We start from the raw sequence: 144,179 nt of genomic DNA, 5'->3' as shown, positions 1-144,179 counted from the left end.
TTTCATAGAGATGATCCAAAAAATATCTACTTGGGGTTTTGGCCAGATGAAGAGAGGAATGACCATTGGAAATAGGCCCAGAGCCTTGTTCATAAGAAAGGCTGATTCTTCAGGGGAAAGAAAGTTGTCAGAACTTTGTCTTGGATAGGGAAGATATGTTCTCCCCACTAAGTTTTAAGATTAAAAAAAAAAGAGATTGTAAATGTGCAGCATGAGTGGTGGGAGAGAACAGTTAAGTTAAAGAACAAACTATACAGTAATCCACCATCATTCATCAAATTCATCATTCATCATTCATCATTCATCAAATATAGAACATGTTACAAGATCCTCCATGGATGCCCGAAACTGTGGGTGGCACTGACCTCAATACATGCTATGTCCATATGCATGTATACTTGGTAGTTCATTTTACAAGTTAATCAAGGTAAGAGATAGCAATAACTAGTAAACATAGAACAATTATAACCACATGTTATAATAAAATCACCAGTGTCACTACTCTTGTAATGGCTACCCATGAAGCCATTATTGGGGTCATTATTTTGTACAATAAGTGTTATTTGAACACAAGCACTGCAAGACCTCTACAGTTTATTATGATAACCAAGAAGGTAACTAGGAGACTGATAGGATAGAACCATTTTCAGTATGGATAAGATAGCCAAAAAGACGGTGTCAATCCTGGATGGGACAGTGAAGGACAACTCAATATTTCATCACATTTCTCAGAAATGGCAAGCAATTCAAAACCTGTGAGCTGTTTATTTCTGGAACTTTCCATGTAATATGTTCAGGCTGAGATTGACGGAAGGTAACTAAAACTCCAGAAAGTAAAACCACAGGTAAAGAGAGAGGACTATGCCACTTGAGATGTGCTCTGGAAAAATCACACCCCAAGACATAGCTTACTATGAGTCTTAAATCCTAATCAGATGATGATAAAATGCCTGATTTCCTATGCCACCTACTGCCATGCCATGTCTTATTACTTCACCAGCAAGATCCAGCATAATGAGAGTGGATTACACCTGTAGGAACTGAAAGACATTGCACCCCTGAGAATCACAAGCCTAAAGATGATATGGGAGAGATTAAACAAGGACACCAGGGAAGTTTGAGGACTCTGGCACCTACAGCTACAACAAACATGAAATGAAATCCAACTTCCAGCCAGATTATCATACATCCTGACATCAAAACTGTGATATTTGTTTTTTTCCTTGGTGGGTCCCTAACTTTAGGCCAAAAAAAGGAATTTTGAAGAAAGCCTCTCTGCCCTTGGAGGAGGTTGAGGAGTAGCACAGGTTCAGAGGAACCTGAATTCTGAGCCTGATTTTAGGACTTTAAACTTCCTTTAGATCAAATCACACAGCATGCCATAAATGTTCCATATTAGAAATATCCTTCAGGGTGCCCAACACCAGAATAATAACAAACAGAGAACAGAATAAAGGAAACTCTTGAAGGAACAATGCATCCAAATTTTCCAAAATCAATGACAGTCAAACTACACATTCACAAAAATGAAAATGAAGCAGGTTACATACCCAAACCAAACAAAATAAACAATTAGACAGACTATACTGGAAACGGTGGGAAACCCGACGATGTGATATTTTTTAAGTTCCAAGAGTCAGGGTGGGGGAAAGCTTCAAAGAGGAACTGAATAGGAATGGCAATGGACTTCTAAAAAATTATGAGTGAAAAAAGAGAATGAAATGAAGTTTTCAAATTTCAAAAAAAGAAAAATCACTATTAGGGTTTGAATATGAGATGTCCCTCAAAAGCTTCTGTGTTGATGATGGAGGTAAAATGATTAAATCATTAAGCTATAACCTATTAGTGGATTAATCCATTTGAAAGTACTAGGCGCTAACTATAGGCAGGTGGAGCATGGCTGGAGGAAGATCAGTGGGGTCATGGCCTTGGGGACTATACCCCATGCCCCTATCTCATTTCCCCCTTCTCTGCTTCTAGACCACCATGAGCTGAGCAATTTTTCCTCTACCATGTCCTTCCACCATGATATTCTGCTTTACCACAGATTACAGCAATGGAGTCAGCTGACCATGCACTGAACCACATTCATGAATTGTCGCAACGAGCAAAAGCGCGACATTTGCAGTTGAAGGGAGACAGAAAGAATGTCCATATGCTATGCCCTTTTGTTGCTTTATTCTCTCAAAATCACTCAATACAATTTCACTCTATATGTTCTTAATCAAGGAATGGCAATCCTTAATGCTGGGCATTGCAATAGACATAATCATTTCAAAGCAAACAATTCTAAGTTAACTCAAAGCACTGCAAACACACTTTTTCATGACTGGCAGGCATTCATTCCCTGTGCATGCTAAGCTTAAGTGCTAGATTTATAGTCTTAAGTCTTAGGTCTTAAGTCCAGGGGATGCTCACTCATTCAAACTGCAGTAATCAGGTCAGGAGCCAATGGATGCTTCTTCTGGTGTGGAGTTGACAGCTGGTTGAGGAGATGGTCGTAAAGGGTGTCACATCCTTACCAGGGTCAAAAGGTTTCTGTAGAGTTTAAGATTGGTGAAGACAATGCAGAGGATCAGGCAGATGATGAGAAGAGTTGGGATATCAGTCCAGGTCTTCATCAAGCTCTCTGGCATGTGTGCATCAGTATCGGCTGGCTTCTAATGTCTGTTCATTTGCTCCATCATTTATATTAAAGTTTGGAGCTTCTGCATGCCCTTTTGGTATCTATCAGCTGTTACTGGGTTTCTTAATGACATATTAGATCTTAGAATCAGGACATATGGTGTGGTGGTTTCCTCCTTGATATTACCCTTCTGACTCTTATCAGAGTTAAGGCAAATGACATGTTTATATCAAGAGACTTCACTCTGACTCTCATTAGGATTGTGGAAAGTGAATTGTTTTTATTAGGCTATGCCTGATGACATATATTGGAAGGCTCTGTGGAGGGGTGCCTGGTGAGACTTCAGGTTTATTTTAAAATGAAGATTTAAAATGGAGTTGCTTAAGCTAAGGCCATCCTTACATGAACCCAAATTAATTTTTTTTTTGTATTCTAAGTTGTTTTTGTCAGATATTTTGGTTACAATAAAAAAAAGTTGGCCAGTACTGGGTGGTAACTATAGGCAGGTAGAGCATGGCTGAAGGAAGATCCCTGGGATCATGGCCTTAGGGACTATACCCTATGCCCCTATCTCATCCCCCTCTTTTCTTCTTCTAGACCCATGAGATGAGCAGTTTTTCCTCTGTCATGTCCTTCCACCAGGAGTGTTGCTAGAGTAACTGAATTGTGAGGATAAATTTTCTCAGTTGGGTTTTGTAGTTTTGAAGTTGGCTCTTTAAATTGGATAGTTTGCTAGTCTCTGCTTGTAGTACATAGAGCCCTGATAATCCATGGAGTGGACTGTTTAAAGAGATAGGCAAAGTAAATATATCTGATGAGCCTGATTTTCCACTTGTGAGAGGCAAGGAATTTAATGACTCTATACATGATACTTGGAACATTTCTGGAAGATTAAATAATATATAACGATGTTTCCTGGTTGCTTCTGGCTTCTCTGGACAAAATAATAAAGAACAAGGATGAACTCAACAATTCATTTTCTCAACTCCAATCTAAAACCTATTCAGTGTTTTCTGAAGGAGAATCTTCTCTCCTTTAGGCATAGGGCTGAGGTTGCCAAAAACCAAACAAAAATCCTCATGCTGTAATTGGCTGAATTATGATGCATATTTAACTCTCAGCCTAGAAGGGCATCTTCAGTTAAAGTGAGATCAGTGCTTGGAAAAGAATTCTATAAACTGAGATGGAGATGTGTGGGAGGACCCTGAAAGGGATGGGGACATTGAATTCCTTTATTCTGATGAGCTTATCTTGGCAGAGCATGTGGCCTCCCCAACCTTAACATCAGCAACAGGGGCATCCCCATCCTTCTATGGTATTGGCTTCTTCACCTCTCCCTGAGGGAACTAATTCTGCATTGCCTATGGAAACACTAATGACTTTCCCTGTTGCAGTTTCTGAGCATGACAATGAAGGTATTCCTTAGGACACATCCTCACCACCCACTTTTGCCTATAGGCCTATAACTGAATACAAGTCTAAGCAGTCCACTAGAGGGGGAAGTACACAGTGTTGATACCACTGGTTACCAGTGACAAATTCTGCCCCTCACATTAGAGAAGCATGCTGAAGCAAGCATATAAAGCAGGGTTTCTTTAAAAAGGGGTAACATAGACTTCTCCCAGGAGGGAGAAAGAGGGCCATAGCTGGTACTCTGGTATCTCAAGAATCGAGGCTTTCTGACTATTTTTACACGTTCTAGGATTCCTTTGTTATCCTCTTCTCTTCCCCTTACTGTGTACATGACTAGGCCCAGGAAATGCTTGGTGGGATGGCCAAAAAGTGGGAAATAGGTGAGCTAAAGGGTAAAGGACTGGATGGAGCAGCCCAGGAAACATTAATTAGCAATTTTTACAACTCAATGTAGGGAGGGACAATTCCTTGAATGGGTTACCTTAGCCATAGGTTGGAGCAGGGGCAGTTATATTGATAAGATGGAGGAAGGGTTCTGAAGGCATTTCAATCCCTCAGGAGGTAGTCTCCAACTTCCCAGACTCCCTCAAATTGGCCTCCTTGATCTGACCTGATTGGATTTACTTATCTATATCATCTGCCTGTCTAATTCTGGCTTCAGTGTGACCCATAAGTAGGTATGCTACAATCCAAAGGAACTACCTGAGTCTTCGAATTCGACTAAGCAGCGTTCTGGGGGCATGCATGGAAATGGATTCTAAGGGTATGGGATGACGATGGAAAGAACATAAAATCAGACCAGGCTGAATTTATTGATATGGTCTCATCAACAAAGATTCTGAATTTAATATAGTAATTCATAGTATTTCTTTATAAAGTACTAATTGGTTGGTAATCTGAAATATGCATCCAAAGGTGATCTACAGTAAATCAGCTGAAATGCCTGACACACATTGGTTTTCTGTTGAGGAAGGGATTTAGATGATTAGAGAGAGAGGAATATGGAGTACATTTGCCATGTATGACCTTCTTCATCCTAGGAGACTTCAGAAGATATGCCTTCAGCAATACCTCAAGAAATATACCTATGGTGGGCTACCAGCATCCTTGAAGAATTTTGAATCTTCATAATCTTATGATGATTGCAGATCATCATAAGGTCATCCTTGAAGTCACTCAACTGGGAAATTTAAATGTGATGGATATAATTGAATCCTGTTCTGGCAGGTGTAAGTTCAGGCAGTGGCAACCAAAAGGAGGCAGATTTAAAAAGGCTGCTGAACAAGGCTTTATTGAGATTTCACTCTTGGGCGGATCCTCAGACCAATGTGGTGGGTCTAAGGAAAAGCACATGGGGCTCTATCAGACTGGTATATTTACTGGGCTTAGGGCAGGGAGGAAGGGTTTGGGACAAGAAAAGGGGTTTTTAAGAGTCCCTTGTCCTACTGGAGTTGTTGGGGGAGCTGGCTAAGATACAGGATTGGCCAGGTGACCCTGCTAATTGACAGGCAGTTCCATCAGTGTCTGATTGGTGTTTCCTTCACGCGCCTGGGCTGCTTGGTGCTTTGTTCCTCAGCCACCTCCATCAACCTGACAGCAGGAGCCAAGTGGCTGCGTGATGGCAAAATCAGACGTGGTTGTGAAATGAAATTATAAAAAAAAATGTTATGGCAAGAAACCAATGCTTGAAGAAAGTCAATTCCCCTCCCCTCTTTCATCCTTTCTTTAGGAAACCTAATTAACTATCTGTCTTAACCTTTTAGATTGTAAATAACTGCCCCAAGAGTGTGACTTTCCCCTCTTGATATGTAAACACCTCCATGCTAGTCTTTCAAGGCTAGAAATTTAACAGATGCCTAGAGAAAGATTCATTTCTTCTTATCTGTTTCTGTAAGAATGCTTTATGTTAGAGACATAAAGCACAAGACCTTCAGCCTTGTAGATTAGGATTTTTTTTTTAAGAGGAAAAAAACCTCAATGATAAGATGGGTCTAAGATGATGCCAAATGACCTACAATTGTTGTGACAAACTGTGGATCAGGGCCCAGAATTTGGAGTTTGCTCTCCTCTGGGCCCACCACATAAAATAAAATTTGGAGTTCTCCTCTGTGAGATGTATTTGTTGCTTTTCCACCAGTCTGTTTCTCACTGCATCTACACTCAACTACCAAAATCAGGGTGGTCATATGACAATGGACATCAAACAAGAAGCAGTGAACAGAATATTCTGACACATGTAGATCTGTGGCATTAACTAATCAATCACAATATCCCCAGAAGTTAAATAGAAAACCTACCAAATACTTACTCAATTCATGAAAGCAGAAAAATTTCAGGGCAAATATACAAGTCTGGCTTAATTCATAACAACAGAGAATCATGGTCAGTTTATAGAACCAGAACCTCTCAAATGATGTGAACATAGATCTCCTTGAGAAAGAATCCTGGTATAGTACCCAACTGTTTTTCAGTTAATTCCTCCCTCATCCTTTCCCAAAGGAGCCTATGGCTTTTTACCGGGGTAACTGTGCATTGGGGAAAGGCAATGATCCTGAGTTTTGGTGGATTACTAGTTGCTGGTTCTGAATTGACAATGATTCTAGGAAAACCAAAATGTGATTGTGGCCTTCCAGTCAAAGAAGAAGATTATTAAGGTAAATTGCTCAGTGGAGTTTTGACCAAGCTTCCACTCATGGTAGGTCTAGTGCATATCAGAACTCAATCTATAATTATTTCCCCAGTTCCAGAATACATAATTGAGATACATACATCAGCACTTGGCAGAACCCCCACATAGTTTTCTAACTCATGGTGTGAGAGCTACTGTAGGATAGGAAACGCCAAGTGGAAGTTACTAGACATGCTGCCACCTGGAAAAATAGTGTAAAAAAAAAATATTCCAGGAGGAATTATGGAAATTAGTGCCACCATCAAGGACTTGAAGGATTTAGGGTGGTTGTTCCCAACACATCCCCATGTAACTCTCCTATTAGGCTTGTGCAGAAAACAGATGGATATTGGAGAATGACAGATGATTATCATAAGCTTAATCAGGTGGTGACTCCAATTGCAACTGCTACACCAGATGGGGTTTCTTTGCTTGAGCAGATTAACACATTTTCTGGTTCCTGGTATGCGGTTACTGATCTGACAAATGTTTTGTTTGGGTTTTGGTTTTGGTTTTTCTCCATACCTATTCAGAAGGCCTACCAGAAGCAATTTGCAAGACTGGCAATATACTTTCACTCTTCTTCCTCAGGGTATATCAACTCTTCATACCTGTGTCATAAATTAGTTTGCAGAGATTTTGTTTATCTTTTTTCTTCCATTCATTACATGAATGATATTATGTTAATTGGGCCAACTGAGGAAGAGATTCTATCTCTTGATTTACTGGCAAAGCATTTGTGTGTTAGGGAATGGGAAGTAAATTCAGGGGACTTCTATTTCAGTAAAATTGCTGGAAGTCCAATGGTGTGGGGCCTGCCAAGTTATCCATTCTAAGGCATAAAATAAGTTGTTGTAGCTGGCCCCTGTTATACACAAGAAAGGAGCATAATGTCTGGTGGGCTTCTTTGGATTTTGAAGGAAGCACATTTCTCATTTGAGAGCATTACTCTTTCATCTATGGAGTGACTAAAAAGGCTCCTAGTTTTGAATGGGCCTCAAAACAGGATAAAGTTCTGCAATATATCCAGTCTGCCATGCAGGCTGCTCTTTTTCTTCCATCAAATGATCCAGTAGACTTAATAATCCAGTGTCAGTGGAAAATATACATGCTATCCAGAGCCTTTGACAAGCCCCCATAGGTGAATCACAGAGTAGGCTACTGGATTTTTGGATCAAGGTCCTATTTTCATCTGCAAAGAACCATTCTTACTTTGAGAAACAGCTCTTGGTCTGTTACTGAGCCTGAGTGAAAACTGAATGATTGACCATGAGCCATCCTGTTATCATGTGACTTGAGCTTCTTTTCATAAACTAGGAATTATCTGATCCAGCAAGCCAGAAAGTTGGATGTGCACAGCAGTGATCCTTCATCAATTGAAAGTGATACATATGTGATCAAGTCCTGGTAGGTTCTGAAGGCACAAGTATATTACATGAAGAAGTGGTTCAAACGCCCATGATTTCTATTCCTGCTATACTGCCTTCTGTCCCCCAGCATAAACCTATGGCTTCATGTGGGTATACTCCATGATAAGTTGACGGGAAGAGAAGACTAGGGCCTGATTTACAAATGTCTCTGCATGATATGCTGGCATCACCCAAAAGTGGACAAGCACAGCACTATTTGAAGTCCCTTTCTGGGACATCCATGAAGGACCATGATGAAGAGAAATTTTCACAGTAGGCAAAACTTTTGACCCTGCACATAGTTGTGGATTATTTGTGGAAGGAAAAAATGGCCAGATGTGCAAGTATATATCAATTCATGGGCTATTACAGCCAATAGTTTGGCTATAGCAGGGAACAGGGAAAAAACATGATTGAAAAATTGGTGGCAAAGACGTTCAAGGTAGAGATATGATAGACCTCTTAAAATGGATAAAAAAAATATGAAGATATTTTTCCCTCATGTAAATGCTTACCAAAAGTTAACCTCAATTGAAGAGGACTTTAATGATCAAATGGATAGGATGTCTTTGGGTAGCAGTCAACATCTTTCCATAGACACTCCTGTCATTGCCCAATGAGCTTATGGACAAAGCGGCAATGGTGGCAGGGGTAAAGGGTTATGCAAGCAACATGGACTTCTACTTACCATGGCTGACTTAGCTACAGCCATTGTTGAGTGCCCAATCTGCCAATAGTAGAGACCAACACTAAGTCCTCAGTAGGCCATCATTCCTCAGGCTGGACAGTGAGCAGCAGGTGGCAGGTTGATTATATTAGACCACTTTCATCATGGAAAGGGCAGCACTTCATTCTTGGTGGAATAGACACATTCTAGGTATGTTTTTTTCCTTTCCCTGAATGTAATATTTCTGCCAACTATTATCTGTAGACTTGCAGAATGCCTTATCCACTGTCACAGTATTCCACACAGTATTGCTTCTTACCAAAGAACTCACTTCACAGTCAAAGAAGTGAAGTTTGAAGCTCATGCTAATAAAATCCCATGGTTTTACATATTTCCCACCACCTGAGCAGTGGACTTGATAGAACAGTGGAATGGCCTTTTGAAGATACAGTTTCAGTTCTAGCTAGGTGGCAATAACTTGCAGCTAGGGCAGTGTTCTCCAGAAGGTTGTGTATGCTCTGAGTCAGCATCCACTATGTGGTTCTGTTTTTACTACAGCTAGGATTCATGGGTCCATAAATTGAGGGATCAAAACAGTAATGGTAACATTCATTATTAACCCTAGTGAACCCACTAGAGAAGCATGCTTCCTGTCCCCACCTTATTCTCTGCTGCTCTAGAAATATAAGCTTCAGAAGGAAAAAAGCTACCAGGAGGCTCAACCATTGTTCCATTGAACTGGAAGATAAGACTCTCCTGGCCATTTTAATCTCCTCATGACTCTGAACCAATTGGCTAAAAAATGGAGTTATGGTGTTGGAAGGGGTTACTTGTCCAGATTACCAAGGAGAAATTGAACTCTTACCATACAAAGGAGGTAAGGAAAAGTACTCCTGGCATTTAGTAGATTCCTTGGGGCATGTCTTAGTAATACCAGGACTTGTTACTAAGATCAATGGGATACTAAGGAAAAAAAAGTCAGGATGACAAATATTTCATACCCATCAGGAATGAAGGTTTGGGTCACCCCTGTAGCTAAAGAACCAAGACCTCCTGAGATGCTTGGTTAAGGCAGAGGAAATACAGAAGGGGTAGTAGACTAAAGTAGTTATAAATAGCAGGTATGACCATGAGACCAGTTACAAAAATAAAGATTATAATACTCGTGAGTATTACCTATTTTGTTTATCTGTATATATATATATATACATATATATATACACACACACACACACACACAGATATATATATGTGTGTGTGTGTGTTCATACATACATATATATATATATTTATACATTTGCACACATGTATTATAAGTAGATATGTTTGTTTCCTCTCCTACTCATTTATCATAGTATCATCACATTGACTTAATGTCAGTACTTTAAGTGATATTAAATCTATTTTATAGTATTTAAATTGTAGGATGTGTCACTTAAAAAAACTTTGCCTCTTATTCTCAGGAAGAAGTTTATGCATTTTCAGCCATATGAAAGACAGTTATAACACGTGAAGCTATATTATCACCCTGTTATTGTATTTACTTCATGATTAGATCTGATTTTAAATAAATATGTTTGGGTGTCAACTTGACAAAGTTTTAACTTGTGAAAATTAATCTGGATTGCAAACTTAATTGCGTTGAAAGATGACTCTGGGCATGTCAATGAGGATGTTTTCAGAGAAGAATGGCATGTGGAATAGCAAAATGAGGGGAGACTAATCCTGAATGCAGGTGGTACACTCTGATGGTCTGGGACCCCGGATGGAAAAAAGGGGCAAGAAGGAGGTGCTGTTTTCCTTGGGTATGAACTTGGCTTATTGCTGCAGTCGTCTTAGGATATCAGACTCCAGCTCCTTCACTCTCCCCAAAAGCAGACTCTCATCAGAAATTCTCCAAAATGTTTCCAGGCTTTCATTCCAAAAACGAGGCTGCATCATTGATCTCTCTTTTTCTGTTGCTCCAGCTCCTTGGACTGAGTATCTACTGATTCCTCCATTTCTTCAGTCTGCAGATACCATTGTTGGGACTATGCAGATTCTGTTTCTACAAGGCATTTTTTTAAATTCCCTTGTCATAATTGTATCCTATAAGCTAATCTACTAAATTCCATTTTTATAACCATATATATAGAACCTTTTGATTCTGTTCCTCTAGAGAAACTTGAATAATATAATCAATAATCTAACAATTACTAATTGGGCATTATGTAAAATTGTGGATGTGTAACAGACGTGATTCTGCAATCTGCATTTGGGGTAAAATTGGGAGTTCATAACCCACTTCAATCTAATGTATGAAATATGATATGTCAAGAGCTTTGTAATGCTGTGAGCAACCAATAAAAAAAATTAAAAAAAATAAAATTAAAAAAAATTAAAAAATATATGTCCATTGGCAACTAAAAATATATATTTTTAAAAAGTGATCAAATTTTCATAATTTAAATACAGTTTTAATATTAAAAATTACTTATATTTCAACTTAATAAATGATTTCATGTATTTTCAAAAAAAAATTAAATAAAATTTTGTATTCACAATTATGCTTCAAAAGCTGAAGTTATTCATCAACAACAAATTTGTCTATTAAGAAATGTTGAGAAAATTGCTCCAGGAATAAGGTAAATAATACAGGTCAGAAACTAAGAAACATTAAAGGTGGAATTCAGATAAAACTGTCTCATCTAGATGAAACATCCTAAATAATAGCCTAACCTTCAATTATAGAAAAGTAGAAGACAATGAATGTGATAAAAGTCCATGGAGGTATGTTAACAGACTACAAATTAAGACTAAAATAAGAAATGAAATATTAAAAATTATAGCAGATTTTAATGTACATAATAAAGGAGCCCAGGGTGCAGCATAGAATATCAATATAAAAAAGTTAACTATTCTCTTATATAACAAGTGAAAATTAAAATTTAATATTAAATAGAACATTATAATAGTATGGAAAAATTAAATACTTGCAAATAAATTTAAATATGTGTACCACATATTTGCAGAAGATTAGAAAACAAAGGGAAAAAGAAATCATCGATGTGAATAAATGATATTTCACATTCATGGATTGGAAGACACAATATTGTTAACTCTTCCCAACTTGTTTGTGCCTTCAATACAACAACCAAGATCCTAGTGTCCATGGATAATAAATAAGTAAAGCACAGGGGATGTTTTGTATGGAATGTGATTTCATTTTATATTGTAATGGTAGGCACAGGACACTATGCAGTTATCAAAACCCCTAAAACATTACAGCATAAAAATAAAATTTATTATATGCATATTTTGAAAATCAGAGGATCCAGGAGGTTATGCAGACTTTGATAAAAATCATATAACTTTATTATAGATATTTAAAATAACCTCATTGAAGATGCTGGGGGGAAAGTTGTTGAACAAGGGAGCTCTGAAAATGAGTGGAACATTGAAGACTGGAGCAAAAAAGGAACTGTACATAAGCACAGTAATCTAGTTTTTATAGGATATGGGTTAACAATTCACATACCGCTATCACTGTATAATGGAATTGAAAATGTAGGTAAAAGAAAGATGATTAGATCCAGGTTTCTCATTGTTGGATTGAGTTACAGTCAAGCAAAGGGAGGAGACCAGAAAGATCTACATGGTAATAGATTAGATTAGTTTATGGTGTTCAAATTCCTATTCACCATATATATTGCTATATGGGGTTTAATAAAGATATAGCTTTTTACATATTGAAATATATTAATTGCTCTGTTAGCAGAGAGTGCCTAGAAACAACTACCCTCTCCCCACCTCCCCATCCCATATCAAAAAGTACACCTGATACTCAAGTGTACTCAAATTTTAGAGTTTTCTGGAATTTTCCAATACAAGGAAGCAGGACTCCTTGGAGAAATGACTGGCACAGGAAACACAAGGAGAATCTCGAATGTACTGCTATGCCAAATGGTAAGCACGTGCTCTGCTCAAGAGAAAAAAAAGAAAACCACAATCATATGGATGTAGTAAAAGTTATAGAGGAAGACTGAATGAGCTTCCAGTAGCTAAAGCTGGAACAATTTTTAATAACAATATAAATGAGGTAGTATTGGGTTCTAGCAAAAAATATAGAGCAAATATACACGAGTTCATAATAATATCAATAAATTACTCAATATGTAAAAAAGTTGAGAAGAATGCACAAGTTTCCCAGGCAGAAAAATTCTGAATAATATATATACTATTCTACCCTTAAGAAGTAAAGCTTAACTTCACAATTATTTTTTTGAGTGTTGGCTGCACATAGTGATCTCTCTTCAAAAATCTTAATATGAGTAAGGGATCAAAAAGGGCCTGTAGAATGAGGAAATCTCACAAATACCTCAGCCAGGTATTCAAGGGTAGCATCCATTTTGATAAATCACTTTGACAGCTTATATCTTTCACATGAAATGATAAGAATGGCACTTTATGGTCTTCCCCCAGTCATTTTCCCAACTCTTGGCTAATCATGAAAGAAATATCGGACAAATCCATCATACAAAAGTTATGAAAAGCACCTCTCAAAACTTCATGGTCATCCAAACCAAAAAAGGAAAGTCTAGAAAATTCTTCCCAGCTAAGAAGAGTTTAAGGAAATAAATAGAAAATGAATAATTATGTGGTATCTTGGATATGATCTTGTGACAGAAGACAACACTTAGGAAAATTAAAAGTATAGCATTAGCTAATAAATTAATATTTAATTATTAATGGGGACAAATGTGTCATTTAAGATGTTGATAGTAACTGATGGTAGAAGTAGGTGATATACTAACTTTTTTTCTATTTTCTCAACTGGCGATTCTAAAGCAATTTTTTAAAGGTACATATATCCGAAAAACCAATGAAGGGAATCAGAAAAATTGTTGATTTGACTATGAAATATGATGCACAGGTGAAATATGGATGCATAGAGAATAAAATAAATATAAGTAAAACATAAATGACAAAAAAAGGAAAAGTATGTTACTATTTTGTCTTGTTTTCCAAAATTATTTTAGAATAACTTTGAGATTTTACAGATAGCCATATGAACCAAGACAATGTTTTTTTTTAAATAAATATAAAAATATAAAATAAAAGCTTTAATATTGTTTAGCATGGGCTCTCTTGGGTTGTTGGAATTCTGATTTAATGTGCTTTTCTTGTTTATAATTTTTTGGTTGGCTTCCAGTTGTCATGTATTATTTTGAAAGGAGAAAAAATGTAATCAAAATAAATGTTCTATCTTCATTGAGTTGAAATACAGCCACAGGCCATCCTTTATTAATAATAGATTATGTTGATAAAATTTTCAACAGAACATTGGTCTTAACATAATCTATTCTTCTCCTGAAACATCAAATACCTTTCCAGAATACTGAATTAATTACAAATTTCAAAGCTGTTACTTAAGACCATCTGAACCAGAACTCTGAAGAAAGCAACGGTTTGCTTTGGCATGAGTACTCACCTCCCATGTTCATCCCATTATCCATTTTAACCACGCTTTCTATGTGCCCCAAGGATCCAGCCGCCTCCTTTCCAGAACTTTAAATTCTAGACTAGCCAGGAATGTGCATAGACAGAATTTAAAATTAAGTGGAAAGTGTAGTGAAGACCATTTGGTGAATAATGATATCATGAAATTGGAAAAGCATCCAATGATTAGAAACAGTGGAGATTTGGGCCTTGGCATTCAGGGGAAAATAGAATTGGGAAGTAGTTTGAGAGAAATTGGGTGTGAAGGATTCAGTTTGCTACATTTTTTTTAGGATATTATTGTCTTAGTATTCTTTTATTAAACAACAAGTTATTCAGAGCATATTGTGTGGAAGACTTTCTACTGAGCACTGGGGGTTATAATAACAAGGCAGACAAGGTATGGAAAGATCCTCAGAGGGCTCAAATTAAGGGTGCATGAAACACCAAGAAAGAAAAAAATGTATGCTGACAAATAGGAAAAAAATTAGATGGAATTAGTTGGAAAATCTCATAGTAAGTGTATTTATCAATAAATGATCAAGAGAAGTATGTGAAACAAAAGGAAGAGTGAGGATGATGGAGAGAAAACTAGAGAAGGGTATGAGCAGTGATGAGTTGGTAGGTATTTAACAATGATTGTTTTGTGGGAAAAACTGACTTGTAGCATTTGTCCATTTCTGTGATGTGAATATCCCATTGTGCCCAATTTAATTGTCACATTAGTAAATATGGTGTTGAGAAGATGCCTATCTTCTCATATGCACCTAACTTCCTAACTCATATTTATGTATGGTAATATTTGCACCACATAGATACTTCAAGAACACAAACAATAGTAAAGTGTACAAAACAAAAGTAATAATGTTGACATCTATTATTATTTCTTCTAATGGTTTAACTGCAAGTGTATGTAATTTAATTTCTAGTGATTACTATTTTTACAACCAGATTATAAAATTTTGAAAAATGTGGAAATCAATTTCCATGAGCTTACTCAAGCAAACACTGAAAGTGTAATTGTTATGTGTCAATAACATTGAGTACTTTTGTATGAATAGAGCTGAAAACATAAGAAAAAAAAGGAAGAAGGAACTGAAGATGGAAAAAAATATAGCTAAGATTCTGAGCTGATGACCCCAAATGTCTCTCTCAAGGAAGATGTACCTAAATCTGCACTCTGTGGAGAGATGTGTGAGTCAATCAACAAACTGACAAAGATGGTAGCTATGGATGATGTTAAAGCAGACTGTACTAAGGCTATGGCGTAGCAAAATAATCCATTTAAGTAGTTTCATCTGTGCTCAGAAAGGAAGATTAGGAGTCCCTGAAGAAACAGAGTAGAAACAAGGATGACAAGCAGTGTACTCTGCAAGCCATTCTTTGACACTAAGGAACATTTCTCATTGTAAAATTCAATTCTTCTTTCTCTGAGTGTGAAACTGGCAGTTTTGAAGAGAAAAGCAGGAATAAGGCTACCAGGAATCTGTAGAAGATAAAGAATATGCTATTTGACTGCTTCTTTTCTCTTTGGATTTTTTTTTATGTTCTGTCTAATCTGCTTATCTTAATCCCATTAGCTCACCAGTAGTAAAAGGAGAAGGATTAAGAAAGAAGGATTAATTAAGAAAGATTACTTAATCTTTGCTATGTGTAGCACCTCAGTGAGATAATTTTTAATTTGGTGTCTAACTCCAGGATTCATAAGAAAAGTGTATCAATAGGTGACTTTATTAAAAGGTTATTTTGTAAGTTTATTACAGTAACTACAGTCCCATTTTCCTAGGTGGATGTTCTCTATACAAAAGTCATAATTGATTCATAAATCCACAGCCTGAGGAGATTGGACTGTAATTAATATTTAAATTTGTTAGCTTAATATACTTGCTAAAGAAAATCTTAGAGATCAATCTAATTGAGCTATTTCATTGTACAGATGAAAAATCCAGAGATTCAGTGAAATTAAAAGACATTTCAATTGGTGAATGGAGAAACACATATCACAGACAATTTTCAGTGAACAGAAAACCAGAGAGGTATCCATGGGTAGCTAGCACAGGACAGAACATCACCAGGGGGTCAGGTAGCTGCCTGTATCAAGATCCCGGAGACTTGTCTCCTGGCTCAGGTAATACTGTTGTTATTATTGTTACTAATATTATTATTATTTGGAAAATACCTCAGAAAATATGATTCTGCCATATTTTAGAAAGGACTATAAATTTTATCCAGTGAGATCCACCAATAACTTTACTAACTAAATGCTTACATGTACTTTGTAATTTATTTAAACATTCTGGACCTCAATTACATTGTGGAAGTGGAAGACTTTAGCCTGTAAGGGGTTCTCCTGATGATTATGCTTGTCATAGACATAAAATGAAGATCACTGCCCCAGTATCATGAATCAGCACACCCGATTGATTGTGGCTGAGGGCTGATGGCACCCCTCCATCTTTACAACTACAGAGCCTGCCGAGCTCAGAATTCGAGCACAAAAGAATCATCATATCCAAATCTCCAAACTGTATAAATGAAAATAATTATTTTAAGAGTGACTAAGTGATTAGCTTAATAATCAGAAAGGACCAACATCCCCATAAGCATTCAGAGCAACCTAAGAGTTCATTCCTGACAGTGGTCTTTGTGCAGAAGACTCTTCATTTATAAAGAACTTCATCATTATATCTGGTAATTTCTGGAATCTCCATGAGACTGCAAATCATCACAGTCTCACTTAAATATGAAACTGAGGAAAATGGAGAAACTTCTAGAAATACTGACTTATATGATTCCTATGCACTCACATTCATTTGGTCATGACCATTGGCCCCCAACTTTCCTCCCCTGGCATGCCTCAGACTTAAGCCTGATCCACTTTGCTTTGACTAACTTTATCTCTGGTAATTTGCAGGATGTTTACTTTGAAAATCTTCATACCTTGATAATATGTGACCTGTACTTGTTTTGTTTTGTTTTTTAAACCTAGAAAACAGATTTAAATGTGTCCTCTATGATTTAAGTCAAATAACAGAAATATACATTTGAAATTTAATAAAACTTTGTACAACTTATTAAGCAGCTATGAGTGCCAGACACTAGGCCTGATACTGATGATATTTTTATAAGGAAAAAAAATGCCTTTTACAGCAGAAATACCACAATCCATTGAGGAAAAACTAAAATCAAACCAACCATAGCAGTTCAATCATTGCATACAGGGAAAAAAAAAAAAACTACATAGAAAGCACAGAACACCTAAGTAGCTGGGTGGTCAGGGATCCTGGAAGTAGATAAGACCTGAAATAAATCTTCAAGTAACAACAGGACTCAGCTGGGCACCAAAAGGGAAAGTATTATTATTAGGAAAGGCATAGACACAAAGACCAGGGAAGAAGATCGCACACGGAACATATTTGTAAGATGAGTAAGATAGCATGACTTATTAAGGAAAGGAGATATCAAGAATTCCAAGGAAGCAAGGGTTTTGAATAATGAAAGTCCCAGGTACTCACCTACTCAGGAAGCTAAGGTGAGAGGATCTTCTGAGCCCAGGAATTCAAGGCCAGGCTGGGAAATATAGTAAGAGGCTATCTCAAAAATAAATAAATAAATAGAAATTTTTTTTTTTTAAACTATTGGAAGCTATCTAATATTAATGAAGAATGTGATGCAACTCAACTGTCTCTGAGCAGCACTAGAGAATTCAGGTCTGAGAGGAGAAAACTGGAAACTAGGGACCAACTATAGATGTGTGAGAATAGTTCCAGGGAGAAATGACAAAGGCTATTCACACAGGGAGACACGCAACAAGCCAGTCAATCTATGAATAACACTGATTCTGAGCTACAAGGCAACATTTACCAAAATATCTAATTTTTATAAAATTATCATTTACCAATATTGTAATTCTTTGGTTTCTCATATTTCTTTTCCCACTGTTAGGACCTTAGGAGAAAGCTCACTTTCTCAGAACACAACAGCCTCTCTAAGAAGAGGAATCTACCTTGAGTTTGAACTCTCTAGCTCAATGAGGCTAAGGGGCAAAATTTGCCAAGATATGCCTATTTTGTAGAGAAAAAGACAGAATTTACATTCAAAAATTCCAAATTAGTGTTAGTCTGCTGTGAAAATGTGTTTATTAGTGTAAGGGTTAATGCCCAATGCTCTATCTAGTTTTGAAATTTTGATAAGAAGCCAAAGAATTTGCCAACCCTAAATACTATACAAACATCTACTTTTGTGTGTGGTGTCAATAGGCAGTCTAGGTTCTCCATCTTGCTAAGAAAAGACACTTCTTATTTCCCAGATTTTCCTTATATAAAATTTGATGATTTTTTTTGTATGGCCTTCAAATTTCATGCTGTTTGCCAATTTCTTCTTCTTTTCACCTACTGATAGTGTTCTCAGGTAATAATACATGTGAAAAAAAATTATAGGAATTCTCCTCTAGGAAAAAGTCTAGCACACCAGCTAGTAAGTTTCTATTTCTACTCTTGGTTATTGATTTGAAGAAATGGCAGAGAAACTTGATAAACTTTCCAAGTAATGATAGGATAGACCTGGCTGTTGTCAAAAAGGACTAGAACGATGGTCACCTAGTTTTTGTTTGGATCTTGGCCAGAGTCTCTGGAAAACTCCAACATAAGGTTTGCCATGAGCTATGTTTATTCTTGGAGACAAGACAGAGTGTCAGGAGGAAATAGTCCAGGTTAGGTAGGTAAGAGCTCAGAGCTTCTAGGTAAAGTGTTGAGTCATAGGGGGCCCGTTGATGCTGAGTGTGTGTGTGTGTGTGTGTGTGTGTGTGTGTGTGTGTGTGTGAGAGAGAGAGAGAGAGAGAGAGAGAGAGAGAGAGAGAGAGAGATGTAGACAGACAAGAGACAGAATGGAACCAATTGCATAGAGAAGATGTGTGCAGATAGGGGTCAACATTTCAAACAGTCAGACTGAAGCATGTGAATAAATTTCTCTTCCTCCTGGAAGGCATAAACTGAGTCCTCCAGGCAATGCTGACCTAAAGTAGAAGGGACTGCAAATGATATAAAATCAAAGTCACTTGAAGACAAAGACTCATCAGGGCTTATCAGTTAGGAGATACGGTGGAAACAAAATTCAAAACCAGATAGAGTTCAGGTAATGCAACTGAGGCTCCCAGTGGACTTCCTTTCCTATTCTGTGCCAGGCTGGAGGGGAAAGGGACACAAAGCAAATACCACAGATTATAGTTTTGGAAATTTGCTCATTGGCAAGTGAGGTTAAGGAAAGTTGATTACTAAGGCCTTCTTCTGTGCTATATGCTTTTAATAAAAAGTTTTTAAAAAATAATCTATGCATTCTTTAGCAATAAGACTATTCTGAAGTTTTATGTTTGTTTGCCATGTTTGTGATTCAAATAGGGCAGAGGGGTTGGAGGGGAAGGAAGGGGGCATGGGTTATTAATGATGGTGGAATGTGGTGATCATTATTATCCAAAGTACAGGTATGGAGACATGAATTGGTGTGAATATACTATGTATACATCCAGAGATATGAAAAATTGTGCTCTATATGTGTAATAAGAATTGTAATGCATTCCGATGTCATAAATAAATAAAAATATAAATAAAGCAGCTCTACTCGGTTGCTGAAACAAAAATAAAAACAAAAACAAATTGATCAAAAGTGTCAGGGTTCCAAGAAAGATTCCTTTGGCAGGACTTGCACTGGGAAACAGTCCTGCAGAGAGGTATAAGATCTAAATTAAGGATCCAACTACTTTTAAATGTGTGGCTTTGGGCAAGCTATGAAACTTCTTTCTACCCAACTCAGAAAAAAAAAAAAACTTAATAATAATGCTGTGAGGGTGTCAAGTGAGATGGACTACATAAGCATGAAAAGCATAGAAAAGGAGGGTAAGTATTCAAAAACTGTTATTATCATTGTTATCACTGACCTCAAATAGGCAGTGAGTTCTGCTGTGTCTGTAGGAATACTCAACATGTTAAACTTGTGAAAAAAAAAATGTTACCTGCTTTTTATATAACTGACTGGAGTAAACAGTACCATTGATATATATATCCATTCATCCTTTCCTGTGAAATGTCCTGACTGGTACCCAAGTTCTTGTACACAGTCCAGTCCTATTGTCTAGCACAGTCATTCAAGACTCTTTTGGGTTTAACCTTGGCAAGTTTATGCCAGTTGTTATATAAAATTACTTAATTTAGTGGAAATTTATTGGATGAATACAAGAGTTTTAAGAAAATATTGCTTTGTGAAGTCAGCTGAGTTGTCTTTACTTTCATGAACATTCATTTCTTGTATACGCAGTTTCTTCCTTCTACTCAACTTGATCCTTCACAATTCAGCATATTCCAACAAAGTCACTAACCTGAGTAAAATATTTCAGTGGTTTTTCAGCAATCTTAACAATAACAACAAAACTCTTTTTGAAAGCACTTAAATTTTACCATATCATGCCTGTGTACAAGTGTAATGGGGGAGGGAAGGGTGTAGAGGATGAGGCTCAGTAGAAAAGCCCTTGCCTGGCATGCATGAGATAGGAAGGGAAGAGAGGACAAGGAGAGGAGGGGAGGAGGGGCCAATGGAAAGGAAGAGAAGAGAAAGGAAGGGAAGGGAAAGGGTAACAATGGGGGTAAATCTCATGCCTGGAGAATGAAGGATTTGTCTGATTGAGTGACATATGTCCATGAATGCAGTGAGGCCATATCTGGTCATGCTATGTAACTGGTCATGATACGAGGTTTGAGAGGAAGGATAAAGCCTCAACACCTAACAGGTCTTTCCTTACTTCACAGATGATCAGGAGACTAGTCTGTCTGGAGAGGAGAGGAGATGGAAATTAAGATGAATGAACCCAGGTATAATAGGAGATGCTTTTGAAGAGAGGGCTGTAACTATTGAGTGTGGACTTTTTTTCTACAAAATATATATGTTTGAGTAAGAGAATGGGCCGTATATTGATGATGATTAATCAAGGAGGAATAGAAAGGAGAGATTAAGGAGAAATCTAATAGAAATGGGCATTTTTTAAAACATTAAAAGTATCTCCAGAAGTTCAGAAAATCAAGGTAATCCATTTGCATTCAAAAGACTAAGTCTCAAGTTCCAATCATATAATTTGGTATAGAAATTAACAGATAGAAACACTTTTCTCCAGGCTTGTGAACAAAAGTACTTTGAAAACAAGTAGATGTGGAAATGTTTTATCAATTTTCAAGTCATTAATAAGAAAGCAAATTTTTTTCATTCAAGGCACCAGATTAGTAGGCTCTTGATCCTTCCGCACCCCCCCCCCAGATTTCCCTGTCCTATATTCCTTTATTCTATAAAGGAATAAATTCTTTCCATTCATTTTCCAACATTTTTCATAAGCAAAGGCTGCCTCTGTATGCCTTCATAATCTGCCTTTAATAGCTGTCTCTGCTGATGCTTGGAGTAAATAGCGATACTCTCTAGATGACAAAACTGTTTTTCACCATTTGTATCACACAATTATTATCATGTTGAGTTCAGATGATTTGTTGTGCATAGACTATTCATTAAGGTATCCCAACTATCTGATTTTTTTAAGTATGAAACAAATAACCTTCTTATGGCTTAATAAAATTAATCCATCATGCTCTTGCAGCTGATTTCCCAGTGTTATCAGGTTATCTGTAAAAGCAATTCCCTTACAGATATTACTGAGAGTCCTGACCTTGAATTCCCTAAGAGACTACAGGGCAATGCTTCTATGTTATTGCCTGAAGCTAATTTATTCATTAAATTAAGGTAGGGCCATTTGGTCAGCTCTCCATTACTCCCAGATGCTTCCAAGCCCTTCCCTTGCAGCCAGGTTCTTGATGCCACGCTGGCTCATGATCATTCAAGTTCTTGACTTTGGTTCATGAATATGAATCACTTTTGACTCTTCCAGCTCTCCTGATGCTCTCTTATCAAATAATTCACTAACATTGTCCTATTTCTCTCTTCAAAATCACTCCAAAACTTTTTCATTCATGTCCCTATCAGATTCTGAGAACATTTAGAATATTTTGAAGAGAATAATGATTCCCTGTCATATATATCATCACTGATTTCAAGTGGAGTTCAACACAAATTCATGTTCGATCCTCACAGCAACCTTGAGGAGGAAAGATTACAATTACCCCTTTTTCAGAGATCAGGGGTAACAAAATTGAGAGGAAGTTCAAAGAAAATGATGGTCATTCAGAAAATCTGACTTCAGAGGAGGCATTTTTTCACTTTTCATTGCTAGACAAAATGAACTTACAAGCTCTGCTGTTGCTTGTATTTTTCAATTCAAATTGTGTATGTGAGTGGGTACATGCATACATATATAAGTATATATGTATATGTACGTGTATAATACCTTCAATTTTTAATTTGAGAATATATACACCAGACTCATATTACACCTAGGTAGATGTTTCATATGTACAAATGTTACAAATTACAGATGTGGTGAGGTTTTGTATAGTAAATAATTTTTTTTATTAGAGCATTTTCATTATACACAGTATTTGGGTTAATTTTGACAAAATTATACATGCAAGGAATTTGATTTCAATCCCCATCCCCCTTTTCCTCCCCTTTTCCATCCCCCATTCTCCATCCTCTACTCTAATAAACTTCCTTTCTTTTAAATATACTTACAGGTGAAATTCCCTTTGGCACCTATATATGTACATAATTTATAAACATAACATTCAAATATATATTCATATATATAAAACATGATTTTTAAAAATCATTCCACATTTCCTCCCTCCACATTACCCATCCCTCCTCCCCCCTTCTCCATCTCTTCCTCCTACTCCACTGTCTTTCCTATATCTTTATGATTTCCAATCCCTTGACCCTTTCCCTTATTTTGCTGTAGCTTCCATATATGAAAGAAAATCTTTGACCCTTGACTTTCTGAGTCTGGTTTATTTCATCCATTCACCAGCAAATGTCATTACTCATTTTTTCTTTATGGCCAAGTAAAACTCCATTTGTATATACACCACATTTTCCTTATTCGTTCATTTATTGATGGGCATTTCAAATGTAATCTTTAGACCACTGTAGAAATACTATCTGCAAAGATTGTGGAATATATTACTCTTGCTTCTTTTTTAACACCCATAGATGGGCATACCCTAATGTGTGACTCATCTTATATTGAACAGCTGTTTCTTTGTGCTTCTCTTCTCAATTGTGACAAAGAATGCATACACTGTTTCTCTTATGTGATGAATGGCTTTACAGTATGTGGAAACTGTTGCCGTCTCTACTGTAGAACTACTTAGATTTCTTGACAAGTACTTCTAGATCCAATGACTTACTACAAATGGAATGCAGTGTGGACATCCTATGGTAGACATGATTCCCATAGGCCACACTGTGAAAAGCTTTTCAAAGAAAAAATGCTATTCTATAGATGAATTTCTAATCCACCTATTGAATTAAGATCATTATTACAATATTGTATGGTTTTCTCAATAATTTATGGTTAGAAAAAAAACTGCGTTATTGAGGGAAATGGGGCATCTTAGAAACCAGTGGCAATTTCCTACCCATAGTTTTTATTTTGAAAAGCATATAACACTCACAAGCCCTCACTGAGAGATGACAGCAAGCTCATCAGCAAGTTAGCATCTGTGAAAAGTGTTGCTATCACACTGCTACAGATACAGGCCTGGAGATGAACCAGCTCTCCAGCGATCAGACATATAGAATTCAGAGCTCTGCTATCTACAGTGTGCCAAGTGTCATTTTCCTCTTATCTGGAAAAGAATCAGCACTTCTGTTATTGCCTGCAGTGTTGTAGCATGAATGGTATTATTATTGCTCATGATATTCTACATTATACATGGATAAGTAGGCATAGACTCTTGAGGCAGTATCCAAAAAACTATTCTAAATAGCCATGCTAGATGACTCAGTCTAACACTAAGGATACATAATAAAGATGACCACAGCCATGGCATTCAAGTAATGACCAATGCTCAGACTTCCCATACCACTCCAGATCCACAGGGAAGCACAGTCAAATCCACTGTGACTGTAGAAGCTAGGCACCTGGGACAGTTTCCATATTTCCATCAGTTAAGGAAATGGATATAACTCACAATCCTTTTCTTAAGATGGGAATAAATTATTTGTATCATTACATATAACAATATTATATAAAAAGCAAGAATAATAGCTATCATTTACTTAACAAAAACAATATGCCTGAGGTGTTATATTGCTAAAGTTTTTTGTTGTCATTTATTTAACAACCAAAGCAAACCTATGCTATCCATATGCTATTATATATGAAAAGGATATAGGTTTGAAATCACAAATTTATTTATAAAGGCACAAATTTTTTGCCTTCAGCTCACTTGAAAATTAATTATCAACTGTTATCTTCATAGTTTGGTGATATATTTAACTTTAAATATTGTTGGTACTTTCCTGTCCACAGTCACATCATCATCATCCTTATAGCCTAAGTAATGTTTAAGAAATGGGTCAAAAACACACAATATTCAGTGTTTCATGCGGTCACCTTACTGTCTTCAAGTGATCAAGAGTTAGCAATGAGGGCTGGGGATGTGGCTCAAGCAGTAACATGCTCACCTGGAATGCTCGGGGCGCTGGGTTCCATCCTCAGCACCACATAAAAATAATAAAAATAAAATGTTGTGTCCACCGAAAACTTAAAAAAATATATTGAAAAAATTCTCTCTCTCTCTCTCTCTCTCTCTCTCTCTCTCTCTCTCTCTCTCTCTCTTTAAAAAAAAATTAAAAAACAGTTAGCAATGAAAGGGCCACTTTCAGAAATATGTTCACAGTTAAGGGAGTAAACAAGAGATGGGGAGGCTTCAGACATAACCAAAAGAGGAGAGCACTAAATAACTGTGGAACTGGCCTCATCCTGGGGCTACACCCAGGAAACAGGCTTCAATCTCCAAGTTCACCCAACAGAAGAAATTCTGTCACTCATTAGGTTTACGGAAATATCACCACCACCAATCAACACACATATACACACAGAAGTGGAATTTAATATTCCACGCTCCCCTGTGGCTACCAGGTACACTGGACTTCATCCAAGTGCAGGCCCTGGCCCTTAGAAGTCAGGTCTGCTTTTATGAACTAACTCATTTTTTTCATTTGGTCCTGCCACCTGAATGTTCTCCAGTGTAGTGACAAAACAACAACATAAACCTTCACTGAGAGGGAAAGCAAAATACAGGGAAAGAAATACAAAGGAATGCATGGAATTTTCAATGGAACACCACAGTTATTAATTTCTCATCAGGATGAACAGAAAGACACAGAGATATTTAGTGTAACCATCAATTTTAATGAAGATCCACACAATGAGGAGGTGATCAAACAATAGGAAAGTATTTTTTTCTCAAATAAACAGTTAGTCCACAACCTACTGTTTCTCTTTAATCCAAATCTTAACAACAGCTCTCTATTTCTTGTCAGCTATAATGCAATGCTTTAGAAATAGAGATTAATAAAATTTCAAGAATAAAGGGGAAAATGCATAGAAGAAACGGAACATGTTTCATTCCAATTGATGTAGTGACATTCCCATCCATACTTTGTCTCTGAGACGTGCCCCCATTTGTTGAATCACATCCTTTAATCTCATAGTAGGGGTACATGCCAGACTCAGATCACATAGAATGAGGAGGGAAAAGTGATTCACAACTCCAGAACTGGTCTGGCACTGCAAAACAAGATGATTATATAGGCCAGATGGATTAAACATGTAAATGGTGTACTTAAACATAATGGTATTTAGATTAGGTATTTAAGGAATTTTCAGAGAATGATAGGGGAAAGTATCACGCATATAAATGTAAAATCTTTATAATAAAATGTTATGCATTGTCATGTTCACCAAGAGATAAAAACAAAAAATAGATAAATAATAATAATTCCGGAATGTTTAAATAAAAATATGCCAAAATAGGGTAGAACTAATGGCCTGGAGGGTTTAATTGATAAAATATTTAGATCTTGAAGAAGCATGGACAGCTGTCCAAGCATTTACAGGGGGGAAAACAGATTTTCATACCTCTGATAACATCTGAAACAATAAACTTACAGAAAGAATTTGGGGCTCGTGTCTTCAGAGGTTTCTGTCCATGGCTAATTGGCTCCTTGGCTTATGGATCTGTGGTGAGGCAGGACATTAGCAGCGAGCATGTGGTAGAGCAATACTGATCACCTTATGGTGTCTGAGGAGAAAAGGAGGACTGGGAAGGAAGGCACACCCCCAGTGACCCACTTCCTCCAACTGGCTCTACCTCCTAAGGTTCACACCACCTCCCAGTAACCCATTGAGCTATCAATGCATTAATAGGTAGATCTATAGATAAAATCAGAGCCCTCATGATCAATCATCACCCAGAGGCCTCACCTCTGAATATTGTTACACTGGGGACAAAGTCTTCATTATATGAGCCTTGGGGGCATATTTTAGATCTAAACTATAACAAATACTTTAAACCTTAAATTAAAATATAGTGTAGATGAATTAAAAATCTTATCTGTAAAAAATAATAGAAAAGCTATATACAATATGGTAAGTGAATAATTTTGTTTATCTAATATCTTTTGTAGTCTTTTAGCAGGAAAAATCTCCTTAAACACAGGTCTAGTGTTGGGGAATATCCTAACAGCATATAATTTGAGTCTATGGAAGCCTTCATAATCTACCCTTGCCTCAGATTGGAATAACATGCCAACACTAATTTAAAACTACATAATTTATTAGAGAGCTTTCTTTTCCTTTCTTTCTTTCCTTTCCCTTCCTTCCTCCCTCCCTTCTTTCCTTTTCATCCTTTCTTCTTTCTTTTCTTTTTTTCTTTATATCTTTCTCTTTTTTCCTTAAAAAAAATGAATTATCTAAAGCCCTTATTTGTGATGACACCCTAAATTAAAAAGGTAGATAGTGAGACTAACTACCCTGGGGGAGATTCAGTATTGTTAAGAAATATTATTTTCTTAAATTGATGCACAGATTTGAAGCAATTGCAAAGAAAATCTTAGGATTTTGTGGGCCCCATGCAATCTGAATTTAAAATTATTTGAGAGAGAAAAGAAGTCTGACAAAGGAAGGGAAGCCTGTCTTCCACCTGACCCCAAGTGAATCTGAGAGAAAAGAGACTATGTCTGAAGCTCTTACTAGCTCCTTCTCATTAGCTGGGGTCTGGGTGACATCCCAAGGTCTTGGCATTTTTCTCATTTTCTCATCTTTAATTGGGTGCTAACTTCCTATGGTAATTGAAGATTTAAGTAAGATAGGGCATGTAAGATTTTATCATGCCAATTAACATAGAGTAAATCTCAATGAAGGGTTACTGTTGTCCTTCACCCTCAACTACTTGCTGTTAAATAGGGGCCTGTTTAACCAATCTCTCAAGACATAAGGCCAGCCACTACCTGGCAACTATTCCATTCTTTGCAACATGTCCATCAAAGAGGTGTAAAGAAAGCAGTAAATTGCCTCAATAAACTACAAGGATTAATGTGTCTTTGGAGTGCTAACCTCCTACCTGGGGAATAGCTGACAAACTGCCCAGGATAAATTCATCAACAGAGTTGTCAGAACCCCAGCAAAGGACCAAACTGAGTCACTACTGTTTGCCACATATTTCTTGTATTTTCTTCTATGATTTTCATGTTTCAACATGAAAATTCCTTTAAATGAGTTTCAGATGATTCAACCTGATTCTGATAATTCTGATCATTTGCCTGTCATCTAAAATAAGGATTGTGTTTGTCTTTTTTTAACTTCATCAAATCCAAAGTAGAAATGTAAACAAAGAAATTTCTTTTATTCTCTTCATTTTAACCATTTTACAAAGCAGTTATTGTGGGCTACAGTATTTTCTTACTATGTTTTTGCTATCTTGCTCTATTTTATGATGCTCATTTGGAATGTCTTGCTTCTATATAATATAAATATTCCTTGTGTATTATGTTACTTAAATATATTTCTGAACTGCAAGGCATCCATTTGTATGAATTATTGAGTTTTTATGATAATATTTAATGTGTAGTTTAATAATGGGAGACATAAAAAATTGAGCAAGGTTTTCATAAATATGGAATAGGTCTGCACTTATTCAAACTCTTTTGTTGCAAAATTAGCCTATAAATTCCTACAAAAAGCCATGTCTTTACCCCTCATTAAGTTTGCAAATATTATGAGTCAATGTCTTTATTTGTACCAATTTGAATTTTATACAACATTCCTTGCTTTTCATGGGAATAAAAAGAGGTTAAATACTCCAAGAATCAGAAGATGATACAGAAAAGTCTTATGGATGAGTGATTCAAATTTTTCTTGTAGGTAATATTTGCTAATATTTGAGTGCTTTACATATGACGAGCAATGTGATAAGCACTTTATACAAAGGACTTCATGAAAACTTTGTAAAACTCTGTGGCACATATAGTAATATTCTTAGAATTAGCAACCTCATAAGGAAATGGTAACACAGTGAATAAAAGCATTTTTTACATAATTCAATTAGTGTCAAGATAAATCACAACATATAGAATATGACCTGACTACCTTTTCAGCATAATTTCTTGTTGACATGAAATATGTGTGGTATCAACTAACACATTTTCAGAATCCATATAAAACAAATGAAGTTATCGAGTACACCCAGAATTTAATAATATTTGAGATGCATGTAAATGGCCTCATATCTGAATGCTTTTTATTATATCTTAAGTGCATTTAAACTCTATTATAATTTTTGACTAGGTGGCAAGTAATCATATTATCATCTCTGTTTTGCATAGAAACAAAACTAAGTTACAGAGGAATTAAGGAACCTGCCCAAGGTTGCCCAGCTTCTCCAAGCACTGCAAGTAATTCCTTGCAGGCAGTCTTCTCCAAGAGCCTTCTGTTCTCATGTGCATGTGTAACCTCACCTGTAGCATTAGCAGAAATACCAGGGAAAAGCAATGCTACCCCCAATTCTTTGGTTGATCTTTCAGGCCAAAGAGATTGATTGCATGCTGAAAGGTAAGATAATATTAGGGGAAAAAAAATTCTCAGCTGAGCTGGGGTAGAAGTTTTATTAAGAAAACACCAGCTTTCTTCAAATGGGCTTCTGCCCCAGAGCGCTAAAGACTACTTCTTAGGAGAAGGAGAGAACTTGCTACTAAAATGGCAAAGTGTGGGCAGGAGGTATTTGAGGAAGAGCAGAAATCAGGAATAAGGGATAAAATGAAGGAGACAGGTAAATTCATTGAAAAGATTATAGGAAGTGTGGCTTCTTTTATTCTGGAAAAGAATGGTGGAAATCAGCAGCCAGGTAATATGAAAACAAGCAATTACCATCATGTCACTTAGCAACAGAAATATGTTCTGAGAAATGCATCATTAGGCGATTTCATGGTTGTGTGAACATCAGAGGGTACTTACATAAACTTGGTAAGCAAAATCTTGAAAGGTTTGCTATTTTTCAAACAGTACTGCTCCATTTTTTTCTGGCATAGCAATTTAGGAAGGCAGCTTGGAAGAGGAACTGGGTCATCTGTGACACATTATTGTCCCTGTAGCACTGGCAGTATGTGCTTAGTGATGCGCTTGAAGGCCCTGGGGCTCTCACTGTGCCTGATCACAGGGGGGTTTCAATTTGTAGCCTGCAACATTGCCCCAAAGCAACACTGTTACCCTGTCCTATAAAACCTTGAAAACTGTCATTGACTTGACCTGCTTTTGAGTGAATGTTTTTGCAGGCGCAAGTTTCTGGAACAAGGAGTTTCCACCCATACTCAAGATATGCTATAGCAAGTAACTTTCCTCCACAATCAGCTTATCTAGAATTTCTAAAAATTCTTCAATTGCCTTCACATCAGCACCTGCAGACCCACCACTTACTTTCACACTATATAATTGTTAAGGATTCTTGAGTTGTTGAAACCACTCAGAGCTACCAGGAATTTCAACATTGCAGGTGGGTTGTTGGGCCAAACTTTTCTGAAATAAACTTACTTTTGGCTTTTGTCATGATCACCATGCTCTGCTACACTTTATGTGACTAGAAGCTCATCAAGATTGCTATCATAGCATCAACACCCATAATGCATTGCATAGTGATGTCACAATAGCTATGACATCATTTGGTAATAGAAACTTTCCAGCTCTTCTATAAACATATGAGTACACTGTCTTATATATAGTTTCTAACTCACTGAAACATCAGGATGTGGTGCATGACTGTGTAGTTAATTAATGTGGCTTTCCATAGGATTCCTCCTAGACAACAAGAAATGTTAACTACCCTTCGCTAATCACAAACTGTGCAGCAGATACTGTGCTAATTGCTTCATATTCAAAGTCACCAGCTAACACATGCTGCAATGTGGACTTCAAAAGCTTCTCTGATGGTTCTTTGCTTGCTCCTAGGGATACCAGTTAGTGAGCTGGTATGTCTCAGTACTTCATTGGAATGCTCCATGTTAGCTTCAGGAAAACATGGTTGACAGTGATATCAACCTCTTAAGGATGGGAAAACTGAAAATCAGGTCAATAACTTCCCATGATCCAGCATGGGAAGGCCCTGGGGCTCTCACTGTGCCTGATCACAACATGGAGCCAAGTTGAAGGGGATTTGTTTGTCGACAAGGCCTTATGTGTACCAGATGCCATGGGAGCTCCAGGTGGATGGGAGCAACTCACTAGAGTTTGTGTCATTGAGTTTAAGTTTGCTGTTTGGCAATGTGTCTTACTCATTTTTTTTTTTCTTGAAGATAAGATGTGAACTAGGTAAGAATAAAAAAAAACAGGATTTACCCTATTGGGTCAGGCTAAAATATAGTGGATCCCAACTAAAGAAGCTGGTGTCAGTCATTGTTCAACTATCCAGAGAAGTGGTTCTCAAGAGTTCATGCATCACAGGTACTTGGAAGGCTTGTTGAAACACAAAATGATGCCTGAGTCTCAGAAATCCTGGTATTTCAGGTGGAGCATTTTAGGTGGGGCATAAGCCCAATACAAAGCCCCAGCTGATGACAATGTAACTGGTCTATCCTTGAGCAATAAACACTGCTCTGTTCAGCCGGAATGTGTTCTGCCCCAACCACCATGACAATTTGATGTGAACTGTGATTTCGAGGGGTTACTATTTCAATTTGTGCATGCCTTATAAAAGCAAAGAGCTCATATTTTCAATCAATATAATTTGAATTCAAATACTCTCCCAAAACATGGTAAATGTGATCAATTGTAAACCAAAAAAATGAATAAAATTATAAATTTCTAACTTCATGTATCCATATTTTTTTCTAATAGGTATTTTGCTTTGTTCTTGTCATAGTGCTCAAAATACTTCACTGTAGAATGTAACTCAGGCCCAGAAAATAACAATTATTTTGCTAACAGTTTTAAATAACTGTCAAAACAGGTAATGATATCTAATGCTGAGTGTAATGTCCAGAATGAAAAGGAAATTCATAACTTAGAAAGTATGCATCAGGCCGAGTGCTGTGGTGCATACCTGTAATCCCAGCGGCTCCAGAGGCTGAGACAGGAGAATTGTGAGTTAAAAGACAGCCTCAACAACTCAGTGAGACCCTGTCCAAAATTAAAATACAAAGTAGGGCTGGGGATGTGGTTCAGTGGTCAAGTGGCCCTGAATTTAATCCCTGGTACCCATACCTCTGCCCAAAAATTATGCATTGGCAGAAGGCTGACCATACTTGCAGATAATGATAAAGCCAGTAATGTAGGACCACAAACCATAGAAGCACAAGGGAAAAATCAAGCATCCCTATTAGGGGAGGCTTTGGCACCCTGAAGACAGAAAATACCATAGCAGACATCACTAAAAGGTAAAAACAAAAGGCAGATGTTTAAAGCTACAAGTAGAGAAAGGTATTTTACTAAAATAATAATAATAATAATAATAACAACAATATAGTTAACATTGTGTCAAATGATTTTTCATTGCTCTGTTTAGTTTGAGGATACTGTAGTTCAGTTATGAGTAAAAATTCATGAGTGAGACTGAACTAAAATTTTACTCTTATTTGGTTGGTTTTGATATGTGCAAAGTATATGCTGATCTCAGAAAACTACTTGAGAACGCTTCTTGTTCCTGGTTTTCTATTTCTAGAAATGTTTGCTTCAGTTAGGTTATTGCTAAAGTAAGAGTCTGGTATGGTTTACCAGAACCATTCACTGACATATCCTACAACATCACCCTGTGCCCTTCCACCCTCACCCCATTGCATTTCAGCACTGTGCAATGCTGACCACCATATCTTCACATAGTGCAGGTCCACACCAAACCCAATACCCTTCCAGCAAGACCTAGAGCAACTTTGTAGATTAATACCGCATGTGAACTTGCTTAATTTAGTAGAAGGTATACACAAAAAGAAATCTATAGTAAATAACTTACTACTGAAATGTCCAACACTTTTCCTTTGAGATTAGGAATGAAATGCGGATATCCATTATCACTGTTGTATTTCAGGTACTAGCCACATCAGTAAAAAAGATCATTATGAAAACTTTACATAAAACGGAAATAATTAAATGTAACTCTTATTCATAGATAACCGATAATCATCTTGGAATTAATATGTGAGTTGAGCAAAGTTGTATGATACAAAATTAATATACAAACAATTGAATTTATATAGCTAGGCAATATTTGGAAATAAATTTAAAATATTTTGTTTATAAAAACGTAAGTACATCTTCATCTAGAATAAATTTAAAGAAAGTTGTGAAAGATCTGTACTCAATTTTCATTGAACAAATTGATAAACTAAAAGCAATACATATCAGAACATTAGTAGGTCTATATTCATGGAACAGATGAGTTAGTTCAACATTTACATGTAAATGCAAAAGACCAAGAAAAGCCTAGACAATCCTGATGAACAAGAAAACATTACAGGAACTTACGTTAGTTAATACAAAGATGTTTATTACTGTATAATAAAAACGTTAGTTTGAATCACATGATTGACAGATACACCTAAGAAATACAATGTGCTGGCCTGAAACAGACTCAAATATGGATCCATATCCATGATTAGGACAGCTCTTTAGAGTAGGGATTAAGGAGATTCTTTTCAACAAATTATGATGGATCTGTAGATATCAATGTGTAAGAAAATGAACTTGACCTGTATGTCACTTTACACAGGAAAATTAATTCCAGGTTTCTTTGGAAATAAACACTGTAAAAGTAAGAGAATTCAGCTTAGAAATACAGCAAATGAATAATTTGCAAGATGTTGGTACATTTTGAAAACAGAACCACAATATATGAATAGTAAAAAAAAATAGTTATTACATTTTATTAAAATAAAAAGTTCTTCAAGAAATATTAGTAAGCATGGAAAAGTTAGAACTACTGAGAAGGGAAAAATGAGATATTATATCCCATCTGATTCAAATTATGATATGTCAAGGTCATTGTACTGTCATGTGTAACTAATTAAAACAAACAAAAAGAACTACTGAGAAGGAGCAGTTATTTCTAATAAGCATAATCAATTACCTCTAAGTTATTATACCACCTGATTTTCTCAAAAGTAAACACTATTTGGTCACCACTAACCATTTAAAAAACCTTTGTGACTTTGGGTTAGGCAACTATTTTTTTTTACACAACCACAAAACATAACCTCAGAAGAAAAAGTAATATATGAATTTTATCAAAATCGACAATTCTCCTGTTCAAATACATTATTAAAAACAAGAAAAGTTAAGCCACAGAAAAGGAGAAAATATTTTCCATGTATATAAGTGATTAAAAAAAGATCTTACAGTTTTATAATTTTAATAAAATATGAGCAAAAAGTTTGAACAAATACATTACCAAATGAGTGATTCTCAATAAGCATATAAAAATTTAAGCTTTGTGACCCATCAAGGATACAGATTAAATGATAGATCCCCCTGCACTCTCAATAATATGACTATATTTAAAAGACTGGAAATATTAGACTTTGGTGAGGATGTGGAAAAATCTTCTTTTATTGCCTCTTTGCTGGTATAGTAGTATGGCTACTTTCAAATGCAGTTTGACAATTTTTAAATATTTAAACAAATACTTAAAATATGCTCAAGCCATTCTGCTCCTAGGTATATATTCAAGAAGTGTGAAAACATAAAAAAAATTTTGTTTGTAATGGCCATAAGCTGAAAATAATCTAAACAACATCTCTATATTAGATTATTATGTAAATATATTAGATTAGATATATTTATATATGCATAAATTTATATATGTATAATAGGAATATATATATATATGTGTGTATATATATATATATATATATATATATATATATATATATATATATACCCATAGTATTAGCTGGTAGTCTCTTTATACAAAGAGAAATGAATAGTATTTACAAAATTTACCACTGTTGTTTCAGTACTGTATAACATCATGTATAATCATTAGAATGTACCATTACAGTTTAGATGTGAGGGGTCTTCCAGAAGTTCATCTGTTAGTCAATGCAAGAAAGTTTAAATTGTATTATGAAGGCTTTAACCTAATCAATCCAATAATCCACTTGAATGGATTAACTGGGTAGTAACTGGTTGCTAACCAGTTTGGGTGTAGCTAGTGAAGTTGGGTGGCTGGGGTGTGTCTTTGGGGTATATATTTTGTCCCTGGTGAGCAGTCTATCTTTCTGCTTCCTCATTGTGAATGTCCTGATCTGCTTTCTTCAACTACACACTTCCGCCCTGATGTTCTGCCTCATCTCAGGCCTGAGACCTCTGAAATCACATGCCCCCAAATAAACTTTTTATCCTTAAAATTGTTTTTGTCAGGTCTTTTGGTCACAGCACCAAAAAAAGCTGACTAAAACAGCAACAAAATTGAATACTACTTAACAATGAAAATAAACAAACTAAGAATACAAGCCCCATGGATGAATTTCAAAAATATTATGCAGAGATAAAGGAGCAAACAAAAGAATACACATCGATTGCTCTCATGTGCAATATGAAAAACAGCAAATCAGTTGCAGCTTTCCATAAAACAGAGCAGTGCTAATTGGGGATTGGTTTGGTGGGTACTGACTGGGAAGGGACGCAGGAAAATTTTTGTAATGCTGAAATTATCCTGCCTCTTGACAGTAGTACTACTTATAATTTCTTAAAATTCATTGACCTGTGTATCTACTTAAAATAGATTATTTTAAATAGAATATACTTGTTGTATATAATTATACCACCATAGGGTTACTGAGCAAAATCAAAAAAAAAAATATATATATATATATATATATATATATATATATATAAGTAACAGGTTGTAAAAAAGAAGTTTAAGAAAGTAGAAATGATGACTTGTTTTTCCCTAATATTCCATTAATTCCCCTGCACCACACTTACTTGAAGACTACTACCCTTCATAATAGCTTTCTGTGGGGGAGGGGACCTGACATTCTGTCTGATTCACCTTGATGAGTACCCCTCCCCTAAACCATCTATACCCTAACCTTTAATTTCTCTTCACTGGGATGACACCACTATCTACTCTCCTATGATTTCATGCATCTTAGAGGCTCAGGATTCCTCTCTTTTATCCCTTCCCAGACCCCAAAATTGGATCATAAAATTCTTTGTGACACACTTGGTTTAACAGAGTTTATTTAACATTTGACTACGCCATTTCTTCTTTGACACCAGACTTGTGAGATGGTTACTAGGTCATAACTTCTACTACTTTCCCATATTTAATTACCATTGTTTCATGGGAGAATAAAAGAAAAGAACTTCCGAATTATGGCAACTTAGCAGGGAAAAAGTTATCATAAGGAATTTATCATTTAAAATATGAATCTATAGACTTCTGTACTTTGCTTGTTATAGATGTGAATTAAAGAATGCAGTTAGACAAGATGACAGAGGCTACCTTATCCACTGAAAATTACAGAAGGCTTTTGATCTTTCTAAATGTTTCCATAGAAACAGATACAACACCAGCAAAGGTGATGTCAGGTCCTTTAATGCAATTTTCCATCACTAGTGATTTTTTAAAAATCAGATTTTACTTTATCCTGTTCAAGATCATTATCAACTGTTTGAAGTTAACTGGTGCCCTCACTTTCATAGATGCAAGGTATAGCTCATTAAAATGCAGGCTTGGTGTGAAGCCATAGCTTTAGAACAATACTTCTTGATTCTCTGGTTTCAGTGTCATCTGACTCACAATTCTAACATGCATGCTCCTAGGTTGTTAATAAGAATCCTAAATAGAAACTGGAAAAGACAAAAATATCCCAGTAATATTGAACTTAATATTCCCTGTACTTGAGAGAAACTTATTAACCCACAAGGCCCAAAGATTTGACATAACAGATAGTCAGTCGTTTTCTAATACCATGTCTTGGGAAAAAACAGGTCTGTCTGTCACTCTTTAATCTTTTTCTGTTGCCTTTATCTGGTTAAGAAATAACGATCTCCCTTTATTACAAGGCTGCTACATTTCTATTTATTTATTTATATGTCTCCAAGAGAAATGTCTGACTCTTTCAGCTAAACAGGTATTTTAGCCCTGGATTGTGAAAAAAATTAATTGTATGTGTGTTCTGGGTATATGCCTGCCCATGTCTTATGTGAAATTCTGCAAAGAAGGACTTGGTGAGTTCTCACTCTGAACAGTACCAGTGCAGAGAGGAGGGGATACTGAGGTTATGGTGGTTTCTCCTTCAGAGAGAAGTGCGGACATGACCCAAGTGGACAGAAAGTAAAGGGAAGGATGATCCATGCTGGAGCCAAGATCTCTAAAGCTGAAATATCTATATCTATATATCTATATATCTGCTGATTTCAACATTACTCAATGGATACACGTATCAAAACATCATATGGTACCCCATAAATGTGTATAATTTTTATATTTTATGTAACATTTAAAAAACAAAATCCAATTTAATTTTGAAAAGAGATGCATTTCTAAGATATTGAGTCTGGTCAATTATTCCTGCATTAGTCTTAAACTACAACAGTTATTCCATTTTAGTCCCGTTGAGGGGATGAAATCTAAACCCTGAAGAAAGGAATTCCAATAATGCCCTCCCCAGCCCCTCTCCGTGAAGACCCTTTCTATAAGCACTCAGACTTATATCAGAGGCCACCACAACACCCATGGTCCTTCAGGAGCCCACTCATCTCAAGAGCATCTGCACCAGGAGATCTCCACACTAGGGACTAACACCCCAGTTTCTGAAATATCCCAGCTGTTTCAGAAAGGCTCCCATTTGTATGGTCATGGCCACCTAATGTTGCTCTGATGTCAGCCAGAAAAAAACATATTTGGATGAGCATTTAAGAAGTTCTGTTTTTCCACACAGTATTTTTTTTTTCTGTTTGGATTCTTAAAACTGGTATGTGGCATGATTTACCTTACATAGACTCCAGAGAAATCTCATGAGCCTGACCAGGAGATGGGTACAGTCTCCCTATGATATAACGTCTTCAGTGTTTTCACACCCTGTATGACAGAATCTGCCAGCCACCTAAAAGGTCACTCCATGACAATTACAGGAATTAAAAATAAAGTTGAAAGCATTGGCCACACTGAGGTTAAATAAAGAACATATAAAGAATTTTTTTTTTTTGTGGACCTTTCAACTCTCCAACTGACTCTGAACTCCAAAAATAATAAAATTCTAGGGAATAGGTTTTTAAAAATGACCTCTTTAGTTATCAGTGTTCTTTCTAGAATGAAAAAATAAATAAAAAATGTAAGTTGATACATTTACCTACTGTGCTTGTCAAATATTAAAACACTCTAACTCTGAAAGTGACAAAGGGAAGTCCTTGATAGAAAACTTATGCACACATATCCCTAGGCTTTAGCTCAGACCACAAAATGACTCGGATCACCCAGAAGCACCCATAGCTACAGGAAACCTGAAGTTGTTTCCAAAAGCAATGTTTCCAAGGCTATCTTTCACACATAAGGAAGAAAAAATTCTTGTTTGAGTGAATATATTTAAGTAACAGAAAACTTGTAACTACCCTTTTGCTTCCTCCTAGGTCTTGTAAGGCTTCCCAAAACAGTAGAGATGGGGAGGATGTGGGGGAAAAGGTATACTCATACATTGCTGTGGAAATGCAAATTGGTGCAAGTACTATGAAAAGCAGTATGAAGATTCTTCAGAAAATTGGTAATGGAACCACCATTTGACTCAGTTATCCCACTCCTTGGTTTATATCCAAAGGACTTAAAATCAGCATGCTACAGTGATAAGACCACATCAATGTTCATATCAACTTAATTCACAGTAGCTAAACTATGTAACCAACTTAGGTGGTGCCCTTCAATAGATGAATGGATAACGAAAATGTGGTATACATAAATTCAATGGAATATTACTTAGCTTTAAAGAGTAATAAAATCGTGGCATTTTCTGGGAAATGGATGGAGTTGAAGAATATCATGCTAAGCAAAATAAGCCAATCCCAAAAAAGCCAAAAGTTGAATGTTTTCTTTGATATGGGGATGCTAAGTCACAGTAAAGAGGCAAGAGCACTAGAGAAGAATAGAGTTACTTTAGATTAAGTAGAGAAGAGTAAAGGGAGGGACATGGGGATAGGAAGAACAGTAGAATGAAACAGACATTATTACCTTCTGTATATATATATATATATGACTGCATGATTGATGTGAATCTACAACATGTACAATCAGAAAAATGAGAAATTATATCCCATTTATGTATAATATATCAAAGTACATAAATGCATTCTTTCATAATATGTAACTAATTAAAACTGATAAAAATTTAAAAATCCAGAAGAAATCATCTCAAAAGGATTGACGTGCTCAAACTTAGTAACTTAACATAAAACTTTGCACTTACACGTTGCTTTTCAAAACCTGTGTGTTTCCAAATGGTGTTGTTTGTGTGTCTGAACATGTGTGAATGGCTGTATTGAAATTTAGTTCTGATACCATACAATTCAAAGTATACAATTTTCTTACTTTTGGTATTTACACAGTCATCTATTCACTATGAAAATCTATCTCTATTCTATTTCTTACCTGAAATAGAAAACCGAAACCCCATCCCTCTCTTGCTATTCCTCCCAACCCCAGTCTAAACAATGATCTGCTTTCTCTCTATATATTTACCTATTCTGAGCAATCTACATGACTGGAATTATGCAATGTATGTACTTATGTGTCCAGCTTCTTTCAAAAAATAATTAAAATAAAAAGACTGAAAGATAAGGATCTAATTTCATTCTGTATATGGATATTCAGTTTTCCTAGCATCATTTTTTTTTTAAAAAGGTTTTCTTTTCTCCAACGTATGCTTTTGGCACCTTTATCTAATATCAGATAACTGTATTAATACAGGTTTGTTCCCTTATCTTCTTTTCTATTCCTTGGTATTTATGTCTGTTTTGGTGCCAATACCTTGCTGCTTTTGTCACTATAGCTCTACAGTATAATTAGAGACCCAGTATTATGATGCCTCCAGAATAACTCTTCTTGCTCAGGATTGCTTGGGCTGTTTTGGGTTCTTTATTCTTCCAAATTAATTTTAGGACTAATTTTTCTAGTTCTGTGAAAAATGCCATCATTATTTTGATGGGGATTGCATTGAATCTGCATAACACTTTTTTTTTTTAGTATGACCATTTTGACATTATTAATTCTGCCTACTCAAGAATATGGGAAGTCTTTCCATCTTCTAAAGTCTTCTTCAAATTGTTTTCTTCAATGCTCTAGTTTTAATTGTAGAAGTCTTCCACTTCCTTTGTTACATTAAGTGCAAACTATTTTTGGGGGGGGCAGTGGTTATTGTGAATGGGATCATTTTACTTATTTCCTTTTCTATAGGTTCATTATTGGAAACAATATAATTAATTTATATATGTTGATCTTATATCCTGCTACTTTATTAAATTTGTTTATCAGTTCTAGAAGTCTTCTGGTGGAGTTTTTGGATCTTCTAGATCTGATGTTTTCTAGATTTGATCTTCTAGGATGATGTCTTCAGCACACAGGTAATTTTTAATATTATCTTTTTTAACATTTTTTGTTTATTCTAATTTGTTATATATGAAAAGAAAATGCATTACAATTTACATTACACATATTAGAAGACAATTTTTCATATCTCGGATGGTACACAAAATAGAGTCACACCATTTATGTCTTCATACATGTACTTCGGATAATAATATCCATCTCATTCCACTGTCTTTCCTACCCCCATGCCCCCTCCCTTCCCCTCCCACCCTTTTTCCCTATCTAGTGTTTGTCTAATCCTCCAATGCTCCTCCCCCACTTCATTATGTACCAGCATGCTTATATCAGAGAAAATATTCAGCATTTGTTTTGGGGGGTTGGCTTACTTCACTTAGCATTATATTCTCCAAATCCATCCATTTACCTGCAAATGTCATGATTTTATTCTCTTTTAATGCTGAATAATATTCCATTAGCACACAGATAATTTGATTTCTTCCTTTCTTATTTGTATCTCTTCAATTTCCTTCTCTTGCCTTCTTGCTCTAGCTAAAGTTGAATAGGAGTGATAAGAGTGTACGTACTAGTCCTGTTTCTGTTTTAGAAGAAATTCTATCAGTTTTCCTCAAATAATTTTTATGGATAAATAATATTCCACTTAATGGATAAATTACTTTTGTTTGTATACTCATTGGTAAATAGAGAGGAGGTTGATTCTATTTATTTGGCTATTATGAAAAGGAATGATGTGAAGTTTTACTTACAAGGTTTTATGTGAATGTATGTTTTCATTCTTTCTTAAAGAGATATTTAGAAATAGAATTTGTAGGTCATGTGGTAATTTTACTATTATTTCTTTGTCTCATGAAAAACTTCGGGACTATTTTTTAAAATGGTTGCACAAATTTACATTTTTACAAGCAGTTCAAGTTTCTCTACATCTTCATAACTCTTGTGATTATTTGATTTTTGATTATAGGCATCCTAGTAAATGTGAAGAGGTATCTCACTGTGAGTTTGATTTGCCTTTCTCTAATAGCTAATGAGGCTGAGTCTTGTCTCTTCTGCTTCTTTTCATTTGGGTGTGTTTTATGGAGAAGTAGCTATTCAGATCCTTGCCAGTTTTTAATACCTTTTATTAGCTGAGTTATAAGGATTTATTGTATACTAAGGATACATATTCTTTACAACACATAATACACTCTCCTATCTTTGGTACTGTGTTTTCACCTTCTTGATGATATTGTTTTTAACCCAATAGTCTTTAATTTTGACTAAGTCCAATTTATCTATATTCTCTTTGGTCACTTACATTTTTGCTATCATATTTAAGAAAACTTTTTAAAATATAAAGTCAGGAACATAGAGCCATATTTTCTTCTATGAATTTTATAATTGTAGTGCTAACATTTAGGGCTTTAATCCACTTTAAGTCAATTTTTTGTTTGTGTGTGACACCTGCTTTGAACTTCATTCATTTGCAGGTTTCTATTCAGTTGTTCTAGTGCCATTTGGTGAAGACTATTCTTTCACCAATGAATGTTGCTCATACTTTTGCTAATAACCCACTGACCATAAATTTAAATACTTTTCTTTAAGCTCTTAAATATATTCCATTGATCTGTACATTTTCCCTTGTCCTGGTACCATGTTGTTTTTGGTACTGTAGCTTTATAGTAAATTTGGAAATGGAGAAGTGTGCATTCTCCAACTTTTTACTTTCTTTCAAGTACACTTTAGAGGTGTGACTAGAGTAGGTAATCCTGGACCCTCCTTCCCCCAATAAACACGTTATTCAGCAATAATTCTTGGATGCATTCCATTTATGAGAAAGCCAGAAGCTAATTAAAAGGTTTATGCACCCCAAAAGAAAAGAAAAACAGACTAAAAGAAAGACTAAAGACAGTTCTTCAGGTTCCAATGAAAGGCACAAACAACAACATGATAACCTGAGAAGTTGAAAAATAATTAGTAAATACAAATATTTAGAAAATACAGACTCCCGAATTATTATCATCTTGGTGGTGAAATCACTCTGAATGCTAGTATAAAAGTTAAAATATAAAATTATTAGGAATGACTATGATTTTAAAATATATTAAAAGAACACATGAAAATTCTGAGAATAACGAAGTGGGAAGTGAGTTAAATTGTAGCCTTTTTTGCATGAAGTTGAACTTATTATCAACTTATGTTTTCTTAACTATAAAATATTTTATGTCAAACTTGAAGTAACCTCCAAAAATGCCTATGGAAATTACACAAAATAAAAAGAGAAAAAAAATCAAAACTTATTAGTAACATAAATAAATAAATCCATAAAGGATGACAGAAAAGAACTACAAGATTAGCATTATGTAGAGACAAAATGACAATTCTAAACCACCTACTATCAATAATTAGTTTGCAGATAAGTGAATTAAAATCTCAATAAAAATGTGGAGTTTATGAATAACTACATCCAGTCTATAATGAATTTATTATAACTTTCAGTAAGCACTAATGCTGAAAGGGAAGGGAAGGAAAAGAATTATATATATATATATATGTAACAAAAAGCAAAGGGCAAGGGCTCAGGTGTAGCTCAGTAGTAGGGCACTTGCCTAGCATGTGATGAGGCACTGGGTTCAATCCTCAGCTCCAGATAAAAATAATTAAACAAAATAAAGGTACTATGTCTATCTATAGCCAAAAATGTTTTTTTTTAAAAAGAAGAGGGCATATAGAAGACTTCACTTATATAAAACAAGGTAGAATTTTTTAAGTAAAAAGCATCAGCAAAGAAAGGAAGGGCATTATATAATGATGAAGCAGACAATTTAATAGAAAAAGTGGGAAATAAAACAATTGCAAAATATATGCACCCAACATAAGAGCATCTAAATATGCAAAGAAAACACTGGCAGAGCTGAAGGAAGAGACAGACAGCAATATAATAATAATAGGACACTTCAATATTATGCTAGTGGATAGGTCATCCAGGCAGAAAATCAAGAGAAACAGAACTTGAACATCTAGACCCAGTGGATCTCACAGATATGTACAGAACACCATAACCAACAGCAGAGGAATACACATTGTTCCAAAGAACTCACTGACCTTTCCCCAGGATAGCTCCCAATTTAGGTCATGGAACAAATCTTAATTTAAGAATACTGAAATCATATATAAAGAATCTTTTTTTTACTACAATAGAATAAAACTAGAAATCAATCAAAAAAATTGGAAAATTCAGAAATATGTGAAAAGAACCAACATTTCTTTAACTGCCAATAAGTCAGACAGGAAATCATAAAGTACTTTGAAAAGGAAAATTCAGCATGCTAACAATATGGACTAACAGAGAATAAATACTCACAGGAAACTTGTGATTGAAATTTTTACATTCAAAAAGAACAATCTCAGACAACATAACTTTACACCCCAAGAAGCTAGAAAAAGAAGAAAAAAGTATCCCTACATTTAAATAATGGAGATAATAACTAATATTTGAGTAGAAATAAATGGAAAAAAAAAACTATGAGTGAGTAGCAGAAAGATCAAGAGTGTCAAGGAAATCACATGATTTAAAATAGTATAGTTTCAGAAGAGTATAGAGGAAAGGGAATCAGGTGGGGAAGGAGGGGAGGGAAAGAAGAAGCACCAACGATTGAATTAGAGCAAATTATAACCCATGCGTTTATAATTATGTCAAAATTAATCCTCATGTTATGCAAAACTGAAAAGAAGTAATAAAAAGAGTACAGCAATAGAAAAAATCTAAAATATTAAGAATTTTTAAGAAGATACAATAGGTCTATACTGGCTAAACTAATTAAGAAAAAGAGAAAACTAAAAAATAAAAGCAGAAATGAGAGAGTAGATGTTATACTGTTGTCACAGAAATTATAATAATCATGAGAGACTGCTATTAAAAAATTATACACCAGCAAACAGGAAAACAAACCAAAAACAGACAAATTCCTGGAATCATACAACATACCAAGACTAACTCAAACTGAAAATATATAAAACTAGCGTAGAGATTAACTAAACAAGAAAAAATATAATCTTCTAAGCAAGAAAAGTCCAGGATCAGATGAGTTCCTTTGGTGAGTTGTACCAAATATTTAATGAAGAGCAAATGCAAATCCTTCTAATGTTCTTCCAAAAAATTTAAGAAGATGGAACACTCTCAAATTTATTTTATGAAGCCAAGAGTATCATGATTAAGAAAAAAACCTGCAAGCCAATGTTCTCAATTAATATAGACACATAAATCCTCAATAAAATATTAACATGTAAATACAATTAGACATTAAAATGATCAACTGAGAGTTTGCCCTGGGATGCAAGAGTGGTTCAACATACAAAAATCAATTCACAATATACTCCATTAATGTAGTAAAAGAATTAAAAAGTATGATTATCTCAATAAATGCAGAAGAAACATTTGACAAAAATACCCTTTTGTGATTAAAAAAAACTCTATAGGAATAACTCAGAATTAAAGGAAAGTACCCCTACAAAATCAAAGCCTTGTAGGAAAAGTGCATAGTTAGTTATCATTATAATCATTTTTGACAAAACAAATGTTTTTCCTCCAAGATTGTGGCTATGAATGCCCACTCTTGTAATTTCTATTCAGCTTAATATTGGAAGTCATAGGGATGGAAATTAGAGAAGAAAAAGAAATAGAAAGCATCTAAAGCAGGAAAGAAGAAATAAAATTATACCTGTCGAGAGATGTCATTATCTTGTATATACAAAACTTATAGACTTCATTTAAAAACTGTTAAACTAATTTTTCCAATTATAGGACACAAAATCAACTAACAGAAATCATTTGTTTCTACACACTAATAACAAACTATCTGAAAAAATGGAACAATTTTAAATACCATTTTAAAAAGCATCAAAAATAAAATACTTAGGAATACATGTGATAAAGGAAATAAAAGACTCTTGTAATTAAACTGCAAAATATTGATGTAAGAAATCAAATGAGACACAACAAATGGAAAGATACCTCGTGTTCATGGACTGGAAGAAAAAACTGTTAATATAACTAATATACCCAATGCAATATGAAAATTCAATAAATCTACATCAATATCCCAATATCACAGAAAGAGGAAGTTATTCCATAATTCTTGTGGAACCACAGACTATAAAAGTTGAATCTATCTGAAGAGAAAAGAACAAATTTGGAGCAATCTATTTTCTTTATTTTAAAATATAAACCTACAATAATTGAAATAATCTATATCTAGTTAGGCCTTAAAAAACAGGGCAATTCTGGACAGTATGACAATATGGATCAAAGTTGAAAAAAATGGGCTACATGAAATAAGTCAGTCATATCTAGAAAGAGCAATATTCTATGATTTCACATAAATGGTACTGACATTTAAAAAGGCATATAGATCAGTGGAATATAAACCCAGAAATAAATACAAACATATATACTTAATTGATTTTCATCAAGGATGCAATATTAGACCATATGAACAACTCCCAATAGAATTGGGACAACAGAATATTCACATGTATAGCAATGAAGTTAGATCTTATGTCATATAGAAAAATAAAGCTTGAAATGAACTGAATATTTCAAAAATAAGAACCAAGGCTATAATTGTACTGGAAGAAAACAAGAGGGTAAACTCTATGACTGTGGTCTTGGCAATGACTTCAAAGGAATGATATCAAAAACACAGATAACAAATCAAAAATAGATGAGTGGGGTGGCATCAAATGAAGAAGCTTCTACATATCAAACAATCACAGAGATAAAAGTCTTTTGAAGAAAATTTTTCCAAACCATATTTCTGATAAAGGACTAATCTCCAGAATCTATAAGCAACTCCTACAACTCAATAAAAGAAAACTAATACCCCATTTAGAAAATGAGCCCTGTATTTAATAGACATTTCTCCAAACAAGGCATAAAATGTTCAATAACAGTGATCATCAGAGAAATGCAAGTCAAATATTGCAATGACATATTCTCTCATCTGTCAGTGTAGTTATACATCTATTTAAAAAACAAAGAAATAAGCATAGACCATGATATTGTCACCATCACTGTTGTAAAGTTAAATGAAACAGCCATGATTTAAAGTAGTATAGTTTCAGAAGCACCATATGATCTAGGAATTCTACTTCTATGATTTTATTCTAAAGAATTGAAATCAAAATTCTGAAGACATATTGGCGTTTCCATGTTCACTGAAGAACTATTTTGTTAACCAAAATGTAGAAACAGCCAAAATGTCCATCAACACATGAATGATGATTGCAAAAAGAATGCATGTTGTGTGTATATATGTCATATATATGCATGTGTATGTGTGTGTGTGAGTGTGTGTGTGTGTGTGTGTGTGTGTGTGTGTTTCAAAAATAAGAACCAAGGCTATAATTGTACAAGGCCTAACTATATCATATCTAGTTAGGCCTTAAAAAACAGGGCTATTCTGGACAGTATGACAATATGGATCAAAGTTGAAAAAAATGGGCTACATGAAATAAGTCAGTCATATCTAGAAAGAGCAATATTCTATGATTTCACATAAATGAGGTGTCAACTTAATAGAAGCAAAGAGGGAGGGAATTTGCCAGGGCACAGAGAGTGTGGGAAATCAACACACATGACATGTTAATTAACAAGATGAATAATATTTGGAAATCTCTACAAAGTTGTACCCATATAACACAGCATTGTACACTTAAAATTTTCTTTAAAAGGGTAGCTCTCATGTTGTTTTCTATCACAGTAGGATAATTAATTTTTTTTTACAAAGGGCATTTTGGCTGTTGTGCATTCTTTACATTTTTCTGTGACATTTTGCCTCAAATTGTTCGTTTTTGCAACATGACAGATGAGATTGAACTACTGAGTCACATCCCCAGGCCTTTTTATATTTTATTTTGGGAAAGGGTCTTGCTAAATTGCTTAGGGCCTCTTTAAGTTACTGGGGCTGGTTTTGAACTTTGGATTCTCCTGCATCAGCCTACCAAGCCACTGGGATTCCAGGTGTGCCACACCATGCCTGATGCCAGCTGGGGTTTTGATAGTGATAGATAGTGGTTGTATTGTCACTTAAGGATTGAGTCTTACAATTCACAAACATCATATTCCTTTCTATTTATTTAGAGATTCATTTTTTTTCAACAATTTGTGGTTTTCAGTATACAGGTCTTGCATTTCTTTTGTGAAATATATTCTTGAAATTTTTTATTGATGAATATATAAATAGAATTTTAATTTCATTTTATGTAGTTTTGTTCCTTATATATAAAATATGATTTCTTTTGTATATTGATATTTTTATTCTTCAAAGATGTTGAATTGTTTTTTAATTCTGTTTTAGTGAGTTTGTACCGGTTTTCTACATACATGATGCCATCTGTGAATAGAAATCATTTTACTTATCTCATATTGAATGATTTCATATATTTTTCTTGCCTATTTTAGTGAGGAACCCTAACATGATGTTGAATATAAATGACAAGAACAGACTTTCTTTTCTTAAGAGATCTTGATACATTATTTCAACAGTAAGTATGGTGGTAGTTGTAGGTTTTTATTAGACGTGAGTTTTTATTAGATCTTTTTATTTCTCTTTGTCAATTCTAGACACTGTCACCTTTATTATTTTATTCCTTGTGATCGCATTTATGTGATTTTTTTTTTCAATTTAGATTTTTAAGGTCAAATTTAGTCTATTGATTTTTAGATCCCTTATATATTTTAGATGTTTATGGCTATAAATTTCCTTCAAGCACTGCTTTAGCTGTATATGATAAGTTTTACTAGGTTTAATTTTCATTTCATTCATCTGAAACAATTTTTTTAAAAAATTTATTAGTGCATTATAATCATACATAATATTAAGTTTCATTTTTGATGAAATTATACAAGCATAGAATATAATTTGCTCCAGTTCAATCCACAGTACTTTCTTTTACCCTTTCTTCCTCCCAGTCACTTTCCTATATCACACAGATCTTTCTTCTATTTATTTATATATTTTTAATTAGTGCATTATAGATATACATAAAGGTGAAAATCCCTGTGACATGTTCATATATGTACATAGAATGAAGAGCTGGGTCAGTTTCAACCCAACTGTGCTCTTGTTTCCCATCCTTCTTTCCCTCTGCTCTACTAATTTCTTTTCTATTTTCATAAGATTCCCATTTTTTCTCTTTATTTTAATCTCACTTCTGTGTACGTCAAACTATTTTTAATATCCTTTCTATATTCTCTTTTATTATTTGTCATTTTTATATATTTGTGAATGTCCAAAATTTCTTTGCTATTGATTTCTAAGTTAATCATGTTTTAATCAGAGAACATATTTTATGATTTTTTCAATCATTTGAAATTATTAAATTTTTATAACTTTTCATATCATCTTTTATGTTACTATTTTGGGGTGCTATTTTCTATAGAACATTTTATAATTTGTTGGTTTAGAGATGTGTTCAATGCATCTGTTTCATTACTGGTCTTTTGCCTACTTGTTTACATTATTGAAAAGGGTTATGAAGTATCTCACTCTTGCTAAACTACTTTTCTGTCTCATCAATTATTTCCCTTTCTGCTTAAATAGTTTGGTGCATTCTTTTGCAACATATAATCTTAATTGTTGTATCATCCCTATATAGTGGCTCTTTTGTCATTTCAAAACATCAGGTGTCATCTAGTAACAGTGTTTGTCTCAGAGCCTTTTCTTTCTCACTAAAAGTCATTTTTTCATTTCTATCTTCATAGTTTATCATTTGACTTTAAACCTAATAGTATCTTCAAAATTAAGTTGAATTATGTGTTTTATTTATTGATTTCCTTTGTATTATACTTTATGCTTTCTCTGAAGTGTTTATCCATTTATATCGAATATAATCAATGGTAATTTATGACTTATATGTTCATTATTGCCATTTGTTTACTGTATATCTTTGGTCTTTCTTACATCTTTTCCCTTCAATATTATTCTCTCTTTAATTTTAAAGTAGATATTTTGTGCTTGAAATCTTTAATTTTTTATTCTTTCTTTTGAGATAATTTATTTCTTGGTTGTTATTTGAAGATTGTAATTAATGTCTTAATTTAGAATGATCTAATTCTGCATAATGTTAATTTAATTCTAGCAGTGTACAGGAAGCATACTCCAGTACAGCTCCACATTCTCCACACTCTGCTGTGGTTTTATTGTCGTACGAATTTTAACTTTGTATACTACAGCCCATAAATGCAGTCTTATAATTGTTGTTTTATGCAAAGCTTTTCAGATCAGTTAGGATTAGGAAAAGAAGCTGTTAAAACATGTTTATACTGTCTTTCATACTTAAATATGTTATTGACTTCACTCTTTATTTCTTTATATGGACCTGAGTTAAATGTACCCTGTATTTTCAACTTGAAAAAATACATTAATATCTTTTTTTCTGATGGTAGCATTTGATGTATGTCATCCCACTGTCTTTGGGCCTTCATAGGTTCTGATGAAAAGACTGCCAATCTTTTTGAGAAGCCATTGTACACAATGATAATTTTGCTTTTGTTTTTTGCTCCTTTCCAAGTTTTATTTGTTCATTTTCCCCAAGGAATTGGCTATGATGCTCCTAAGAGTAGATTTTTTTGAGTTTATTCTTATTGGAATATGTTGGGTTTTTAAGTGTATAGATTAATGGTTTTCAGGAAAAGGTTTTATTTCTTTCTGTCCCGTTATTTTTGGGACTCCTATTTTTCTCAATTTAGTGAGACTTCATTTTAATGATTTTATTTCATTCTTAAAACATGGTTTCCTTTGATAATTCACTATATTTATAATTTCCAATTTAATGAAAAATTTTAATATGAACTTGGATCCTCTCTGGGACCACTGCTTTGCAGATCCCTTAATCACAATTTATTGTCCCAAACTGATACTTTTAGGTTCATAATAAATCCAGATATGATACCCCCGCACCCCGGCTTTGAAATTGTTATTTCATTTCTTCTTAGGTTTTATTTTGTTTGGCTTTTTGCTTCTCCTTGTTTGCTTAAGAATTTTCCTGTACTAATATTAAAAAAAAAAATCTGTGTTCCTTGTGTTCAATCGTTACATAGTAACTACTGAAATCTCTTGCTGGTCACCTTATCATTAGGCAAATATTTTCCCATGTGTCTTGAATCAATACATTATCCACACTTAGCCTTGAGGATCATTAAATCACATTCAGTTTGTAACTCTGCCTTAGCCTTCACTTCCTGATTACAAAACACCTTAAGGTTAGCCCAAGGTGAGAATTTGGGGCTTTCTCAAGTCAATCATGGGTATGCACCTTGCCTTGCTCATGACTGTCTAGCTCCCACACAATGTGTCAGATCTTTTATAGTCCCTTAAAGATAGCTCTTTCCTAGAATTTTCTTTTAAACTTTTTGATTAGGCCTTTGTTTTCAATTGGCATCACGGACTTAGGATAAATAATGACAATGTTCTGCAGATAGGCTTTTCAGAGAGATGTGATATTGACACTGCTCTAAAAATAGGGATTTTGAAGAGCCCTAATACTGTTTCCTCTAGGGGATATAAAACTTCTATATTTTAAGGTATCATGACACTGATATGAAATGAAATGAAATCAGGAAGACATCAAGTTATTTTACCACAACCCCTACTATTTGTAACATAGTACAGTAGTTTTTCATGAGTAAACATTCCTCAGATTGTTGAAAGCCTGTGTTTAAATTCCAGGATTCTACACATTTTTAATTTGACTCTTTTTAGAGAGCTTTAATTATTTTATGGTGAAGCAGATTACATATGCCTTCACAGTGCCATTCCTCAAGTCTTGTCCAGTGCTGGTTTGTGTCTTGCCTCTGTAACATGGCAAGAATTAAATTTCAGAATGTTTAACAGAGTCAGATGTCAGTATTCTTGTGATATCAAGGATATTTCTAATCTTGTTGATATCACACTTCCTAATAAATAATATAGCAAACTGATGGCTAAAAGAAAAGTTTAAGGTGAGATGTAAACAATTCACTTCAAATAAAGTATTAAGCATAATGGTTCAATGTGTCTGAAGTACATTTCACAATAAGTGGATGGTAGGGAAGAGAATGCAAGGGGAAAAAGATAGGTGTAGGACCTTCGGTACCTTGAAGAATCACTGACTAAAGTAAAAATGAAATATCCTTATATTTGTGCTGAAGAAAAAGATAATTTAATTGTACAACAGACAGCAAAATTATCTCTTTGTCAAAAGGAATTTCTAAAACAATGAAGAATACTAAAATTATAAATTGGAGCTGAAAATTGGCACAAGAACACTATCCTTCAATAAAGGGGTTCTAGAAATTGATCTGATATGGTAACTATCCTTCCAACTTCTCCCTATGGTTCTCCCTATTTCTAACTAACACAGCAACTTGTGACAGAACAGATCTTAGAAATCTAATTTCATACCAAATTATACTTTGTATAATTCATTTCTTCAAACCATTCTTCTAGGTTATCAAATTGTTGATTTATAATTTTTATAAAAATCCCTAGAAATCTTTGATATTAAGAGTTCTAATATACACATTTCTTTCATAAATATTCAAGAATAACTTCAAAATGCCTTGTACACACTTGAAAGTCCAATTTAAATGAATGGTTTGTAAGGAATGCTGCCTCAGTGTCTGAACTAACTTTGTTACAGTTAAGACACAGTGTCAATCAGAGATTGGTGGATAAGGATTTCGACCTACCAGCCTTGAATTTCCTGATGACCATTTCCTCCATAAGCACCTGTAACTTAACTGTCATTACCAAGGCTTTGTTTTTTTTTTCTTTTATCTTTTTTTTTTTTTTTTTTTTTTTTTGCTTTAGAGTGTAAATGTCAGTAGAAACAGCCTCTTGCTCCATGCTTGGAAACAAAGGGTCTTTTTATTTCAGACCCTAAAACAGAGACTGAAGAGAAAGAACAATTATTGAATCTATACCAGGGGACTTGAAAGAGTGATAATTTAACATTCTCTTTTATGTCCACAAGCTTATGATGTCCACATTATGAAGCCTACATCATTGTCCTCAATTTATATATTCATCCAAAGCCAAGGTGAGTAGCAGAGCCTTCATTTGAATTAAGTTCTCTATGTGGTCCTCCCTTTATATGAAGAGTGTAGATGACTATAAACACAATCTGCCTCTCAGCAGCCAATCCAAAAGAAATAATCAGAGGAAAGTTGGAAGAGAACTACCAGAGGGAGCAGACCTCTGTTGTTTCCCATCAGATAACTTTTGTTTACCAGCAGTCTCCTAACCCCATTACAAAAAGGGTTTAAATCCAATCCTTAAGATATTTTGAGTTGTTTTCTGATCCTTAGGAGTCATATGAATTTTCTTTTTCATATAACCTCAGTGTTATTATTTTCCAATAGGATAGGACGCTTTTCATATAAAACCACTAAGAATTCTTAATAAGACATGTGAGCAAAGGTTAATTATAAACCCATATTTTAGTAGTAAGTGAAAGCCAATAAATGGATTTTTTAGTAAGCATCCAGGTCCTCAATCAGAGAAGGAATCTGGGAAGCCCAGACAGCATTTCTACATTTTTTACTTTACTAAAAATTAGTATAATATTAGAAAAAAAACTATTTCTAAAAAGCTAAGAAGTCTAATGTGTCATTTTAAGGAAAAAAATCATTGAGAAAATGATATCAAAGTTATCTTAGTACACAGAATGTTCAGACCCAAAATGATGCAATGTATGTCTTCAATGTTAGGGAAAATATGTAGCAGAAAAGCACTCTAGTTCAAAATAAGCTTGATCATAGAAAGAGAGACTATGACAGATAAAAATATTGCTATGAGACAGGAAACACCTAAAACTAAAATTTCGATGATACAAAAGATCAAAACCAGAAGAGAATTTGGAGTTCCAGAAAATAATGTTGGGTAATATTTGTAAAAAATTTATCTATTTGTGGAATTATTTATTTGTTATTTTTTAAAAAAAATCATTCAGATAGAATAAGAGATTTTAAAATAGATTTTTAAAAAATTTCTTACATGTATGACTATAGTGGAGTGCATTACAATCATAATTATCTATTCACAGAACAATTTTTAACTCTGTATATAAAGTATGTTCATGCTAAATTAGGCCATTGTACATGAGCTCTATACTTATTATTATTATTATTATTTGCATTTGTATTACAATTCTTAATACACCTTTATACCACAATTTATCATATCTCTATATTAAATAGAAATCTATTTTAAATTTTTAAATAGAAATATATAAAAGCCATAAATAAGTAAAATCTCTAAGAATGACAAAATGAAATGTGAGCATTAACAAAAGCATAACAATTTGATGCTAAAAATTTAATATTAGCAATAATTAATACTTACCACTTACTGAATATATATTGTGCTGTGCTAACTACTTTAAATAATACTAGTAATAATGACAGTACTGACGGTGGCAAACAGATGTAGATAAAATTATCACCTGACCATATTTAAGACTCAAGAACAGATAATTAATAAAATGTTGATTGAACCCCTTAATATAGAACAAATGTTCACTTAGATGTAGTACAGTAGTCTTTGTATCACTAAATTGATTTCCTCTTAGATAGGAGACCAGAATAGCAGAAAAAGAAAATTCATAGAAAAACAAATCGATTTACACACTGGTAAATATTATATAGAGAGTTTTCATATGTTATGCTTCCATGAGAACATCATTTAAAAGCCATAAGAAGTAAGGCACTGGATTTTTAAAATATTGTCTGCACAATGATTGTTAAAGTCTATAGTGCACAATACTGAAAATGCTAATGAATATTGAAAACTCTAAAGGACAATGACATTTGCAGCTTTCCCATATTTAAAATTAAGCACATTTTTCTATAAATTTGAGCGCCCATTTCTTATGTGTATATATTTGTATCTGTCCATTATAAAATATTATGATAATTAAACATGTACAATTATATGTTCCAGGAGAACATATAACAATTACGGAAGCAGATAGCCCATTCCTTTCTTTTATCACAGCAAAGCACACTCTTCCACAACCTCTGGAATGAGTGCATAACCAGTTGTACATTTTAGAAAATATTTTGTTTTGCATGAGCATGAAGGTGCCTTCTAAAACTGAGATTGCAAATCATTGTTGCTAAAAATGCAGATATGTTTATTTATGACACCTTTCTTTTTCTTGGATTTTAATATTCTTAAGGACTAGAACAGTATTTTGAAATCCTTTGAAAATCTCAGAACCTTAATCAGGTAATGCACTTTGTGATAGCTTCATACATATTTATTGACCGACTGACTGATTGAATGAGGGAAGAGATAAAATACCAGCAAATACTTATGCATTCAGTCCGCTAGCAATGTTTGCTCTTGACTCAGAATTATTTGGAGAACATGGAAAGATGCCTGTGACTGTGGAACTCTGCTGGACTAGGAATACCCCTATGCCAATATGCTATTAGTACTCCCTCCAAACAGCAAGTTTGCTGACTTCTGGCTTACATGGTCTACTCTCCTTTCTTGTCAGGTGTCAAGGTATCTGTTTTCCTCAACTTTCACTTTCATCAGTGGACAAGGCCTGTTTTTCCCCTAAAGATAGAATTTATCACTCTTTATTAACCTTAATGTACAATTCTCATAAATCACATTTTTGAGTCTGATTAAAAAAAAAAACAAACACTAAAATGACACTGTCAGAACTTTTTAATTAATTTGGTAGTAAGATGAAAGAGAAAGCACAATTTAGTAATATGCTCATGATTCCAGTCTCTTAATTTCAAAATTTTCGACCAGTGACTTTAGGTGATCCAAGATGTTTCCTAGTCATAACTGGAAATTCCATCCCATTAAATCTATGTTTCATAACATTAAAAACACCTGAATTGCCTGCTTTAGCAAATTACTCAGGAAGTTTCTTCACTGAAATATTTTCCCTTGATTAGCAAATCAAGGAATTCATTGTCAAGGTTTGGATATGAGATGAACTGTTTATATTGTGAGAGTTGAACTTAACCAGTTGATTAATCCACTGATACATACTACAGATCTGAGAACTTCCTGGAAACCAAGGCAGTGCAAAGATCCTCCCCCTACTTCAAACCCCAATTCTTGCAATCAAATCAGAAAGATTTCAGACATGTCATTCAGAGTAACAGACATAAATTTATTGAAGGAATAGGAAAAGGAAAAGGGGACACTCTCAAGGGAGAAAGTGGGTCCCATCAGAGAGAAGAGGGACACTGTGCCTCTTCTGCACACCAGTTTTATTGGGGAATCTGAGAGAAGTTTCCAGGGAGTTCCACCTAGGTCTACCTCTTGATTTGTGACTGATAGTAGGATGACATCAGACTTTCAAGTCCCCACTTCCATGACCACTCTAGGTCATGTTGGCCCATGCTGACCATTCTAATTGGATTCTTAACCATAAATTCATACAGATTTTAGGGTTAGAAGAAATCATGCTTATTTTCCTGAGTTTTGGAATCTTCTTTGTAAAAAGGGTCACAAAGGTCTCCCCATTCTGGGTAACTTGGGCTAGCCTTATCAACATTATTTGGGGTCTTCTCCAGCAGAGTTCCACAATCACAGGCATCTTTCCATGTTCTCCTGCAGACAACAGGTAGTTTGCTGAGGAATAGAAGATATCCTGTACATGTAATGCAGGCAAAGCTGCAGGTAATGGTTTCTTGGAAAATAAAGCATGTGGGGTTCAGGACAGTAGGCCAATTTTATAGACATATTCTTTTAACCCCGTGTTCCCATCAATTGCACCTGTCAGTCCACTTATAATGTGGATAAACTAGGAGGTAGATGTAGGCAAATAAGGTGTATCGGGAGGAAGTAGGTCACTGGCAATGTGACTTTGGGGTTTATATTTTGTTCCTGCTGAGGATATCTCTCTCTCTCTGCTTCATGGAACTGTATCCTGAGCTTCTTTCCTCTGCCACACCCTTCCTCCATGATGTTCTACCTCACCATGGGCCCAAATCTGACTCAACCTGGGTCAGCACACCAGGAACTGAACTTCTGAAACCATGAGCCAAAATAAACTTTTCCTCTTCTAGGTTGTTATTGTCTGGTATTTTTGGTTACACTTATGAAAAGCTAAACTAACACACACACACACACACACACATTTATGTATGTGTACAAATGACTATAAACATTTATATGCATATATGTAAATATATATGTGGCCACTAAATGCTAGCTGTAGTTGTATTTGCTCCACTGACTTAAAATAAGACATAATGTAGGAATTGGCTTTCAGGTTTCAGGCCTGGTAGAGAAGGAAAATGTAGAACAATGTTTTCCCTTTCCCATGGTAACCTTAAAACTCACACTTTAATCTTTATCCATTAAACTTCAAGCAAAAGATGTAGGCAAAAATATTCCAGATTGGCATTAATCCCAGGTATTAGGTAGATAGAAAAGTGACTCTTAAAGACAGAAAACCAGACAGCAAAGGATTCGCACAGGTAAAGTCCAAGGAAGGTGAAAAAATATGATAAAGAAGTGCAAATTCTTCCCCATATCAGATATTCAGTGGAACAAACCAGGACAGAATCATACCTATAAGAACTGCGGGGATAAAGAATTATTACACAGTATAAATGACTAAAATGCTTCTTAGAGAGCAGGAAACACATCAAAATGGAAACACATCAAAAGAAAATTATTTAGAACTATCAAGAATTTTTGAAAAAAAATATGCATATAAAAATGAAACCAGAAACTCTATACAGTTCAAACAGAAGCAAAAAGAGAATTAGGGAAGAAATCATCCAAAATCAAGAAAGGACAAAGTACATAAAAATATGGTTATTTATGAACAATGATTGTAGAATAAGAGGTCTGGCTATATATAGCTCAGTGAGATTCCAAGCAAAGCAAATATAGAGTATAGGAATGGGCTGTAGTTAAAAAGATAATCTTTGATTTGTTTGATTTTGTGTAGTTTTTTTTTTTGGGTAGAATCTGTGAAAAATAATTAATGTTCAGATTTAAGAAGCCCAGTGAGTCCCAAAATTGATAAAGAAAAATAAATCTATTATTAAACCATAGCACATGAAATCTCAGATGAGGTGCTCTCAAAATAACAAGAAAGAATATGACTGGTATAGCTAAAGTGGTAGAGATCATAGAGTTTAAAATAGAGAATAAATCTATGACTTCATGGTGTTACCTTCTAGTGGAGACACAGAAAATAAGCAACAAACTTTAAAAAGTAGGAAAAGAAACCAAAAATTAGGGAAAGACATGTCTGAAACTTAAACTCCGAAAAGAGAGATTAATATTTAAAATATTTTAAAAACTAAAGTAAATAAGAATGAAGCATCCACTCTATAGAAAGTGAATAGAAGAAGCCCAGAAAAACTGGAGAAAAGCAAAAGACATTTCCCAGAAGAAGTCCACAAAGCATGTGAATAGCTATTTCCCATTGTGAGAATTAAGAAAGAGTAAATTAAAACTATAGCAAGACACTGTTCCATATATCACAGTGACAGATATTAAAACTTCTGACAAGACCAACTTGGTGAGTAGATGGAACCAGAAGCTCTGAGATATTATTTCTGGAAATTTATTGAGATCATTTTGAACAATTTAGCACTACTTTTTCTTTAATTTCAATGGGTATATCTGAGACTCCAGCAATTCTATGTTTTTACAGAAATAATAGTTTCCCTTTAGGAGATATGTTCAATTATTCTCATTTCAAAATTGTTTTCAATATTTAAAAAAAAACAACTTGTAAACAAGCTGAGCATCAACATGCAGGTGAATGTTAAAATAATCATCCAATAATATACACAGAAAAATCAAGTGAAATACCAGTATCTATCTAACCATGAGTTGAATCCAATAAACCCTAATTTGTGAGCATAAAAAATGAAGTAAAAAGATAATTAATAAAATATTTTTTCAGTCAGGCCCCATGACACACGCCTGAAATTCCAGAGGCTCAGGAGGCTGAGACAGGAAGATCCAGAGTTCAAAGCCAACCTCAGCAATGGGGAAGCACTGAGCAACTCAGTGAGAACCTGTCTCTAAATAAAATTAAAAATAGGCCTGGGGATGTGGTTCAGTGGTTGAGTGCCCCAAGTTCAATCCCTGGTACCATAAAAAAATTTAATCTATTTAAATAATTGCTAAGAACTCAAGTTTTAATACAACCATCATTCACTAATATATAATATGTATTACATATCTTCATTCAAATACATATCTCAAAATATAAAAGAAAAATATCATGTTACAGTTTAACTAATCAACAAAAGGAGAAATAACTTATTCAGTTTAATAGATCCTAATGAAGCATTTGGTACAATTTAACACTTATTCATGAATTTTGAAAAGAACTGTTAGAAACTAATAATGGAAGTTGACATACTGACTATGGAAAAGAAATGAGCATCAATCCAAAATTTTTAGCAAAACCCATCTTAGAAGAATTTTTTAATAATCTAGAAATTGTCAAGATTGAACACATTATTGGCATTGATATAAACAGTAAGCCAAAGAGAGAAATTTATATTCATAAGTTTTAGAACAAGAAGTATGAACAGGGAATTTGGCTACCATTATGAACAAAAAGTAGTATTAAATCTTGATCTTGATCTCACACTATATGTGAAAAGTTAAAGTTTCATAGGCATTAAAGTTGCTTAATAAATATAATTCTGAAAAATTCTGCATTAATAATGCATATACTTCTGGGTACATGTACCCATGACAGTACTTGGTAGACACTGATTTGCCTTTATGTTTTCTTATCAATAATAAAAGCAGCAAGGAAACAAATCTCATTTATCCACTACAGTTTTGTTCAATCATTGTTGCAATTTAAACAAATCTTTACTTGTTATTTTTAAGAAACACAAATCTGAAGTTTATGGGAAAGGAATATTGAAAATAAGAATACTCTTACTTCCTTATTTTTCCTTAACAAAAGAGCAATTTAAAAACTATTCTATTAACTATAAGTTTCAGTGAAATGTGACTTAAAAACGTTTTTCAGATTACTATTAATGTTGGTTTGATAGGAAACCTTGCCTTATAGTTATATCAAAAATTTGGCTTTTCTGTAGATTTACTTGGGGTAGACTGTGGATCAGGGAATTTTAAGAGAAACAGAGAATAGATTGAGGAATCATATGTTCAGTTTAGTTCAGAAAGAATCACCCAGTGAACTGAGTGGTGGAGAGAAGGACATGTCCACGCACATCATTTAAGTTGGCCCTTGGCTTCTTCTAGCAGCCTGTAGTAAAATGCAAAGGAAAAATGTGCTCAAGAAAAAATCTCTTAAATTATAAGGCCATAGTTTACTTAAACTTCTTTACACTGCTACTCACGAGGCTGGACATTCTTCTAAGGAGAGAAAGGGGAGCAATGTTCCTGTTTTATAGTAAGCCATGTGTAAGTATGTGAGGTTTGATCACAGCTGTTTCTTCTTTGTTTTCTTGTCTTTCATTTTAAAAATGCTTTTTCCTTAGGGTTTGTTTGTCTAACTATTCAGGAGCATCAGGGTTTCAAAATGAGTTATGAACAAACAGTATTTCTGGTCAGAATAAACAGAGAACAAGAGTGCCTAGATAATGCTATAATGGCAATGCTAGGAGGCAAATACAAAAATAGAGACTAGGGAGAAGGATCACATTTTCTGTTTAGGCAGCTAGAAAGTTCAGCTTGGGATTTCAGTTGCCCTCTGATTTTCATTCTTGGATGCTTGGAATATAGTCCATTCATGGTTGGTGGGGGGCGGTGGGATGAATGAAAGCTCTGTTTGCCCTAAGGCAGTCACTGAAATTTCCAGGGCATCTTTATCCCACAATGTCATCCTCCTGAGCATGAGGCTATGCCAATACCACTTCCACCTACAAGCTTTCCCCCTTTATTGGCTCATGTATTTATTTATGCTTTAAGTTATTTCTTTTCATTTTCTGAGCTGTGAAATTAATAAGGAGCTTCTTCCCTGGGCCCAAGATCTCAGGGGATTTCTTCCCTTTCCTCTTGTTCCGACAGAAAATTCACTAATGAATAATTACAAATGCCACCAATCTTTCTCAGTCCCATGAAGAAATAAGTACGTGCTCTCCACTTGCCTAGTGTGGAAGAGGAGACAGGCAAGCATAAATAGATATTTGGGAGACTGGATGAGTATTACCAGTACTTTCAGACCACAAAAGAGGGAGCAATGAGATCTGCACCAAGAAGACGGAGAAGACCTTGAGGAAGCGTGAAATTGAGGGAGGGCTATGAAGAAGGAATTTCATAATAACCTCTAGAATCTCACCTGAGCCATCAAATCCAACTCACTCCAACATTTATGAGGTCCATATCATGGACAGAAAGCGAGCGGTGCTAGAGATGTATGACTCCCTGCAGTGTGACTCTCTGCAGCAATATATGTACAGGACTTTACAAAAGTCATGGAAGCAATAGAGCAACAGTGCACTTGCAAATAATTTATATTTTAGAAAAAGGCTTTCTACAAAAGGTTACTCAGTCTGAAACATAAAGGATAAACTCAAGATAGATGATAAAATGGTGACAAGTGTCATGTCACAAGCAGATGAGGAGACAGGAGAAAACTCACCCATGACAAGGACCAAAGAAATATATAAAGGGTTTCAATACTGTTGGGGCCCCAAATCAAGTTTATAGTATCACCATGGCAAATAAACATATAGGAAACCTGGCTCAGTCAATATCAATAGCCAAATTTATTAATGTGAACTGAGTCTCAAGATAGAAAATCTTTGCATGTATTGATGGAGCTCTCCTAATCTGTAGGGATAGGATATTGTACCATTACTGTTATTATTTTGTGAATTAACACAGCTATTAGATGTTTTCTTCCCATAATAAATAAAACAAAGTTTCACAGCCATAACTGTACTTTGCCTTCAATCTGGGAAGGGCAGGGCAGGAACTTGTCTCTGTTTTCCTGGCTTTGAGAGAAGACTTAGAAATCTGAGTTGCTCTATAGGGACCACAGTCACTCATCCCTAACCCAGATAATCTACTTTATTAATATTATTTTGGAAATTGCCCTCTTTTCCCAATGTGACTCAAAGAGAGAACATTTGTTATTGAATATTATCATCATGAAAGGAGAAAGTGGAAATTTTCAGATACCTTACATAGGTGTGCTGGTATGGGTTTAAGCCTAATTCTCAATACAACCCAAGGTCTTTATCAAATATTGAGTTACAGGATCCTTCTAGGTTATATTGTATTTAGACACCAGGACAAAGATAGGTGAAGAATTCAGCTTCATCACTGAAGAGAACTATATGAAGCCCCTTTCAGAAGTTTGTGCATGTGGCTCATGGCTCCATTGATGGTCTGTGTTCTCAAAGAAGCAGCACAGTCCCCTGAGCTGAGAGTCAGCTTGGAAATCAGGGGTTTAAGTAGCATTTCCATAGCCACTGTTTTCACTGAGTACAGGAACAGAACATTCCCCAATTTTCCCTTATTCTGAGCAATATTAAAACCCTCCTCCAAAACTCCAAAACAAACTGTAAAGATAAAAGGGATTTCTAAAATGCTAGTCAGGTCATCTTTCGTTTCTTTGACAGGTTAGAAATCCATTCTTATCATTTTAGAAGGGCTATAGCAGACACTTGCTGAAAGCCAAAAGAAGAATGGTTCTAAATGATTTCTGAGGACAAAAAGTACATTATAAATTTCCCCATGTCTCCTTTGAGTAAATTATAAAGCATGTATATGGCAGGCAACTGGCCACCTGTGCAGCACGTTCATAATATTGCAAATCCATATCTATGGGCTGTGTGAGGAGAGGGAAGCAAAAAGTCTACATGAAGAAGTGTGATGGAATTCCTTCATATCAATTCTGGAAGTGTCACCCAGTTGGGCATCATATTTCTTAAAGCTCCAATGATCCTTTGAGATAGGTGACATGGTAATTGCTATGTTGAAGTTATTTATTCCAATTGCTCCACCTAATGAAATTATATTTAACAAGTAGCTACATTAAGAAAAGGACACCTTAGTGGGTGCTGCAGAAACTCTGAATGAAATTTTTCTTTCAGTTCTATGGAAGAGATAATGGAGATGCTATTGAGGAGGCAACTATACCAAAGAGATTTTTCCAAATTTGTCATTTTAAGTTAATAAATTTGACAAGGAATAGGACTGTTGTTTTGTTGTGGTTACAGTGGTAAAATTTTACATAATAGGAAACTTACCTTTTTAACTTTCTTTAAGTATGTAGTCCAGTCACCTGAAGTCCATGCATGCATATCATTTCATCATTGTCCAATATCACCACTATCTATTCCCAGAAATTTTTCATCTTCCTAAACTAAAACTCTGTCCCCACTAATTGTTCATTCCTTACACCTCCATCACATTCCCCAGCAATTTCCATTCCACTTTCTATTTCTATGAGTTTGCCTATTTTGTTCTTCTACAAGTGGAATCAAATGGAATTCATCCTTTGGTGCCTGACCTTTTTTCACATAGCATAATGTCTTCAAGGCTAGGATGAAGGCTAAATTTCCCAGCAATCAATATCTCACTTTTACTGCTGCTGCTCCAACAACCACTAGCCTCCCTACCCAGAACACTTTAACATACCATACATTCAGGAATCTAATTTTACAATGTCCTCAAAAATATTACCTGTCAATATACAATCAATTTTTTCATCCTAGCCTTAAGTGCAAATTTGTAAAAGACATCCTTGATGCTTATTTGGTATCTAACTACTTATTTGAAACTAATTATAGGAAAGTTGACTCTCCAGGGTGGTGGTTCCAGTGAATTTGGAACTCTCCCTTTTCTATTTCACGGAGTTATCTGAGGAGCATAGGCATTAGTTCCATTAATTCTTTAAAGGTCTGCTAGATTACAGCTGAGAATTTATCTGTTCCTGGGCTTTTCTAAAGTTTTCTTTTTTTTATTACTGCTTATATTGTGTTGCTATTTATTGGTCTGTTTAGGTTTGCTATGTTCCCTTGATTCAATTTTGGCAGGTCATATGTGTCTAGACATGTATCAATTTTTCTAGGTTTTTCAATTTATTCGAGTATGTTTTTAAAATAGTAGCTAGTAGTCCTCTCTGGATTTCTGTGATGTAAGTGGTGATTTTCCCTTTTTTATCTCTAGTTTTAATTTGGGTCCTCTATCTTTTCATTAGTTTGGCCAAAGTTTTATCAGTCTTATTCATCTTTTCGAAGTACCAACTCTTCATTTTATTGACGTAGATACTACTTTTTGGCTACTCTTTTCTATTTCATTGATTTTGGCTCTGATCTTAAATATTTCTTTCCTTCTACAGGCTTTGGAATTGGTTTGTTCTTGTTATTCAAGGGCCTTGAGATACATCATTAGCTTGCTTATTTGCATTTTTAAAAATTTTCATACCTATGCACTCATAGTTATAAACTTTCCTATTAAAACCATCTTCATAGTATCACAGAAGTCCTTGTATGTTGTATTCCTGTTTGATTCTAATAATTTTTATAAATCTCTCTTGATTTCTTTTATCACCTACCCAACATTCAAAAGTGTGTTGTTTAATTCCCATCTGTTTATATACTAGAGTTTTTGGATGTTGATCTCTAATTTCATTTCATTATGTTATGTCATATTTATTTATATTTGCTGAGTTGTTTTGTGACCTATATTTTGGATCAGTTCTGTGAGTCACTGAGAAGAAAGTGTATTCAGCTGTTATTGGATAAAATATTCTATAAATGTCTGTCATCATATCTATTAAGTTCATTTAAATTACATATTTTTCAGTTCCAAAGAGTCTTTACTGATTTTATGTTTAAATGATCTATATATTGGTGAGAAAAGTGTATTGAAATCACCTACTATTATCGTACTTGGATCTCTCTGAAGAGAGATCTACTTAATTTAAGTAGTGTATGTTTTATGTAATTAGTGCACCAGAGTTTGAGGCATACATCTATTTTCATTGTATCTTCTTGTTAGATTCTTCCCTTTACCAGGATTAAGTGAACTTCTTTATCTCTTTTGATCAATTTTGGCTTGAAGTCTGCTTTGTAACATGAGAGTAGATACTCCTGCTTGTTTTCAGGCTCAATTCACAAGGTATATCAATTTTCATCCCTTTATTTTTAGCCTGTGACTGCTTTTGCCTGTCAGGGGAATCTCTTGCAAACGACATATAGTTGGGTCTTGTATTTTATTTCATACTATTACACTGGAGAATTGAGACTATTTAACATTATTATAGAGAGACGTTTATTAATTTCTGCCATTTTATTTCTAATGTTTAATTTTGTCTTGTTTCTCATTTTCCTTGCTACTTTTCAAAGGAGATTTGTTCAGGTATGAGCCCTGGGTTTGTTTTCTATTTCTTCTCTGTGTACTATTTATTTTTTGTAATCCCATCTTATTAGTCAAGAAATCTTAATTTTCTGCTTATCTTGAAAGGTTTTTAATTCTCTTCCAATTCTGAATTGTAGTTTTGCTGCATATAGCAATCCGGGTTGACAGTTATTTTCTCTCAGAGCTCAGAACACATCATTCTAAGCCCTCTTGTATTTTAGAGATTTTCCAGAGAAATCACAAGTCCTTCTAATTGACTTGGCTCCAAGTGTGACTTGACACTTTTCTCATGAGTCTTAAAATTCTGCCCTTATTCTGTACCTTAGGCATTTTAATTATAATATGTCATATGTCGTGGATATATGTTCTTCTTTTTTTGATCTTGTTTATTTGGGATTCTGAATGCTTCTTATATCTGGATCTCCATCTCATTCTTAGGGTTTGGGAAGTTTTTTGTTATTATATCTCTAACGGGATTATTCATGTTATTAAACTGAAACTTTAATTCCAGTGATTCTTCAATTTGGTCAAATCCCAGTGTTCTTGCATATTCTGGTGATGATTATGTCAGGGTTATTTATTTTCTTTTTTAAAATACTGTTTGAATTTTCAAGTTCAGCCAGTTTGTCTCTCAACTCTGAAATTCTGCCTCCAGCATACTACTCCATTTGAGAGACTTTCAACTTAACTTTCTATTTTATTTATTGTATATTTCATTTCCAAGATTTCTGTTTGTTCTTTTTCAATATCTCTATCTCATTATTGAATTTCTCATTCATTTTCTGTAGTGACTTTCTTAATTAATTCAGTAGTTTTTCTGTGTTCTATTGGAATTCATTGACCATTTTTTTAAATCATTTTTTAAAAATTCTTTATCTGGTGTTTCATTCACTTCAATGTCTTTGGAGTTGGTTGCAGGTGAATGTTAAATTTTAAGAGATACCATATCTTGTTTATTCACATTGCTTCCATTTCTGCTTGGGGTTTCATGCATCCATTCAGATGGATTTATCTTTCTCTTTTATCTCTAGGCCTTTTTAGGGCATTGCTTTTTTCTTGTCAAACTGTTCTAGGATATCAAGTTATTATGAATTTTTCAATGTATTTTGAAATGGTTTTGAACTATAGTTTCTATGCCAGTTGTTTGGTGATGATTAGTATATTTTGATACTGAGCTAGAGGATTCTAATTTCCCTATAGGTCTCAAAAAAGTAGGGCCTTTATTTCACACTGAGCAATTAAGTGTTTGCAGGAGGACATGTAGGGTACATCCTCTGTGATTGCTCTTCTTCACCTAATGATTTTTTATAATTCCAAAGGGATATAGGAATGATCTAGATTGAGAATCCTTCTTGGTATGGTGTCCACAACCTCTATGTTAATTCTGTTCTTCCTATAGTAGTGGATGTCTATGTGTGGGACCTGGGGGTCCCCTCTAGCCACTCCTACTTGAAGCCTGGTCATTAGTTTGGGCTTTTGTCTCTTGTAGTCTTCATATTAAAGTACTGTTAAAGTTTGAGCATAATTAACTTCTGTGTCAAACAGGGTTTCCTGTCTTTTGGCTGGGTTTACTTTAGCAACAGAACCTCTACCCTCTGAATTGTAGTGTCCTATGGATTCCCAGCACCTGACAGAAAGGAGGATAACCACAACTGAAGCAAACAGTATACAAAATTAAAATAAATGCCTTTTCTTACCGTGACTTCTATAACACTAATTACTGTAAAATATGAAAGATGGGGTCACCAGTTGAAGATGGCAAAAACAACAAATGGCATGAACTAAATCTGACTAGATCTGGAATTAAGGTAAGCGGCAGATGTCATCCATACCACCCATAGTAATAATAATTTCAACAACATAAATAGTGAGGGCAGAAGTTATATAAATCAAATACTTCCAAAATATGGTAAAAATACAGTTAATCAAGAAAAAAGAAAATGTGACCGCAAGCTAAAAGAAAGTTTAGAATGTTCAAAGTGCCCAGAGAGAAAGCAGAAGAGATGTAGCAAGTGGTGGCTATAAAAACAGAAGAAAAAAGTAAAAGAAATTTAGTAAAAAGAGAGACAGAAAAAAAATTGGCTTGTAGAAGGAGAGAAAGAGAAACAAGGAAGTGGACAAAAACAAAATAAATAAAAACTTAACCCTTAAAGGCAAGACAAAATTAATACTGGTAAATTAAAAATGCTAAAAATGAGAGGAAAAGAAGCAAATAGGTATATATATATATATATATATATATATATATATATATATATATACACACACACTCATGAATAAATTAGCACAGCAAGAACAAGGAGGAGAAAGGGAAAAAGAAAGAAGATTTTTAATGAGAAATGAAAGAATTATCTTTACTGAAGAGGCCAAAATTGTCAACAAGGATGAATGATCACTACCTATTCCCAAATGTCCTTTCCATTTTTTCTTGGACTATGTACCTTTCCATTTCTTCTTGGACTATAGAGTTGTTAAATCCTGCCTCTCTTTGGGTTGTTTGTTGAGCTGCCAGATAGAGTGTCCTGAAGCTGAAGTTGCTTTCAACTTCCCTTCTCACCAGTATGAGGTGGAGTGGAATGAGTCACACTGTAAATTGGAGTTTGGTGTGCACAGACTAGATTGATGAAATTGCAGGGTTGGGCTGCTGCAGAGGTTTTAGTGGGAAGATCCAGTGGCTTGGACTTAACTCCAGTCTTTGGGACTTTGTTGGTGATATGTGCTCTAGGAGTATTTGATCAACATATCCCCTGAGACCAAGCTAATGCTGATCTCTGCTGGGAGTCTGGATCTCAGGAGCTTCACAGATAGGCTAGGTTCACCCTAGGCCCCCGGGAAGTGCTGGCCTGGGCAGAAGGGTAATATTTGCTATGATGCACCAGGTTCCCCACTTCCACCAACTACACCATTGCCTCCTCATAATGGCTTCCTGCCCTAGAACTCCACTTGCTAGTTGTGAAACAGTGCTTTTCAAACTCCAGTTCACCAGTAGTCTCTGAATCATCTAAGTTCAGGCTAGTTTTCTATCTTATAGGTTTCTCTGGTTACAGAAACTTTAAAGTATTGGACTTGTAGTTAGAATCATTATCAGGAAATAATGATAATCATAAGACATATCTTGCTTGATATAATATAAAGGACTTTGTCCATTAATTATAAAATTAATAATTAAATTACTAATTAGTGCCATGGAATACATAAAAATTCAGCATTTAAGATACAGTGTAGGTGGTTAGTAGAAGCTGTGATTTTGAGATTTATAAGATATATGTTTTTTTCATCTTAATTTTTGACATCCAGCTCCTAAAATCCTTGTAATTTCCTAAATATGGATTTTAAGAGCATCTTTTGTTTTAATGTTTAGTCTTTGATCCAGTGCCCTACACATAGAGTTTCCTGGTTAATAGAAGTATCTTTTGCTGTAGTGGGTTCTTGGATGAAATCTGGCCACCAGAACAATCAAACCATGATTCGTTGCTTGTAATTTTCAGCCTCATGCCTATACTCCAGGGAGGAGAATAGCTGGAGGAGTCAATAATTTATCATGACCATGTGATTAAGCCTCAATAAAAATTCATATAGAGTTCAAGGAGGTTCTGGGTTGATGGACACATCCAAGTGCCAAGAGGGTGGCAAACCAACTTAAGAGATAGAGGCTTCTACATTGGCCCCTTTCCAGACTTTACCCTAAGTGCTGTATCTTTTATCCTATTATTTATAGTAAAATGGTAGATGTATGTAAGAGTTCTGATTTCTTTCAGTTATTCTAGGACTAAAACTGAAGTGGGGATTTGGGAACCTCCAATTTGCAGCTGCATCAGAGAGAAGTTGCAAGCAGTCTGAGGACTGACCACTTGTAATTGTATCTGAAATTGGGGGCATTCTTGTGGAACTAAACACTTAACCTGAAGGGTCTGTGATAAATCCAGGTAGATGGTGTCAGAATCTAACTGAATTATAGTACACTCAGTTGTCCTCAGAGATTTTGAGAAGTTATTGGTGTGGGCACTTCCCCCACCCAACACACACAGTTTTTGGTGACCAGAAGTGAAGTAGTGTGAATGGAGAGAATAAATAGAGCACATAGAGGGAGGTTTTCCTGTACAAAAGTGAAGATATCAATCTTTGAGAATCAATTTCAATTCTAGCCTGAGTGCTGGAAAGGGAATGTATTGCCTGGTTCAAAGATGATGAAACACTCTTATTCTTACTAAAATTCTTCTTAAAACTGTGCTTGAAATTGAATACCATAGGCTTCTCTGTCTCGCCAGGTGCCCCTTTATCTCCACTCAGTGAAATGGGTGATCCAGTTGTAGACTTGACCTTCAAAATTCAATATTCCACAACAAGGCAGCATTAACTGAAGTGCAACTCCAAGGTCAAGTTGTAAACATTTGTCTCCAAACAAAATATTCTTTGTAAGCTATAAACCCCGATGGAGACTGCCAATTTCATATCCTGGAAATCTTCTATTCAAGCATAGGTGATGTTAAGATCAATGTCATTGTGGGTCCATGCCAAGGGATTATATCTCAACTCTGCCACTTAGCAGCTGAAGGCTCTTGAGAAAGTTACCTCATCTCTCTGAACTTGTTTGATGATAACATAAAAATGATGATGAATACTTGACCATTATCTTGTGAGAAATATGATACTGTAATATTTTTTTTATTTAACTCAACTCTAGAGTCATATCTTTTTAAATAAAAGTCTATCTCAAAAATACAATATCAATATTCTGTTTCTTAATCTTTCATTGCTAAAACAAAACAAAACATTGAATTGATTAATGAAATTACTCTTTTCCCTCAAAGCAGAATTTATTTTTGTTCTATTTAATTATATCAACTATTCATTTGCAAGAAATTCTAAAGTTATTTTTTTGTTGTTATTTTTGTCATTATTTAATAGGTTACATGATCAGTGGAATTGAGATACACAATTTGTATGTTAAAATATATAATTATATAATCATTACATATGATGTTACATGATTTATTTATCAAATAAATATACCACAGTATAACTATAACATTTAGCAGCATACATAAGACATTTTTACATCTTTTATTTTACATTATATTAATAAACTATGTTATTGTTATTAAAATTATATAAATAAGGTTTAAAATTTTAATATTTCAATTAATCTATTTTTAATTCATACTCATAAAAATATCCATGTGAAAATGTTCCTGTTAAGGTAACTTCTTTTAATGTGTTAAGATAATTTAAATTAGCCTCCTTTTATTTTCTGTAGTAAGGCTTTTCATGAGCTTTGGCTATTAATGCATATGTATCTACAACAAGTTATAGACTAACTGTTGTGTGCAAATTGATCTTTCATTTCAATGAGTCAAGCAATAAATTGAGCCAAATGAGATGTTTCCTCTCTAATTGATGGGTAGACTAATTCAGGTGACAGCATTGACTACTCAGGCAGTAGCCAGATATATAGTAGAGCTGACAATTATTGAAAGAAACCTGAACAACAACAAAAAGCTCTTGGATTTTTTGTCTCTTTTAAACATATTCCATTTTGTATTTTGTTTCTTTTTTTATATTCCATTTTGTATAATCCACTCTAAAATTCAAAATATCAAATCTTTCACATTATGCTTGAAATGAATATTCTTTCTAATAAATTTTATTAAATATCTTTAAAAAATGTAACCACAATTGATCAATTTTGCAATGCACACAGACTGAAACAGTACAAAAACTTCCAAATCTTTGTTGGAAAAGTTAATATTAAGTTGACCTGCAACTGCCTTCAGGCCACTATTTCATATAAATATGGCCTTAGAGCCATCTCAGTGATATCTCAGTGATAACAGCAGACAATTGTGTGAACTGACATTTTCTGACAACTAGGTAAAAACAATGTTAGATTAATACATATTTGTACACAATAATCTTGAATAACTATAGACAGTGCTGGAGAAGCATCTCCTGGTTGCTTACAGGAGAAATTATACATTATTTCTCCGTCCCTCCCAATTTCCCACTCATTATTCCACTTCAAATGTTATTACTGCAAAGATTCTAGAGATCCAACCACCAGTAGGTGATTAAACTGTCACATTCCCCTTCCCATAATCAATCAAGTAATTCAATTTGAAAAACAGGTACATTAATGAATTTGCTCTCTCAAACCCAAGAGTCATGTCCTGACTTATTCTGTCTTTGCTGCCAGGGATCTTCTACTCCAGAGCTAAATGGTGAAACTGAAGTATATGTATGAGGACCAAAAGTGAACACAGTAAGAAAGAAGGTACAATTCAGGGACTGCCTGTTTTAGAAGGCAGGTGGTCTGTATAGAGTGTTAGAGAACTGATTGAAAATGAAGATGATGACTTAGATTAAAGTACAAGGGAAATTAAACATTAATCTGAGTATTGTTTTGAAAATGTTTTCAGGAAGGTCTCATTTATAATAGCTGATACAGGATTCATATTCTCCATGACACAGGGCTTTTTGGTAATCCCATTCCCAAAGGTGGAAGAAGACTCTGGATACATGGCATATATGGTAGATTTGGAGTAACCTGAGTGTTATAGTTTATCTGTGAGATAATACAAGAAGGTTCAGAGAAGGAATAATTGGTTATGCAGGCCTTACCCCAGTCAGTGAATTAATCACCTGATGGGATTAATTGAGTCATTACTATAAGCGGGTAAGGTATGGCTAGAGGATTGGGGCACTGGGGACATGACTTTGCAGTGTATATTTATATCTGGTGAGTGGAGACTCTTGCTCTGCCTTTCTGATCATCATATGAGCTGCTTCCCTCTGCCATATTCTTCCACCATATGGTGTTCTGCCTCAAGGAATGGAGCTGGCCATCTACGTACTAAGATCTCTGAAACCATGAGTCCTCAAATAAACTTTTCCTCCTCTCCAGTTGTTCTGGTAGGGTCCTTTAGTTGCAGCAACGAAAAAGCTAACTGAAACTGCATGATTTATTGCAGGGCAAGTTACTAAATTTTCTTAATGGGTATTACTAATGTGAGGCTCAATATTAATATAAACCACTGAACCAGCCCAGGTCCAATTAGGAGGCAGATTTTTTTTTTTTTAAAGAAAGAGTGAGAGAGAGTGAGAAAGAGGGAGAGAGAGAGAGAACTTTAATATTTATTTTTCAGTATTTGGCAGACACAGCATCTTTGTCTGTATGTGATGCCGAGGATCGAACCCGGGCCGCACTCATGCCAGGCGAGCGCGCTACCACTTGAGCCACATCCCCAGCCCTAGGAGGCAGAAATTTAAAAATAGAAATCTTAATTCATGTGTAAGCTTATTTTAACATAGAGATTATTAAGCTATAAATTATGAGTAAGTATACATATGTAAAAGGTATTATCCTTGGATGGATGGTGGAAGACCAAGAAGGAAAACTTTGGAAGGAATCTATCTCCCAGGCTGGGCCTTGGGTGAGGTGTAGTCATATTTTTGCTTATCAGTATATGGTGCATCTGGGTTGCCATGTTCAGACCTGATTCATGGTCACTGAGCAAGCAGGAGAAACCTCTCTGGCAGGTGAGCTGAGACTAGTGGATGCACATGCAGAGGACAGTAGTGCTGCTGTGGAAGCAAATGGGAAGAGTGAAGCATTTCTAGTAGGAAGAATAGGCAAAATGGTCACCAAGAGAGAGCACACCCATACTAAGACACTGCATGCCCTGGATGTGTAGCTGCAGCAAAGCACCACTGGACTTCCCATTACAGGCAGCACTGATGACCACTCAATGCAGTGAGAGCAAACAATAGCAAAATAATGCACACTGGGACTAGAAAACATATCCCTTGTTCCTGCGTTGTCCCCCCAGTAACCTATAGTGTAAAAGCTCAACACCATTGCTCTGTGTTAGCAAAATTTCTCTAACTGAAATTCCAGAATCCTATTTTAGTCATGGTCCTGCAACTATTTCACAGGGGACTTTAATCAAGTCACTCTGAGCTTTGTTTTGCTCATCTAAATCTGAGTTAAATGCTTTTAGAAATATACCATAACTGCAGTTTTAAAGTTCTCTACTGGTTAAACCACATTGAACATGATTTTTTAAACTTGAAATAAAACATTATAAATGAAACAAAAGAAAAACCATCAGATTATGTTTTTTAATTATGGTTTAATTATGGTTTTTAAACCATAACTTAGGAACTCAAAACAGAATATAGGAATGGTATATATATATATATATATATATATATATATATATATATATATATATATATATATATACAGTTTTATATATATAAAGTTTATATATATATAAAAGTACAGTTTTATATATATATATAAAACTGTACATTTAATCTTGAGATATATCTCAAGATTAAATGTACAGTTACTTCAAATTTAATGTGTGTGAATGGTAATAATCCAATATGTTTCTCTCCTGTGTTTTTATATGACTAAGTAATGCCATCATAATTCCTAGCCCAAAGCACTTATTTGCTCTTATCTTACCCATTTACGCTTGACATATTTGCTAAAATACATTTCACACAAATAAAAAAGTGCTAAACTTAGATGTGCTACTAAGTAATTATAAAGTAAACATTCACTCCTTGTTCAATCACGATTTCCTCTCAAACTTGTGCTACTCAGTTTCCTTCATGACAAAAATAATTTCCTCATTATCTTTAAAATAATATTCTCTACATATGCATTTTAAATAATATTCATTATAGTTGCCTAGCTTCGAGACTCATGTAAACAAAAAAAATGCTCACTTCATTTTTATTTCATCTAAGTTTTTTTCTCTAAATACACTCAGAGCCATATGTGGTTATATGTAGCTGTAGTTGGTTCTTAATCATTGTAGTATAAAATTTCATTGTATGAATATGTACATATTAATCCTCTTCTTCAATCCTCCTAAAATTTTAATGACTTTTTCTTGTACAGAATGGTATTAAAATCTACCAGTATGATTTTTTAATGTCTCGTATAAGTTCTGACCTTTTTTTGCTTTACATGTCTTGAAGCTGTTATTAGATGTAAACAGACTGATTATTACTATGTAATAATATGTGTTTTTTTGAGGAGCTTCACCACAAGATCTAATACAGGCATGTAGTTGTGAGGTCAATGAATTGATAACACCAAGAGAAATTACACACAAGCCACTTAAATTAGACAAAATCTACTTATTTCTTTCAATAAGCTAGACAACAACTATGAACAAGAATAAATGGTGAACCAGTACTCACCAGGGTGTCCAGTCTCTCACATCCTTGATGGTTTCTTTCTCCCATGACACCAGTGACCTTTCATGCAAAAAAGCTCTCAATACTATATGATAGGTATTTAGCAAACTAGCAAAGTCCTCAGGAAAGAAAGCATGGATGTTTGCAATGGGTTAATGAACTGGACTTAAGCATTCAATACATTCTAGGTCATTTAGTACTTTACTAAGTACACATACTATTTGAGGGATACAGAATGTGTTTATGTCTTGTAGATGAGGTAATCATATGTGCAAACAACACGTTTTAAATAATGATATGCTTATAAATATTGGGATACATTTATTAAAAATTTTTAAATTTTGGAAGAAAAATATCTATTCAACTGTTTTGACAAAATCATGTCTACCAGTTGACTATGAGAAATCATATTTTCAAATAAAGGATCAATTCTGGATGTAAAGCTCAGTTACCACTTTAAATTACAGTAAGTGTGCCTACTCACTTTTATTAAGATGTAAAATGAGCGATCTTAACAAAAGTTCATTTTGTACTTTAAAATTCACCTAAATATGCCTCATGCTTATATCTTATGGGATGAGAGTTAATTTCTTCTTCTATGCATATAGTTCCTATTATTATAATAGTTCCTATTATTATAATAGCCTCAATTAACTGACTGATATCAAATTGAGTCATTTTAATACACTGTTTGTAATAATTTCAAGGGTATCCTTAATAAGCTATTTTCCAGGATAAAGAGTCAATGCAAATTAGAATATTATGCGTTGTCTGAATCTCCTGTATTGATTTTTTGACATCTTACACACGTTTAGTATTCATTTTTGTTTCTGTAATTAATTTATTTCATAAGCGGAGGACGCTAAGCTATTTCTTAATTTTATCTTATCTACAGAACAGATAGGAATATCTGTACTGAAAAACTCCCAAATTATTCCTAAAAATTTTGGATTATCTGTATGTCTAAAGTATACCTATTTGTCCTTTCCTGATGACATTTACTACTCGAAAATACTTCAAACATCAAAACCAACACTTTGTCTTTCTCAACTGTAAGATCCTGGCTCTCATCTAGACAAGTCAATGTTGTCCAGTTTTGAAGAGACCAGGCCCTGAAGCTATCTTTCCTGGAATATATATATATATATATGAAACTTTCTCATCCAGGTATCATACAACAGTACTAGAACAGAATTTACCTTTTTAATAGAAAACTTAAGTTTCCTATTCTGTCCACTTAATTCTTTATGCTATGTGATTAACAGGCTAATGTTTCTTCCTTTGATACTACATTTATGTACAAGTTATAACATTAACACATCAAATTATAAATGGAAGCAATGTTTTTTCTATATATAAATATATATATAGAAAATAAGAGGAAATAATTTCAAATTATACACTTCTTTCAATTTGTAGGTTACTGATAGCCAACATTTTAATTCTATTTAAAAAGATTTAGAAGACATTGTTTTATGTATATACCATTTGTTTACTTTCCTTACTTCCTGGAATTTATTTTAGAGGTAGCTTTAAGCTTTTACTTTGTTCTCTTAACTTCTTTTTTTAATCTCTTTATCCCTCTGGGTTGCTTTTAGCAATAAGTCTTAATCTTTCATCATTTTCATGAATTTTCTCTGTAGCTATGTTAATCTATCAGATACTTTTATATTTCATTATTATTTTTTATTTCTTTAGAACATAATAGTTTATTTTGTTATTTTAGAAATCTACCAGGTGATCTCTATTGTTTATATTTCCTGTAGACATGTTAAGTAAGCTTCTTCTTCACTTATTTAAGCACTATTAACATAGCTATTTAATTATTTCTATTTACTTTTTAAAATACATAATATATTTGCCAGTTTATTTTTGCCCTTATTCCTACTTGCTCATGGTGCCTTATTTCCCTGTGTAATTGGTTATTATTACTATTATGTTACCTTCAAATAAACCGCTATGCTTTTTAATGTCTCTGGGGTCATTGACATAGTTGGCCATCATGATTTCTTTCTTAATTTCCCCAGCGGACTTTCAGTCTCACTCATTCCTGTTCCAACATATCAACCACACAGAGGAGATTTGTTTCTTCTGATTAGAAACCTGATCATTTTCTGCCTTCCTAAAACTCTTCAGTGGTCCTCATTATGCATACAACAAAGGTAGGTAGTCAAGAAGCTTTTGAAAAAGCTAAAAATTCTCACTTTGTAAACATGAAATCACATCTTCACCGAATTCCTCAGTGCTCCCTGTATATACATAAGATATGGTCTCAGTGCCTCTTGCCTTTGTATGGCCTTTGAAGAAGGTGGTTCTCTTTCTTATATCTGGAAAACTCTTGCACATCCTTCAGGATTCAGCTCCTAAGACATGTATTTATTTGTTCCTGATCTCCACCATATAAGACAAATTCTTTACATTTTCTCTCTTCCTTTCTCTCCCTTCCCCATCCCTGTCTCACACACCACTCATGCGTGTTCTTTCACACACACACACACATTCATGCACATTTATCACTCTGTGTTGTGGCACCCAGTTTTCTTTAACCATCTTCCCCAGCAGATGGTGAAGGCAAAGGTCATGCTTCTATATCTCCAGATCTCTAGTAACCAACTTGGGATTCTGAAATATAGTCACTGAATAAATGTTGAAAGAAAGAATGCATATCACAAGAAAGATGTTTTTTAGGAGCTTTATGATGCCTGTCTTCAAATGTACAAAGAACATATTTAGAAATGAAAAAAGAACACATTTTGTGATAGAACGAGGTCTGGTGGTAGAAGTTTCAATGATTTGATTTTAATCAAAGGAAAATATTTAAAATAATAAGTATTGTGGAGGAATGGAAAATACTAGTTCCTAAAGTTCTGTGCTCCTTATTTTCAGTGTACTCCTTACTTTAAAAGATACTTGGTAATCGTTAGTGGTTGTGATAAAGGAGAGTTCTACTTCCTAAAGAAAATGTTCTATGTGACCTTTGACATAAGTCTTAAGATCATGAACCAGTGATTCACTGAACATGGAAGTGGTAAAAAGATTTTAATGTTAAAATAAATGTTTTTATAAGCAATATTGCTTTTCCCCTTCCTTAAAAGCTTTTCTGTTTTCATTTCAGAAAGAAAACCTGAATAGTCTCTGTTATATCAAAAGACATTACATTAAAATCATCTTCTCTGTGTTATTAGAGAAGTGTTTTTGATATTCACTGTGATTTTCTTTTTCTTTAGAAATATAATGTCTTCTAAAGGGCAGGATTTTTGTGAGTAATTCACAGACATGGTAAATCTAAAATGTTAAACTAATGTATATGAGAGCAATTTCTCCTTAATAAAATTTCAGGGGCAGAAAAAGGTAACCATTTTCATTGAGAAATACTCTAAAATTTGAATAGGCTTTGTGAAGAACAGAACAGAACTTAGCAGGTAAAATGGTGGTATCAGGACAGTGGTGTGTATTTCAAAATCCACATCTACAAATTCTACAGTATAACTTCAAAGAAGTGCATTTATAGAAACTGGTCAAACCCCATGAGTATTTCAACAGAAGAGTTGCTTGTACTGATAATTTAAACATGTTCCCAATCATGAGATCCCCTAACCTGATCAATGGGGCTATATAAAATTAATCTTGGTACTCAGTTGTAGTGTCTCTTCCTGGAAATTTAAGTATTGATATGGATTTAATTAATTGATATGGCTATGGGAATTTGAAGTTTTTTTTTCTGTTATTTTCCAGAAATTTCTTGTGCACAGTTTAGCAGACAATTGGCATGAACAATACTAATGAAAAGCAGACATATTGATTGTAATAAAAAAATTAAAAATGAGAGTGAAGTGGCCCAAAATATGCCACAGTGAATTTTTTTGAGATGACATTTGAGAATTATCAGTTTCAGGAAGAGACTTTTTCTAAACTATCTTATAAAGCCAAAGTTTCCTCAAGTGTTGAACTTTCATAAGTCCTCTGAAAGTTTCACAAGGAAAGAAGATTGACTTATTACCATAGACAAGAAGGCAGCGCAAGTCAGTACTTGGATAAGACATTGTTATGAAATTCTCATATCTCCTCTCTGCTCTCCTAAGGGCTCACTTATTTATCCTAAAAATGATTTTTTTTTTTCCCCTTTGTGACCCTCTTCCCCTTCTTATCCCTTTCTAAGATGTTATATACCCCAAATTCTAACCATATCTTTGAGTCACATTTCTTCTTGAATTCCTGTAACTTGATGCTTATTTTTCTTTTGCTAATCTTCTGTCTTTTTAATTTGTGCGTCTCCAATACTAGTCAGAAGAGGATAGAGTAAGAGAGTTTCCTCCTCAAACAGAGTCAAAGTAGCCTCAAGTGTAACTTGCTATAGAAGAGATACCTAAGGCAAAAACGAGATTAGCTAATCTTACATGCCAAAAGCCATCTAGTCTTGTGGTTTATAAATTATGTTCTCTGTATTCTAAATTAATTTTGAAAAAAACTACATATCCCTCCAATATTTTTAGTAATCTCAATTTTTTTCATAGAAAAGCATAATGCACTTAAAAACTTAAAAAATCATAATGTCTGGCATATTCCAATTGCCTGTATTGAAAATATAATTGTCACATATATATTTTAAACAGGAAAGGGAATGAAGTACAAGAATATATCCATACATCATCCATTTTGAAACTGTTTGCATAAGTAATTTTATTGGCAACCAATTTAAGTCTTTGTTTTTTATTCTTAAAGTAACTTTCATTCTACATTGTAAAATTTTTCAAATTTTTATTTGTTTTAGTTATACATGACAGTAGAGTATATTTTGACATTTTTACAAATGTGAAGTATATTTTATCTCAACCAGGATACACATCTACCTTAAAATCAGATTTAATGTATTATGTTATGGTCTTGCAAGTTTTTAAATTATTTTATGCTATTATACTTTTATTTGAAAAAATATGTATATAATAAGAAATTTCAATTTTGAAAGATGGAACCCTAAATAATAAGTAAGTTCTCTAGATTGAGTCCTATTTTTAATTATTAGTGATTCACAATTGAGCGAACTATTTAAACATACTTTTAAAAGTTATTAAAAAGTAAAATTATATGGTAAATATATTCCTTTGTGAGAGGAATGTGTGATATTACATCATCCATGAATGTTTAATTAGTTCATGTTCAATCAAAAACATGTTCACCTGTAAATACAGATGGGGAAAGAATTGAATTTTTGTTAGCAATATAACTGTTATTTGAACTCTTCCTTAAAATATCACATTGCTAAATATTATGAAAACTCAGTTTTACCTATTGGATGTCAATTTAACAAGGTCTTAACTAATTGTGTTAAAAGCAGGGAAATGGAGGCCACCTGTCTCATAAAAATATGGATGGTCCACACAAGTGTCCTTCCCTTTTTCAATTTCTGGGCAGTGCCAAGATTATCAATGACTATTAATATTTATGTTATTCTCTTATTTATAGGTATCTCTAATAAGAGATTAAACTCAGGATATGGAAATATTATTAATTTCAATAGAAATTTTCAAAACAACTTTTAAAGTAAAAAGCATTTTCATCTGCATATTTTACCCACTGTCAGTTCTCTCTGGCAAGTCTCCTGTGAGAAGACTCAGTGTTCCCTGATCACTTCCAAGGAGGGGAACGTAAGACAATTGAATTCTTTTGGGGTGTTCTGGTTTATGGAAGACAAGTGTCTTCATAAACACAAATGCCTATAGCTCAGTAAATTTTATGCCACAGAGAGATATGCTGGACCGTTCTGAAGTTTGAGATATTTTTGAGAATTGGTAAGTTGGGTTTCAGAATTTTCACATTTTTTTTGCCTTTGTATTTCTTTGTTTATCTGATATTTTTCGATAGTAAGGGGAGTAGAAATTCTGAGTGAAAAAGTAAAGTTCTCAGTTTTTCTTTGTTTATTTGTTTTTTGCAGTATCAGTAAAAAAATATACCCTTAGTATCAAGAGAAAAGTTGAGATTCAACAAGTTGGAAAAGTAAAACAAAGTATTTATTTTTAAAATGTTTATAACTGTAATAGCTACCGTTTTATAGGAGCAAAATGCTCATGCTGCTTAAATAATTAATAACAATAATCAGAATATCATCATAGTGCCTTGAGGATAGTCACAGTGACCTGAAGGCTTTCATTCTTTTTTTTCTGTCCCAGGTGTTCATTCTGGCCAGTATTACATTATGGCAGATGGGCACATATTGGAAAGGTCTCAGCAGTGGTTCTTAAAATTACCTTTCAATCTTGGTGCCACATCATGCCTAATTAATTTTGTGCTACTAAGAGTAATACTATGAAACCACTTTGTTACTGGGTAGTGCCAGACTACCAGTGGCTAATAATGTTATTCTCTTACTTATAGGTATTTTTATTAACATGTTGAACCCAGAACACCAAAGTATTATTAATTCCAATACATTACAATGATATTATGGTTGTATTCTTAGATAACACCCAAGCATTGTGGTAATTTATAATATATTTCATATGGGTCCCGGTAACAATCAGGAAATCTAGGCAATTTGAGATTCATGGATGATGTAATATCACACAACTTCTATCAACATAAATATATTTTATCATCTGTCCGTTCAAAGGTGTGAGCAAAGACAGTTTATACAAACTGATTTACTTTTTATAAAAAGCTTTTATTTCAAGGTTCAATTTTTGTCTATAAGAGGATAGCTTAAGAAGTTTAAGTGTTTGTTTTTAAGTGTGAACCATGAATGCACACAAATCAGAATTATCCAAAATTAAGAAAAAAAAAATACCCAGAACTTTCCTTTCCACGCGACAGGTTTCCAAAGGTTTCCTGTCAACAGAAGAATCTGCATGGTATGGAGAACCAGGAGGCTTACAGAAAAGCCTAGAACTAAATTGCAGTATTGTCTTTTTTCATTCTTCTGGCTATAGCTCTCAAACATGGTGGAGTTGTCTTACCTATTAAATTTTAAGAAAGACTGAAATAAGAAGTAGGTCCTTCATGAAGTTAGTATTCCAGTGCCTGTCCAGAAATTTCTAAAACAAAGTGGAAAAAAATGTTTATGGATCTAGAATACTGGAAATAGCCTTTTTTGAAGGTAGTTGTTATGCTTGTCTTTATGTTGATCATAGGCAGCCTTCCAAAATGGCCCTTAAGATTCCTGGCCCCATAGTGTGCACACCTCGAGAATTTTCTGTCCTTAGGTGAGAGTGGACCTGAACTAATCAGCTGAGTTTTGGGAAAAGGATCTGGAGGCCAGAGTTTTGAGATCGCTGACTGCAAATAAGAGGGTAAACAGAGGAATCAATATCTCCCACCAATAATGATCCCAAAGGCATTTTATATTTGGCTACCCTATTGTCATTTAAAAATAAAGGATCAACTAAAATTTACAATTAAATTGATATTGATTTTAAGATATATTTAAACTGTTTCTTATTTATAAACTGTCCAGGAATAAAAGATTATTTATTAATTAACTTGATTCTTTGCCTAAGACCTGAAAGTTATGTAAGGATTTACAAATATTATATACAAATATATTATATATTACATACAAGTATAGATAATATATTTGCTAATAAATTATCTGTGTATGATTATTTAGTATTCTGTGAATGGTATGAAATTAAACTCTGAAAAAATATATCCAATATCATTCCATGTTATCAACCACAATTTGTAAATATACTTTTTTTAATTTTAAACACATCACAAAAAATGATTCTTTACCTCATAAAGATAACTTAGGGATTTTGGTTCCTTTGAATCTGGAAAAAAAAACCAATTAAACAGTCTTATAAAAACCAAAATATATTTGAACATTACTTTTGTATGGTAAACTGATTTTTAACAACTCTGAGTTATACCGAAATCTTGTCTTTTAGCTTAGAACTAAAGTCTTTTTTTCCTTAGCTTGTAGCTATAGTAACTAAGGCTATTTTGTAAATGTACTTTTAAAGATCCACCAAAAAAAGAAACTATTTAGTTAACTTTTCTTTCCTCCATAGAGTTTTTACTGTTTTGGACAAGATATGCACAGAATAAACACATAAAAGCGAATTATTTGTTTTATGGCCACTCAATCTTTAAAGTAAGGTAAAAATGAAGAGTAATAGAAAAATGGGAAGGAGGCAAATATAAAATAATCACTGTAAAAGACTAATCATGTTCTTGGGAAGAATATTGAGAGATAATAAAAAAAGGCTTTGATATAAAGACATGCCAAAGTGGGTGGCATACAGCTGGCTTTGACATAATGTGGGATCTTGATGAATGTTGTCAAACCATACAATTAAAAAACCAGCACAATTAATCCGCACCAGGAACCCGGGATGAACGCCTCCTTTCATATGCAAAATGTGTCTCTTTTAGATGAAGGCTCTCATGAAGTTCTTCAATTTTGTTCTAAGCCACTTTTCACGCAAAAGAACTCCTTTGTGCTCAAAGCTCCCCAAAGCTTCTCCTACCATTTGAAATTGCTCTTGGTGAAACTGTGCCATTGAGATGGAAGTGTGCAAGGGACATGTGGAGGTGGCCTCTTTGGGTTGAAAGAGAAGAGTTTCAAATGTGGAAGGCCTAAGAGAATCCAAGGTCTGAGAGAACAGAGCTGGCAGAATTGTGTGTCCCCAGAGCGGAGCCAAAGTCTGATCTTCAGAGTTAAGGAGCTGGACTGTGCCCCCTGGCGCTAGGCAGAGGAAGGAGCACCAAGCAGATCTCCGGAAACTAGGTGAGGTTGAGGATGCTGAACCCAGGCAAGTCTGTTCGAGGGTCACCTGTTGGAGAAGACCTACTAAATACCACTGCTTAATAAACTCCTCGCAGACCTGGCTGGCCTCTATGTCCCAGAAGTTTCCTCTAGTGGACAAATGATACCTGCACACTAGTCCACCAGCCAGATAAGAGGAGCAGGGACCCAGGATGATTCTGTAATTGCCCTCACGACCCTTCTCTGTAAGACTTAGGAGTAAATCAAGGCTGAGCTGTGATTGGTCAGCAAGCACTGGTCACACATACTAGACAGGGTATATGGTCACTTTGCATTGGATTTTTTCTTTTTATTGGCTTTTTAAAGTTATATATAACATTAAGTTTGACTTTGACATAAATTATAAAAACAATGGAATATAGTATGCTCTAATTCAGTCCCCCATATTTCCTCTTTCCTCATTTTCTTCCCTCCTGCTGGTCCCTTCCCCATACTGTGCTGATCTTTCTGCTTCTTACTTATAGTTTTTTTTTTTAATTATTGTCTTGAGGATATATACAATGGTGGAATTCTCTGTGGTATATTCATATATGTACACAGGAAAGTTAGGTCAGATTCATTCCACTGTTCTTGCCTTACCCTGTCCATCCTCCCTCTCCCTTCAATCCCCTTCAACTACTTCACTGATCTTCTATTTTAATAGAATTCCTGACTACTGCCACCCCCTGCCTTTTTTCTTTCTCTTTCTCTATTTTTTTCTTTGTATCTTATTTTAAACTAGCTGCCACATACCAGAGAAAACATTAAACATCTGACTCTTTAGGTCTGGTTTATTTACTTTAGAATGAGAGTCTCCAATCCCACCTTCATTGGCAAATGCCATAATTTAATTATTATTTATGGCTGAGTAATACCCCATTGTGTATATATACCACATTTACTTTATCCATTCATCCACTGGACACCTAGGTTGATTCCATACCTTGGCTATTAGAGCATGCTATAAACATTGATGTGTCTGCATTCCTATAGTATGCTGATTTTAGATCTTTGGGATATATACCAAGGAGTGAGATAGCTGGTCATCTGATGGCTCCATTTCTCGTTTTTTGAACAATCTCCATACTGCTTTCCAGCATGATTACAATAATTTGCAGTCCCATCAACAATGTGGGAGTGTGCCTTTGTCCCTATGTCCTCTGAAAACTTATGCATTTGTATAATTGTTTTTCCTTTTTTATGTTTCTGTGTGTTCAGACATGATTACAGGGTGATCTTCTTTTTGTCCTGATTCATCAGAGTCACAAACTCACTACTATGAAATGCCACCTGGATGTCAGAGGCTATTTTTTTTTCTCCTTTTTGTTAAAATGTTGGAGGAGTGTGGGGGGTTATCTCATTTCACGTATGGAAATTATTTCCTGTAAATTCTTATTTCCAAAGTTTGACCTTGTTGACAAACAACTAGATCATAGCAGAGTTCACTTTGTTTCAGAAAAGACTGACTTTGTTTCCCCATTTATATAAACATGAGGCACCATGACAACCATTAGATACCACCATAAGGAAATATAAATTAAGTCTATGTCCTCACCCATCATTTTTAAAAAGGCACAAGTCTAAGGTCTATGGTTTAGTACTTTTAGAGCAATAATAAGCACTTCATACAAATCATACTGTAGCACTTTGGCATGCATAAAAGTTCATGAATAAAAACAAATAGGGTTTAAATCATGAATAGAAGCATTAAGGCTGTTCTTGTTTCTGGAAATGATAGTGGCTTTCTATAGAGATTCTACATCACAGTTCCTAGTAAAAGCTCAAATCATTAGCATTAAGTGTGTCTAAAATTTGAAAATTTCCCATTTTTTTCATTTCATACATTCTTAGTCTTTGCAATACACAGTCTCACCAACCATGTATTTCTGATGTAAGTAGGTTTATTAGGCATGATTGGAATCATCCATGGTCCATTCTCTTGTTCATGTACACAGTCCCCCATAAAGTTTTAAATGTCTTCTAATCTCTCCAACTTCACAAAAGATGGAATGAAAATGTCCATACAGAAGATAGTGCCCTGTTTAAACAATATGAGGGTTTAATTTTAAATTAATAATGTTGAATACGTCACCGTAAACTCACCAAGTCTTTTCCTAACATCAGTAATATCAAGTCGCTTTGGAATGTACTGGATGGGTATTTAGGCAGCTTTGATAATGAGGAATTTTGTTAAGTAAATTCACCTTTTCTTTTCACCAACAATTGTGCAGATGTATATAATTTTGAAAGGCATTCACACAGGTTATTGTTGAATAGCAATACACAATCATTGCCCTTGGGACATCATTTAATCCTGAGTATCCTAAAGTTTAAAGTTTTAATATAAGGATAACAGAGGATTCTTGTTTAAAAAGAAAATCAATAAGGATAGTGTCCACAGGCAGTCATTAAATTGTCTATGGAAATATCACTCAAATCAGCACTAAAGGCAATGGGAACTGGGAAGTCTTGCATGAGTTCTGAATGATCACAGTGCCCAGGGATCCTGAAAGCTGGCATGACCATTGACTATTGATGGTTGAAGTTCTGGAAACAGATGCTTGTAATAGTATCCCATGATTCTGTGTTTCTCCTGAAACATCTTTTGGAACACACTTGATTACTGAAGGGAGAACTGTTTGCTGGGCTTCAGATGACTGATCTAATCCCTCAAACAACTAAAACTGAAGTCCAGTTCCTCGAATTTGAAATTCACATTGCTTTGCTTTTCCTGTACTCTATTCTTTATGAAATTGCTTGTGAATCATTTTTGTAAAATTCAGGTGTACAAGCCTTTCTTCGCTGAGTCACTGAAGTTTGGAAACCATATTTCTAATTTGGAAAAAGTAGCATCAAGTGTGTTGAATGGAGGTATAAGAGGTCAAAATAGGGGATGCTGAGAAGATGCCCAGGAGACCCACAGCCCTCCACTGGCCTCTGTTGCATCTACTTTCTGTGAATTTAAGAAAGACAATCAGGAACCAAAAATATTCCCGGAGATAATCATTTTATTAGGTAAAGGATTATGAATTTTTGTATTCAAACAGGAAAAGCAATCTCAGCTAAAACTGCATGATAAAATTGTAATGATGGCTTAAAAAGATTACTCTAAACATAGGTTTTGATTTAAAAAAAAAAACAAAAAACTGTCTCTAGAAATTGGACTGATTTGTGCTTTTCCCAGAGGTGAAGGCTATCTAACCATGACATATCAGGCCTTCCTTTTGAAAGGTCTCATGTAATTGCCCTTTTTTTGTCCTTTTGATCATTCCTTGAACTCTGTGATTAACCAGTTATAACCATTTTTTTCCTGAATATTACAGATATATTTGAACAGGAAATATGTGTTTCTTATTGGAAATAATGATTCATTTGGCACATTTCATTTCTGATTAACATGATGACCAGGTCTCAGTCAATACTGCTTTGCTATTATCAGTACACAATATATAAGCTTAATCACATTTGACCAGTATTTGGTGTGCAATTAACTTTTATAACTATAAAAGGTAATGAACACTTATGCAGATTCTTTTTCATTCATCTTGAATGAATATTAAAATACTTGAAAAGTGTTATCAATAATGGAAACAGCACTGAGATTTTACAATCTAACAAGATGTATCAAAACTGGTAATATCAGCCTTTCTTTCAGGAGATATGAAAGTATGTTGTAGTAACAATTCAATGAAGATTTTTACGAAAGGCTTATTTGTGCTTATACTGTCTATCAGTATCAGTCAGATTTTTGTTGCTGTGTCCAAAATACCTGAGAAAAACAACTTACAGGAGAAAAATTTTATTTTGTCTCACGGTTTCAGACGGTTCAGTCAATGGGCAGCTGATTCCACTGCTTTGGGCCTTCAAGGAGCCTAAACATCCCAGCAGAAGTGAATGGTAGAGGAAAGATGCTCAGCTCATGGCAGCTGAAGAGCAGAAAAAGAGAAGAAGGGACCAGGGATAAGATATATCCTTCAGTAGCATACCTTCAGTGCCATAATTCCTCTAAGTAGACTCCATTTCCTACAGTTTCCATCACTTCCCAACAATGGTATCAAATTATTAATATCAGTGGATTGGTCAAAGCCTTCATGATGCAATCATTTTCCAAAATCCCCACCTGAGAACATCACTGCATTGATTACCAAGCTTTTAACACATGAGCCTTGGTGGGGCATTCAGATTCAAATCATAATAATCTCCTATGCAGGTTGATGGATAGTGTTCTGAATTACTCAGGGACTGAGGTGAATGGAGAGTCCTCAATCTCTTCCTGTCACCACCTCAACATGTAGTTTTCTATTTGCTGCAGCAAACCCAGAAGAGCTAGGGGATAAAACATTTGCTTTCACTTTTAATTACCTCTGAATTTAAGTAACACAAAGCTGTTTAACTCAAAGCCTTTTCGACAGAAGTAGAAACATGACTCTCACCATCTGTCAGGGGGCCCGGAGATCTTCCTGCATTCCCAGGAGAAGAGGAACAGCAAAATTGGTAAGCACATACTATTATTCCTGCCACATAATTAAAAGGTAATAAGCTAGGGTGGCATAAGGTTGAAATACATAAGAATTACTACAGAACCCATATCATTATTTCTTCAATTTTGAAGCAATATGATCTCATTTTATTTAACACTGTAAAACACTTTATTCACATAGCATCTATCAGTATTAGTCAGATTTTTGTTGCTGTGTCCAAAATAACTGGATCAGTGGGATCCCTTCCTTGCTACAATTTTCAGACTTCCTCAGCCCTGAAACAATAATTCCATGATAATGCTTTAATAGTTGCTCCCAAACTTGTGGAATTGTGCCATGTTTCAGACACCTTTGATCAGCCCTTTGAACACCTCTGCAGTCCTCCACAACTCCTCAATGTATACTTCAGAATTTTTAATGCTCTTTAATTGGGAATCCCTGCTATTCTTCCTGTCCTGTCCGATAGTTTCAAACCCACTTCACAATAGTATCACTGAAAAGCCCTATGCGACCACTGGTTCAGGGACCCTCTCCAGAAGATTCTGATTCAATAGATCCAATCCAATGGTTCCTGGCAATATCAGCATTATGGTTTAAGAACCATCTTGATGGTTAGAAAGCACTGTGCTCACTTGGACCTTTAATTCTAGATCTATTGGGCTGAGAATTGTCATAATAAGTTTAATGTCTGTGTGTAATGGCTCATAAAGATAAGATATTTGAATACTATGTTGATTATTTCATCAATCATGAAATAAACTTATTTTATAAAGTTAATGCATTCTCTCTGTAAAAAAAAAGACACCCACAACAAAACAAATCAACAATCCCCCACCTAAAGGCTAAAACAAATGAGATTTTGATGTGTTTCCCTCCAGTATTTTCATTATGCATTAATTTCTTCATGCAACTTAGAAACCACTGTATCCATAATTTGCATACGTTTTTACTTGATATTATAGCTATCAATTTTCCATGTCATTTATTCTTCTTTTAAAAGATTATTTTCACTAGATTTGTAATAGTCAATCAATAATTAATAATTTCAGTTTAATTCTTCCTGAAATTTGGAAATTTATTTATTATACATCATAAATCATATTTTGACAAGTGTCTTCTGGATAAATGTTTGCATTTTTATTGTTTACGTAATACAGAAACTCCAATAAGGGAAATATGAGGTATAATTATATGATTTTTTAAAAATTATTATTTTTCCTACAGGACAGTTTAAAATTCCTATCCTTCTTTAAGACTTTACTAAATTCCAACCACACAACAAAAGCAATATAAATGAACATCCACATTTTTGTGCTTCTACTTATTGAATAAAGTGCCAAGCTCCCAAAAAATAAAAACAAATATCATGATTCTTATTTATTCATTTTTATTTAATACTGTGGATAAATTTATTTTTATGTATTATGTGGTCAAAATAATTTCAATTTTATGTATTTTCACTTGTTTTCTTCACTTTTCTTCTGTGGATCTGAGAAATAAGGACAGTAAAAAGATAAGTCAGAAGCCCAATCCATGTTTTAAGAGGTGGCAGGGGGTTGGATTGGTGGCTCAGCAGTAGAGCACTCGCCTAGCATGCGCGAGGCCCTGGGTTCAATCCTCAACACCACATAAAAATAAATAAACAAAATAAAGGTATTGTGTACAACTAAAAAGTAAATATTTTTTTTTAAAAAAAAAGAGGTGGCAGAAGCCCAGAGCCCCCTGGGATGAGAATCCTTTAGGCACAGGATTCACAGGCACATAGAAAACAGGGCAACTGTCATCAGTGACAGTCAGTGGCACAGTGTTTGGTGCTCTCTCTGGTGTATTTCAGCTTCATTACATCCTGTTTATGGGAAGTTTTGTGTTATTTACATTTTTAATACTTTCTATTTATTTTCCTGTCTTTGGTGGTGATGTTGTTAGGACTGACTAACAAAGATAACATGGAAGGCCTACCCATTAAAGAAAATGGTAAATTCTGTCTCTGCATGTGTAGAGTTTTCCTTATTCAAATTGATAGGCAAATCTTGGGTAAAATACTGAGCACACACTTATCTAGACAAGTGGGTAAAGTACTTTAGGACTTTTTCAAGTATATAATGGAGATACTATCCACTTTATTTCACTCTGGTGGAGCTCACTCAACCACCATTTATAACATTTCATAACAAATAATTATCACAAACTAAATTATCATCAAATATCCCGAAGAACTTCTATTCTTCCTCCATCTTTTATTCATTGAACCTCAGCAGTCAGCTTTCCAGAGCTGAAAGAAACATGACCTAAATGATATGTGCTTTTTCTGTGTGCTTGTTTAGTTCTATGAAATTTCATGACTTGCATAAAATCACATAAACACCTTCACAGTTAAGGCTGAAATCTGTTCAATTGCCACAAAGTAATTCTCCCTGATCCCCTTTTAAGACTCAGATCTTCCTTGCTTCCCACCCCTAATCCCTGAAGATCACTCATCTTTTCTTTATTTCTTATATATATGTTTTGAGAATATTGTAGAAATAGAATCAGAGGATATGTAACTTTTTGGTATTGCCTTTTCTTGCTCAGAGTAATTCGTTGGAGATACATAAACGTTGTTGAGAGCATTGGTTTTCTTTTTATTGCTGAGTGGTATTCCATTGTATGAAGATACCACAATTTCTTCATTCATTCACCCATTGAATGACATTTGGGTTTGCAATTTTGGATAATTACCAAAAACAAAAAAATCTGCTGTGAACACTTGTCTACAGATTTTTAAGCGGACATAAGTTTTCATTTCTTTACAATAAATGCTGCAGAGTGTGTTTGCTATGTCATATAGTAAGCTTACTTTATTTTAATTTTATAAAAAAACAGACTATGGTACAGAGTATCTGTACCATTTTACACTCTCATCAGCAATGCATCAGTGGTGCAGTTTCTCAGTATCCTCCTCAGCATCTGATGTCCTTAGTTGTCTATATATATATATTTTACCATTCTAATAAGTGCAGTGCTATATGGTCAGGATTCTTGGTTGCATTTTTCAAATTGATAGGCAATTCAATCATGTTGAATCCTGTTTTTATATTTATATCTTTGTTGAAGTGTCACTTAAATTTTTTAAAAATAGTTTAATTTTTTAGTTGTAGATGAACACAATACCTTTTATTTTTATGTGGTGCTGAGGATGGATCCCAGTGTCTCACACATGGTAGGCAAGAACTCTGCCACTGAGTCACAACCCCTCACTTCAAAATTTTAAGGCAATTTTTCTAATTGAATTGTGATTATTTGCTTCTAAGTTTAAAGTATTTATATATTTTGGAAAATTACCTCAGCTGAGGTGTGATTGTTAAAAGATTTCTTTTATGTCAGATCCAAGCCTCAGCTCCTAGTGTTAACCAGACTGACACAAGCAGGTTACAAACACAAAAGACTTACTTTGAAGAGAGCTTCAATCTCCTAAGGACCATTTATTTAGTCTCTTTGATATCAGGAAGGAAGTGTTGGGGAATTGTCCCTGGGTGCTTCTACTATGTCCTAGGCTAGAGTATAGATTGGAGAAAGAGATCAAAGGGCAAAGAATGAATCTGGTAAAACTGCCCATTGGTATTTTTGTGCAGAATATGATTTGATATTGGAATAACGATAGTGATTTTGCAGAAGTGACTCTTTACTCAAGATTATGAATAATAATAATAGCTGAATATCCATTAGATACATTGCAGAATAAAGAAATGTCAATAATCAAAAGAAAGATTGATGTTATATAATTTTGCAGCAAAAAAAATTGCAGTAAAAAGTGGTAAAATTTGCCTTTACATTCTAAAGGGTTTTATCTCTCTTTTTCATGAAATAGCTAAAGGAAAGTATAAAATAAAGGAAAAGGGGCAGCACTATTTTCATTTTTATAATAGTTCTTCTGAGTTTATAATTTGGCAATATGTTTCCTTTTGTAAGCATCCTCTGGCGACTTAAGAATGATAGTTGTCTCACAAGTTCAAAAGAGAGATACACTTTCAATTTTTGGTTTCAGCAGATAGAATAACACAAATTACTTTGACAGTAGAACAAGAAAATCAGAAAATTGTCAAAGTAGCTTTGCAATATGATGCCTCAGAGCCACTGAAATTTTAGTGTCTAATTCCAGAAGGTACTTTGAATTCATGTAGGCAGATTTAACTACAGGGGGCACACTTTGGGACACAACTATACGTACTCCAGGTCAATCGCATTCTGATTTGTAGATATTTTGTTATTGATTTGTTGACAAGTTAAATAATACTTAGCTTAGAGAAACAAAGTGAGTTCTCCAAGTTTGTGACAATTGGATTAAGAGTGATTTTCTTGATATTACTAATCTACTCCCATAATTGTTTGTTGTGACTATCAATCATGAATTTTGTACTGTCACAGAACTCTAATATCTTATGATATAATTGGAATGTACATACCATCGGCTAACAGAATCTCTATAAGCTGTAATAAAGAAAAGAACTCATTTTCAGCTCATGCTAAGACTACCACTATCCAGACATCAGGAAATGGGCTTTGCCCCTGTGCTCTCCCACAACAAGGAGCTTATGACTAAGAGTGGATATCTTGTCCCTTCAGACTTTAGTGCCTTTCTGATCCTCAAGAAAGGCAGAGGGCACCCATCTTTTGTCTGCTTCGTAAACTTCATGTGTGTGCATCCACTGGCACAATCGGTAACACATCCATAATCCTAGATGCAGCTGATTTGGGGCAAACGGATTTCACCTTTACAAACATGTTTTATGCATTCATACATAAAGAAAGAATTAGAATGAATGCTGAATGCAGTAAAAATATATTATTGGGCAGTCTGAATGAGATTGTAAATACTTTCAAATAAGGAATGCCTTTTTTTCACCTTCTCTATTTAATTTATATTTTAGGTGAGCATGAAGGTCTGGATGACCATCATTTTCCCTCAGCACTTGAAAAATATCATTATAGTATTCTCTAGTATTATGTGCTTTGGGGAAGAATATAATCATGTTTTGTTGGCTTTTCTGTTCTGCAAGATTACAGATTTTTTTAAGGTTTTTATTGCCTTTCGAGGTCCTCTGGTTTTCTTTGTTGTTTCTAGCTATAGATGACTTTTTTTTAACCAATCCTGCTCAGCATTTATAGTGTTTTATCAAACTTAAGAGTCATCATTTCTCAGTTGGGTAGGATCAACCACTTTCTCTTTAAACATGCCTGTTCTTTTTCTCTATATTCTCTTTCTCTGATACCCTTATTTTAAGTATATTTAACAATCTTGTTATGCTATATAGTTACTGAAGCTCCTCTATCTCCTCTTCTGAGGTATTTTGTTGTTAGAATCCATGTGGTAGTGTTTAAGCTTATGACCTTCAGGGATGGCATGACCTTTCTGGCACCTAGGTATTTACTTCTCTCTTAGGATCAATTGCTTTAAATATTGCTTGGGTCGTATAGTATCTAGAATTGCTAGATGCTAATGTGGGAGTTCTGAATGTCCTCCTTATCACTCAGAATAGAAATGTTTATTGTATATTGTCCTATTCTTTATGTTCCTCTTACATATCTTCATAAGGGCCCATTACAATCTCTCATTTTGGATGAAGTTTGTTCTTTGGGGGATTCTTTTATAAGTCTAGCATTTAGCATGAGTAAAAGAAAAAGAGTTTATCTATGAGTATCTCGGATGCATCTTCTAAACAGCTTCTGAACCCTGTGAAATTTCTTGCTAGTATCAGCCACAGTTTTTTTTTTCCAGGTTAATTAAACAGGTGTGTGGCCAGAGCAAGGCTTACAGCATTATTTTTTCATATAGTGACTTTCCATTTCTCTCTCCACCTGACCAGCATCATTAGCTGCAGAACCAATTGCCACCCACATTTTTCTCTAATACTGTTTCATGCTGGCAGCCAGCCGCAGAGCTTGCTTTTCTCACAGATCCCTGACTACAGACTTCCTCATTTAAGACTTCCTTTCTCATTGCAGCATCAAAGCACAAAAACACATACCCAGCAATGCCCCAACACACTCCAATTTGGTTTCCAAAACAGAAATGCTTTGTTAATCAGAGAAGATGTAAATTGATTTTTTATAGCCCATCTATAGAGGTTTCAACCATACTCAGCTTCCATACCCAAAAGCTGACTCAAGATTGGGGCACTTTTCTCCCATTTTATTGAAGTGGAATTTTCCCTGCTTTTATGCTTTCCTTGACATGTTCAGTTTATAATGCAAAGAAAAGTGAGTAAATTCTGCTCAAAATTTTAGCAAGAAATGTCACTTTATTGACTTTTTTTTTCCTCAAGTTTAATTTTCTGGCCCATATAAAAGCATGGTTAAAAAGGAAATGGTCCAAAAAGTTAAACTGAGTCTTTTTTGAGCTTAGTGACAGAAGTGGCCCTCAGCTGAACAAAAGGACACCCTTTGCTATACAGCACCAAAATGCATTTGAGGCAAAGTTTATGAAAACATTTAAAATGATTTTGTAATAGTCTGAATTAATCATTAATTAATTCATTATTAGTTATTAATTAATTAATAATACAATTAGCATAATTAATTAAAGTTGTGTTATTAATTAATACAATTAAAATTATAGGTTATATATCAGGATTAGGAAATAAAGATTAATAAAATAAAGGATAATAGGATTATAAGATAAGCATTATAGATTTAGTGATGTTAAGTGACCTTAGACCTTTCTAGTTATAAGACAGAAGAAGTAACAGTAAGATAGAAGTAGTAATAGTAAGATTTAATAGTACAATAATATAATCACATAACTGTAAAACATTGGATTTAAGTTTGTTAGCAATAAGATATAGACAACATAAGGTGACAAGTGTATGCTCGTAGGTTAAATAAAATTAGAGTTACAGACAAATATAAGTAAGGGATAGGTATAGGCCAATAGAACAATAGTTAAATATAATGAAATAGTTATAGACAAGTATAAGTAAGTATAGCCATAGTGACTCCATCTTTATGGTTCCCATGTGAAACTGTTATATAAGCTATTCTTAAAAAAAATTTTTAATTGTTTTTCTTTGCTTCATACACCCGCAAATGTACTCAAACCCAGAATATACAACCAAAACTGTGCTCAAACCCAGGATGTGGCTGTCTGATTCTGCTCTGCTAACTGCTTTTTTCAGCTCTTGCTTCCAATTCACAGATTCCATAGGAATTTCAATTGCTGAGGGCTTCATGTCCCTTCATGAGTTTATGACAGAAACAGCATCTGTCTGAGAACCTGCAGCTTCACACCTCTCTATTAGAAAAAGGACTGTGGGTTGGCAATTTCAGCAGTTATATAAAATACACAAGTTGAATCTGGATTTGGAACCATTTCTATAGAGAATCTCCAGCTGCAGCAATAGTTGCTATCTCCAGAGAAAATCCTTATGAAGTACAAACCTTCCCAACTGGATAAAATTGAGTAGACCTATTTTGGCTTTGCTGCGTAGACCTGGGGTTTTCAGTCCTGAGTGAGCAAATCCAGGAATGCACAATGCAGAAAGTTGGTCTGTTCACCGGCAGTGCCCTTATTACAAAGGATGTCTTAAGGGTAACAACAGATTGGTTGAAGACTTCTCTTTCAAATGTCCTCTTGATTTTTTTTTAAGATAATGTTTTCAGAACTCTGCATAATCTAGTCTCGCACTTAAGAACCAGGCCAAACATGGCAGGAGAATTAGGGAAACTGGTCTAGGCTCTGGAAGGAAAGACACACCCACAGGCTGCTACAATGATAAGCCTAGGACAAAGCAGTCTGTCCTTGTATAGCCCAGTACAAGCTCCAGCATTATTGACCTAATAGTCACTATTAACCCTGAGTAATCATGTACATGTGTGCATAGACACACACACACACACACACACACACACACACACACACAAACCACTATACCAACAAAGCTATTTAGAACTGGAGGAAAAAGTGACATAAAGGAAGTTTCAATTGCAATTTGTTCAAAACTGTTTTGTGTATGGATCTAAAAATGTATTTTCCATTATTTTCAAACTAAAATGACTTTTATATAAAGTGGTCATGGAAAAACCTTAAAAATTACTGGCTACAAACCTCAGTAATTATGCCCTCCCCACCCTAAAACAAATCAATCAGTCACTTCTCTTCACTTTCTACTTCGAACTAGTTATTCAGGAAAAGCTTGGAAGTGCCACTTTTGAAAAGAACTTACCCTAGGGAAGAGTAAGTGTAATGTTTGGCAATTGAAAAGGTGAATAAAAATCAGCTGTATGATTGATAGGCTAAAAATCCCAAGGCTGTTGAGAAAAAGCCTCTTTTTTGCATCTGTCCTCCACTGAGATGGTATTACCTACTGAATTTTGGCATTTCCTAGAAAATCATCTAACTCAGGGGTTTCACAATAAAATCCTGAACTTCTCTAAAACTAGTTTTGGGAGCAGCTGCAAAGAATAGAAACTGTGAAGAGTTTAAAATCAAAGATAAATTTCTAAAAATTAGTCTCAAAGCACACAAGCTTAAAAACTTCAACTGTTATTTACTTGTAATTAGCCAAGGCATCTGTTTTTCTTCCACTTGTTCATTCTTAACATAAAAAATTCATCTCTACAGAAATTTTGAGATCCACACACCAATCCCTCTACTTTGACACTTAGTAAGTTACCTCTGGAAGAAATTATTCCTAAAATTTTGTTATTTTTTTCTTCTTTTAAATTTTTATTGTTTTTATATTCAGACTTACAAGAAGATGCAAAAATAGTACTAAGAAATTATGTGAACTTATCCCAGAGATAACATTTTACATGGCATATCCAAATCAGGAAAAATGATGACATGACACAATTAACAAGCGAACACACCTTACTTAGAGTTTTGTAGTTTTTTGTGACCTCACTTTTTCTGTGTGCTTGTATAGTTCTATGAAATTTCATGACTTGCATAAAATCACATAAACACCTTCATAGTTAAGACTGAAATCTGTTCAATTGCCACAGAGTAATTCTCCCCAATCCCCTTTTAAGACTCAGATCTTCCTTGCTTCCCACCCCTAATCCCTGAAGATCACTCATCTTTTCTTTATTTCTTATATATATGTTTTGAGAATATTGTAGAAATAGAATCAGAAGATATGTAACTTTTTGGTATTGCCTTTTCTTGCTCAGAGTACTTCGTTGGAGATACATAAACGTTGTTGGTTTTCTTTTTATTGCTGAGTGGTATTCCATTGTATGAAGATACCACAATTTCTTCATTCATTCACCCATTGAATGACATTTGGGTTTGCAATTTTGGATAATTACCAAAAACAAAAAAATCTGCTGTGAACACTTGTCTACAGATTTTTAAGCGGACATAAGTTTTCATTTCTTTACAATAAATGCCACAGAGTGTGATTGCTATGTCATATAGTAAGCTTACTGTACTTTCACTCTCATCAGCAATGCATCAGTGGTGCAGTTTCTCAGTATCCTCCTCAACATCTGATGTCCTTAGTTGTGTGTGTGTGTGTGTGTGTGTGTGTGTGTGTGTGTGTGTGTATATATATATATATATCTTTTCTAATAAGTGCAGTGCTATATGGTCAGGATTCTTGGTTGTGTTTTTTAAATAGTTAATCATGTTGAATCATGTTTTCATTTTCTATCTTTGTTCAAGTGTCACTTAAATTTTTTAAAATAGTTTAATTTTTTTAGTTGTAAGTGAACAAAATACCTTTACTTTATTTTTTATGTGGTGCTGAGGATGGAACCCAGTCTCTCACATGCGGTAGGCAAGCGCTCTACCACTATGTCACAACCCGTCACTTCAAATTTTTAAGGCATTTTTCTAATTGAATTGTGATTATTTGCTTCTGAATTTAAAGTATTTATATATTTTGGAAAATTCCCTCAGCTGAAGTGTGATTGTTAAAATATTTCTCCCAATATCTAACATGCCTTTTCATTTTCTTAATAGAATATTTGACAGAGCAAAGTATTATAAAGAAATTTTTAATTTCAGTATGAAAATTTTTTTCACCGGCTATATATTTATGGGGAGGCATATCTAAGAACTAAAGAAATACATTTAGGTTACAAATAGCATTGCCTATATTTTGTTGTAAAGATTTTATAGCTTTTTAATTTACATGTAGACCAATAATCTATTTTTAGTCAATTGTCAATAAGATGTGAAAACTGTATAGATATTTATATATTTATTCATCTATTTATTTTGCCTATTGACTTCCAAATGTTCTAGCACCATTGAATTAATATCAATTGGCACCTGGGTATATTTCTAGACTTTACACTCTTCCATTGATCATTGTGTTGGCCCTCTATCAATATCATTATTGATTTATTTCAGTAGTTAGTAAGATTTGAAATTGCATAGTGTGACTCTGCCAAATTTATCCTTCTTTTTTCAAGACTGCTTTTGCTACTCTAGTTACTTTGTCTTTCTAAACTCAATATCATTAGTCATTAAGAAAATGTAAAATGCAACTAAATGAGATACCATTACACACAACTAAAATGACCTTAATCAAACTGATCAACAATCCTAAGTATTGGTAATCATGTGGCAACGTCAACCTTACTGCAATACTGACTGGCAGGACTATAAATGCCATTTCAACTTCAATGAACTATTTGACAGTTTCTTTCTTAAAAGTTAAATATATAATATTATCCAGTATTTCTATTCCTAGTACTTACCCCAGAAAAGTGAAAATATGTGTCTCCACTATGTCTTGTGGGTGAATGTTCATGACAGACAAAATGTAGAAACAATCCAATGTCCATGACCTATCCAAATATCCTATCCACATAATAGATTACTATTGAACAATAGAAGGGCTGTTGTTACTGATATATAATAGAACCTGGATGATCCTTGAAAATGTTGAGAAAGCCAAACACAAAAGGCCAAATCGTATTATTGCATTTATAAGAACATAAAAAAACCACTCATCTAAAAGCACAGAAAGTAGGTTAGTGATTGAGTTCAGATGTGGATGTAGATGGGAAAATGGGAATTTGGGGATGAATGAAAAACAATTCCAAAGCTGAACATGGAATGGTTGCAAAATTCCATGCTTGCTACAAGCATCAGCCTCTCCACTTCCAATGTGTAAATATTATAGCATGTATGTCCTATCTCAGGGAGTCTCTAGAAGAATGCAGTACTCGAAGCAAGTAACAATTAAATTTCCCTCATGGGGGATTTTCTGTTTTATGTACTTTTTTGGACTTGGGGTTAGATGTCTGATTTCATGAAGTACCTTTGTCCCTACATGAAAATGCTTACTGATATTTGTTTGAATATTTCCAAGCAAATTAAGTCTAGGTTCCCTAACTTTGTTCTTTATAGTTTGAAGTTCTAATAGTTCAGAGTTCCTGGTACATCCATTCCCATGGGGCTCAGAGCTGAACTTTTTTTAAAATAACAAATTTCATTTTGAATCACACAGCAGAGTCTTTTATGAAAGGATTACAAGAAAAGAGAAACATGTTTTTATAAGTCTAAACAACTTACTGGTTTATTATGTTAGTCAATAACATAATAGAATAGTATAAAATATGTTCCAAGTTCAACATATTTACAATATAGAACTATTTCACAAGTGTTTGATTCTTTCTAGACTAATGAAAATATCTTATGGGAAAAATGGAGACAAATCTTTGGAATCTCCCTGTTAAGTTTATAATTAGAAAAAGTTAAACAAAATCTGCAAATATTTTTAAAGATATTTGAGAGTAGATTTTCAGACTGACATATAAAGCTGTGCGAATAAGTTTTTAAAAATTTGAAAATTTCTTCAAGTTATCTTCTCTACTTCTCTTATATTCATTTATTTCTTTGGGTAATTGTTATTGTTATATTCTGGAACAAACTACCACTATTTTAAATGAATCAATTTTCCATTTTTATAAAAAACAAAATTAGTCCATCTTCTTGGATACAGAATTGTATTTCTCTGTCACAATCATTCTAGTTGTTGTATGTAGGAAGACATATTGCAGATAAGAATAACAGAAAGAAAAATGAAAAAAAAAAGAATAACAGAAAGGTGGAACTATATAGTGGAAGGGTTTTACATGCTATTGAACTAAAGTTAATTTTAATTGAAACCAGATTGCATAAATTGATCATGTTAACTGAGGTTCCCAAAGCAAATATCCAGAAAATAAATTGTAGAAATTCAGTGAAGGAAATCAGAAAAGAGTCAAAACGGTACCCTAGTGGGAAAAATTATTAAAAAATAAAAAAGGCAATAATGAAGTAATTGAAGAATAAAGAAGATATGTCACAGAGAAAACAAATTAGCAAAATGAAGAGAGTTTCTCAATGGTTATTACATTCAATTAGGAGGCAGAGATGGCCATAATGGGTTCAAAACTCATATCTTATTACATATTGTTTGCATGAGTCTTGAGAGATATGTATTGGTTGAAAATGAAAGAAAAAAATAGAAAAGTATACTCCATGAAAAAGGTAATCAAAAGAAATGTGGAGGTGAATATACTAAGAAGGAAAATAAACTTTAAACCAAATATTGGCATAAGAGACCAGGGACATTAAATATTGATAAAATGGCCAATCCATCAAGAAAACATAGCAATAATAAACATATGTGCATTAAACATCAAACTCACAGAACATAGGAGACACACAATGACAAACTTGTAGGCTGAAACAAACAATTCTAAAAATATAAGCTATCTGTTTAAATATCTCACTTTCAATAATCTGTACAGCACCTAGACATAAAATCTAGGAAGAAATTGAAAACTTTATAAATACTCTAAAGCAATGATGGCCAACAATACTAGAATACACAGTGCTTTTCAAGTGTATATCTATCTCTTCTCAAGTTTAAATTTTTTATCTAAACTATTTCCTATGAGATGAATATCCTTCCATTTAAGTTAAATTTTCTCACTGTTGTTTCTTCCTCTACCATGGCACTTTCTTCCGAATATGGTATCAGGCACACTGGGCAGTCTCCATTCTTCATGGCATTGTGGAAGGTATATTCAGAGTTTTCATATTTAGACTTTTGCTAACTTCCCTTGCAGGGTGGCTGACCTTATTCTTGGACATATATTTTTTATTTCTGCAGATGTAGTAAATGCTTAGTATTCATTTCTGAACCATACTACTGCTGTGTTGCTTAGGACTAGGATCCTTATGTTAAGTGGAATGGCCATTAGTCATCTTCCTCTGTAGATAAAGTGTGTTCCTGAGGATTGTTTTCCTAACACTCTTAAAATATGACTATTCAGTTATCATTCGGTATACACAACTTGCAGAGTATATTAGTTCCTATTGCTGAATAAGAAATTATCAACAATCTGGCAGCTTAAAAACAGCATGTGCAGTTTCTAAACATCATGAATCTAGGTACTGTTTATCTGAGATTTCTGCTCCAAGTCTCACAAGAAAACATAACGTATTTTAGGTTGTGTTTCTTTCTGGAGCTCAGAATTCTCTTTTTAAATTATTTTATTTTTTAAATTTTATTTGTTATTTTTTGTTATACATTACAGTGTATTTTGACATATTTATACAAACCTGAAGTATGTCTTATTCTAATTAGGATTCCAGTCTTAAGGATGTACATGGTATGGATATTAACTGTGGTGTATTCATATATGTGCATAGGAAAGTTATGTTACATTTTTTTCCATTGGAGCTCAGATTTCTCATACAAGCTCTTATAGCTGACAGAACTCAGCAACTCAAGATGATAGGACTGAAGTCCTCACTTTCTCACTATTGGTCAAGGATAACTCTCAGCTCCTGTGCTTCTGTGAATATCAGTGTAAGACTATAGTACACAAGCATATTCAATAACTTTTTGTTTGTCCTCTGAATGACTAAAATTCTTGAGTAGGTTCATGAAAATTGAAGGAGTTTTCCTGGTTTTATGCCCAAAAGATTATCTGTTAATGAGACTACAAAAGATAACAAAGAGAATGCTTCATTTTCCTATTCCAAGTATAATTTGGATCACTCATGCAATTCCCTTGAGTGGCCTTAATTCTATTTAAGTTTGAAATAATAGCTAATGGACTAATGCTAACCAAACAGATTTCCCTAGCTTTTTAAATTCAGTATCCCCTTGCGGGCAATAGGAAAAGTCAGTAAAGCAGAGCATCCTCATGATACACGTTCAGGGAAGCTGGAACCATGTCCAATATGGCAATGTCCAGTTTTAAAGACATGACAAATAGCTCTACCTCTCTCTTTACATCTGTCTATCCTACCTCTCAAATCAGTACACATTTTATACATACACCATTGGTTGGAATCAACACAGAATATCCTTTCTCCATTATGACATCAGACTCTGATAAATTCCTGGTAAACTCTAGACACAAAGTTCCAGAAGAATTGCAATTGGAGGAGAGCTAGTCTCCTGAGTAGCCCATAGAGTTTGTTCATAGAAAGAAAATAGATAATCATTTAACTTCACAAGAAGTCACTTAGCAAATATAACTTTGTTTAAAAGTAATGCATCACTTCTGTTTTAGTCAGTTTTTTTTTTCTGCTGCTGTGACTAAAGGACCCAACCTGCACAATTATAGAGGAGAAAGAATTTATTGAGGGCTCAAGGTTGCAGAGGTCTCAGTCCATAAAAGGATGCCTCTATTGCTCAAGGCTCAAGGTGAGGTTGAACATGGAGGGAGAGTGTAGTGGAGGGAAGCAGCTCACATCATGGTTAGAAAGAAGAGAGTCCACTGTCCAAATACAAAATATGTATGCCAAATCCATGCTCCAATTCCCACCTCCTCCAGCTATACCTTGCCTCTTTAGGGATTAACTCACTGATTAGGCTAAGGATATAACCCAATCATTTCTCCTCCAAATCTTTCATTCTCTCATAGGTGAGCTTTCAGGGAACACCCCATCTAAGCCATAACAACTTCTTATTATGTCTTCTTACGTGATACATGATTGAGATATTTACTTCTGTTCTTGAGACTCTTTAAACAAGGAAGTCAAGTCACATCACATGGACAGAAAGAAATAACTCAAATATTACCTGCAGCAGGAAAGATAGTGGCTGGGAATTTAAATTCTCCTCAGTGGTAATATATTGTTTCCAAACACAGATTTCATACTCATAATTCGTGATTTTTGTTTGTTAAAATGAAGAAATGTTAGTCTCATGTGCTTGACATTGTTTACTATGAATTTACATCTCATTTTTATTTTTAAATTTTAAAAATCTTGGGTGTTTTACTGAAAAGCAAGAAGAGAAATCATGGGCTACTACTAGTTAAAATTTGAAACTAGAATATATCAATTGATCCATTAATTGAATTACAGTGTTTTTAAGGCAGTCACATTCAGTTATATACATGTCTGAACACTTAAACTAGATTGAACCCATTTCAAACCCCATTGCAATAGCCTTCATGATAATTGCTCTAGTTCACAATGGATAGTACAGTTCAGCTGATGCTGCTGGGATCCATCACCGGAAGAACAGGTCACAAAGAGACCTTGGGAAATGTTTTATTATTCACATCATCTATGAGCATCCATTAGTAGCAATTTTCAGCCAGGTGAAGAACAAACATCAGCTGAAAATATATCTTCGAGCTTTTGTGAGAATTGCATTACTGTTTTTTCACATACTCTCTTTAGTGTATAATTACAAGCATCAAATTATTGCATTAAACAGGAAGTTTTTGAGGCAACAAACAAAACAATCCAAAAGTCTGATGGCTTTGCTGACCATGATTTCTAACTAATTTTCTTAGTTATGGTTTTCTTACTCTTGAGCATAAAAGTTCATTGAATATTAGTGTATCACATACTGTCTTCAAATATATTTCTTGTTAACTCTTAAGTCCTTCTGATCAAGTATGTAAGCACTTCATTTTAACAGTGGTGTTGGAAATCATATTTGAGTGATTCTCAATTATATCGTATATATAATTTTATAATAATTCATACAATAAAGATTCAAAATTATCATCTATAATAGGAGTCATTATCCTCATTTTATAGCTAAAAGATTCAAAGAGTTTCAAAACTTTCCTAAAGTGAGAATTCTTTAAATCTACTCTCTCACCATTGTTCAAGATAGAAGATATTGTATACTAGATTTTAGCCACTCCACAATGTATACATATTTCAAAATATTATGTTTTATACATGATAAATATACATAATTTTCTTTCAATTAAAAAATAAAAATTTAAAAAGTGTCTAACACTATTCAGAACAGTTGGAATGTACATCCAGGTCTCTGATTTCAGAGTCCAGTTTGTTCCAATAAGCCTGTTGTCACCAAAGAGAGAGTAGAGTGAATCAGACATAACTTTTCAATGTTCATATATGAATACACGATCAGGGAAACTCCACATCATGTACAATTGCAAAAATGGGATCCTAATTAGAATAAGTTATACTCCATGTATGTATAATATGTCAAAATACACTCTACTGTCATGTATACCTAAAAACAACAACAAAATATTATGTTAATGGCCAATTCAGTTCCCAATACCAGAGCTGGACTTTTCTTAATTTAGTTTGCTTAAACATTTTATAATATTATTTTTTCAGATCAAGAATAAATGCTTATAATATCTTAAATGCTCATGGCAAAAAATCCAAAATGTGAAAAAATGATATACAGTGAAAAACGTCTACTCTTCCTACACCTAATTACTTTTTTTTTTTTTTTTTTTGCTGTTTGGTTTTATTTTGTTTTTGCAGTTCTGGGGACCAAACTCAGATCCTTGCACATATTAGGTAAGTGCCCTTTCACTTAGGTACATTCCCAGCCACCCAGCCCTAATTGTTAACTTTGTATTTCCCTTAGAGAGGCAACCTGTATTTTCTGAGCAACATGATCTAAGGGTATACACAAGCCTTTTCTTTGAGATGTCTATAAACAAGCAATACAAAGAAAAATTGCCCACAAACAACACTTAGTTGGCACATTTCTATCTTTTTGTTTTCCTCAACAAGAGGAACAAACTTCAATTTACACATAACATAACCCACTGCAGGATGTCTAAACTTTAAATTCTTTTATATCATATTATGATGAGCATTTTTCTTTGGTTAATCCTGATCAAAGGGTGTTCAACTGTCTGATATTCTGAGAAGGCACTGAAGAACACCTAACTTCAAATGTAACCTTTTAACTGATAAAAGGAAAGCAATTATGAAATACCCTTACAATTGATTATTTTTCTGTAACAAAAACAAAGCACTGTTATGTGCCACATCATGGATAGACACTGAAAAAAAAATCTATGCTAAGTTTAAAAAGCTAGTCACCAAAATCACAAGCTGTATTTTATATCTTGCACATGAGGTGATCCCAAAAGCTCTCCTGAATGTAGGAATATTCCAAGGTAAAATGATTAGATTATGAGAGCCGGAACCTAAATCAGGGGATTGATACGTTTGATAGATTAAAAAATTTGAAAAGACTAATATTCTGAGTGGTTACTGTAGGCAGATGGGACCAGAGAAAGTAAGTCTTTGGGATGTGCCCATGGGGACTATATCTGGCCCCCTGGCTCCTTCTTCTCTCTCTACTTCCCAGCCACCTGGAAATGAGTGGTTTTCCTCTGCCACACATTGATGTTCTGCCTAACCTCAGGCTCAGAGCTATGGAGTTGGCCAACCAAGCACTGAACCTCTGAAATCATGAGCCAAAATAAAATTTTCCTCCTCCAAATTGTTCTTGTCAGGTATTTTTGGTCACAGCCACAAAAGAGAGAGTAACACATTGTGTGTTGTCATTTATTTTAAATGTCCAGAATAGGCAAATCCATAGAGACAGGCAGTCAAATAGGGCTTGCTGGAAGCAGGGGAAGGAATGCACCCATAGCAGGGGTAATGCACAATAGCTGCTACAGAGATACTATTCTTTCAGAGATGATAAAAATTACCTAAAATTTTAAAATGAGGAGGGTCTTATATACTGTAAGTATACATAAATCGTTGAATTGTCCACTTTAAATGGGTAAGCTTTGGATAAGGGTTCTCTCAAGCTGTTAAAAAACAGTGATATATTGTGATAATCTCTGCTAAATGAATTCCCCATTCAATCTGGATTTGCTGGTGATTCCTGTGGACCGGTCCCTAGTGCATGTTTTTCTATCTATAGGATTCATGAGTTATCTCTCTTTTCTTATTATGATCAATAATATTATAATGGTACCTAATAGAATCATCTAGAATATTATCTCAGCAATATGAAAGTTATTCTAACTGGTCCAGTCTTTCCAATAATTAAAACCAAGAGGTGAAGTAATTCCAAATATTGTATCTTGTCTATTTTTATAAGGGGATTATCCATCATTAAATTTGCATGTATTATTTATCCATATTGTCTTCTTGATGTCTCTATTTAGTATCTAGAGGATGATTATATTATTATATAAATGTTTACCCATGTGAAGTATTAAATGAGGGGGAAGCTGAAACCTACAATTACTCCATTTCCTCAAAAATGATAATGGTTTACAAGTAGAAAAATCTAGCTTTGGAAAATCCAAACTTCCTCTTGGTAATATCAAGTTGTCTGGTGGTACATGGTTGTCCCCTCAGTTATATTCATTACTTGACGTAAAATATAACACCTTGTGTCAGATTATTAGCATTTGTTTTTTTTTTAATCTGGGGAGGTAAGATTTTCACAATTTCTGACTCCACTTTCATGATGGATTTAGGGTTACAAATCATTTATAGGAATCATTTTTTCACTGGGTATATCCATAAATATTTTCCTCAACTTTAATCCAATTACTTCCAGAATAGAGTTCACCTTCAAGTATCCAAAGATCAGGTGCTAGGAGTGATGGCTTAATCATAGGTCTAATAAGAATGTCATGTGTGATCATTTTTATTCCTCTCCAGAGATTGCTTCTTGGTATAGTTGACAAAATTTCCCTTTGCATCACAATTATTTTCTATCTTCTTATTCTGGTTTGTGAACTCCTACACTTGGACAACATATTTCATTTCATTTCATTTCATTTCATCCATCCCTATCTTTAACCAATTTCTTTAACCAACTGGCTTACTGGCATCACATCTTCATAAAATATTTCTTTTGTATGAAGATTGCAGATGTCGTGTGATGCATTTCTCTGTGTATATCCGTAGGGTCATGTAAACAATAAGCTGTGAAGTTTGTCCTGCCTTCCAAGTCACTCCGCACTTAGTTCACTTTGTCATCACTTGCCATTGTGCACACACTGAATGAAGCCCAGCACTTACTTGTAACGAATTTCATCATTTTCTAGGCTTAAGACTTTAGCATGCCAGTCTTTAAAACTGCCTTTCTAAAAGAAGGCAAGGGGTAATTCTGTACCTGCACAATTAGTGGGATCTCTTTTTGGAGTAATCTATTCAATTTGTCTAATGTCCTACACCCATACATTCTAGCTTTGATTTATAGCTTTCAGCATCTTCTCTCCTAAAAGTTACTGCTGTTAGTGGTAATTTAGTCTTCTGTTTGATCCTAATGCTGCAGGATAAATGAGGTTCCATCCTTTGGTCTAAGTAGTATTTATGTGGATTTTAATATAATTCCACATATCATTTAGGTCATTGGCTAAGTAATATTTATGTGGGTTTTAATATAATTCCACAAATCATTTAGGTCAATGTCTGACCTTGTGTTTCTTAAATTTCTCTCCTGATGGTAAGATACCTTTAAAGAATCAAATAAAGAAGTCAAAGCAATACTATCATAAGGTTTTTTAAGTCTATAGTCATTGCTATAGTGCATCATTTTATTTTGTATACAAGCAACACATTTAGTTTTGGATAACCTTTGTAATGGGTTTTATTAATATTTTGGCCTATTATATTCAACAGTCTTGTGATGCTTCTTCCTTTTCTTAAGGGTATTTCTTATTCAGTTGAAACTTCTGCTAAGATGTCTTGGGACTCTATAATCTGATTTCTGGGGGTTTGTAGTTGCTTATGTTTTTGCTTTTTTGTTTGTTTGTTACTCTCAGAACTTTACTTGTACCACAAGGAAGCATGTTTGGAATCTATTTTAAAACATATTTAATGTGTAATTATAATTTCTTATACTAATTTTTCATGCATGTGTTATGTCATCCATTCATTTAGGTTAGTGGTACCTAAAAATTTAGGCCAATGTATAATATTTATTTATAGTTTGTATAATGAATTGTGTAGGATTTCATTGTCATTCTGAGGTGTTTTCCTTCTTTAGCTTCAGAAACCTGGTTATTTCCCAGTCCTAAAACACCTGAATCATGTAACCACACCCTTGAACACAAGTTTAGTTGGAAACTATTCTAAAACATTTTCTTCACCCCCAAATTAGATCCCATAACCCATCATCCTGCATTAGACATTCCTCTCGGCACTTGGTAATAACTAGTCTGTTTTTTGTATCTACCACCATTTGAAACAGCAATTCCAATACTAGTTCTATACTCTAAATAAGTTAAAACATACATTCAAATGTTTGTATACAATATTTATAGCAACACTTTACAATAATGAAGGGTGGAGACAATCTAAAAGTTATGTATACATGAATCAATACACAAAATGTACTATATTCCTATAATAGAAGGCCATTCACCAGAAAAATGAATGAAGAGAGGAAGTGCCAAGAAGTTCCATTGCTGTGACTCTAGGAAATAAGAGTCAGAGCAACAAAGGAGATGTTGTATTATGAGAAGACAACGAGGGGGATAACTTTAGGAACCAATAGTCATGGAAACCTAAGGAGCAGAAAATCAGAAAGACAACCCAGAAAATAGTACAAAACAATTCACAACTTCAACCCTAACTCCCCACCTGGAGTGGGGAATCCCACACTGAAAGCATAAGGTAAGCCAGGAAATGTAAAGAACCCACCCTGAAATCACAGCAACTGGAAGTCCTGACTGCAGGAGAGATCTGTATTTTTTACAAGCTTTAAGTCCAGTTCAGGAACATAGTCTAAAAGTGACTCCTATAGCACAAGCTAGCTTTAGAGAAGAAATTTATTACATCTTTCAGCAAGCTCTCAGGGTGCTATAAACATGAGCCTTCTTGAGAAGCATCCAAGTTATAAAGACTAAATTGCTTTTGGTATTAACCAACTTGGAATAATCATAATTCAGGACCCATATCAATGTGCGGCTGCATCAACTGGGCAGAGGATGGCCATATGAGACAGTCATGGCTTGGGGGAGTGTCTGATACAGACCCTCTGAGAGGTTTATGCAGTGGAGAGTGCAGACTGTAGTGGATAGAGGAGTGGAAGGAACAGTGGCCAGTGGCCCTAAGCACTGTGATGAGAGGAAAAGTGACACTATTCACAGGTGATTTTGCACAGGGTCCAGGTCTGAAAGAGATCAGGTACAAGGCTTTTAAAACAATGTTATGTGACCCCCCTTAGCTCAGACTGTGTGGTTTAATTGCTCTCATGGCTCTCAGAGGCATTCTGGGAATAACATATCCCCAACCATGTTAGAAGCCTGTAAGCTGAATATATCCCTCTGGGTTTGGCTTAAGTACTAGCAAAATTCAGTCAGTGAGAAGGGCTTGTTGCAGCCCCAACAGTGGCCATGCCACTGGATACAGGCAGCCCTGCTGTACACAGCATTCCTTTAACCTGCACAGCTAAAAACATGGGTCACTGTCTGCTTTCTACACCAACTGGTTTAGTGTAAGCTAAGAAGAACCACAACAGGCTGCAGCTGTGACCCATTACCCCCACCATACCTGGTCAATGGATTCCAACCCAAGAGAACACAGAGAAATACCTCAGTGTACCCTCACTAGGAGAAATTATTTACTCATTTTTAATTTTTTCTTCTATTCTTTTATCATTCTTTTATTTCTCATTATTTCCTACTTTTAATTTTTAGTATTTAATTGTATTTTTCTCTTTCTCTTTTTTCTCTACCTCACCTCCCACTTTTTGTTTTTTACTCTTTCCTGGTATCTTCATTTATCAATATTACTTTTTTTACTTTTTAAATTTTTTATTTATTCCATATTAATTTTGCCCTTTTTTGTTATTTTGTTATGGCTTTTAAATTTACCTTTACCTTTTTTTCTTTTTTCTTTCTTTCTTTTTTTTTTAACTTGTTGTTGATACTGTTGTTCCTTTTCTTCCATTTGCAAAGTGTGGGGGTTGGATCCAGGCATCTTGAGCACATGAGGTGAGGGCTTTGCTGCTGAGCTACATCCCAAGCCCACCTGAGAATGTTAAGGTCTGTAAACAAGTCAAAATAACACCTGGTATTTTGCCAGGGGAATGTTAGAGTTCTTAAACAAGTCTGGATGGTGCCTGGCAAAATGCCAGAGGGAGTGGTTTGAGAAGTAACAAAATCAAGCCATTAAGTGTGGAGATTCCTTATTGATTGGCTGATGTATCTAGTTTATGCTAATTAAGATAAGCTATGCAAAATGTATAAATACCTCTGTTGTCATACAATAAACGGCTCCTACTCCTGCTGTATCAAAGTACAGAAGTTGTTCGTCACCCCCGGGTTATTTTGCTGCAGCCGGACTGCCACATGAGAGGAGTTATATCTTACTCCAGTCATAGCCTATCTTACTCAAACCTTGGCAGATACTTCAACTTACAGAATAAGGGAGATAAAATTCTTCAACTGATGACCCAGTCTCAATTAGAAATAGCTTGGGAAGGGACAGCAGCTAAAGATTGGTTCCTTGACATTCACCTCCATAGGAAAAAATAAATAAACAAGAGAAATAGCAAACTGTTTGGAAATTATATCTATAAAGTATCTCAGCATAGGTTGGTCCCATGACCTTGAAGGAGACCATACAATGCTGACAGTGCAGGAGGATTAAGTACAAAGAGTGAACCCCAGATACTCTGCTGTCTGCACCACACCTGCCTAAAATCTTAGACAGATCCCATTGTAGCAAGACTTACAGATAAAATGGGTCTCTCGGGATCTGATATAATACTCATTATGTCAAAACCCAGTAATCAAGGTCAAATATGGCGCAGGGAATCTACACTATGAAGTCCAATTATACTTAAACTCAACTCTAAACAACAAACTCATATTATCAAGACCAGGCTGCTTACTAAGAAAGCTCTCACATCAAAGTAGAAGAGACATCCATCCAAACTGCTGTGCAAATCTCAACATAGAAATACAAGAAATATGAAAAAAAAGCAAAACTATCCTCCCTAAAGCATAGTTTACAACTCTTCAGTAACTACAGTAACTACTTCCATAGATATCAAAGTGGATAAAATGACAAAAAAAATCAAAAGAATGAATTTCTTGTATATGATGATGGGATGCATTGTTACATATTCATACATGTACACAATATGACAATACAATTTGGTGAATATCACTCCACAGCACTTCCCCCCTCCCCACCCCCTAAGCATTAGTTCCTTTTCTCTATTCATCTCTTTTATTTTCATAAGATCCACCTCCACCTTTCTTTTCCTTTTTCCTCTTTAGTTTCCACATAGGAAAGAAAACATAAGACCTTTAACCTTCTGAGTTTGACTTATTTTACTTAATATGATAATCTCTACTTCCATCCAGTTTCTTACAAATGATTTTTTAAAGATTAATGAATCCCCAAATACACAAATAAAAAGATGCATGATTAAGAAGTCAATTCAGGATAAATTATTTTTTTACTACTCAAATAATGGAATAGAGATTCTTAAAAAGAACCAAAAAGAAATATTGAAAGTAAAAGATCAAAAAGTCAAAAATCTCAATTGAAAGCTACCCCAATACACTAGGTAAAGTAAAAGAAAAAATAGTAGGGCTTGAAGACAAGGTTGATGAACTATCATGTGCATACAGTTATAAAGAAAAAAATAAGAATAAACAAAGCATAAAAGATTTCTTAGACACCATTGAAGACCAAACACATACAATGTCAGTATAGACAAAAATGAAGAGATACAAACCAAAGGCAGAGAAAACTTATTTGGTGAAATCATAGCACACAATTTCTCAAAGCTTGGGAAAAACATGGACAAACAGGTACCAAAGGCATTTAAAGCCACAGATAGAAATGAATACAAATTCTTTGATATATTTCAACTGCCAAAAGTACCAAATGAAAATAATAATAATAATAATAATATGAAAAGTTACAAGAGAGAAGTGCTAAATCAAATTTAAAGGGAAAACACTCAGAATAGCAGCAGATTTCCTAGGCAAGTCTCTGAAGGCCAGAAGGGCATAGAATGATATGATTCAAGTGTTCAAAGAAAATATTGCCAACTTAGATTGCTATACTCTACAAAGTTATCTTTCAAAATTGAGGGAACATTAAAACATAAGATAAACATAAACTAATTCATGTCAATTACGAGAAGGAAAACATCAGAATGACAGGAAGAAATACATAACTTTCAACAATAACCTGAATGTAAGTAGCCTGAATTCTCCAATTAAAAGGTGTAGACTCGCTGATTAGTTTAAAAACTAGGGCCCAACAATATGCTGTCTCAATGAAATTTATCTCATCAAGAAAGACAAATACAGACTGAAAATGAAAATATAGACAATTACATTCCAAGTAAATGGAATACAATGCAAGCAGCTACACTCATGTCTGTAAAGAACAGACGTGAAGCCAAAACCAGTTAGAGACAATGGTCACTGCATATTGATAAGGGGAATAATTAATCAAGAAGATATACCAAATGTAAATATATATGTACCAAATTCAGAGCATCCACTGTGTAAAACAACTTCTATTGACCAAAAAGGGAGAGTGTGCCCCAATACAATAAAATGGGGTGACTTCAAAACCTGTTCTCACCAACAAATAGATAAATGAGCCACAAAATCAACAAAAAACATCAAATGTAAATCATACTATAGATCAAATGAACTTAAGGGACATCTATAAAATAATCCATTCTATAGATACAGAATACACACTCTTTTGATCAGCACATAGAATAATAAATCATATATTAAACTATAAAGTAAGTCTTAATAAACATAATAATAAAATAATTTCTTTTGTCTTATCAGATCATAATGGAATTAAGTTAGAAACCAACGAGGGAAACTACAAAAATTATACAAGTACATGGAGTTTGAATAATATGCTTTTGAATAAATAGTAAGTCATTGAAGCATTTAAGGATGATATTTAAAAATTTCTAAAATGAAATGAAAATGGAAACACACTATACCTATGGGATGCAGTGAAAGCAGTACTAAGAAGAAAATTCATAGCTATCAGTGTCCACATTTAAAAAAAACAGTTCTCAAATAACCTAATGACATATATCAAGGATTTAGATTAACAAGAACAAACCAAACCCCAAATTAGGAAATAAATAATAAAGATTGAAGCAGAAATAAATGAAACAGACACTAAAAAACATGATACAAAGGATTAATAAACCAAAGAATTGGCTCTTTGGAAAGATTAGCAAAAGTGACAAATCCTTACCTAAACTAACAAAAAGAAAGTGGATACTCAAGTAAATAAAATTAGAGATGGAAAAGAGGATATCGCAAAAAATCCACTCAAATATATAGAATCACACTGACATATTTTAAAAACCATATGTCAATAATGGAAAAATCTATAGGAAATGGACAAATATGATATAACAAACAAGAAGATAGAAAAAAGCTAGGTAGGTCAATAATAATAAACTTGAAATAATAATAAAAATTCCTTCAACAAAGAGAATCCAGGCCTGGGCATGTTTAATGATGAATTTTACTGGATATTTAAAAAAAAAAAAAAGAAAAAAAAGAAAAAGAAAAGTTAATGATGATGCTCCTCCAACTACTCAATAAAATATAAATGGAAAAAACCTTCCAAACTCATACTAGGAAGTTGGTATTACCTTTCTACCAAAACCTAGTAAGGACACAACAAAAAATAAATACAAATACAGACCAATATGTTTTATAAACATAGATGTAAAATTTCTCAATAAAATTATTTTCCAATCAACTTATACAGCACATTTAAAATATCATACACCATGACCAAGTTGGATTCATTTCATAGATGCAAGACTGGTTTGACATATGCAAATCAGTAAATGTAATAGAGGACATAAGTAGTATCAAATATAAAAATCACATGATTATCTCAATAGATGCAGAAAATAACTTTGACAAAATTCAATAATTTCTTATGATTAAAGCCCTAATTAATCTAGGCACAGAAGGATCATTACTTAACACAATAATGGTTATATACAACAAACCCAAAGCCAACATTATACTGAATGGGAAAAAACTGAAAGCACTTCTTCTAAAATTAGGAATAAGGAAAGGATGTGCATTCTCTTTACCTTTTTTCAACAGAGTACTTTAAACTTTAGCCAGAGTTATTAAGTAAGAAAAAGAAATAAAAAAGGATACAAATGGAAAAGGAGGAAGTCAAATTATCCATATTTTAGTTAATATGATACAAAGAAAAAAATAAAAATTCCACCAAAGACTCTGAAACCTGAAAAAAAAAATAGAGCAAATTAGCAGGATAGAAAATCATAGAAAAATTGTTGTTTTTCCTACATACCAGGAATGAATTCACTAAGAAATCATGAAAAATAATCACATTTACAGTAGCCCCCCAAAATAAAAACGATACATAAGAATAAACTGAATCAAATAGGTGAAAGTCCTCATCAATGAAATTACCAAACACTTAAGAAAGAAACTTAGGAAGACACTTAAACTTGGAAAGGCCTTGTGAATTTATAGATTAGGAGAAATTATATTATTATAATACTACCAAAAGTGATCTACAAATTCAATATAACCCTCATCAAAATTCCAACTTCATTCTTCACAGAACTAGAAAAACAATAGTAAAATTCATATGTAAACTCAAAATACTCCAAATAGCCAAAGCAATGCTGATCAAAAAGAGCAATGCTGGAGGTATCACAATGCCTGGTTTCAAAATATACTACAAGAGCCATAGTAACAAAAACTGAATGACATTGGCATACAAACAGACACATTGGTCAAAAGAATATAATAGAAGACTCAGGAATAAACTCATACCTCTTTATTCATCTGACTTGACAAAGATACCAAAACGTATACTGGAAAGAAGATACCCTCTTCAATAAATGGTACTGTCCATGGGTAGAAGATTGAAACTAGGCTTCTCTCTTACTCTGAACAAAAATGAGTTCCAAATGGGTCAAAAATGTAGGACCTAAAACTTTGAAACAGAGGATAACACAGAGAAAACACTGCCAGACCTTGACACAGACAATGCTTTCTTGAGCAAGACTCAAATAATTCATAAAACAAAAGCATGAATTGAAAAATAGGCTTACATCAAATTAAAATGCTTCTTCATGACAAATGAAACCATCAACAGATTGAAGAGAAGACCTACAGAATGGGAGGGTATCTCTGTTTGCTATTCATCTGACAAATAATTGATAGGCAGAATATATAAAGAACTCAAAAATTCAATAATAGAACAAGTAATTTGATAAAAATCAAGCAAATGATCTGAACAGATGTTTCTTGAAGGACGAAGTAAAAATGGGCAAAGATCAATATCTTTAACCATCAAGGAAATGCAAATCAAAACATTAAGAGTCCATCTCACTCACTCGGTTGGAATGGATGCTGGTGAAGTCATGGAGGAAAATAGAAGACTTATATACCTTAAGTGGAAATGTAAATTAGTTCAGCCACTATGGAAAACAGTATGGTGTCCCCTCAAAAAACTCAAAATAAAACTCCCATGTGATCCAGCCATACCACTTCTGGATCTACCTCCAAAGAAAATGAAATTCACATGCAAAACAAATTCTGGTATACTATTGTTTATTGTGGCACTATTCAAAATAGCTAAGACATGAAATCAGATTTTTGTGCCCATCAACAGATGATAGATAAAGAAAATATTGTATATGTGTGCAATGGAGTTTAATTCAGACATTAAAAAAATGAAATCATGTCATTTCCAAGAAAATGCTTGGAACTGGAAGATATCATGAAGCAAAAGAAGCCAAGACGGAAAAAAAAAAAAAAAAGCAAAGAAAAGAGAGACAATGTACAATAGAAGAAGATGATCAGGGAGGAGGAGAAAAAGAGTGGAGAAGAAAAAATAAATAAAAAGAGACAAGGGTGGGTGGGTAAGATCAAATATTATATGTGCCTGTATGGAAATGCTCAATAAAATTGACTAAATTAATATGTATTAATAATTTTTTAAATGAATGAAGTATTGACACATGCTACAACTCTTGAGTCTTTCTTTGCTCTTTATTCCCACTTCAATGGGAGGAGGTCTTCCAGGACTTGTTATATATAGAAAGTTTATGAGGAAGAGGGAGGGGACCATGTTCCAGACTGGCAGGAATTCTCACTGGTCCCTGGAACAGATGGCTGCGTACGTGTGCATTATGCTGCATGTCTTTTCTCCCCATCTGACAGCATTGAGCATAGTCCACAGAGCCTTTGTCCTCCAACGTGACCTCTGCATCTTGAGAGAACAGAGGTCTCCTGCTTTGTCTTATTTTGTGTGAAATCTGCAGCCACACAGCAGCACCTCCTCTAACCCCACTTGAACTTCAATCAACTTAGCAGCCTTTCTCCCAGTGTTGTGTTTCAGGATTATAGATGTTTTCTAGTACTGTTGAATTTAGACTTTAAATTTCTCCTTCCCATTCCTTCTTGTTTTGAAAGATGTGTTAGGGTCAAAGGCAACAAGACCATTTTTATTCAACAATTTTTTTTTCTGAGAATAACTACATTGTGTTTAAAAATCACTTTCATATGAATAATCACCTTCTGTCTTGATGACACTTCTGTATGGTTGGGATATTATCTCCAAGGTTATAAATCATTCAGCATCAATGAGGCAGTAAGTGGTAGCAGCTTGATTAGAACCAGGTTCCTCTGTATCCCAAGGGCTTCTCTTCCACATTTTACAATATGGAGTTTTAAACTTGAAGAAAATTAACTATGGTTTCAGCATAAATTTTTCACATGCCAAAAGATGACTACTAGGTTATTAGGGAGATTTGTGAAATAGTATTCATCAGCTATTAATCACATAGCATATGTTCAATGAATGCTCAATTGTTGAAATGCAATTAGTTGAAGATAATTCAATTTATGAGATGATGTTATGCATGACTTCTGAAATCATTGTGCAAAAGTTATCTGAAAACAAGTATTGGGGTAATATATCTTACCTGCCCTGATGAATCCAGAAGGACAGAATCACATTGGCAATTGTTTTATAAAAGTAGAAAGCATGGTATCTGCATGGTGCCATGCATGTGTGTTAAGGGTTAAGAAACCAACTGAATCCAAGCTGCCTGGGATCACATTGCAAAGGTCACCACTGATTCGATATGCCACTTGTGGTTGATGAAAACCTCTGTTTGCTCTCTAGACATCAGTGATAACAGGACCTGACTTACCTTGCTTGTTGTGTTTCAAATAAAATTAGATAGGTAGGTAGGTAGGTAGATAGAATTTAGATAGACAATGTTTATGCCTAGTATATTGGCTCTACTTAGTAAATGTCTGCTGTTATATTATTGTGATCCTACATTTATGCAATCACCAATTTAACTTTATTGACAGGAGAGAAGGTAGCACTAATTAGGAAATATAGCATCCCAGTCACTGGGAAAGGGTTTCTCCCATTCTAATTTAATAGCTTGGCCTTCAGTTTTAAACGTAGGCTCTTGCCACTTGCTCAACATCTGTTTTCCTTCCTACATCTGACCAACTCTGGGTGCCTTTAAAACTGTAAATTGCTGAAACTGCAAAGCTGGGAACAAGAATTCAGATCACGGGGATCCTATAAATGGCACAGCCTAAGACAGCTGGCCTCCTTAGATGACACTTCTACTCCCACATAACCCAGATCTAATGGAAGGGATTTGTGTAGCAACCACATGGCCCACAATGATTCACTGAGTGCCTGTGTTCTATATGATCTCAAGTCCTCAGCCCACACTATTTATTGACTACCATAACAACCCTCCATTTACTCAGAAGAAGTGCTTTGCATTTGAAAAATCAGTCTGGGAAGCCAAATGAATTGGCATTTCTAAGCTCAAAATGTTTTTCCCCCTTAAGGTTGCTTATCAGTTTAAATCCTGAAATAGATTCAAGTCTTTACTCATCACATTTTAAAAATACAGCACAACATAGAATTCTCCCATTCAAAGAAAATCAGTTTTCCTCCACTGCTTGTGCTAAAGCCAACATAAATACCTTAAAGACTCAGATTACCATGTTTGAACACGGATGATACATATGCAAGGCTAGTTTTCATGATGTAAATGTGTGCAATAGAATCAGAATACCCTCTGCCTAGTGACATAGGATTAAAGGTCACCACTGTCTGTTTGCCAGGAGATCAAAAGGCCAATACTTAATTCTAAATAAGCTCCAGGAAATTACAATGGGTCTTAAGAGTCACATTAGGAAAGAGCATCAAGGACAACTGCAAATAATGAGGATGTGTGTCTTCTTTGTTTTCAAAAGCTTCTATGCTCTATGTAGAATTGTTCAACTACTAATCACACCCTACAATAGTAATGTGAGGCAATACAATTAGAGAAAGGAAATCTAAAACACTTGGAAATGAAAAGCCTTATTATGTCGTGATTGTTTCTTTCAAGGCAAAATTAATAACAGTCAATCAAATCACTTCTGTAATTTTTATGTTAGCTTGACACACGTGTACTTAGAAGATTACAGCTACCTGCAGGTGTTTGTGATAATCACAGGAGCATCTTTCCTTGTGCCCAAATGAGAACCTCTTGCATCTGCTTCTTCTTGGTTTACAATTCTTGATTCTACTCTAATTTAAGTTTCTGCCTATCGAAAACCAAGCCCTTCAGATTTGAATCTCTGGACCTGACTTCCAGTTGAAGCACAAAAATTTTTGAATGAACTTATGCTTCTGGATCTATCTGCTTAATTGCCCCTGAGAATTCTACTTCCTGCCACCCACTTGGGAACACATCACAGGCCCAACCTGTTCCTGCTGAACTCTCCAAACTACTTGTTGGCACAAAAGCAGAACTCTGCCAAATCCTCACCTTTGTGAAGAAGTGAGTTTATATCCACCCCACAGATCAAGATGAACATAATCCTGGATTTTGAAAGAATTTGGTGAGAACAAGAAAACCTTCTCATTTGGCTCCTCATGACATTGGGACATTGTGAACACATTTTTAACCAACACTTACATTAAACATCACTCCAGTAAACACTGACTGCTCAGAGAAAGCCTTCCTTGCACCTGCTGATCTTAGAAACTTGCTCTTTGTCTACATATAAATCATACCCAAGAATTCCCATAAGTTTTCCATCTAAGTTGAGACCCAAGCCTCTCTCTAGAAGACCTGGAATGGACATCTGTCTACAGACACTTCTCCCTAGATGAGTGATCACTAATGAGCCACTACCTGCTTTTGCTAATAAAGTTTTAATGGAATGTCCATTCGTTGTTGTATGTTATATGGCTAATTTCTCACATCACTACCAAACAAGTTGCAACAGGTCTTAAGATCTGAAGAGCAGTATGTACTCTCTGACCTTTATATTTAAAAATGACGACTACCACCCAAGTTCCTGAGCTGATTGGCTTTTTGATGTTGATGTGTATTTTCCCTTTTGTGGTATTTTTTTTATCACTAGTACTGTTCAATATTACACAATATCCCTCTAACATCTATTGAGGCAGGTAACATTGAATTTATTAGTTTCCTCAGGATATAAGCCATCTCATTTTTTAAAAAATGAATATTAAGCATATATCAAAATTTTCAGTTAAATTGCAAATTTAACTGTAAAAAGCTCATAACCCATGGTTGTACTATGATAGCAGGCATCCAAATAATTTCATATTTTAAACATGTTTTTGCTTGTATATAATTTTTTTCTCAATTCTTACAAAAATGTAGACCTTCTATTTGAGGCCAGAGTTACTACTCTGCAGGAGTGACACTGCCTGTATTCATCCAGGCTGTGCTACAGAAAGTCAACTATACTTAGTCTACAGTGTAAATATAGTTCCCTCATGTTGTGTACTGCCCCTTCTACACAGCTATATATGACAGATTCATGAATTTCTGACCCAGATTTACAAAGAGAATGAGATAACAGGATAAGATTTTTAAAGAAGACTCACAGGAATTTTAGATCTTTCTTAGCATCACTGTTTATAGCTTTAGGAGTATGGTTCTCTATCTTCCTACTCATAACCCTGGACTTGCTCTGGTCAATATTTATCTATGAAGTCTTGAAATAATATATGTAGCCACATTCTTATGAGAAAGAGGTCTAATCTAGTTCATAAAACATATTCATTCAAATTCAGGATTCATGACATTTTATAGGATATCATGCCTTACAAATCCGTAGATCCTAGTTGCATAACACCCAAGTAACCCTGCTTAAAGTTTTCCATTCATAAGAACTCTTTCTTCTCCCTAATGAACACCATTACATTGTTTTCCAGTAAAGCACAATTACAAGAGGTTTGACAGAGTAACCTTCCTTTTTCCTTTAGAACAACTCCCCAATCTCTTCCAAGAACTCTCTACTTGAAGCAACCTCCAAAAAAGCAACCAGAGTGGAACACTCGAAGCATCATCTGAAATAAGCAAAAGTCAAGAACCAAAGTATTTAGAAGCAGGTCGTAATCAATTTGAAGAGAATTGCAGCTGAGAAAAAGAATGTATTCCAAATTATGCTTTCATGGAATCCAAGTGGTTGTTTCAAGAGTACATCTCACTCTGGATGGAGACCACACATCACCTTGGGAGAAGCAGAAGGTAAGTAGTGAAGGAAACTAAGGACCCAGGAATTGGATAGAACAATATGTGTTCCATGTTTCCTCCCTTTAGGATATGTGTGAACCAGGTCCCTAACTCCAGGGTACCTTCCTCACTTTCTTGAGTCCCAATGCCCACTCCAACAGAGATAAGCTATAATGCTCACTGTGTGGTGAGGGAGGATTAAATGAGCTATAGTATGTGAAATTCTCAAATGCACTTGGCATGGTGAAAATTTCTTCCGGCCCCCTGTGTTTTCTTGGTTTCCAATCCTTGTTCCAACTTCCAAACTAAGCAAGCAGACCAAAATAGTTAGAAAGATCAACTAAGGCTTGGCAATAAGCAAAAGAAATGACTACACTTTCTTTCTGTGCAGTTATTTTACAACACTGGAGGAACAGATGATAATTTGGAGATTTTTATCCAGAAAGGCTACAGATAATTTCTGTTCAGTAGAACCTATAATTCCAAATAGCATAGTTATACCCATGTTGACTAGTCGCCAATATTTCATTTAACTCAGCCATTTACTAAATTTTCTGTGTATACCCTGGCTCCCCAGATGCCTGTTAGACAGGAATTAACATCATACAATTCCCATCATTAATTCACAATTTGAGTAAAATGTCTGACAATAAAATATTATGTTCACTTGATCCTTGTATGAAAGTCGTATGTTTGAACATTACAATTTAACAAAATGTACCCAATGGTTAACAGAGGATTCAAAAGCTACATTCTTCTTTATACTTTATACCTGGAAGGGTGCAGATGGTAAAGGAAAGAGTGAAGGGTGTAGATTTTCTCAGCAGAGTTCTCCCAACCATTTTTTTGGACCTCGTACTCTCATTTCTTCAAGAGGTAGATGTGTGGTAGGGTGAGCTGTGGGAAATCCTACTTCCCTAAAATAGAATTCTCCTGTTTTAGGGAATCCCCGAGTGGGCAGAGGGGACACACTCTGCTCTAAGCTTTGAGATCAACCTCATCTTTTGCCTTTTTCTTTTCACCCTCAGATTATCAACATCCAACAGGCCAAGGCTTGGGAATAGATTTAGGATCAAAGAGACTCAAAATGTCTGTTGAACTTCTAATTAAGCTACTTAGACTTGTTACTATCCGGGCAAAACCAGTTCTCCATGCCATCTAAGGTAAATCCATGAGAATTATGAACAGCTTCAATAGAGTTCATTTTGTAGACATAGTCCTCCATACACTGGTCCCCCTTAGAGAAATACAAAAGTAAAACCGTGCTTAGATAATGACAGAATTATCATGCGTGGGACTGAGGAATAATTTTATTTTCTAAATGATGGTACTTGCTTAGAATGAAAATTTTATCTAATTTCTTCTCATGAGAACTCTTTTCACATCTTTTCCACTATTTGAGAAGTATTATTCTCTTAGCATTTTCCCTATATTCTACCTCTGGGAGTCTCTCCATTTATTCCTTCAGGTTTTCAATCCAGCATTGATGTCAAGATCTGAACTTTTTGACCCTTAACTCACCAGATTTATATCGCTTCAAATATTCTAGTATGCTAAAGGAAGCCTATGGCTATCTGCAGCTGGGGATACTGAATTAGAAATTAAAGGAAATCAAAGAAAAAATACAGGCTATTATAATGACTCAAATTATCTGTTGGGAATGACAACATTAAAATCAATATTTTTATCACTTTGGGAAATATTTGTGGTAGACTTCCATAATGAGGAAAATTTGCATATTTCTACCATACTGTGAATTATATTTAACTGCTAAAACTCAAATTATAAAGGAGGAAAAGCATATGCATGAATAGTTTATTGGAAATGCCTTAAAACTAATGCTTGACAGACAGCCTTCCTTTAACTTCTCCACCTTAGTTACATATGATAAATGCCAGAGGAGGTCATAAAAGTTCTAAGACCCAAGTTGCCCCTTTGATCTTTCAGTTATTCTTTCTAAAGAATATTTTCTAAACTTCTCCTAAATTCTCCAGCAGTGTATGGTCAAAATGATGATGAGAATTTATAGTCCATTTATATATGATGTGTCAAAATGCATTCTACTCTCATGTATAACTAATTAGGACAAATTTTTAAATATAATGAGAATTATGTTTATTGAAACAGGTACATGTGATTCTAAGTAGTATATTTCTTTTTTTTTTCTTTTGGGAAGGGTAGAGTTACCAAGGATTGAACCCAAGAATTCTTAACTACTGAGCCACATTCCCAACCTTTTAATTTTATTTTATTTTGAGACAGGGTCTCTATAAGTCACTTAGGTCCTTGCTAAGTTTCTGAGACTAATCTTGAACTTTCAATCCTCCTGTCTCATCTTCCTGACCTGCTGGGATTATAGGCATGTGCCACTGCTCCCAGCTTAAGTAGTGTATTTTGAATTTATGTTATATGATCATATTATCTCAGTTAAGAGAAGACTATTTTTTGGCAAGTTCAACTCTAAGGTAAGTGCATTAGCTGGACTTTCACAGTTATCCACCCCTCAGATATCTCAACCTGTCTTTAAAGTGAGAGTAACCATTCTCTGGCTCTTTTCTGAACTTTTACTCTCATTTTATGCCATGAACAAACAAATGCAGACACACTGCCCAGCTAATGCTTTGAATGTCCATGTAGGGCCATGTTATTTTTCATATGTTGGGGATATAAATAATTTTATGCAGTTGCTTTATTTCAAAGAAATGGTTTTATCCCAAGTTGAATTTATGAGGACACAATTATTTTCTTAGATTTTCACTATAATTCTTTCAGCATCCCTCAAAATGCACTGCTGAAGCAAAAATCACATTTCCAATAATGACTGTGTCCTGGATGAGTTATGTTACTTAACTTTCCTTCCTGCTGGCTCTAGGACTTGATTGCTTAAATACCTTAGAGATATTATGACTCATTCTGTATTGGGTTGTTGTTTATGTTAACATCATCCAAAAAATCAGAGCCTATATTCATTCAAACTGCAGTGATTGAATTAGCTGATTTTCAGCTGAATCATCCAGTGTAAATTAAAACATAAAAATAACCTATGCTTCCTAAATGTTGTCAGGTTGTTAAGAGGTTTGAAAGGGTTAATTAGGAAAAAGGCTAAATAATTACATTGTTCAACAGTGTGAGTGCTCAGGCCTAAATCAGCTGATTTTGCTCACTTGCAAAAATGATTTTGCAAGCATACTCTCAAGTGCACTGACGTCCCAAAGGAGGTCATAGATTAAAATATGCTCAAAGTTTCTTTTCTTGGGTAAGGACATACTTTCAGTGCTCCAAATAAAAATAGTGCTTTTTATAAATCCATAGATTCAGTAAGTGGTTCTGAGCTTTTGCCATGCTTTATGAATTGTGCTAGAGGAACAAGATACATCTATGAAAATTCACAGGCTAACCTGAAAGGAAATCACAATCAACACAAAGATAGAAAATTAATCAAGCGATAAAAATATAATGTAAGATGATGCTATACTAGAGAAAGTAGAGGTGGTTGTGGATTCTAAAATGTGAGGCACTAATTTTGGTGGTCATTGAAGGTTTCTGGAAAGACACATTTAAACTGAAATTTATAAATTAATCTAAAATCTCATATGCTAGGCAAAGAGAAAAACACATGAGTGGCTAGAAGCAAGACTATGCGGTCCCTGAACTACAGGTACTTCAGCAGCTTCCATCTGTGATTTTAATGATTCCCCATAACAGAACTATTGATGTGTGTGTATGTGTTATATATGTGCATAGGCACACAGCATGCACATGTATGTGTGTTGTTGTAATCAGAAATGCAAATATGATTAGCAATGCAAAACACTATTTTAATAGTAAAGAATGAATGGGGAGACATATTTTCAATCATCAGAAAATAATAGAGAGCATATAGCTTTCCTCCTAAAACAACTAAAAATGGACAAAATATAATCAACAGTGGTTCAAAACACTGGATGTGAGGCAACAAAGGTCAGGAAGAGGTGAGGAGGTAGCCACTGGATTTCCTACCTTAAGACAATAGGTAGAGTCTGGTGCACAGGTGAGGAAAACCCAGCCAGAAGGTAACAAACTCCCAGAGTTAACCCTAAAACAGCATTCCAGAGAGGAAGGAGATGTATAAGAAAAAGAATTGTGGATTATCACAGGTTTCCCTCCAAGTGGTCATCTGAGAACTGATCGTACTTGTGTTTGAGGAAGTCATGATAGTTGGAATACAAAGGAGCACCTGAAATGATTGAAGGAAATAGTATGTGTGCACTCACAGGTCCAGAAGTGGTGTCTATTCCTCCCAGCCAGATTGGACATTGGGGAGTGAACTCAGATGTGTCTTGATCTTACAGTAGAAAATAAGTAACCTAAGCCTGGTCACATCTAACAATTATTAAAAGCTAACTATGAAATAACACACTACTTTAAAGCAATTTAAGTCTATCCCAGAACTAAGCTCAAGCCAGAAAGAATGACTTAAATAGATACACATTCTGCCAGTGCTTTAGACTTCCAGTCTTCAGAACTGTGAAATAAAGGTCTATTGTTTAAGCCACTGTGTTAGTCAGCTTCTTGTTGCTGTGACCAAAACATATGACAAGAAAAATTTAGAGAAGGAAAGGTTAATTTCAGCTCAAGTTTCACAGGTTTATTCAATGCTCAACCAGCTCAGTTGTTCTAGGCCATAGCCAAGGCAGAACACTGAGGCAGAAATTGATAGAGAAAAGCTACTCAGCTCATGATGGGCAGGAAGGACACAGAGAGGAGATGGATCCAGGCACAAGACATAATCTTCAAGGGCATATCCCCATAGACCTACTTCTTCCATCCATGGCCCATCTGCCACCCAATACAGTAGCCCTTCCAAATTGTTAATCCATGAAATGAATTACTCTACCAAATGGATTAATCTACCAATTGCATTAATCCACCAATTAGCTAACAGCTCTCATAATGTGATCATTTCACCTCTGATTTTTGTGGGATTACCTCACAGATGAACCACAATCTTCATGCAGTCTAATGTGTATATATATATATACATATATATACATATATATGTATATATATATATATTGAACTGACTAACCCTGAATTTTTTTCTGAGAGTGGGAATGCTGCCAACAAATATCTACCATTATGGAAAAAGCTTTGGAACTTAGCAGTAGATAGAAGCTGGAGGAGTTTGGAGGTGTCTATAAAATAATAAAGACTAATTCAGACAAACAAAAACTGAAGAAATCCATTTCTAGAAGAGATAACCTGCAAGAAATGTTTTTTTTTAATTCTTCAGCAGGAAAAAATGATACACAAAACAGACCTCACAATTGGAGATTTCAGCATGCTTTGTAATTAATAAGGCACAAAATCAGTGTCATTTAGATCTAGACGTTTTCTCAAAGGCTCCCTGTTGAAAGTTTGGTCCCCTGCTGGTGGTGCTATTGGAAATGGATGGAATTTCAGGAAGTGGGACTTAGTTAGAAGAGGTGGGTCACTGGGGCTATGGCTTTAAAAAATATATATTTTATACCTGTATTCTCTTTCCCTTCCTTTCTCTTCCTTTCCGCACCTCCCTCCCTGTCTCTCCCTCTTACTCTCTCTCTTCCTCTCCATCTCCCTCTCTCCCTTACTCTCTCTCCTCCTCTTCCTCTCCCTCTCTGTCTCTCTCATTACTGTTCTCTCTCACTCTCTTGCTCCACTTCCTGACCACAGGCCACCATGAGGTGGTCAATTCTGCTCTGTGATATGCTCCCTGCCATGCTGTTCTACCTTGTCACAGGCCCATAGCAATGGGGCCAAGCCACCATGGACAAAAGCCTCTGAAACAGGAAGCAGCCAAAATAAATCTTTCCTGCTTTAAGTCATTTTTCTCAGATCTTTTGACACAGCATCAGAAAGTTGACTAGTAAAATCAGTAGTACATAGATGACCTAAGTAGAACTATCAATCAACTTCATTTAATTGACATAGATAGACTACTCCCTTCAACAACAATATTCTTAATCTCTCATAGGACATTTACTAAGGTATACCACATTCCAGAACTTCTAATTTGCATAGAAATGGCAAGAACAGATGCCCTAGTCGTCTTCTTCACCTAATGCAAAAAAGTTTCTGTCTTTATTTATAAAGTCTGGTGCTCCTGGTAAGTTTTTCATATATGCCCCAATTCAGGTTGAAGAAGAGACCTTCAGTTCTTAGTGTTTTCCTTGTTTTTATAAGAAAAAGAGTTTTATTTTGCTAATAAATTTTCTGCATCTGTTAAAATGATTATGCTGCCTTTTTCACGATGGGCATAAATTTTAGTATGATACTGGTACAGTTGGCTAGTATCTTTTGAAGGATTTTTGAGAAAATAGTGTTGTATAAAGTTTTTTTTTTCCTATGTATCTTTGCCCTTGCTATTAGGGAAATACCAGTCTCATAAAATGTGCTGGGGACTTGTTCTTTGCTTATTATATTTTTTCCCCTTGGCAGATGTTAAGAAGGATTTCTGTTAATTCTTCTTTAAATAATTGATAACATTCATGAGGACAGAAATCCTGAATTGGAGTTTTCTTTGCTGGGAATTTTCTATTTTTGTTTATGTATCTGATTTTAATTATACAATCTTTTACCTGAATAACATGTACTTGTTTTCCTTACTGAGTTAGTTTTGTTTCATTTGTTTATGTCTGGAAATATGTTCATTTTGTCTTGGTTGTATAGCTTGTTGTCATACAGTCCTTCAAAATATTTTTTCTAATTATTTTATCTTTGTAATGATAATTCAAATTCTTTTGATTGTTTTTTGTGATACTGGGGACTGAATGCAAGACCTCCCACATGCTAGGCAAGCAATCTACCACTAAGCCATATTCCCATCCAGGTAAGGGGGACAATTCAAATATGCCAGTTTTCATTTCTAATATTTACAATTTGAGTATTTGGTCTTTTTTCTTTGTCAGTCTAAAGTTTTCTAGATCATGTTGGTCATCACAATTTTTTAAAAAAAATCTTGTGTTTTTAATCATGTTTTGTTTTTCTATTTTCTGTTTTAATCAGATTGATATTCTTTCTAATATTGGTTTTGAGTTTAATTTTCTGGAGGTGGAAAGTTAAATTACTGATTTGAGATCTTATTTTTGAATGTAGATATTTGTAGATATTGGCTCTAAATACTGCTTTTGCACATCACATACATTGAATTTTGGTGTATTTTCTTTTTAGTTGTGTGTCAGTGTTTTTAAATTTTAATTATGACTTCTTCTTTGGCCTATTAGTTATTCAACCTTGTGCTTTTATTTTCATATATCTGTTAAATTTTGAAATTGTTCTGTTATTTATTTCTAACTACATTCAAATGTAATCAGAGAAAATGCAATGTATGATTGCATTTTTAAAATAAATTAGTATTTCTTTTAGTATATCTTGGAGGATGCTTAAAGAGAATGTAGGGAAATATGCATTATTTTGTTTGAGGGAAGTGTTCTATATATCTCTGAGAGGTCTAATTGTTTTAATGTTCTGGTCAAGATTTCTATATCTAGCTGACTAGTTGTTTCCATTATTTAAATTGTTACATTAATGTTTCAACAGATATTTTTGAACTGTCTATTTCTATTTTTAACACTGTGAGTTTTGTCTTCCAATATTTGGGGTCTTTGTTGTTAGGTACATATAAGTACACAAGCATTATATCTGCTTGATGCAGTAATATTTGCATATTATTTATTATCCCTTGTTGTTTTTTATAACAATATTTGTCTTAAAATATATTTTGTCTGACAATAAGATAGTCACTCAAAATCTCCTTTGTTTATTTTTAGATGAAATATTTTCTAGATTATTTTTCTTTCAAATCATTTGAGTGTTTAGATTATAAAATGAGACACAGACAATTTTATATTATTTGGATTGTACTTTTAAATAAATTCTGCTAATCTCTTTTGATTAGAAAATTTAATCAATTTAAATTTAATATAATTACAGGTAACAATGTATTTACTTCTGCAGTTTTCTAATTTTTTTTCTATATGGCTTAAATACTTGTCAGTCCCCAATTCCCCCATTATTCCATTAGTGGATTTTTGTGTGTTTAATAGGTAATTTTTAGTGTATCACATTTATTCCATTCTCACTTCTTTTACTATGGAATTTTTACTTATTTTGTGGTTGTTGCTTTGGTACAACACTTCAGTTCTGACTGTTATCACTTAGAGTTAATATCAGCCTGTATAGGTAAAATGGCCAATCTCCCATAAGACTGCTCTTATTTCAAAAGCCAATGAGAAGTTCAAGGAACGCCAGGCCATTCACGTATTTGACCAATTGGCTACAAATCTGAGGGTTTCCCACAACCTTCTCACAAAATTGTCTTTACCTCACTTGCTAGTCACAATTAAGTGATCCCAGGTCACCACCTCTGATCAACTCCCAATAATTCCAAAGATCTTCTATTTATCCTCAGGATTGATAGCTCACTAGAATGACTCAAAAAGCTACAGATATAGCTATATGTACAATTATAATTTTATTATAAATTTTATAATTTAGGATGAAGAGCATGAAGATACATCTAGCACAATGACTAGGATTTTTGTGCCCAGAATTTTTGTGCCCTCTCTCTGTGGTGTTGAGGCATATTACCCTTCCAATACATCCATGTGTTAACCAATTGTGAAGCTCTGCGGATCTCTGAGGCTCAGAGTCTTTATTGAAACTTCATTGCATAGCTATGTTTGATTGAATCACTGACTGTACTATCAAACAGTCAAAACCCACTTTATCCTCCCCAGGGGATGAGTTGCCTCAAAGTGCCAAATCTCTAATCACACGGTTGTCCTTTCAGATGATGGGCCCCATCCTGACTCATCTCATTGGCAAAACTCAGATGTGATCTCTTGGGTTCATGATTAGTAACAATATGGGTATTGCTTTCATTAGTTTTTCATTACTGTGATCAAAATACCTGACAAGAACAAGTTAGGGGAATAAATATTTATTTTGGTTCACAGTTTCAGAGGGTAGTTCATGGTCAGTTGACCCCATTGCTGTAGGCCTGAGGTGAGGCAGAACATCATGGTGGAAAGGCTTGGCTGAGAAAACCAGGAAGAGAAAGTGAGAGAGCAAGTGCTCTGCTCCTCAGAGACGAAATTTAAACCCCAAAGGCACATATCCAGGGACCTATGTAGTCCAACCCCAACCTACCTGTCCAGAGTTACCACCCAGTGAATCCATTCAAGTGAATTAATCTACCACTTAAGTCACAACTTTCATAATCGAGTCACCTCTGGACATTCTTGCATTGTCTCACATAAGTGCGTTTGGAGGACAGCACATATAGAAACAATAACAGTTGTTCAGGAAATTCTAGTGACTTGGAGTATTCCATGAATCAGGTTCAAAAGCCAGTTGAATGATTTATTATATAACACAAACATATTATAAATATCATCTTTTTAAAAATCTTCATTTTATTTATTTTTATGTAGTTCTGAGGATGGAACCCAGCACATTGCACATGCTAGGCGAGCACTCTACCACTGAGCCATAACCCCAGCCCCCTTAATATCATCTTAATTTTTAATTAAAACCAATTCAGTTCCAATAGTGTACAAATATTTGCTCCTATATAGATCTTCCTCCCATTGATATTATTATTTTCATTAATGACCTCTTTATACATTGTGTTCCTGTTGACATTAATTGATAATTTCTATGCAGTTGCCTTTTAATTGCACAGAAATAAAAGAGAGGTTACAAAGAAAAAAAATGCATTGATACTGACTTTTATGAACTGTGTTTTTATTTCTTTGTGTGGGTTTGAGTTACTGTCTAGCATCCTTTCCCTTCGGTGTGAAGGACTCTTTAGTATTGCTTAGAGGGAGGACCTAATAGTAAAGAACTTTGTCAGTTTTTATTTTCTGGAAATTTCTTACTCCTTCTTTCTTTTCTCAAGGATCCTTTTCCTGTATGTAGAATTGTTAGTTGGTAGGGATCCCGCCCCCTCCCCACCCCATGCAGGACTTTGACTATGTTGTCCCACTGTCTTAGCCCATGTATATTTTTTAATGAGAGATGAGCATTGATTTGATTAAGAATGGCTCATATGTGACAAGTCTCTTTTCCCATACTACTTTCAAGATTCTCTTTGTTGCTCATCATTTATTTGATTTTATTTTTTGGCATGTCCATTCTTGAATTTTCTACATGATGTTCCTTCAGCTTTTTGGATTTTTGCATTTATGTATTTCCTCTTATTATGGAAATTTGGGGCTAATATTTTCTGAAATATTCTTTCAGCCTCTTTTTCTTTCTCTTGTCCATAAAAATTACAATGATGTGCATATTTAATGGTGTCCCAGAGGTCATTTAGCCCCTAGTTAGTTTTACTCATTACTTTTTCTTTCTGCTTCTCAGACTGGACGATCTCTATTAACCAATATTCATGTTTGATGGTTCTTTCCTCTGTTTGCTAAAATTAAGCTCCTCTCCTGATTTTTTTTCATCAAGATATGCTACTTTTCAACTCCAATTTTTTTTATTCCTGTTATATAATTTCTGTGTCTTGTTGATATTCTTCTTTCAGAGAAACATGATTTTTCCTGGATTCCTTTGACTCTTTATTCCTGTTTTCCTCTTGTCATTATTTTCGTTTGTTTGTTTTTAGGCTCTTTAAAATATACCAGACAGTTAACTTAAAATACTTGCCAAGTAAACCCATGCTTGAGCTTTTCCAAGAACAATTTCTATTGACTTATCCCTCCACTCTCACCCCCATGTGGCCATATATTTTTTGGTTTCTTTGCATTCTTAATTTTTTTCATGTTGAAAACTAGATATTTTGAATATTCATAATGAGCCAATTCTGAAAATCAAATTATCCTTCATCAGGATGTCCTATAGCTTCCTGTAGTAGTTGTTTATTTGTTAAGTGACTTTTCTAAACCTATGTTATAGTGTTTGAATGAAATTCTTAGGTATGGCCATTAATGTCTCGGTTCCATCAGCTTAAGGACAGCCATTTTCTTTAACACCTAGAACAAAATAAGGAAACAAACAAAAATCTGAGAGTCTATGCATGTGAGCTCTGGCCTTGTGTTGTGAATGCCTCCTAAATGGGCAACTTAAAACTCTGCCTTAGCCTTCACTTTGCATAGACCCTTATGTTGGTTCACAAGTGAGAGGTTGGGGTATTCTCAGACATTTCTGCTCATAGTCCCAGCCCTGGACTTACACTTCATTTTCCCCAGATTCCCAGTTGCAATGTGGGAACTTTCCAAAACTTATGTTTTCTAAAGCTGCTAATCAAAGATCAAATAATTCCTTTCATATGTGGAACTAGAACAAAAATAGGGAAAGAAGGCAGTTGGGGAAGGGTTTGGATATTATAAAGATATATGGAACATCAGTGGAGTAGAAGAAGCATGAGTAAGAGGGAGGTAGGAAGGGAAAGGGGAAGAACGATGAGATGAATTTAGTAAAATCATATTACATACACACATAAAGGTGTGTGTATATTTGCATAAAGAAAAGTTGACTTTTATGTATATGTAGAAAGTATCAATCAAAAATCATGAAGTGAAAGGGATTAGTAGAAGAGGGAAAATAAAGGGAGAGCAAAGTGGAGGAAAATGGGTAAGAGCTGGGCACAGTGGCACATGCCTATAATCCCAGTGACTCGGGAGGCTGAGGCAGGAGGATCTCGAGTTCAAAGTCAGCCTCAGCAAAAAGGGAGACACTGAGTAACTCAATGAGAACCTGTCTCTAAATAAAATACAACATGGGGCTGGGGAATGTGGTGGATCAGTGGTTGTGAGCTCCTGAGTTCAAAACCCCAGTACCAAAAAAGAAAAGAAGGAAGGAAGGATGGAAGGGAGGAAGGGAGGGAGGGAGGAAGGAAGGAAGAAAGAAAAGGAGTGGGAATGGGGATTGAAATCAAACTTTTTGCTTGTATGATTTTGTCATAATGAATCCAAATACTATAGTATTATAGTGTATATATTGTATAATTACTATACTATCATAAAAAAAGAAAAACTTGCTTATTCTCTCTTTCCTCCTACCAAAATTTTCAGTTAAGCTGTTTTACCCATACATTTTTTTCCTACTTCAAGGGGAAACAGCTAATTCATTTGTCTTTAAATGTTTTAAACAAATACCTCCAAGTAGGTTAATCAGCTCAGGGTGAGTTCTGAGTTTTGCACTAAAAGCAAGCTCCTTGAAAGAATGCTTCAAGTATTATGCGCCCCAGGCCAAAACCATTCTGTTCCATCTAACACAAGTGTTGTGTACTAGGAATACACTCTGTTTTCCTTAAGGCCATGCAGAGCAAGGTAGAAAGAGAGAGAGATGGTTCCCTCATCAATTAAAATCCTGCAAAACTCCCTTATTCATATGCAGCCTGGTTTTGTTGTTGGTGGTGGTGTTTGATTAAGTATTCTCTTGGGTTTTACTAGTTCTGTGTAAAATTTCAGAGTTCTGAGAAAGTTTGTTCAGACAGATTTTTTCCCCATTTATCATTTGCTTTTTGTATGGATCGGCTTCTGGAAATACCTCTTCTGCCATTTCCTAGAGTGTCTTCCAAATCCAGAAAGTGAACAAGTTCTTTTAAAAAATCGCATGTGAGAGAATCCACAGAATGGTATAACACAGAGTGAAGCCTAATGTAAAAGGACTCCAGCCAATCATACAGAAATAGTGGTTCATTACTAGTGACAGAAGTAAGAATCATATATTGTATCTTAAAATATTAACAACAGGGACTCTGGATGCCAGATATACAGATACTCTCTGTGCTACCTTTATATCTTTTATAAATCTAAACTCTTCTAAAATGAAAAAATCCATTTTAACAATAAATCAATCAAAATAGAATGACCCAAGGATTACCTTCTGATTAATAGGGTTTTCAAAAAGATAAATTATTATAAAGTCAGTAAAATAAATTATTAAAGAAATTATGGAAGAAAATTTCTAAAAGTTAAAGCATAGAAATTGATTCAAATTTCCTAATGATTAAAACCTATAATGAATTTTTTAAAAATCATACTTTTACTCAAAATGATGATATTGTTAAGGATGAAGAGAATATATCTGATAAGTTCCCTTTGAACAATATGGATCCCCTCCATAGAACTAAATATTGGGCTCACTTCAAGCTTTTTACTAGCAACACTGTAGACTGGAAGATATAACATAGGCTTATAAATTATCAGGAAATTAATTATCAGAGGATTATTCACCCAAACCACAAATGAATTTTGAAGCCAAGGTAAAATAGTTTTAGGTGCAAAATAACATTTTATTTATCATATCTTTACTTAGAAAGATATTTGAATTGATGGAGATTACAAGGTAAAATAACAAGAAACAAATTAATCATAGATTAAGGAAATTCCAGAAAGCAAAATCTAAAAAATAATCAAAATAATAATAATAATAATAATAATAATAGTTGGAAATATTTGGGAGATAAACCACTCCAGAATAAGATAATGTTAAATTATAAAAATTTTGTAAGAAATGGAAATATGCAACACAATAGGCAATAGAAAGAAAAAGGTATTTGACAAAGTATGAAAAAGGAACTAACATCAACTCTATACTTAATACAAATATACTAGTAGAATTTTTATAAACTGAAAATATAAATAGTGGTTGAAACTTTCTCTAGTTATTAAGAATGAAACATGAATATTCACCTCAGTTTTTAATTCAATGTACACTGAAAGTCCTAGTCAGTTCAATCAGGCAAGAAAAATCAATATAAATATTGAAAAGGAAATAACAAAATGGTCATTTTACACATATAATTTAATTATAAAATCTATATAGCATAGAAAACAATTAAGCATGATTAAGTCTAACCAAAGTTTAGTGTCATTTTCACATAAACCATAAAAGTTAAGATGACCTACAAAACAGAATAGTATACTGAGTTGTGTATCAATAGTGTAAAAGTGACAATTACATAGATCTATAAATACGGTGTATTCTCAAATTTATAGTATATTTTATGTTTTCAATTGTAAATTGACAGGATAATTTTAATTTGTATCAAAATTTAAAGGGTTAACATAAAGAAAACATTAAAACATCACTTATTACACATATATAATCTATTCAATATCAAACTTATTTATATAAAACTTATTAAAAATCATTATAACTTGACTTGGTGGTGTTTTCCTACTATAGTAAACAAGTAAACTAATAAATCAATGTAGAGACGATAAAATTATAAAACATACAAATAAAGATTCAATTCCCAACTAAATTGGTGCTGCAGAGTAATTGAGGCAAGATTCACCTGTCAATTTGTTATGAGTTATCAGTATCTAATTCAATGAGAACTGATACCTATTTTACATGACAGGAAGTCAAGTTTAGGTAGACTTTTTTTTTTTAAAGAGAGAGGAAGAGAGAAAGAAAATTTTAATATTTATTTTTTAGTTTTCGGCAGAGACAACATCTTTGTATGTGGTGCTGAGAATCGAACCCGGGCCGCATGCATGCCAGGTGAGCGTGCTACCGCTTGAGCCACATCCCAGCCCAGTTTTGGTAGATTTTAAATCCAAGTGTATGGCTGGAGGTATAGCTTGGTGGTAGTATGTTTGTATAGCATGTGTAAGGCCTTCAGTTTAATCCCCAGCACCACACACACACACAAAAAAAAAAAAAGAGAGAGAAAAAAACATCTAAATGCAAATTTTACAGATGATATACATAGCAAAATATAAGAAATGTCTCTACATTATTAGCACATATATATCACTTTTTATATATGTGTGTGCATATTTTATATATATATATATTTACATATGTATATATATGCATATACATATGTATATATAAATATATAGATATAATCTCCAGAAAAAACCTGATAATGTAGTTATAATAAAGTCCTGATAAATTAGACTTTATGATAAAAAGAACTTTAATTTCTCAAAAGATGTTATTTAGAGACAAATATAGCAGGCCATGGAGTTGGAGAATAAATGTACAACTCCTAAAGCCTTCATAAATATATGTTTAAAATATAGGGGTCACTTTTAAAACCAAAAATACAAAGCAAAATAATAATAATAATAAACATAAATAAACCAAGAGACAAATAAAAAAGAAATCAGGACATATTGAACTGGTACATCATAAAGAGGAATGAATTCATCAAAAAGATGAATAGTAAATGAATATGTGAAAGGTGCCTAAGCTCCTGAGTAAGAACAGATTGTGTAATGAAAACACAGTAACATTTTGACTGCTTCCTCTTATGATGCAGCTTGCAGAAGACCAATTCTTCTGTTGAATATAACTAAATACAAAGGATAACATGTATACTTTTAATTTTGCTCATTTATCGGAGTATTGCCAAGGTACCTAGTACCTCACAGCAAGAAATCAGAAAGAAACAGATGTCTTTGTGCTGTTTATTTCTTCAATCACATCCTTCATGCAAGGAAAGTGAAAAGTGTCTAGCAAGTCAAGTACTTCTCAGAGCTTTGAGTAATAACATGGAGGCAAAAAGGAAAATAAGTTGAAGTTGGATTTTTTTCAAGGCAGATAAAACTTGAGGGACTAGGTTATAAGGGGACGAAGAAATGAAAAATTATTCAAACATTATCAACAGCATTCTCCTTGTGGTGTATGTCTATGAGGCTTTAAGGTCAAGAAACAAAAGAATTCAAGCCCAGATGAGATAGAAGAGCAGATATTTTTTAACCTTGTACTATCGATAGGCAGGGATTGGAATTCAGGAATGGCCAAAAGGAGAGACCTCAGTCAAAACCACAGAAATTCAGTGGGATTTTGGAGCTCTAGATCCTAGGAAACTGATTAAGCCAGAAGTAGTATAAGCCACAGCAAGAGATCAAGATGCCATAAATAGACTCCTGATTGTATAGGATAGAGATGATGTAAGGAAATACATAGGGCGGACAAAACAAGACAATTTTAGAAAAGAACTAAACACTACCAAAGAGCAATAGCTCACATAAAGCACAGTGATTTAAACACTGTAATATGTGTGAAAGATTAGACATAAAGCACAATGACAAAGAAAAGAGTGCTCAAAAACATAACCAAACAGTGTCACTTGATTTATGGCAAAGACGAAATGCATGATAAATGGTTTTCTCAATTCTAATGCTGGATCAATTCCACAGATACAGAAGAAATGAGTTTTTACTACAGAGTCAAAAATCTGGATAAATTTAAGCATTAAAGTCTAATTTTGAAGGTGAAATAATAAGACTCGAGGAAAGCATCTTAATTGTATTGCTATAGGGTAAGATTTATAATAGGACACAGAAACCACAGTAACCACACCAAAAATGGACAAATTAAATTAAAATTATAATTATATCATTATGAAAAGCACACAAGATAATGAAAAATCCTTGATTGGAAAAATTACTTGTAACAGAGTTTGAAATTATAAGAACTATTTACAAAACATTATAGTATATTTATCAATGATTGAATTTAGGGACATTAATTTACTCATAAGTATGTTTCTCCATTCAACAGATTTTTATTGCATTCCTCTTGATATTTTTGAGTCTGTGTATACACATTTACTTCCTCTAGGAAAACATTCTTATAGTTGTGCATAACCAAGGTCTTATTTAATAGTTTTATATTGGTGATACATTTCTAAATATTTGCTCTGTATTTTTAAAATCTATTTCTAGTTTTATTTCATTTTGTTAAACAATATGCCTACTACAATTTTCATTCTTTGAAATTATTAATGTTACCTTTTGAGAAATGTTGTGAAGTAGGTTTGTCAAACACTTTATTTTCTTTAAAACAAAGTATTTTGTTTGGGGTTCTGTTTATGATTTTTTAACCCAAAAATTTTGTATTAACTGTACAAATTACTTTATTACATAAATACTACTATCAGTTTTCTCTCCAAGTGTTGTGCTTTTTAAGTATTGTTGCCTTCATTTCTTTTATCTAGCAAAATTGTATATGTTACTTTATCTGGGTCTTATTTTTCTGGATTCTTGTACTTTTCTTGTGAAAAAAGAGCTCTTTACAATTTCAGCCTTGCTATCTTTTACTTTGTCTTCTTCCCTTTTCTCTCTATATCTACTTAAGTTATGTAATAATCAACCACTAGATTATCTTTCCGGAAGCCTATCCTTTGGAAAAAAAACTCTGCTCCACTATTCCACATATGTACTTGCTGAGAAAGAATTTTCCATGGATCTCTGTTGTTTCTGCCCATCTTATCTCAGTTTTTGTTCTGAAATATCTTTGCAAAGATGTTTACATAATGTACATTCTTGGGAAAAAGAAAAGGGGCATTCCCTTCAATGTTAGATTCATTTGCTTTTCAGGATAATAAAGATGTCTTCCTCCAGGACAAAGATTGAGCACATGAACTTGCACACTATTTAAAGATTGGTATTTCTCAAGACTAGGGAAATCTCAATCCTGTAGGCAGCTTTCCCTTGGAACTGAGGTGACAAACGGAACTCATGCAAGTATGAGGCTCAGAAAATTCCACCTACAGTGACTTCAAAAAGAATAAAAGATTTAGAAAACATTTAATGACATAGGTGAAAAACTCAAATTCTGAAAGCTGTAAAACATTGTTAAAAGAAAATACATAATTAAAAATGCAGAAACATTCCATGTTCATAGGTCAGAAGTCCGAATACTGTTCAAACAGTGAGATTCCTCTGGCTGATTTATAAATTCAACACAATACCTATCATCAAAGTTTTCATTTTGTTTGTGGAAATTGGCAAGATGGCTCTAAAATTCATGTGGCATTGCAGAGGACTCAGAATAGCCCAAATAATCTGAAAGAGTAAAATAAAGTAGAAGACATAAATGGCCAGGCAAAATGACAAAAACTGCAAAACAAAAGAAAATGCAAATATAAAATCTTCATGATCATTAATTTGGCAGTGGATTCTTAAACAGAACATGAAAGATCCAAACGAAAACAGAAAAAAAAAGATAAAAATATCTTCATCAAAGTTAAAAACTTTGATACTTCAAAAGAAAAAGGAAATGGAAAAACACTTTTTCCAAAAAAAAAGTGAAAACAAGCCACAGAATAGGAGACAGTATTTTCAAATCATGTATCTGATAAGGGACTTGTATCTAGAATCTGTAAAGACTTTTTATAAACCAATAAGATGAAGAAAAGGAAACTAATTTAAAAATTGGGAAAACTTAATTATCATTTCTCCAATGAACAAAAGGCCAGTTACTACATGAACGTACATGGTGTGGCCACTCTACTCAAACAATTAAATGGAGCCAGGTACCATGGTATCCGCCTGTAATCCAAGCAGCTCATGAGGCTGAGGCAGGAAGAATGCCAGTTCAAAGCCAGCAACTTAGTGAGGTACTAAGTAACCCAGTGAGACCTTGTACACTTTAAATTTATACACACACATACACACACACACACACACACACATATATACATATATATATATATATATATATGTATATATATATGGGCTGGGAATATGACTCCGTGGTTCAACACCTCTAGGTTCAATCCCTGGGACCAAAAAATGAAAAAAATATTAAATGGAGAGTTGCCATATGATGTAGTAATCCCATTTATACATATATATCCCATAAAAACGAAAATTCATGTCCATACAAAAATTTTTACCAAGTATATTCATAAAAGTATTAACCATAGTGTCCCAAAGGTAGAAATAATCCAAATTTCTGTCAACAAGTAAATGCATAAACAAAATTTGGTATATTCATACAATGGAACATTATTCAGATATAAAAATGTAGGCCAAGCATGGTGGTACAGGCTTGTCATCCCAGCAACTCAAAAGACAGAAGCAGGAGGATCACAAGTTTGAGATCTGCCTCAGCAACTTAGCAAGGCCCTAAATAACTTAGGGAGGCACTAGCAATTTAGTGAGACTCTACCATAAAATAAAAAATAAAATGGGCTAAGGATGTGGCTCAGTGGTTAAGCACTGCAGGTTCAATCCCCAGTAACTAAATAAGTAAATAACATTATATTTATATATGCTGAAAACATGGATGAACACCTAAAGCGCTATATCAAACTAAAGAAACCAGTTACAAGACTTTATGTATTTTATGACTCATTCATAATAAAGTAAAAATTAGGCAAATCTGTAGGGGCTTAAAGTAGATTAATAGGAGAGGGGAATAGAGAGCAAAAATGGGTTTGGAGAGCTAAAGGGTCCAGAGTTTCTTTCTGAGATAATAAAAATATTCTAAAACTAACTAGGTATGGTTTTGGTTATCTGTAAATTTATTTAATTGTACACTTTAAATGGGTGAATCATATGGTTTGTGAATTCATTCTCAATGAAGCTATTTTTAAAAAGCATAAATCTTAGGAACCCTGCTGTGTCTCCACTAAAAATGTCCTTGTCCCTCACCCAGGACTCTCATGTCTTTGGCCAGAACCCATGAGTCTGTGGCAGCCTAACACTGTACAATCGCAGAGTCTTCACCCTTTTTGATACGAATTCCTTAGAAAACTTGCAACATTATTTCAACCCTTCTCCCTTCTCTTGATTGATTGATCTGGGAATGGAAAACGGGCCTGAGCCCAGACAATAAAATGTCCATGGACCTGTGAGCTTCAGCCTGAAGTAAGATGTAAATTTAGGAACTCTCAAGGGCTGTTCTCCTGACTAGTGAGTACACCAGTTTATAACAAGGAAGATGGTGAATTTCCACAACCTGATATCCAAATGGAGCCTGCCCTTCCTACAGTTTGTGGTCCCACTCAAAATGCTCTACATTTTTCTCTTAATTGTGATTTTCCTTAACTTAACAAATAAAAGAACCTGTATTACTTAAATTTTAAGAATTATTTAAAACTATGACACACATGCATATAACTAATTGTATGTGAAATCTTTCCATGAAATTTAGATAAACCCTGACACTTGCTCAGGGCTCCTCCATGGGTGCAGCCATTTGCCAACATTTTCACTTTTTCTTTTAAATTATTGCACCTACCCATCAATATAATACAATTTTAATACTACTGTTTGATTTTTGTTTGATACATTTTTTATTCATTTCCTGACTCAAAGAATGAAAATTTAGCAGTACTACTTTGCATATTCCACTCTTACTATCCAATAGAATTAAATCAATGCTACTTGTGAAAACAGTAAACAAGAATGTGCAATTGTGACAGTTATTAAATACTGTTTACTGAAGTGTCAAATAATCTACCAAGCTCATTTTTTTTTTGTTCCTCTTTTAAATTTGAGCAGTTTTAAATAATTTCTCCAATGCTGTCTAGTACTTCTGAAACTCAAGGGCAGGTGTTACAGATTTTGGATTGCTTCTTTATCGTCTGTTTAACAATATTTATGTAATGCTTACCATGTGAAAAATAATCTGTCAAAATTAGGATTGACATTTGTAACGGTTATGAAAGCAATTTCCTTTCCCTTAAGACCTTCCACTCCAACCTTCTTACCATATTCACATGGGAGATGCATGGATGTATTTCTTCCACTTTTTAAATTGGTTCTAATTAGTTATACATGACAGTACAATGCATTTTGACACATCATACATAAATGGAATATAACTTCTCATTCTGGTTGTACATGATGTAGAATAACACTGGTCGTGTAATAACATGGACACAAGGTAATAGTGTCCGACTTATTCTCTTGTTTATTTTCATAACCCCTCCCCTTCCTTCACTTCCCTCTGCCTAATCCAAAGTACACCTATTTTCCCCTAGCAACCATCCCCCCATTGTGAATTAGCATCTGCAAATCAGGGAAAACATTAGTCATTTGGGTTTTTGGGGATTGGCTTACTTAGCAAGATATTCTTCAGCCCCATCAATTTACCTGCAAATGCCATAATTTCATTGTTCCTTAAGGCTGAGTAATATTAAATTGTGTATATATACTACATTTTCTTTATTCATTCATCTGTTGAAGAGCATCTAGGTTGGTTTCATGGTTAATTGTTAATTGAACTGCTATAAACATTGATGTGGCTGGGTCGATGTAGTCTGCTGATTTTAAGTCTTTTGGGTATAAACTGAGGAGTGGGATAACAGAGTGAAATGTTGGCCAAGCTCATATTTTATAGGGATATATGTTTATTCTACTTGAGGTCATTGGTTTTTCTTTATATTATTCAATTATTCTGTTTTTATTTGTCTTGTAATTTCTTAGGCGTTCATAAAATTTGGAGGCACAGTACAATAAAGACAGGTATAACTTCACCTCTACCACCTATTGTTAATATTTTTCCAAACATGGTCTCTGTATGTATATTATATATTTTTTTCCACATTCACATGCACACACATCGTACACCTTTCCCACACAGTGCCATATATCATATTGACTCATTTGACCCCTAAAATCTTCAGCCTGGAATAAAGCAGTTTCATATATAACTGCAGATCAATTATACCATAATATGTATACTAATATACACATTATGTATAAGGATAATATATATTAAGAAAAGATATTGTCATAATTTCTTTGTCTTATTTTTTCCAAATCTAGACTCAAAACAGCATTATGCACTGCATTTAGCTATTAGGTCTTTTCAGTATCCTTTAATCTAGAGCCATTGTTAAGTCTGTTATTGTTTTATTATATGTTTGCTTGTCATTTGTTTTTGTTTTCTTCCTTCCATCGTACTGAACTTCCATCATACTGAAGCTTCCAATCCAGTCATGGTGGACTTTCCTAAGCTCCCTTGGACTAGATAAGTGAGTAGCTCTCCATTTTCCTACATAGCACCCTTTTTAGACTCAGAGTCTCCCACCCATGTGAACGGACCTCCCTTTAGAGCTGCTGTGTCCTCAAAATCTGCAACAAGGCTCACCTCTGCTGGGTTCACTGATTACTCCAATCCCAATTTTCACTTTTTCTTGGTTGATTTTCAGTTTTCTGGAACATATGTGTGGGTATCTAAGCAAGAAAGGTACATAGGAGCAACTAAAAAATTGTAGGATGATCTCATTTGAGTTTTGTTTCCCAGCAAAAAGCTCTGTGTTGGGAAGCCTGACTCCACTGGATTTTTCACTTGAAAATCTACCTCTGTCCGCCCTCTTTCTTTTTCCTTCTCATAACAACCAATCCCCTATTCTAATTTTGTGCATAATTAGTAAATATTATTATAATGTAATGAGATTTTAGGGAGAAAGAGGATCCACACCATTTTTCCTAGTCATCACTTTTAACAGAAATTCAGTAATTAAATTTTAATTTTTCTCATTTGTTGTCATGTAGTCATGTGCTTCATAATGAAATTTTGATCAAAGATCCTGTATTTCATGGTGTAATCATTACAGATTTTATGCCAAATTATGTTTTTTATAAAAACTTGGGTTGTGACCATTATGTGGATGAAGCTTTTAAAATTGTGCCAATATTACTTAAAAATCATTTACTACTAAATCGTCCTTTGATCGAGATTAGGATGCAAAAAGCACTCATGAATACACATTAAAATCAAATAGTCCAAATAGACTCACATTATTTCTTCATGACATTTTAGCAAACATTTCTCTGGTCTGAAAAAAAAATCTGTTAACACATTAGTCGTATGGATTTGTGTATTATAGTTGAAATATTAAACCTGAGAAAATTTATTATAGTTGTTGTGAAGTATGGACATAGAAAAATTTAATCTAGGTCCAAAGGTTCTGTGCTGCTATCAATGATTTCTGTATATGATGAACTGGTCCTCAGTGCCACTCATATAAGACATGTTTACCATTAGTACTGCAGCTTTCCAAACAAACAACACAAGCCTACTTTCAAATGTATACTGTCAATGCATAGGCACTGGGAATTCCAGGCTGGCAGCCAAAGTGCCTAGGACAAAGGTGCCCCCACGAGCCACTGGTGAATACACTGCTGTTCTGTTTACCATTTAAGCAGCACTACAAACACAGTTATGCTATATCACCATTATGCAATGAAAGGTTATGATTCAATTTTCGGACTGAAAAAAAAATTGTACATGATTATGTGATGGTGACAATTATGCAGTAAAATAGGGTAGACCACATACACAAGGAATGCCTAAGATTGTATTGCCTAGTGATGTTGTAGATGTCTTAGTTTGTAAAGTGCAGTCTATGATGTTTCTACACCCATAAAATCAACTAATGATGCATTTCTCAGAATATATCACCATCACTAAAGTATACCTGTATTTCCTTTTAGAAAAAGAGCCCAATTCAATTATGTTGGGTATTTTATTTTTATTAACATACGTGTGAGTAACTAATCATAACTGCCATTGATGAATCATGTATTCTCATACCACCATCTTATATCTGATGTTAGGGTTTTGTGGTGATTCTGTTTATATGCTGTATTATTAACTGTAAATTTTAAAAATATCATTTTATTTAACTAATTGTCAAATTTTTGAATGATAAAATAACTGTTATGACTCAGTGCTATTAGTCTCCTCTGGGTGCCATAACAAAATACCTCACAGTTGATTCGCTTAAACAATGGAAATTCATTTTCTCACAGTTCTGGAATCTGTAGTCCACAATGAAAGTGCCAGGAAATTCTGTTGCTGGTAAGGACTCTTCTCCTGTCTTGCAGATAAGAACGCTTTCACTGAATTCTCACATGGCCATTCCAATTCTGCTGCGTGGACCAAGAGAGAAAGAGAGACCTGGTGTCTCTTCCTCTACTTATAAGGACAAAGGTCTAATTGAATTAGGGCTCATTCTTTATGAACTAATTTAAATGTAATTACATCTTAAAGGCCCTATCTACAAATATGGTTACACTGGGATCTAGAGCTTCAAGTATTAGATATAAATGTAGAATAAATATAAATTTGAAAGGATGATTCAGTTCATAATATTGCTTATACAAGTAAAAAGAATTGACATATCTTCTATTAGTCCCATCATCCTCCTAACCTCTGTCAAGGTATTACCTTTATTTTCACAATTTATATGGCACATGACAATCTAACTATAGTAATTTCTCTTTTATTCAATTTTATTATCAGATTATAAATAAAAGATCAAGTCATCTACTTCACTGCTGTGAATTATCAAGGTAGTCTTTCTACAGCTTGAGGATTTCAATCTTGTATTATCATTGTGGATCATTCATTAACACCTAAATATGTTAAAATACACATTTATATCAGCTACTCAGAAAGAAGAAGTAAACAGTATAATTTTAAAATACTTTTATCTCTTCCACACTCTATTTTAGAATTTAAGCAGCTCTAATTGTGCAGAGCTTTCTCACTTAACACCAGCCATTCAACACAAAACACTAACTTAATGCCCAATTTTGATTCTCAAAAAATTGAATGTGTTGATGACAACAACAACAAAAAAACAGTTTTCTGGAACAAGACAGGGATGCCCTCTTTAACCACTTCTATTTAACATAGTTCTTGAAGCACTGGTCAGAGCAATTA

Source organism: Ictidomys tridecemlineatus, chromosome 2 (genome assembly GCF_052094955.1).
Source record: "Ictidomys tridecemlineatus isolate mIctTri1 chromosome 2, mIctTri1.hap1, whole genome shotgun sequence".
Taxonomy (NCBI): domain Eukaryota; kingdom Metazoa; phylum Chordata; class Mammalia; order Rodentia; family Sciuridae; genus Ictidomys; species Ictidomys tridecemlineatus.
The sequence above is the reverse complement of the archived record's forward strand: the minus strand, read 5'-3'. Positions refer to the sequence as shown.